Source organism: Salvelinus fontinalis, chromosome 12, assembly GCF_029448725.1.
Source record: "Salvelinus fontinalis isolate EN_2023a chromosome 12, ASM2944872v1, whole genome shotgun sequence".
Classification (NCBI taxonomy): Eukaryota; Metazoa; Chordata; class Actinopteri; order Salmoniformes; family Salmonidae; genus Salvelinus; species Salvelinus fontinalis.
This window is the reverse complement of record NC_074676.1, coordinates 3,333,731-3,453,526: the sequence shown is the minus strand read 5'-3', so window position 1 is coordinate 3,453,526 and position 119,796 is coordinate 3,333,731. Positions and strand designations below refer to the sequence as shown.

Sequence of the window (119,796 nt, the reverse complement as noted above, 5' to 3'; positions counted from 1 at the left end):
AAGTAAAATAATGGAATGAAGAAATATTAGGTAGAGCAATGTCTGGAGTATAAATAAAATAAAAATATATAGTACCAGTCAAAAGTTTGGACACACCTTCTCATTCAAGGGTTTTTATTTTTACTATTTTCTACATGTAGAATAATAGTGAAGACATCAAAACTATAAAATAACACCTATGGAATCATGTAGAATCCAAAGTGTTAAACAAATAAAAATATATTTTGAATTTGAGATTCTTCGAAGTAGCCACTCTTTGCCTTTGACAGCTTCGCACACTCTAGGCATTCGCTTCAGGAAGTAGTCACCTGGAATGCATTTCAATTAACAGGTGTGCCTTGTTAAAAGTTCATTTGTGGAATTTCTTTCTTAATGCGTTTGAGCCAATCAGTGTGTGTTGTGACAAGGTAGGGGTGGTATACAGAAGATAGCCCTATTTGGTAAAAGATCAAGTCCATATTATGGCAAGAACAGCTCAACTAAGCAAAGAGAAACGACAGTCCATCATTTCTTTAAGACATGAAGGTCAGTCAATGCGGAAAATTTCAAGAACTTTGAACGTTTCTTCAAGTGCAGTCGCAAAAACCAAGCGCTGTAATGAAACTGGATCTCATGAGGACCGCCACAGGAAAGGAAGACCCAGAGTTACCTCTGCTGCAGAGGATAAGTTCATTAGAGTTTCCAGCCTCAGAAATTGCAGCCCAAATAAAAGCTTCACAGAGTTCAAGTAACAGACACATCTTAAGATCAACTGTTCAGAGAAGACTGCGTGAATCAAAAAAAGTATGAATGTATGTACTTGTAAGTCGCTCTGGATAAGAGCGTCTGCTAAATGACTTAAATTTAAATGAATCGGGCCTTCATGGTCGAATTGCTGCAAAGAAACCACTACTAAAGGACACCAATAAGAAGAGACTTGCTTGGGCCAAGAAACACAAGAGATGGACATTAGACCGGTTGAAATCTGTCCTTTTGGTCTGATGAGTCCAAATTTGAAATGTTTGGTTCCAACCGCTGTGTCTTTGTGAGACAGAGTAGTTGAACGGATTATCTCCGCATGTGTGGTTCCCACCGTGAAGCAGGGAGGAGGAGGTGTAATTGTGTGGGAGTGCTTTTCTGGTGACACTGTCAGTGATTTATTTAGAATTTAAGGCACACTTAACCAGCATGGCTACCACAGCATTCTGCAGATACACCACCCCATCTGGTTTGTGCTTAGTGGCACTATAATTTGTTTTTCAACAGGACAATGACCCAACACACCTCTAGGTTGTGTAAGGGCTATTTGACCAAGAAGGAGAGTGATGGAGTGCTGCATCAGATGACGTGGGCTCCACAATCACCCAACCTCAACCCAATTGAGATGGTTTTGGATGAGTTGGACTGCAGAGTGAAGGAAAAGCAGCCAACAAGTGCTCAGCATATCTGGGAACCCCTTCAAGACAATTGGAAAAGCGTGTGGCACAAAGTGTGGCTACTTGGAAGAATGTCAAATATAAAATACTTTTTTGGTTACTACATGATTCCATATGTGCTATTTCATAGTGTTAATGTCTTCACTGTTCTACATTGTAGAATAATATAGTACAAATAAAGAAAAACCCTTGAATGAATAGGTGTAAATCATTCATCAATCTACACAATACCCCATAATGACAAAGCAAAAACAGGTTAAACAAATGTGTTGCTACTATATATATATATATATATATATATATATATATATATATATATATATATATATAGTTTTTTTTTTATATATATATATATATAAAAAAAACTATATCACATTTACATAAGTATTCAGACCCTTTGCTCAGTACTTGAAGCACCTTTTGGCAATGATTTACCGCCTCCTAGTCTTTTTGAGTATGACACTACAAGCTTGGCACACCTGTATTTGGGGAGTTTCTCCCATTCTTCTCTGCAGATCCTCTCAAGCTCTGTCAGGTTGGATGGGTAACGTCACTGCACAGCTATTTTCAGGTCTCTCCAGAGATGTTTGATTGTGTTCAAGTCTGGGCTCTGGTTGGGCAACTCAAGGACTCCTGAAGCCACTCCTGCATGGTCTTGGCTGAAAAACATCCCCACAGCATGATGCTGCCACCACCATGCTTCACCGTAGGGATGGTGCTAGGTTTTTTCCAGATGTGACGCTTGGCATTCAGGCCAAAGAGTTCAATCTTGGTTTCATCAGACCAGAGAATCTTTTTTCTCATGATCTGAGAGTCCTTTAGGTGCCTTTTGGCAAACTCCAAGTGGGCTGTCATGTGCCTTCCGTCTGGCCACTCTACAATAAAGGCCTGATGGGGAGCATCACACATCGGCGGAGAAGGTCAAAAGCTTAAAGTTCCTTGGCGTACACAAAGTTCCTGTGACGCACCGCCCCAGACCATGACGGACCCTCCACCTCGATCTTGCTCCAGAGTACAGGCCTCGGTGTAACGCTCATTCCTTTGACGATAAACGTGAATCTGACAATCACCCCTGGTGAGACAAAACCGTGACTCGTCAGTGAAGAGCACTTTTTGCCAGTACTAGTACTCGCAAAACACCAGTCTTAACGTCAACAGTGAAGAGGCGACTCCGGTATGCTGGCCTTCTAGGAAGAGTTGCAAAGAAAAAGCCATATCTCAGACTGGCCAATAAAAATAAAAGATTAAGATGGGCAAAAGAACACAGAAGTCGCCTCTTCACTGTTGACGTTGAGACTGGTGTTTTGTGGGTACTATTTAATGAATGTGCCAGTTGAGGACTTGTGAGGTGTGTGTTTCTCAAACTAAACACTGTAATGTACCTGTCCTCTTGCTCAGTTGTGCACCGGGCCACCCACTCCTCTTTCTATTCTGGTTAGAGCCAATGTGTGCTGATCTGTGAAGGGAGTAGCACACAGCGTTGCATGAGATCTTCAGTTTCTTGGCAATTTCTCACATGGAATAGCCTTCATTTCTCAGAACAAGAATGGACTGATGAGTTTCAGAAGAAAGTTCTTTGTTTCTGGCCATTTTGAGCCTGTAATCGAACCCACAAATGCTGATGCTCCAGATACTAAACTAGTCTAAAGAAAGCCAGTTTTATTGCTTCTTTAATCAGAACAACAGTTTTCAGCTGTACTAACATAATTGCAAAAGGGTTTACTAATGATCAATTAGCCTTTTAAAATGATAAACTTGGATTAGCTAACACAACGTGCCATTAGAACACAGGAGTGATGGTTGCGGATAATGGGCCTCTGTACGCCTATGTAGATATTCTATTCCAGCTACAATAGTCATTTACAACGTTAACAATGTTTACACTGTATTTCTGATCAATTTGATGTAATTTTAGTGGGCAAAAAAATTTGCTTTTCTTTCAAAACCAAGGACATTTCTAAGTGACCCCAAATTTTGAACGGTAGTGTAGGTCCAGATGGCATTTGGCAGTGTGCAGTGCAATGGCTAATTGGGTCATCTGTGGATCTATTTGGGCGGTATGTAAATTGCAGTGGGTCTAGGGTGTTGGGTAAGGTGGAGGTGACATGATCCCTGACTAGTCTCTCAAAGCACTTTATGATGACAGAAGTGAGTGCTACGAGCGATAGTCATTTTTTTCAGTTACCTTTCGTTTTCTTGGTTACAGGAACAATGGTGGACATCTTGAAGCAAGTGGGGACAACAGACTGGGATAGGGAGAGATTGAATATGTCCGTAAACACTCCAGCCAGCTGGTCTACGAATGCTCTTAGGACGCGGCTAGGGATGCCATCTGGGCCGGCAGCCCTGCGAGAATTAACGCGCTTAAATGTCTTACGTCGGCGGTGGTGGCACTGTGTTTCCCTTGAAGCAGGCGAAGGTGTTTAGCTTGTCCGGGAACAAGATGTCGGTGTCCACGGCGTGGCTTGTTTTTGCTTTATAATCCATGATTGTCTGGAGTCCCTGCTACATACATCTCGTGTCTGAGCCATTGAATTGCGACTCCACTTTGTCTCCGTACTGAATAATAAAGCATTGCATGCATTTGTCACTTTTGCGTAGTGGCACAGAGTAGTAGAGCATAGGCGCTTGCAGAAGTTGCACACACATCACAGGAGGCCGGTGGCACCTTTAATTGGGGAGGACAGGCTCATAGTAATGTCTGGAACAGAATAAATGGAATGGTCTCATACTCATCAAACACATGGCTGGTATACATGGTTGGTATATATAACACATGGTTTCCATAAAACAAATGGTTTCCATTCCATTTGAGCCATTCTTATGAGCCATCCTACCCTCAGCAGCATCCTATGACAGACATAGCCGTGGGAAGTAAAGGCGCAGAGGATGCTGCCGTACCCCTTGAAACCATGTTTGATGCATTCGATACAATTTCACTGATTCTGCTCCAGCCATTACCAGGAGCCCATCCTCCCCAATTAAGGTGCCACCAACCTCCTGTGGATCATTCTGATCCAGATGTCAAAATATCAACATCCTACAATCTGGATTTTCAGTGCTTTGAAAAATCACCACCTCACTGGGCAACTCAAATAATTCGAAACACAAATGCATATTATCATCTGAAAATGCAACTTGATCATCTTTCAAGTGTGCTTGGAGTAAGCAAATGCACAGTTTTGTCTCTTTGTTGGAGCATGACAACTTGATCTTCAGCCAACAAGTCTGCTTTTCTGCCCTTACAAGATATCCATAGGCATTATCACTGGTGTCTTTCTCAAGATGCATTTTATCCTAATCACTACCTTAGAGCTTTGAAAAATGTAAAAACAACATTTAATCCTGATTTAAAGGTGAGATTGGATGACCTAATCCCTGTCCAGATGACCAGAATCAAATTTGTGAGTTTTGAACACCCAAATCCAACATTTAATCCTATCTGATTGGGGAAAGCCAAGCAGATCATTTTTGAAAAACTGGCCTGGTCTGTACAGGCTAATTTAAATTAATAAATTACAGTAATTCCAGGTAAATTCAATGTAATTGTGTAGAAAAAGAGGCAGAGGAATGGGGAGATTCCAGAGTTAAATTGCTTTACATATGGAGCCGGTTTCCCAAACACAGATGAAATCTAGTCCAGATTAAGCCTGAACTAAAAATCCAGGACTATGCTTAATCTGTGTCGAGAGAACCTGCCTTTAGGATTTATTGATGGTGACCCCAAGCTTTTATTCATATTCAAAAAGGTACAGTATGTAATATCTTTATAGACTCCCTGGAGTCAAGTGTACTTCCATTGTTGCTGATATCGATCTCTACATGAGGTGAATTGGAGTTAACCACATGCTCTCAGCTAAATGGTAATACCAAGTGTCCCGTTAACCCATACACCCACTTGTATTATGAGAGGCTTTAGCTAAGAATGTATATAAGCAGCTTTAGGCGTATATAGGCTATAAGAGTACAGCTAAAAAGCTATATGCATGTGACTTGCTGCAGAATTTGAGAGAATTGATATTGCTGAATATCACACAATAATTTGTCATTCAATACGGTTTGAGTAGGTGAGACACAGAATGAGAAATTGCCATTTCTATAGATCATGCTGCTGGACTGATGTTGCTGATGTTGTACCCACTGTTTCAATAAATTGAGTAGGTCAACAATCTACATCAAAGGTTTCTGTGAGTTTCAGAAAATGGGCAATTATCTATCCACAATGCAGTCTGCTTCCCAGGGTCCAAGAGGCTATTTCTGACCTGGATTACCATATTTCCCAATAATATTGACTGATTCCTTTTTTTCTCTGTTTGTTCAGATTGCATTGCTTACCATTCAAAACAATAGGAATCTATCGTGTAATTGCCTTTTTATACTGTGTGTAGATAATCTTGACCGTACGACTATGCGGTTTATCCTGTTGTGACTTTGGTCTTGCAGCGGACTATGCCAGAGGTATGAATATCTTTTATTGTTATTGCAAAGAGGTGATAAATGGGAACCAAATTGATAAAAATAGGCAAGTCTCCCCAGATCCAGATTACGTTACAGCTCTTGGTCTGTGTTTACACAGGCAGACCATAATTCTTTTCACTACTGAAATCTGTTGACCAATCAGATCAGCTCTGAAAAGGCTCAGATGTGAAAGATCTATTGTGATTGGACAAAAGACCAATTATTGGAAAAAATATAAGAATTTGTCTGCCTGTCTAAACTCAAGCATTATTATGTTGGTACCACAACGAGCAACAGTAAATGTTATTCACATAGGCCTAGATGATTTACATGTCTTTCCCTTGAATCTTTTCAATTATGCAATCTGTATATTGAGGTCCTAACAGCTTTGTGTTATCAGAGTCAAATGTCTTATAGTGGAAGTTAGTCTTATTGGTTGATTAATATTTTATCAGGCTGATGCAAATAGGGTAGTGACGGGGGTAGTAGTGACACACGCAACCACAGAGAGACAGACAGCCCTGTTTTGCTGTTGTCACCTGGTGAATGTCTCCTAAAAATGAAACTCATTGGTAAGCACATTAGAACTTGATGACCTCGTGCTGGCTTCTGTTTTTAGATTCCATTGTCACGTAACCAGGGATCTAATATCCTCATATCTGATTCTACCGCTTCTGCACGGCCCCTATCATATTATCAATCAACTTCCTCAGCCCCTTTTGGAATTGGGAATATTATTTGACTGCACTGGGCACGAAGCATCTAAGTAAGATCCGGTCCTCTCTGTCCGTATAATTGTAACAGTATAACTTTACGGCGTCCCCTCGCCCCGACCCGGGCGCGAACCAGGGACCCTCTGCACACATCAACAACTGACACCCACGAAGCGTCGTTACCCATCGCTCCACAAAAGCCGCGGCCCTTGCAGAGCAAGGGGAAACCCTACTTCAGGTCTCAGAGCAAGTGACGTGACCGATTGAAATGCTATTAGCGCGTACCCGCTAACTAGCTAGCCATTTCACATCCGTTACATAATCAATCATATTAATTATGATTGTAGTGGAATTTTATCGTGTCTCTTTCTGCTTAGTGTCTCACACTTGTCATACATGTTTGCATACTTAACAACTGTTGCATACTTAACAACTGTTGCATACTTAACTGATTCCATATCGCCCATCCGACTCTTTGTGAGTACGGGCCCTGTTCTCTGTCTGTGTCCATTCTGGTGACCACTCACTCGTGAGAGGCTTTGCATTTCAGACGCGACCCAAGCCTCACCAACAGAACAGGAGACGTCGTAACAACAGCATGCCTGTTTGAACTCCAGATAAGGTATCCTATTCAGGCAGTAAGCCTTCAAACAAACCTTCAAATCTAAGAACAGTAACACTTGTTTGTAAAGAAAAGGAACAAAGTGAAGCAATTTATGATGCAAGATCAACTGGTCTGGAATGGCTGACCTTTTCCCAATCCCATGGACTCTGGTCCTGGTAGGGTGGATCTCTGAGCAAAGAGTAAACACTCAAGCCAATGTCCTGATAAATCCTGAATTGCTTTGAGGGCTCTGTTTGGTGTTTGGTTGATACTGGCTTCAGGGGGAATAGGCTATGGGTGTGGAGGTTAAGATAACGAGTGGATAAGTGAGCGTGAAATGTGTGTGTGTATGCATGTGTGTTTTTGTGTATGCGAGCGAGAGATCGAGAGAGATTAAGTGGCAGCCTGCTTTTGTCCTTTCAGAGTCTCGTCAATTTACCACTGTGTCGTCCGCTTCTGTTGTTGCACATTTGTTATGGTTGGAGTAGTGATAGGATAGGCTGAGACATTTTGTCAGACATTTGTTAATGTTTGTAAACTGCTCTGAGTCTCACAGATGCAGTCTGACAATATTCCGAACTGTTCTTGCGCTCTCACTTTTTCTCTCCAGGCTTCACAACAACGCGAGATGAACGCAAATGAGATTAAAGGCCATGAGATGAGAGGCTTGAACGACCACAACAGGTTCCAAACAGGCCGAGAGTAGAGCGACAACACAGGCGAACAAACTTTTATGATCTAAACACGGCAAAACTGCGTTGCATACACGTTGTCAGCGCAGCAGTTTTCAGAGAGCTCACACACAGGTCGGACAGCTGTGTTACTTCCTCCTTCCTGACAGCGGGTGCACTCTTAAGTGGCAACGCACGGTGAAGGCTCTGTGCAGGATTTCGCCACGCTCCTCCCCCCATTTAAAAACAAGCCTGTAGAAACGGGGATAATGCAGGCTTTGGCAGGCTAGGTTCATACTACTCATAACCAGGGAAGTCCTCATCATCAGAGTCCTCCAAAGAGTTCCTGCAGGCGATATCTGGGCATCAGTCCAAATTGTGTTATTACGCAATTAGTACAAGCCACTGTCAGCAGCATTATAATAGAAAGGAATAATTGGACTGGTGTGTAGATATACCTGATGCTACATGAGTCACAGAGGGCAGTACAGACTTACTTTTGGAAGTATTAATTGAGGACCAGGTGAGGAGGGACACAATCGTGTTGGCCGCCAGGTCCTCTGCAGCCAGTTCCTGCACCCTGATGGACACAGTGTTGAGCTTGAAGAACCTGTCAAGAGCCTGTTGGGAAGCACTGCGCCAACTTCACTGCTCACCGTGGCCTCCAGCCTTGCCCAGGGTGCGCTGCAGCACTATACACAATTGCTTGGCCAGGTCGTCCGACAGGCCCTGCACTTTGCTAAAGTAGTTTCGCATGAGGTTCATGTTGTGCGTGTTCCCGATGCCCATGCAGCGCTGATCGTACATGAGGTCATTCCATGAGCCCTCCAGGTTCATTAGCTTGCGGTGGCCCTACATTAGCTCTGCCGCTACCTCGTGCATTGCACCGGAAGGAATGAGAAATATTAATACACAAATACATTGTAGCTGTACAGTATCACATCAAATGCAATGCAAGCCAACAATAATAGTTCCCAATCAAGTGGCATGTAACTGGTGGAGTTTTTAATATAGTTTTTCAGGTTCTCCACGGCTGAGGCAAGCTGACTGTGTTGCATGATCCATCCCAGCATATTTTATGTCCTTCGTGTTTGATTTATTAAGATCCCCATTAGCCGACACCAATGGCGATAGCTAGTCTTACTGGGGTCCGACACGTAACAGAAAAGACATTACAGACAAAAGACTTTACAATTGACATGCATTTCAAAACATGAACATGTAGTGTGCGTGTGCGTGCATCTATCAGTTACACATACATCTCAGTACATACACACACGTAGATCACATGGGGGAGAGGCGTTGTGCTGAAAGGTGGTGCTTTATGTGTTTTGTTTTTTTTAAACCGGCTTTGCTGATCACTTGCACGATACGAGATGGAAGGGAGTTCCATGCACTCATGGTTCTGTATAATACTGTACGTTTCCTTGAATTTGTTCCGGACCTGGGGACTGTGAAAACACCCTTGGGGGCATGTCTGATTGGGTAAGTGTGTGTGTCTGTGCTGAGTGCAAAGTTGACTTTGCAAACAACACGTTTCTTACAAAAAACAAGAAGTGACGCAGTCAGTCTGTCCTCAACTCTTAGCCAAGAGAGACTGAGATGCATAGCATTAGTATTAGCCCTCTGATTACAATGAAGAGCAAGGCGTGCCGCTCAGTTCCAGGCCAACTGCAGCTAATCCAGGTCTTTCTTTGCAACGCTTGACCATATGACAATAATCAAGATAAGATCAAACTAGAGCCTGCAGGACTTGCTTCGTGGAGTGTGGGGTCAAAAAAGCTAAGCATATCTTTATTACAAACAGACTTCTCCCCATCTTTACAACCATTGAATCTGATAAATAATATGACATCCTACGGGATTGGTGTCCCTAAACCAGTACGGTTGTGGCTAATGTGCGCTAATGTGACTAGAATGTCGTAAGTAACAGCCAACTTTCCAGGACATAGACATGGTTTATTGGGCAGAAAGCTTAATTGTTAATATAACTGCGCTGTCCAATTTACAGTATTTACTACTGTGAAAAAATAACATGCTATTGTTTGAGGAGAGTGCACAACAACAAAACACAACTGGTTTGATACATTCACCTCTGAAGGTAAATAATGTACTTACATTCAGTAATCGTGCTCTGATTTGTCATTCTGAGGGTCCCAGAGATAAAAGGTAGCATAGTTTGATAAAATCAATTTTTAGATTCAAATGTGGGTTCTACAGTTTGAACCCCTGCTGTCTCTGGCCCCACACCCACCCCTCCCGGCCATCTAGATGTGTAAAGGTTAGTGTCTTTTCTGTAGGGAAGTTAATTATCCATCATGTATGACATTCCCGGGAGTGTGTGAACTTACATTTTTTTATTACTATAGCATTTTCGTATGTTTTCTAGTTATGTAGTTATGCTTCACTGGATCAGTCTGAAACTTTGCACACACACTGCTGCCATCTGGTGGCCAAAAGCTAAACGACACCTAAACTATCTGACTGTATGGCCTTTTCTCTTGTATTTCAGAGACGCTGAGTTTTTTTAAAACGCATGTTTTTGTGTTTGTATTATCTTTTACCAGATCTAATGTGTTATATTCTCCTACATTCATTTCAAGTTTCCACAAACTCCCAAGTGTTTCCTTTCAAATGCATATCCTTGCTTCAGGTACAGGCAGTTAGATTTGGGTATGTCATTTTAGCCAGAAAAAAAAAGGGTGGTAACTAGTTACGACCACTCTGCAGAGGCTAGGACTAGGTGGAGGGTGGAACGATAGAGTTAACTCATCGTCTCGTTCCGCAGACCTTAAAGTGGGCGGTGTCGGAGTGCACATTGTTTTCTTGTATCTTAGGTCTTTGGAAAGGAGAAACGAGAGTGGTCAGATCAGTGTGTGAAGGAAGGGTTGGTCGACATGGTGGGAGAGTACAGATGATGAAACATTGAGAACGGAACACTAGACCGAACATTGTTCCTAAAACGGACAGCGAGACGATCACGGTGATTATGCCCAGCGTAGCAGTGAGAAGTTTATCACAAGTCGAAAAATACCTCAACAGCCGGAACGATATGGTAACTGACTACTTTTTTGTTTTCCCATTCTTCTACACTGCATAGCTTATAGGCTAGGCTGCTCAAACATTGGAGGCATTGTACTGTATTGGAGGCATTGTACTGAATCGTCATCATAACGGATCATATGCCTCCATATGTGAACATCTGTTGTCCTTCTTCTCGCTCATATCTGATCATTCACTGGGTTATGGGCTATGCGACTATTGCCCTGAATATGGTTTAGTTGCGTTTTAAGTAACGTTACGCGATGGCGCTCATGAAATGGTCAGATATCTGTTTATTGAGGCTCTACTCTGTTATGTATGCTACACTGTGTACACTCTTGTTTGTGTTTCATATACATGTTGAGGGGTCTATTCTTTATAACCTTGTTAATATTTTCAACAGATTTTAAAAACACAATCATGCCATTCAGTATTGCCTAACATACGTTTTGGATTATTATTTGAGCATTTCAAATAACAAAATTGTTTTTAATTGGTATTTCGTTTAAAAAAAAAATTGTTGCCGTTTTTAAAAGTTGAAAGAACACAATAGAATAGAAAGGGTTAGCAGCTCACCACGACAACCTCTCACTTGGTTTTGGTCCAATATGACTTCCTAGTATCCAAAGCAATGTTCTGTTCTCTGTTCTGTTCTCTTACTGTTGTGGCTGTTCTGATTGACAGCTGGATAAACCTGCTATCACTCAGATAAAAATGTTAAATATGGCTCACAGCGGGATACAGTTAGCTATTCCATGTTATTACAATGTTATAGCTGTACAAGCATTATCGAAACCCCAGTGTACTATTGAATAACATGGACTTGTACACATCATGTAAATGACTGGAGTTCTTGTTCATTTATTGATAGTTTACCCCTTATTTCCAATTAGAGTATAAGACAACCTTATGTTTTGGCTTATGATGGGGTTAGACAGTTGACAAGGATGGAAATATCACAGAGTGGCCCTTTAAGGTAGTAGTTGTGTCACTGTTGAAAAATGTCCCTAATACTAGTCCACCATACAAATAAAAAACTGATTGGTCTTCTCGTAGGCCTAATGACACACACACACACACACACACACACACACACCGAGTGTACCAGTACAGTGACACACACACATTGGAATGCCCGTTCCCTCGAGCCTGGAGCACGGTGTGTCCCATGGTTGTGTGTGAACACCCAGTGAAAACCCCCCAAAAATCACTCAACTGTCAAAGAGAGAGCATGTTGTTTCTATTTATCCTGGAGATATCATGCCTGCCGGCCAAATAACCACAAACCTTGGATTAGCCAGTTTGTCTGTTGTTTGACTGACTGTTTTGCTGACTGGTTTATTCCAAGCTGTTTATCATGTTTGAACATGAGGAGGATGTCATCTTGAGCCGGTTGTTAAAGTGTCAAGTACACGTTCCTTGATTTACTACACTCAATGCCTCACCTCTCCTTCGCAATATACACTACCGGTCAAAAGTTTTAGAACACTGACTCATTGACGGGTTTTTCTTTATTTTTGCTATTTTCTATGTTGTAGAATAATAACGAAGACATCAAAACTATGACACATATTGAATCATGTAGTAACCAGACAAGTGTTAAACAAATCAAAATATGTTTTATATTTGAGATTCTTCAAATAGCCACCCTTTGCCTTGATGATCAATGGAAACAGGATGCACCTGAGCTCAATTTCCAGTGTCATAGCAAAGGGTCTGAATACTTATGTAAATAAGGTATTTCTGTTTTTCACTTTGTCATTATGGTATTGTGCGAAGATGGGTAAGAAAAATTTATATTGAATCCATTTTTAATTCAGGCTGTACTACAACAAAATGTGGAATCAGTCAAGGATTATGAATACATTGTAACACCAATATCCTTAATGCATTGCACTGGGATGCAATCAGATATGCAGAAGTTTTAATATGTAGTTATGTACTTGCCAATCTGACAACTTTTAATCAGGGTGCAATACGACTGAACATTGTGAAAGGTTATGGCTGTAACTCACACTGCGGTTATGTCACTTGATAATCCCCCACTGATTTTAAAAGTTTCACATTCACAAGCTGTCGAACCTTTTCATACTTCTTCTTTACAGGGCATTGTGCCATACAGCTCAACATTTAAAAAAAAAGTTATAGCTCTACTAGCAGTTATACCACTTGATAATGCCACTAATTTAAGAGGTTCACATTCGTAAACTGTCTGACTGGCTCGTACGTCTTCATCTTACGTTCTTAGTTGCTTCTTTACCCTCCATTCATGCTTTCCTTCCTTCTTTCTGCAGCTAATGAATTGACTCCACTTAATCTCCAATAGTCAGTGTTACGCATCACGTTAAAATGCACTGGGCCTAGGCTATACCTACCTAGTCAAGGTTTGTCGGTCTGATTGGTTCTCAGACAGGTACTGCTTCTTCCTTACCTTGCATTCATGCTTTCCTCCTTTCCATTTTTGTCCTCCTTTCCTTCATTCTGCAGATAATGACTGTGCACTTTTCCCTGAAATAAACTAGATGCATAAGGGGATCAGGGGGCACTCTGTTATGCAACACTGCTCTAGTTGTAGGCTAACTGCAGTGCTGCTTATTTTACTTGCCAGCAGCATATCACTACTTTCAGTCTCTTTACAGATTTTTACAGCTCTTTCAATTTTTACAAACGACATGCCCCTAACTTTGAGTAAAGCCAGTGTCTATGTATGCGGATGACTCAACACTATACACGTCAGCTACTACAGCGACTGAATTGACTGCAACACTCAACAAAGAGCTGCAGTTAGCTTCAGAGTGGGTGGCAAGGAATAAGTTAGCCCTAAATATTTCTAAAACTAAAAGCATTGTATTTGGAACAAAACACTCAGTAAACCCTAAACCTCAACTAAATCTTGTAATAAATAATGTGGAAATTGAGCAAGTTGAGATGACTAAACTGCTTTGAGTAACCCTAGATTGTAACCTGTCAGGGTTAAAACATATTGATCTAGTACATTTTACATTTACATTTAAGTCATTTAGCAGACGCTCTTATCCAGAGCGACTTACAAATTGGTGCATTCACCTTATGACATCCAGTGGAACAGCCACTTTACAATAGTGCATCTAAATCTTTTAAGAGGGGGGGGTCAGAAGGATTACTTTATCCTATCCTAGGTATTCCTTAAAGAGGTGGAGTTTCAGGTGTCTCCGGAAGGTGGTGATTGACTCCGCTGTCCTGGCGTCGTGAGGGAGTTTGTTCCACCATTGGGGTGCCAGAGCAGCGAACAGTTTTGACTGGGCTGAGCGGGAACTGTACTTCCTCAGTGGTAGGGAGGCGAGCAGGTCAGAGGTGGATGAACGCAGTGCCCTTGTTTGGGTGTAGGGCCTGATCAGAGCCTGAAGGTACTGAGGTGCCGTTCCCCTCACAGCTCCGTAGGCAAGCACCATGGTCTTGTAGCGGATGCGAGCTTCAACTGGAAGCCAGTGGAGAGAGCGGAGGAGCGGGGTGACGTGAGAAAACTAGGGAAGGTTGAACACCAGACGGGCTGCGGCGTTCTGGATGAGTTGTAGGGGTTTAATGGCACAGGCAGGGAGCCCAGCCAACAGCGAGTTGCAGTAATCCAGACGGGAGATGACAAGTGCCTGGATTAGGACCTGCGCCGCTTCCTGTGTGAGGCAGGGTCGTACTCTGCGGATGTTGTAGAGCATGAACCTACAGGAACGGGCCACCGCCTTGATGTTAGTTGAGAACGACAGGGTGTTGTCCAGGATCACGCCAAGGTTCTTAGCGCTCTGGGAGGAGGACACAATGGAGTTGTCAACCGTGATGGCGAGATCATGGAACGGGCAGTCCTTCCCCGGGAGGAAGAGCAGCTCCGTCTTGCCGAGGTTCAGCTTGAGGTGGTGATCCGTCATCCACACTGATATGTCTGCCAGACATGCAGAGATGCGATTCGCCACCTGGTTATCAGAAGGGGGAAAGGAGAAGATTAATTGTGTGTCGTCTGCATAGCAATGATAGGAGAGACCATGTGAGGTTATGACAGAGCCAAGTGACTTGGTGTATAGCGAGAATAGGAGAGGGCCTAGAACAGAGCCCTGGGGGACACCAGTGGTGAGAGCACGTGGTGAGGAGACAGATTCTCGCCACGCCACCTGGTAGGAGCGACCTGTCAGGTAGGACGCAATCCAAGCGTGGGCCGCGCCGGAGATGCCCAATTCGGAGAGGGTGGAGAGGTGGATCTGATGGTTCACAGTATCGAAGGCAGCCGATAGGTCTAGAAGGATGAGAGCAGAGGAGAGAGAGTTAGCTTTAGCAGTGCGGAGCGCCTCCGTGATACAGAGAAGAGCAGTCTCAGTTGAATGACTAGTCTTGAAACCTGACTGATTTGGATCAAGAAGGTCATTCTGAGAGAGATAGCAGGAGAGCTGGCCAAGGACGGCACGTTCAAGAGTTTTGGAGAGAAAATAAAGAAGGGTTACTGGTCTGTAGTTGTTGACATCGGAGGGATCGAGTGTAGGTTTTTTCAGTAGCGGTGCAACTCTCGCTCTCTTGAAGACGGAAGGGACGTAGCCAGCGGTCAAGGATGAGTTGATGAGCGAGGTGAGGTAAGGGAGAAGGTCTCCGGAAATGGTCTGGAGAAGAGAGGAGGGGATAGGGTCAAGCGGGCAGGTTGTTGGGCGGCCGGCCGTCACAAGACGCGAGATTTCATCTGGAGAGAGAGGGGAGAAAGAGGTCAGAGCACAGGGTAGGGCAGTGTGAGCAGAACCAGCGGTGTCGTTTGACTTAGCAAACGAGGATCGGATGTCGGCGACCTTCTTAGTAGTAGCTAAGATGGGGAGAAGTCTGCCTGTAATAAAGCGATGCTCTGCCTTCTTAACAACACTATCAACAAGGCAGGTTCTACAGGCTCTAGTTTTGTCGCACCTTGACTACTGTTCAGTCGTGTTGTCAGGTGGCACAAAAAAGGACTGCAATTGGCTCAGAACAGGGCAGCACGTCTGGCCCTTGGATGTACACAAAGAGCTAATATTAATAATAAGCATGTCAAACTCTCCTGGCTGAAAGTGGAGGAGAGATCTTCATTTCGCCTGTCACATTATTTTACATTATGACGCTTACCGTAGTTCCCCAGAACAGTTGAGCCAGTAACGTGTTTGTTTGTAAATGGCACAATGGGAGAAAGCGGGAGCAGGTGAGTCCAGCTGTGTAGTGACAGGGGTTTGCGTTTTATATTGAACGTTTTTTTTGTTTTGTAGATTCAGTATATACATATGAGATGAGTAATGCAAGATATGTAAACATTATTAAAGTGACATTTTTAAAGTGACTAGTGTTCCATTTATTAAAGTGGCCAATGATTTCAAGTCTGTATGTAGGCTGCAGCCTCAGTACTAGTGATGGCTATTTAGAAGCTATTTTTCAGTCTCTCCTTCCTAGCTTTGATGCACCTGTACTGACCTCTTCTTCTGGATGATAGCGGGGTGAACAGGCAGTGGCTCAGGTGGTTGTTGTCCTTGATCTTTTTGGCCTTCCTTTGACATCGGGTGCTGTAGGTGCCTTGGAGGGCAGGTAGTTTGCCCCCGGTGATGCATTGTGCAGACCGCACCACCCACTGGAGGGCCCTGCGGTTGTGGGCAGTGCAGTTGCCGTATCAGGCGGTAATACACTCCAGGATGCTCTCAATTGTGCATCTATAGAAGTTTGTGAGGCTTTTAGGTGACAAGCCAAATTTCTTCAGCCTCCTGAGGTTGAAGAGGCGCTGTTGCACCTTCTTCACCACACTGTCTGTGTGGGTGGACCATTTCAGTTTGTCCATGATGTGTACGCAGAGGAACTTAATACTTTCCACTGGTGTACCGTTGATGTGGATTTTGGGTGCTCCGATGCTGTTTCCTGAAGTCCACAATCATCTCCTTTGTTTTGTTGAAGTTGAGTGATTTTTCTTGACACCACACTCCCAGAGCCCTCACCTCCTCCCTGTAGACTGTCTCGTCATTGTTGATAATCAAGCCTACTACTGTTGTCGTCTGCAAACTTGATGATTGAGTTGAAGGCGTGCATGGCCACGCAGTCATGGGTGAACAGGGAGTACAGGAGGGGGCTGAGCACCCACCCTTGTGGGGGCGGCCCATCAGGAAGTCCAGGACCTAATTGCACAGGGCAGGATTCAGACCCAGGGCCTTGAGCTTAATGATGAGCTTGGAGGGTACTATGGTGTTGAATGCTGAGCTATAGTCAATGAACAGCATTTTTACATATGTTTTCCTCTTGTCCAGATGGGATAGGGTGGTGTGCAGTGTGATGGCGATTGCATCGTCTGTGGACCTATTGGGGCAGTAAAAAAATTGGAGTGGGTCTAGGGTGACAGGTAGGGTGGAGGTGATATAATCCTTGACTAGTCTCTCAAAGCACTTTATGATGACGGAAGTGAGTGCTGATAGTCGTTTAGATCAGTTACCTTACCGTTCTTGGGAACAGGAACAATGGTGGCCATCTTGAAGCAAGTCGGGACAGCAGACTGGGATAGGGAGAGATTGAATATGTCCGTAAACACTCCAGCCAGCTGGTCTGCGCATGCTCTGAGGACGCGGCTAGGGATGCCGCCTGGGCCGGCAGCCTTGCGAGGGTTAACACGTTTAAATGTCTTACTCACTTCGGCCACAGAAAAGGACTGTGTTGTCTTCAAAGCGGGCAAAGAACGTGTTTAGTTTGTCTGGAAGCAAGATGTCAGTGTCTGCGACGTAGCCAGAAGGCGAGGTCAGTACAGGTGCATCAAAAGCTGGGACGGAGAGACTGAAAAACAGCTTCTATCACAAGGACATCAGACTGTTAAACAGCCATCACTAACATTGAGTTGCTGCTGCCAATATACTGACTCAAATCTCGAGCCACTTTAGTAATAAAAAATTGGATGTAATAAATGTATCACTAGCCACTTTAAACAATGCCAATTTATATACTGTTTACATACCCTACATTACTCATCTCATATGTATATACTGTACTCTATACCATCAACTGCATCTTGCCTATGCCGTTCGATCATCGCTCATCCGTATATTTATATGTCCATATTCTTATTCATTCCTTTATACTTGTGTGTTAAAGGTAGTTGTTGTGAAATTGTTAGATTACTTGTTAGATATTACTGCATGGTCGGAACTAGAAGCACAAGCATTTCGCTATACTCGCATTAAAATATGCTAACCATGTGTATGTGACCAATCATTTTTTAGGATTTGATGCATATTGCAAACAGACCAAACTCATCTTGTCTCCTTTTATTATCTTTTTTTAATATACATTTTTTTTAAATGACCCCCTTTTCACCCAAATTTCGTGGTATCCACTTGTTAGTAATTATTATCTTGTCTCATCGCTACAACTCCCGTACGGGCTCGGGAGAGACGAAGGTCGAAAGCCATGCATCCTCTGAAACACAACCCAACCAAGCCGCACTGCTTCTTAACACAGAGCGCCTCCAACCCGGAAGCCAGCCGCACCAATGTGTCGGAGGAAACACCGTGCATCTGGCTCCCTTGGTTAGCGCGCTCTGCGCCCGGCCCGCCGCAGGAGTCGCTGGTGCGCGATGAGACAAGGATATCCCTACCGGCCAAACCCTCCCTAACCCGGACGACGCTAGGCTAATTGTGCGTCGCCCCACGGACCTCCCGGTCGCGGCCGGCTGCGACAGAGCCTGGGCGCATACCCAAGCTAGCGCTGCGATGCAGTGCCCTAGACCACTGCGCCACCCGGGAGGCCCTCCTTTTATTATCTTTGATTGACGCAAAGTGCAAACATGGCGGCGTGCATAAGCTACCCATTGTTGGATTACTTTAGATTTATAGAAAGTGTTTTACTAAATTATTTCGATCAATGTTGAGCTTACCCGTGATGTGATGAATTATAAATAGTAATTGTGTCACGCCCTGACCGTAGAGATCTTTTTATGTCTCTATTTTGGTTTGGTCAGGGTGTGATTTGGGTGGGCATTCTATGTTCATTTTCTATGTTTTGTATTTCTTTGTTATTTGGCCGGGTGTGGTTCTCAATCAGAGGCAGCTGTCTATCGTTGTCTCTGATTGAGAACCATACTTAGGTAGCTTTTTCCCACATGGGTTTGTGTGGGTAGTTGTTTTCGTTTTTTTGTGTCCTCTCCAGACAGAACTGTTTCGTGTTGTTACATTTTGTTATTTTGTCTCAGTGTTCAGTTTTTTTTATAAATAATCATGAACACTTCCCACGCTGCGCTTTGGTCCACACCTTCTTCATACGACGACCGTTACAAATTGCTGTTATCTAATTCATATTGTGGTTTCAGTCAGCCGAGAGTTATCTAAATATGACCGCTTGTGTTACGTCAATATTTCCTCAGCGTTAGGACTAATGTAACCTACATTTTCCGGTTTGGATGATTGTGTTATGCTGTCATTACTTCTGTGAATGTCTGAATATTGCATCCAAAAATAAACTTATATAAACTTATATGATGGCCATGGGTGGCTACTTTGAAGAATCTAAAATATATTATGATTTGTTGAACACTTTTTTGGTTACTACATGATTCCATATGTGTTATTTCATAGTGTTGATGTCTTCACTATTATTCTACAATAAATAAAATAGTAAAAATAAAGAAAAACTCTTGAAGTAGTAGGTGTGTCCAAACTTTTGATTGATGCTGTATGTGTATAACTATATGAGCTGGATAGCCTGTCTTTGCAATTAGTTTATTTTTGTTTGCTCTCGTTAGCATATTTAGCTAGCAGCCTCCATGGAAATTCGCTATTATCTGTGCAAATTTTGTTATCATTTGCCAATGTTTTTTGGCACCCCCTTGTGTACTAAGCCAGTAATACCATACATCCCGGGATGAGAGAAGGACGGTATGACAATATAATACATCTGGTTACCTCCCAACCCTAGTACATACCTTTCTCAGATGATTTATGATTTATAGGTTACTTTGTACTGTAACTATCCTTACTTGAATTCAGTTTTTTATGACATTTAGACTTAGCCATTTTATAGCATTCACTCACCATATTTTGGCCATTTGACAGTGTAAACATTTGCATAACTTGTTAATAAGATATGTAATAGGCTGTTGTCCCTGTTTCCATAATTAGTCTCCTGCTCAGAAGCTGTACTTTCTGTGAACAAGCCGACAACGAACATCTTTGTGTCACGACTGTATACATCTGAGTGTTATTCTGATGAAGGCCATTGTAGGTCAAAACATTGATCTATTAACCTTGCTTGAATAAAACAAAGATTTTTCAATGGTGAGAGAACGTTGCCCCTTTTTCTTTGCAATGATGATTATATTTTTTTGGGCTACACCTCGACTCATGTAGGTTGATACTCCCTCCTCTCTCTTTCCTTAATCTGAGCGCCGCACATTCTTTACATGCATGTACGCCTACATGTATGTACATTTTGTGGAAGCTCTTCGTCCCATGACAGGCCCCGTTGCCACATTTATTGGAATAGACACTTGATCCCAATACAAATCTGATAGGATCAAATTTTCGTTCAGCAGAAGCACTCCTCGTTTTGTTTTTTTCTTGTCTTTCAGGAATTTAATCAAATCCGTCATTTCAAACACTAATTTGTCAGTGTCTGTTCTCCATGTAAATCCTAGTACTTTCAAAGGAGTTAGAATTTTCGCTCACATTTTTACCATGACTTTCTCCTTTGTCCATTCAGTTTTCAGCTTTTGCGAATTTGTTTGACATTTGCATAGGTTCATGCTTGTGCTGTCCATGCTCTCTTTAGCCTTCATGGTTATATCAGAGGCTGTTTCTTTGTCCTCTGTTCCGCAGATGAGGTCGTCAACATGCAAGCATTCCATCAGTGAAGTTACCATGTCTGTATATACCCCGTCATACTTGTTCAGATTGTGGCTGCTAAAAGCAATGGGCTTGCAGGTGCTCTAAAATGGAACTCTCGTCATTCCAAGAGTGTACATCTTGATTTCTTCACTTAACATGGGGGTTTCACTTGTCCATATGAATCTCAATACGTATCTGTCCATTTCGTTTTGTGAGATTTGCACAAATGCTTTCGTGATGTCTGCCATTAGCACTACTCTGTGCTGCCTGAAGTTAATTAGGATACTCGACAGGTCAGGGTTTAGGTTTGGACCTGTTCGTAAGCAGTCATTTAACGAACGATGCTCATCAAATATCTTATTCCAAAATCATGGGCATTAATATGGAGATGGTCCCCCCTTTGCTGATATAACAGCCTCCTCTCTTCTGGGAAGGCTTTCCGCTAGATGTTGGAACAATGCTGCGGGGACTTGCATACATTCAGCCACGAGCATTAGTGAGGTCGGGCATTGTTGTCGGGCGATTAGGGCTGGCTCGCAGTCTGCATTCCAATTCATCCCAAAGGTGTTTGATGGGGTTGAGGTCAGGGCTTTGTGCTAACAGGTAGCATTCTCCTGGCATCCGCCAAACCTAGATTAGTTCGTCAGACTGGCAGATGGTGAAGCCTGATTCATCACTCCAGGCAATGCGTTTCCACTGCTCCTGAGTCCAATGGCGGCGAGCTTTACACCAATCCAGCAGACGCTTGGTATTGTGCATGGTGATCTTAGGCTTCTGTGCGGCTACTCAGACATGGAAACCCATTTCATGAAGCTCCCGGCGAACAGTTCTTATGCTGACGTTGCTTCCAGAAGCAGTTTGGAACTCGATAATTAGTGTTGCAACCGAGGACAGACAATTTTTATGCGCTGCGCGCTTCAGCACTCGGTTGTCCCGATCTGTGAGCTTGTGTGGCCTACTACTTCGCGACTGAGCCGTTGTTTCTCCTAGACGTTTCCACTTTACAATAACAGCACTTACAGTTGACCAGGGCAGGTCTAGCAGGGCAGAAATTAGACGAACTGACTTATCGGAAAGGTGGCATCCTATGACGGCGCCACGTTGAAAGTCACTGAGCTCTTCAGTAAGGCCATTCTACTGCCAATGTTTGTCTATGGGGATTGCATGGCTGTGTGCTCGATTTTATACACCTGATAGCAATAGCCGAATCCACTCATTTGAAGGGGTGTCCACCTACACTTTATATACAAAAGTATCTCTCTCATGCGAGGATGCATCAAACACTACTCTGAGGGATATCTGAATGATCACTAAGCACCTGCTCTACAATACCTTGGCTTAGATCGTCTTGAATCACATCTGTAATACATCTCATCAGATGGTGCAATCTGTTTTCTGCCGTGACATAATTGGATTGAAGCCTCATTTGATATCTCCCGTGGATGTACTTCACATTCTCTCCAGACTTCTACAGTGCGTCTTCATTCAACTGTGTTGCACTCTGCTCTTTTTCCATGTGAATACCGATCGATTCCGTTTCCCAAAATGTGCGCTATTGCTCAGAAGCGCTTGCTCTTCTCCCCCACTCATGTGCATTAGGGAAAGGAAAGGGGGGATCCCTAGTTTTAGTTGAATTCAGTTTATTAATTCAACCATTTTTAAAAACAAGCACACATAAAACTTGTAAAAGGCAAACATGCCCATGAGTAAAATCATAGAGGATAACACACAAAGTCTGGGACTTATTTCCATTGTGGTCCTCTTGAAACAAGATGGCTTGGCAAGATCGAACACAGTTAAACACAGTATGTGGCATTGAGATAATAAAACATAGTTAGTTGCACAACTGAATGCATTCAACTGAAATGTGTCTTCCGCATTTAACCTACTCCAATGTCTTGAGGTTCATATGTGACTGGTAACACTGGTGTTTCTGTGCCTTGCACTAGCCATCCAATTGTGCTCTCCAGAGCCACTAGTCCTTCGTTCAGTCTCTCAATTCTTCCCGTCACAATTTTTCAATAACGATCACCTCCTATTAGAATAGACAACTCTTCTGTGTTCATACCTCTGATTGGGGTGTTGGCCCCATGCAGTCCTCTCTCTTCGAAGATTTCTTCTCATCTGTTCACTTGCCAATTTCCTATTTGACTTGCACACTTGAGGTGTCTCCAATAGGTTTATAACTACCCCTTGGCTATTTTTCAGATTTCTTAAACGCACCCGTACTTTTCTGCAGATTATCTTCTTGGGTGTAACCGAGCCGAACATATGCACATTCAAGACTTCCTGTCCTACTACAGGTAAGTTAAGTGCTCGTGAAATGTCTTTTAATGCAACTGGGTTGGCTGCCCCCGTCTAGAAAACACCTGGCTACTTGACTCTGTTTAGGCACTTGTATAAACACTGTAGCTGTTTGCAGTAATACTGTGCTACCTTCACTGTTACCTGGTGAAATAGAAACTACAGCATCTGATGTGTCCATGTGCTCTCTATGGCATGTCTCTGTGCGCAATTGGCCTGTGCGTTCTTGGCGAGTCTCTGTGTGCATTGGGTACTCTGGGCGCTGATTGGCTGATTGAGTGCAGATTGTGCGGTGACGTATGTCTTGTACCTAGACACACAACACTTGCCTTGTCTCCTCAGCTTTTCTCATTTCCACCATTAACTCATTACAGTATTTGGATTTGTGATCCATTCTGTCACAGAATATACATTGTGACTCCTCCTTCGCACTTGTGTGAAAAGTTGCTGTCAAGGATGTGTTGGGATTTCTTCCCTCGACTGTTCTCCTCTCCCATGTCCTGTCTCCCGTTCCTTCACTCTCGTGGAACGTTCTTCTGCTTTTGTGTCGGTGTCAGATTAGCCATCTCCTCTCGGCCCTCGACCTCCCTCATGAGATCTTTAACACAGAGAACTAGAGGTTTACCGATTTTATGATTTTTCAACGCCGATACCGATTATTGGAGGACCAAAAAAGCCGATACTGATTAATCTGCTGATTTTTATATATATATTTGTAATAATGACAATTACAACAATACTGAATGAACAACAAACAATTTTATTTTAACTTAATATAATACATAAATACAATCTAAATAATCTGAAATAAGTACTGAAACATGCTCAATTTGGTTTAAATAATGCAAAAACAGTGTTGTCTCCAAAAAAGTAAAAGTGCAATATGTGCCATGTAAAAAAGCTAACGTTTAAGTTCCTTGATCAGAACATATGAAAGCTGGTGGTTCAATATTCCCAGTTAAGAAGTTTTAGGTTGTAGTTATTATAGGAATTATGACGCGTCGACTATTTCTCTCTATACCATTTGTATTTCATATACCTTTGATGATTGGATGTTCTAATAGGCACTTTAGTATTGCCAGCCAATCCTGACTAGTCTCCCAGTCCCTGCCGCTGAAAAACATCTCAACTGCATGATGCTTCACCGTAGGGATGTTGCCACCACCATGCTTCACCGTAGGGATGGTGCCAGGTTTCCTTCGGATGTGACGTTTGGAAATCAGGCCAAAGAGTTCAATCTTGGTTTCATCAAACTCGAGAATCTTGTTTCTCATGGTCAGAGTCCTTTGGGTGCCTTTTGGCAAACTCCAAGCGGGCTGTCATATGCCTTTTACTGAGGCGTGACTTCCGTCTGGCCACTCTACCATAAAGGCCTGATTGGTGGAGTGCTGCAGAGATGGTTGTCCTTCTGGAAGATTCTCCCATGTCAACAGAGGAACTCTGGAGCTCTGTCAGAGTGACCATCAGGTTCTTGGTCACCTCCCTGACCAATGAACTTCTCCCCCGATTGCTCACTTTGCCCAGGTGGCCAGCTCTAGGAAGAGTGTTGGTGGTTCATTGGCCACTTCTTCCATTTAAGAATGATGGAGGGCACTGTGTTATTGGGGACCTTCAATGCTGCAGACATTTTTGGTACCCTTCCCCAGATCTGTGCCTCGACACAATCCTGTCTCAGAGCTCTATGGACAATTCCTTCGACCTCACGGCTTGCTTTTTGCTCTGAAAGGCACTGTCAACTGTGGGACTTTATATAGACAGGTGTGTGCCTTTCCAAATCATGTCCAATCAATCATGTCCACCTCAGGTGTACTCCAATCAAGTTGTAGAAACATCTCAAGGATGATCAATGGACACAGGATGCACCTGAGCTCAATTTCGAGTCTCATAGCAAAGGGTCTTAATACTTTAATGTATTTCTGTTTTCGATTTTTTTCTACATTTGCAAAAATCTATTAACCTGTTTTCGCTTTGTCATTATTGGGTATTGTGTGTAGATTGATGAGGAAAAAATGTAATTCAATTCATTGTACAATAAGACTATAACGTAACAAAATGTGGAAAAAGGGAAGGTGTCTGAATACATTTGGAATGCACGGTATATCCATTTAATTTTCTTCAAAAAAGAGACACCAGCCTCATCTCCGAAGTGTTTACTAGATAGTTAACTAACCTTCCGGTTGAAAGTAATTGACTTACCCGTCAACTTTTCATTGCATAGCCCAGTGTGGACTCTTAAAAATGGTTCTTCAAAAGGCTGAGATTTGGTGCTAGTCAGGGAGGGTTTAGTGAGGAAAATATTTATTTTCTCGTTGAAAGAGGAGACTGGTAGATCTTCCGATGCCAAGTCGGAGGACGGCGCGGAGGAAGGGGTTGCTCGTACCCCCTTTATATTGCCCCGATTCGACCCTGTATCTTCGGCTTTGGGTCGTTCAGACGGGACCGGTAGGCTAAAGGTGAGGCTGGCCCATTTGGAAATGGCACAAAAAGATAGTGTGTTAGACAGATGGAGTTTGATTTAGAAATTAGGAAAATGGAAATAGAAGCCGACAAGGAGGTAAGGATCCGACAACTGGAGCCAGACGCTGGCTCCAGTGCGACTCCACAACCTGCTCATCATCAAGCCCAATTCGATGTAAGTAAAAATATTGCGTTAGTCCCTCCTTTTCGGGAGTCGAAAGTTGATTCTTATTTCTCTGCGTTTGAACTTGTGGCCGCTGCGCTGCATTGGCCACTCGAGATTTCGCCGCTCCTGTTGCAATGTAAATCTAACAATTGTTTACTGACAGATTATTTCACTTATAATTCACTGTATCACAATTTCAGTTGGTCAGAAGTTTACATACATTAAGTTGACTGTGCCTTTAAACAGCTTGGAATATTCCAGAAAATGATGTCATTGCTTTAGAAGCTTCTGATAGGCTAATTGACATCATTTGAGTCAATTGGAGGTGTACCTGTGGATGTATTTCAAGGCCTACCTTCAAACTCAGTGCCAAAAGAAATCAGCCAAGATGTCAGAAAAATATTTGTGGACCTTCACAAGTCTGGTTCATCCTTGGGAGCAATTTCCAAACGCCTGAAGGTACCACGTTCATCTGTGCAAACGCCATGGGACCACGCAGCCGTCATACTGCTTAGGAAGTAGACTCGTTCTGTCTCCTAGAGCTGAACGTACTTTGATGCGAAAGGTGTAAAATCAATCCCAGAACAACAGCAAAGGACCTTGTGAAGATGCTGGAGGAAACAGGTACAAAAGTATCTATATCCACAGTAAAACGAGTCCTATATCGACAAAACCTGAAAGGCCCGCTCAGCAAGGAAGAGCCACTGCTCCAAAACCGCCATAAAAAAAGCCAGACTACGGTTTGCAGCAGCACATGGGAACAAAGATCTTTCCTTTTGGAGAAATGTCCTCTGGTCTGATGAAACAAAAATAGAACTGTTTGACCATAATGACCATCGTTATGTTTGGAGGAAAAAGGGGGAAGCTTGCAAGCCGAAGAACACCATCCCAACCATGAAGCACAGGGGTGGCAGCATCATGTTGTGGGGGTGCTTTGCTGCAGGATGGACTGGTGCACTTCCCAAAATAGATGGCATCATGAAGAAGGGAAATTATGTGGATATTTTGAAGCAACATCTCAAGACATCAGTCAGGAAATTAAAGCTTGGTCGCAAATGGACAATGACCCCAAGCATACTTCCAAAGTTGTGGGAAAATGGCTTAAGGATAACAAAGTCAAGGTATTGGATTGGCCATCACAAAGCCCTGACCTCAATCCTATAGAACATTGTGGCAGAACTGAAAAAGTATGTGCGAGCACGGAGGCCTACAAACTTGACTCACTTACACCAGCTCGGTCAGGAGGAATGGGCCAAAATTCACCCAACTTGTTGTGGGAAGCTTGTGGAAGGCTACCCGAAATGTTTGACCCAAGTTCAACAATTTAAAGGCAATGCTACCAAATGCTAATTGAGTGTTTTGTAAACTTCTGACCCACTGGGAATGTGATGAAAAAAAAAAGCTGAAATAAATCATTCTCTCTCTTATTTTGGCATGTCACATTCTTAAAATAAAGTGGTGATCCTAACTGACCTAAGACCGGGAATTTGTACTAGGATTAAATGTCAGGAATTGTGAAAAACTGAGTTTAAATGTTTTTGGCTCAGGTGTATGTAAACTTCCGACTTTAACTGTAGGTAAAACAACTGTGTTGTGGGCTTATGAGGTGGTGCCTGAAGCCTATAGGCAGCGCTTCAGGAACCACAAGAAATCCTCTCACCATACTTTTGTTGAGTTTGCAAGGGACAAATAGTCTCTGTTTAATCGCTGGTGTTCAGCCAACAAAGCTAACACCATTGCTGATATTCAGGAGTTGATGCTGTTGGAGGATTTTAAAGGCAACCTGCCTGATGGAATTGTAGGACGTTTAAATGAACAGAAAGCGGCGACATTGGCCCAGGCAGCAGTGTTGGCAAATGAGTACGCTTTGACACACAATACTGTCTTTGGTGCGCCTCGTTTTGAGGGACGAACGATTACATCATCAGTGCTTCGCTCGGGTCGCTTTTCCTCTGACGACCCTAAGCCTTTGCACGAAATCTGTGAATGTTTTTACTGTCACCAAAAGGGTCACGTGTTTGCGGACGGCCCGGTTTTGAAAAATACATAATAAATACCGAAACAGTCCCTGTCACCTCCCCTAAATTAAAAAGCGCGGGTTTAGTCCAGTCTTTGGCTCGTCCGTTGGACCGAGTTATTGATTCAGCATTTGGGAAACCGGATCCTATCTGTGGTCCGTTTATCACTGCCGATAGAGTTTCCTTAACTGAAGAACAAGTTGATCAAAAGCCCATGCCAATCTTACAAGACACCGGGGCGGCACAGTCAGTAATCGTTACTGGTGCTTTACCCTGGTCACTTGAAACGTATTGTGGCTCGCGTGTCATATTACAGGTTATAGAGACAAAAAAACGTACCTGTACCATTACACTGGGTCCACTTAGTGTCAGACTTGGTATCAGGACGTTTCCGTGTTGGTGTAGTGTCTACACTGCCAGTAAAAGGAGTCACATTGCTACTAGGGAATGATATCGCTGGTGGTAACGTCACTCCTGTATTATAAGTAGTAGACAACCTGAGAAATCAAAACTGCAGATGATAAATTGGTTCAAGCATTTTCCCATGTTTTTCCTGCTTGTGTGTTAACAAGGGCACAATCTCGCAAGCTGGGAGATGTGGTTGATTTGTCTAGTTGCATTTTTGAGAATGTTGAGGTAGAATACAATGCACCGAGTATTCCTTCTGCAAGGCCGACAGTTTTTACCCCTGTAAAAACTAAGGCAGGGGAAAGCGAAATCTTGCCCTAATCACATGGCATTCTTTTGTCTGTCACCCCCGAGAAGGTGATTGAATGTCAAAAGGGAGACACCAGTCTTCGCAAGTGTTTTGCTTCGGTAATTTTCACTGAGGAAGCCAAAACTAGGAAGACCGCCTACTTTATGGAAGCAGGAGTTTTGATGCGTAAATGGCCAGCTCATAACACAGTTAGTGACTGGAGTGAAGTGTGTCAAGTGGTTGTTCCTAAACCGTTCCGACAGCAGGTGCTGTCACTCACCCATGACCAGGCGTGGTCCGGACATTTGGGGATCAAAAAGACTTATAACCGAGTCCTTCGACATTTTTTCTGACCAGGTTTGAAGTCTGACGTTGTCCAATTTTGTAAAACATGTCATGTATGTCAACTCACTGGGAAAGTGAATCAAACAGTTCCTCGCGCGCCGCTCTGCCTGATTCCTGTTGTGGGGGAACCGTTTGAGCGAGTGATAATCGATTGTGTAGGTCCGTTGCCGAAAACCAGGTCAGGTAACCAGTTCTTACTAACAATAATGTGCAGTGCTACTCGATACCCAGAGGCTATCCCTCTCCGTACTATAACGGCTAAGACTGTGGTGAAGGCACTAGTGAAGTTCTTCTCTACGTTTGGACTCCCTAAAGTAATCCAAACTGATCAGGGAACCAACTTTATGTCAAAACAGTTCTCAAATATGTTAAAGACACTGTGTATTTCCCATCAGGTCTCCAGTCCGTATCATCGTATCAAGTTTTGAAGGAGCATATCCTATCTCCTAAACCCAGTAGCACCCCTAAAAATGTGTTGGATTATGTCAGTAAGATACGGGAGAGACTGCACGCCGCATGTGTGTTAGCCCAAAAGTCTGTCTCCTCGTCTCAAAAACCGCATGAAGTTACATTATGCGATTATGCGACCAATTATGTGATAAAGAACCCAGATCGTAGTGTGGCTGCGGTGGTGCTGAAGCCTGGCTGGGACATAGAGGAGGATAAGGAGGACGGGTTGGAGTTACAGCAATGTAAATGTTTATGTAATTCGCAGATGCTGAAAAAGTTACCTTCTCAAAAGGAACATTTGGATAACGATCAAACTAATGATCTTATCCTATTGATAAATAGTTTTCTCAATGTGTTTCAGGATGTTCCAAGTCGCACGTCCATCTTGGAACATGACGTGGATGTGGGGAACACTGCTCCTATACGTCAGCATCCGTACCGGGTTAATGCTAAGAAAAGGGAGGTAATGAAAAGTGAGGTAGCTTATTTATTACTGAATGACATGGTAAAACTCAATAACAGCTCCTGGAGTTCCCCGTGTATTCTCGTTCCTAAGCCTGACGGTACGTCCCGCTTATGTACGGACTATCGTCGCGTAAATGCCGTTACAAAGTCAGATTATTTTCCTCTACCTCGCTTAGATGACTGCATTGATAGAATTGGCTCTGCTGCTTACGTTAGTAAGTTAGATTTGCTAAAAGGTTATTGGCAGGTGCCTCTGACCTCTCGAGTTTCTGACATCTCGGGCTTCGTTGTTCCTGATAACTTCGTACAATACACTGTGATGCCCTTTGGAATGTGTAATGCACCTGCTACTTTTCAGCTTCTAGCTAACATTGTGCTCGCGGTTGTGCCAAATTGCACTGTTTACCTTGACGATGTGGTGATTCATTCTTCTACTTGGTCTAATCTAGCCACATTGAAAGGTGTGTTTCAGCGGTTGGAAAATGTTTATTTAACCCTCAATTTGGCCAAGTGTGAGTTTGGGAAGGCTACTGTGACTTACTTAGGGAAGCTGGTGGGACGAGGTCAAGTGCGCCCAGGAACTGGCAAAGTGGAAGCAATTGTTGCTTTTTCTGCTCCCACGACTCGCCGCCAGTTGCGCAGATTCCTGGGGATGGTAGGGTACTATCGTACGTTCTGTAAGAATGCTAGTAGCTCCCCTTACATCTCTGCTTAGTCCAAAAGTACCATTTAAGTGGTGCCAGGAATGTAACTATGCTTTTGAGTCCACCAAGCGCTGCTTTGTAGTGCCCCAGTGCTTGCCGCCACCAAATTTGACAAACCTTTTAAGTTGGAGGTAGACGCTAGTATAGTGGGGGTGGGTGCGGTTCTCTTGCATGAAGATGAAGAGGGAGTGGATCGGCCCGTCAGTTTCTTCTCCCATAAGTTCAACTCGTTTCAGTCAAGGTACTCCACCATTGAACAAGATATGTGGGCTTTATTGCTAGCTTTACAGTTTTTTGAGGTATATGTGGGCGCCAGTACCTTGCCTGTACTGGTCTTCACGGACCATAATCCTTTAGTGTTTTTAAAGCAAATGTGCAATCAGAACCGCCGCCTTATGCGGTGGACTCTGATTGTACAAGGATACAATATACAGATTCACTATGTGAAGAGTTTGGCGAAATTGATCGCCGATGCTCTATCACGGGTTTAGTAACTGGGGATGCGTGTTTTTTGTTGTTGTGGTCGTGTTTTGGGGTGGGCGTGTTACGTTCCCCAGGTTCTGTGCTGTGGGTTTGTATGTGTGTATTTCAGGAAATAGCTTCCTGGATTCTAAGCAGCTGATTGGGAGGCCCCATCGATGATTGGAGCTCTGAACCCTCCCTCTCGTCAGGGGAAACAGCTGTGTCCCACAAAATGTGTATATATTACCTTTTTTCAAACTCTCATAACCTTTTTTCAAACTCTCATAACCTAACTTAACTTTCATAAATTGTAATGAAAATTGGTGGTCAGCTAGCTAGAAGGGTGTATCTTGTCGCAAAACGTACCGTTATTTTCCAGTCCATTTAAATTTTGAGCTCCAGGGGATTTTGTCCTCCAACCGCTAGAGAGTCTGAAGTTACGACAACCACCAACACAAAACAATGCAAGTTCTTTTTAAAGATCTTTACTGTCGTTTTATTAAAAAAAAAAAAATGTAAATGGATGTCTAAGTCTTTTTGTAAATGATTGTAAAACCCAGTACGATGTTGGGGGAAAATTTGCTTGGCCTATTTCATAATCTAAACCAGTTCTTTAAATGGCCAATACAAAAAGTGTTTTGTTTAGGCCTATATGCATGCCCTGATGCATTTATTGCTCAAATCTCTGACAACTATTGTTTTAAGTAAAAACCAATAAAACAATCAACTTTTTTTTTTAACATTCTACACAACAAATCATTTTTGTTGTAGTTTGTTATAGGTAGTTTTTAAGGACACGTAACTGTGGATCATTTGGCCAATATCACTTGTTGATTGATGGCGCTGGCAGAGCCCAGTTAGAGGTTTCTTTCTTTTAGATCTGAACGGTTTCTCGGATCCGAACCAACACGGGTTTGTTTTCCACAGTCCTTTTCGGAACAGGTCTGACTGTCCTCGGGTCAATTCGGAACAGGTCTGACTGTCCTCGGGTCAATTCGGGACGGGTCTCCGTTTTAAATATTTATTTATCTATGCAATGCGGGTCAGGTGGGGAAGCCACAGATCTGTTTAGTGCCGTAGGAACAACAGTGCTTGAGGACTAAAAATATCAACAAAACAAGCACATTTTAGAATGTTTGCAGCATTTCTCTGTTATTTCGAGATGAGCTAGATGGTTCTTGAAATGTAACACCCAATCAAAATCTTGCCGCTGGGTGTGAGTGGACAATCCATTTTTGTACTACAAAATTCTCCAGACTTCCAAGGGAGGCGTGACAACGACGTGATTGTGGAAGTATGGCAAGACTAGTCTAGGCCTAGCCTATATTCTGACTCTTCATTTTCTGCTGTCTCAATGCAGCACTCCTGCACCTTTTTCCAACTTTTTTTTTAAAGACGTGGAATTAGTATTTCACTCATATTCGAATTTGACATAGACAGTTTGGAAACAGAGGATGATACACATTTAGAGTAGAGCGTTTAAACTTTGAAGTGGCACTCACCCCTTTTTTAAAAAGTGTTTGACTTTAATTGAGTCTATTAGAGATAGCAGCGGCGTATTTAACTAGCCTAAATAAAATTCCACTCTGGGAAAAGGGCTTAAGTTATTCAGAATGAGTCTGTCATTAGATGTTAGGAAACTTCTACATTTCAACTGTCGTCTCCCTCTTTCTCTGCATCCCTTAGTTAGTCTAATTGTGTGTTGCACACTGGTAAATAACTACACAAGGGCAGTTTTGCTCTTTTTATTTTGTGGTGTTAGTTATTCATGTTTGACCTCTACACAAGGTGTTTTGTAATGAGTATGGCACTGGAAAGAACAGCTGTGGGATGCAGATGAGGAAGAGTGGGAAAGAGAGGGGACGGGGGATGAAGGGTCACAGATACAGCACGGATGCAGTATGACTACATTTAGATTTTTTTTTTTTGTGAACGAGTTTTAGAACATTTTGTTCACATAAAAAAACAGCGGGAGATTTTAATTTCCTTCTATTACATAATTTAACATCAACACATCAAGCATATGTTTTTGTTAAAAAAAAATGTGGACATTTTTGAAAGTAGTCCTTGTGCATAGAGTTGTTTGTTTTTAAGTATGGTTTGTTTAACTTTGCAATCAATGTTTTTTTGTTTGTCATATATTTTAAAGGGAAAAAAATCTGTCTCGGCATCATTCCGTTGAAACCATGAAATTGCCCCTCTCTCGTTCCGCTGCTTGCTCGCTGCACCCTGTGCTGAGGAGGCTAGCCCATCTTTCTGTCTCCTCTCTCTTGTTCTGTCTTTCTCTCCCTCTCGCCAGCGGGATGGCTCTGTCTCTGGTGGGGGAGTGTGTATGTGTCTGTTTCTCGCCTCTCTCCTTCTCTCGTCTTCCACTGAGACTAGCAGGATGGCTCTAGCGGCGATGGGAGTGTGGTGTGTCTGTCTCCATGTGGATCAGCACTGGCCAGCTGCCTGGAAGGAATACCAATAAAGCACCACAGGATCCTTCCTCTCTCTCACCCCTGTGTGTGTGTGTGTGTGTGTGTCTGTCTGTCTGTCTGTCTGTGTGTGTGTCTCTGAGAGATGACAGCTTCGTGTGTGTGTGTTTTACTGAATCATCCCGCTGGGGAGGAGCAATGGATTCACTTGTGCAGCGTCCCTAATTCTTCGCCGTCTAGACTACTCATCACAGTCAGCGTCGAACCACACACTACTCAATATTTATCACACGGCTCAATATGTTACCACACCCCTAGTATATGGCTTATTCACAACATTCTTTTTGCATTACTCAATATTTGTTCCGTAACTCAATATTTATTACGCCCTCTGCTCAATTGGCTGGTTCAATCGACAGAGTCAAGAATTGTTATGCCGCTCAACTCAATAACTTAGTCCTTAAAACACATGTTTTGAAGGTGTAGGGTTGGGAAAAGCATATGAATTATGAACTGCAAGTTTGAATTAAATTCAGACAGATTCTGTGCATCAAAACGAAGCAAATAGCCAATTGTGACAGCAGTATAACTGGCCCCTCTCAATGCTCCATTGTTGTGTGCATATGAGCGAAAGGTTTGTTATTGCATGAAATTGGATTATAACTCAGATCATTGATCCAAGAAGGGATTCATTGTAGCCCGAGATATTACAGCAATATCGTCTAGTGCTATACTGGCCCTGAACATAGCCGAACAAGTCGTCTGTCAATGGACTTGACTTGCTGTTTTTCCCCAGACCTCAAAAGTGGTCCCTGATGTGGTGAAAGCATTGTTGTGGACTTAAAACATCCAGTTTTGTTGTTTTTCTATTCGAGTTAAAATGACACAAAAAACACACACGGACACGCTACAGTCTTCAGTTCAGTGTGTCGGTCAAGACGAGTGCTAGGAAGGTTGTGTTGTGCTGGGTTTGGTCTGGTTGACGCAGCCTTGATTACAATCACCGGATTACAATCATCGCTCATGCTCACATTCTCCTGACCTCAGTGCACCCTGTCTGGCCTCAGTGCACCCTGTCTGCACATAGGCTTGTCTATCAGGTTTCAGGAAAGACCCAAATGCAGACTGTGTTGAAGTACCAATGTTTATTACAGCAACAGGGGCAGGCGGACGACAGGTCAAGGCAGGCTGGGGTCGATAATTCAGGGTAGTGGGCAACGGTACAGGACGGCAGGCAGGGTCAGGGGAAGGGGCAGGCAGAGAAGTCAGGCAGACAGGCTCAGAGTCAGGACAGGCAAGGGTCAAAAACCAGGAGGGCAAGAAACAGAGAGACTGGGGAAAAGCAGGAGCTGAGACAAAACGTTGGTTGACTTGACGAACTGGCAACACACAGAGAACACGGGTATAAGTACCCAGGGGATAATGGGGAAAATGGGTGACACCTGAAGGGGGGTGGAGACCAGCACAAGGACAGGTGAAACAGATCAGGATGTGACATCTCTACTACTGACTGACACACTGAACTGAAGATTGTAGCGAGTGTGTATCTGTGTGTTTTTGTGTGTGTTTGTGCGTGTGTGTGTTCTGTTCAGGCAGGTTGATGTAACCTTACCTGAAACTAAGAAACCTCACCTTCGTTGAACTGTGTGTGATTCAATGTGAATCACTATAATTGACTGGTAAACACTGTGTGAAGCAGGGCCTCTTGTGCTAGAGAAGAGACTGCTAGCTAGTGGACAGAAGAGCAGGCAGATACTCCTTTACAGCTGAGGCAGGCTCCCTCCCCTGAAAGTCCTCAATCTTGGTAACGATACCAGTATCACGATACCATGATACTCGCTTTTCCATGGCAAAGAAGAAAACACGAAGCAGACTTACCTCTATGGTCCTTTAAAAACCTGCTGTATGTAAGATATTGTGTGATATAGCTTGGGGGGAAAAAACAAATGTGACACGTGACAGAAGGCTGTGTGTTTGCTACAATATACTGTTTTTTCTCAAGTAAATAAGTCTGCTTCATGTTTTGTTTCCTTGCCACAATATATCCAAGTATCGCGATACTGGTATTGTGATAACCCTATTGGTTAGAGTAGGGCCATGCATGGCCGGCCCCAGGCAATTTCCCCCCCCTGTTTCAGTCATGATGGAAACACAAATGTCGGAGTCTTTTTAGACCAAGCACGGGTTTAAATCCCTCCAGTGCAAATGGCCCACAAGACTCTGGACCCAGTGAGGCCCCTACATCGCTCGCCCATCGCTGTCTCCTACATTATTAGAATCTCTCTCTCTTCTCAGTTTTTCTTCTATAAGTCCTCACCCAGGGAACTCCACTCGCCTCCCCAACTTCCCTCCTCTCCAATAGTATAACTCTGCGCAGCCATAGGAAAAAGCTTAAGTGAAAACGAGAGCAGCTCCAAGGCAGATTGGGAGTACAGTCAGTGCACTTTCTTATTAGCTTTAATTCATTTCTAAGAGTCTCTCATCCAAAGAGATGTATAGATTGAGAAGCAGTTTGAGAGTCACTTGTGTAGAAACGCGAGATGAACGGCAGTGTAAGTTATAGCGCGACAGGGAGCAGGTGTGCAGTAAATGTGAATGTAGCCTACTAGTTTTGTTTTTCTGATGAGTACTATTCTTTCCAAGTTCACCAACTCATGTCGGGTTTTGCCCCAGCTGCAAGCCAAGAGTCATCAATATAGAAGTCATCCGAGCACCAAACCTCTCCCTTCATTTATTTATATTTCTACGTTCCACATCATGGCACCGTTCAGTACTATAACTGCAATGCAGCTTCACGCTTCAATCTAAACCAGAAATAGCCTAAACGGGTTGTCCTCAAACCGAAGGCATAGAATCAAAGAGCTGTTGCCTCAAGCATTTTCCAGTGGTTCCAGAGCCAGACTAACATGCCGTGCATTCTGGGTAACTCTGGGGCAGAAACAGACAGGTCTTTGTGTCTGTCCCTGAACTCAAAAACACCACTGGTAATCGGACCAGACACACACACTCACACACTTCTCTGCACTTTCTCATCAAAGAGGACATGTAACCGGCTTCTCTCTCGGACTCTGACAGAGTGTACCATTTTGAGTTTCCGAAGGATTAAAATACAGCGTTGTATTTGGGCACCATCTTAGATTGAGTCAGGACAGAGGATCCATATGCATTAGCTGGGACATTGGACCACAGTCCTGGGCAGAGGCTGGAGGCTGGACAATGAGTTGTTCTCTGCAAAGAATGAGGCCTCTGTTTAGGGAAGCTTGACACGCAGTGAGAGGGAGAGAGGCTGGAGAAAGAGAGGGAGGCAGAGATGTGGTTGTGAAGAGAGTGTTCTGTTCGGTCTCTTGTTCTACAGTATTTATACATACACAGGAGCCACATGCTACGATAGCATGGCAGATAAAGCACGTGTAGATGAGCATACGTAAGAACTAAAAGCTGCAGGTAGTAGTTCTCACAGTGTATCTGTAAAACCATAATGGTTCAACCCACATCCTACCAGGATCTGTGCAGACGTACGTTATAGTCTTCATGATGTTCATAGCATCACGCGCTTTCTCGCTGTATCACACAGAAACCCAGTGTGTGGCGTCAGGCAGGAGAGGCATCAGGTGACGCAATCTGAGAAAGATGGCATCCTAGCAGTTCCTCATAGGCTACTTTACCCGTTTGTCTCCCAAATTCATGATAGTTTGAACTACCACCAAGCTATTTGCACTAATTGATTAACTTCCAGTTGTAGCCAACAAAAACGCAACCTTCCCCGTTACGCACGTGCCCCAGAAACGCTCGATAGGGCCCGCAGCGTGGAATCGTGCGAGAAAGAGACTTGATCCAATTCTTTCGAAGCTGTATTGGAGAAACACTTCGCACGAGCCTCAATGGCCGCCTGGGACGAGCTGAAATGTGGCCTGAACGAATACAAGAAAGACATCAAAGAGCTGTGCGATGACTGTGCTTCTTTGTCCAAGCTCGTGGGAAAATCTGAGGCCACTATTACCAAACGCAGAGAATCACTTGAACCCCTAGAACCCAAGCTTGAACTTCTAGAATCCAATCTTTTCGAGATGGAAGATTGAGCAAGGAGAGAACCTTCTTTTAATCAATCTAGAAGAAGGAATTGAAAAGAACAATGCTATATCCTACTTCACAGAGTATATCCCCAAATTGTTCCCACTGCTCTCTGGTTCTCCCATAGAACTTACAGTATGTGCTGTATGCGCTTTGCCCCCGACTTCCGTGTGCAAACCAGGAGCAGACACCAGCCCTGCTACCCACTGATGAACAAGGCACGGGAGGCCGGCTACCAAGCCTTCCTCCTCTACCCAGCAACCATCAAGTTGACTCGGGCATCAGAGCAGCTAACCTTCCAGGACATTACCAAGGCTGAATGCTTCATTGCATCCTGGGATTCTACTTTAATCACCTGCAACCGAGCATGGAAAGCCATATCCCAAAACGGACAACTACAAAGGGGGATAAGACCTGAAATGGGCTAATAAAACTGTACCATTAATTCTGACTGTTGCAGTAGAAAGTGTTTTCCTCCAATCAGCTTACTTATTCTAATATTGTTCGCAAGCTATACCGAATAGCATGTCATTGTTTTCATGGCTCCGATGTTTGCTTATAGCGTGATTACGCACCAGGCCCTCCTATTGGTTCAATCCGCAACCAATAGCATTGTTTTATTTGTTATTTTTTTTGTGTTGTTTTACTTACTAGTTTGCGTCAGTTTCTATTTTGAAAAATCTCATTAGCGTTGTTAGTGTAGGCTTCGCCTACACCAGCGTTTCCCAAACTCGGTCCTGGGGACCCCAAGAGGTGCACGTTTTGGTTTTTGCCCAAACACTACACAGCTGATTCAAATGATCAAAGATTATTTGAATAAGCTGTGTAGTGCTAGGGCAAAAACCAAAATGTGTTTGGGAAACCCTGGCCTACACTAACACAGACTAAGCCACCATCAATTTCTTTAGAGTAGGCCTACTTATACAGGTATAGTTTGCCTTAATTGACCAATTAAAGTCTTGAATAACTTGATCTATTTGTTTTGCTTATTCATTTACAGTACACTATATAGGTATAAGCTAAGTTTTTTCTTTTCCCTTTTTGTTTCTCTTTTCTACGTATTTTTCTATCGTCAGGCCTGTTATTATTATACTTTTGGGGGGTGGACTATTATCAATATTCAAATTTTTTTACTCTTATTTTAAGCTTGGTTCTCTTTTTTTCAGGATTGGTGGGGGATGAGCTTGCGTCCCCACTCCCAGTGGACCGGGTTGTAGATCCATTTTGTGTCCGGCTCGATCACTTGGGATTTTCTTGGGTAGGGTTACTGGGAATATGTGTCTGTCTTTGTATGTCTTAGGGAATGGGTCAGGACCTTGCTATAGTCTAAATACAGTCAGTAAAATCATTTGGAGGTTATTTCTTATAGATGTCCATTCACCTGCAATAAAAACATGTAACCTGAAAAATGACTCATCTCAATATGCTTGCTTTTAACGCACACAGGCTCAATACTTCACACAAAAGGACGAGCTGTCTATATTTGTCCTGTCTGAAAAATGTTGATATAGCTCTCAGACAAGAGATACATATCCTACTGAAAGATGTCCACAGGGTCAACAACAAACACTTTAAAGTATTCATTCAGAAAAAAAGCAAGGGGCACAATGATAATTGGGAAGCAGATTGGTGATTGTGATTGTGGAGGCCAGGTCAGCTGATGCAGCACTCCATCACTCTCCTCCCATCACTCTCCTCCTTGGTTAAATAGCCCTTACACAGCCTGGAGTTGTGTTGGGTCATTGTCCAGTTGAAAACAAATGATAGTCCCACTAAGTGCAAACCAGACGGGATGGCGTATCGTTGCAGAATGCTGTGGTAGCCATGCTGGTTAAGTGTGTCTTGAATTCTAAATAAATCACTGATAGTTTCACCAGCAAAGCACTACTGTACGTAGATGGTGTCTGACATTGTGGACAGTTGTAGCTTACGTGCGTTCCAAGACTTAAAAAATAAATACGATCGGCCTGGTTCCTCATTTTTTCTTTCCTTTGCACTTTGTTCGGCTCTTCGTGCTTATGGAGAAGCCCGGGGTTCAAATCTAGTATCTCATACTATACACAAAATACTGGCAGCAAGGGTAAGTAAGGGCATAGTCTCCAAATGATATATTTATATATTCCTACTCAAACCAACATTACCAATCTGTTCAACATGGAACAAAGATATACCAGCAGTGGATATTAACTGCAGTACTTTCTGGTCCAGTATCACATTTTCATCAAGAAACCCAAATTACCCACTTTAATTTTGCCCATGAGTTCTGCAACTCCCAAAAACTTTCCAGATGAACATATTTCTGTATGCTCTGCCCCCAGAGTACTCTTGGCACATGTATTCATATGGTCTGGAAGTGCCCAGAGGTTTTCTCCTTGAGGCATTCTGTGGCTTCATCACGATCAGGCATTTTGTCTAAACCCATCCCATGTCTGCCTAATGTGCTTCTGCTTAATGATGACTCGTCACTGAACTTAACATGCAGGTAGAGAAAGAGTTGGCTTTGCCGGCCCAACAGCAGACGAGAGAATGGTTGCCTTACGATGGCAAGCTCCACACACACTGCCACATCAGAAATGTATTTATTTATGGACATAGCTCAACTTGAACTCTCAATCTCGCGATTGCATGTTGCAAACTCAGAGAATATTAACATATGGACTACAACACTTGGCAGGATGAAATCATTACTTTAAGATATGTGCTTAAGTAAACAGGTTCTGTGGGTGGTGGGGATAAATGTGTATTTGTGTCATGTCCGTTGGTTTGTGTTTTTTGTTGTCTTGTCACCAAAAGAAAGTTATAAAAACTTGATCACAAAAAAGAGAAGCCTAGTTGTGACAAGTTGAGTGTAACCGAGGGTAAGATAGTAAGTTAGTGAGAGACAAAGTGACTAAAATGTTGCCGTTTCAAAAACCAAGCAGGAGTAGGCTTCTGTTGTGTTCTTGCGAAACACACCTAACCCGTGTGGTAGTATAAATGATGTATGAAGAGAAAGATAAGGTTGTCAGCAACTTTGGTGCTATAACCAAGAGCTTGATACACAGTTTTACAAAATACCAAAATACGGATACTGACAGTGATGGGAATGAAAAGAGGAAGCACTGAGCTGAAAGTGTGTGTGTGTGTGTGTGTGATCAAGGATTAGGCTACAGCATTCTGAAGTAGTTTTATGTCTTTTTTTTGTCTTTCCTTGTATGCTTCAGTAATTATATAAATAGATAGTTTAAGCCTTTTTGTCTCACATGGCTTTGATATTCAGTCAGTAAATAAATGGTTAACACTATGACTTCGGAAGTGTGAGTTATTCTCTTTTCTCGTAATGATGAACTTCTCACATACTTAATATTCTCACACAAGGTTTTGCCAAGATGGTTCACTTCAACTCTGCGGGGGACATGATACTGTAGTTTAGTGAAAGCCATATGAACAAGAGACTGAAAAAACTGGCAAAAACAAAAACCCTGACCCCAATGGTTGTTTCCAGTCAGTTGTGGTGTAGATTCTAGTCCCTACCATAGCCCAACAGCCTGGTAGGTAAATATCTGATTAGTACCACCCTTTTACTTATCTAAAAACACTATTACTAGTCTTACAGGGTCAGCGTGATAACAATGTGCTGATTCCATAGGAAAATAATAACACTGTATCAATACCGAAGGATGGGGGTTTTGTTCCTCCATCTTTGTGGGGACCCCAAAATCCCCAAAGGCCAAGGAAAATTACCCCATGTGGGGACATTTCCCACGTCCCCACGATGACAACGGCTTTTTTAAGCTCAGGGGTTAGGGTTACAATTAGGGTAAGGGGTTAGTGGTTAGGTTTAGGAGTTAGGTTTAGGGTTATAGGTTAAGGTAAGGGTTAAGGTAGAAATCAATTTTAGGTGCCCATAGGGATAGAAGAACAAGGTGTGTGTGTGTGTGTGTGTGTAAAACCCTTATTTGGCACCTGTTATATTTTGGGACCCAGATTCTAATTTGTTTGCCCTGTAGCGTCCAACAAATATGACGGCCATATTGTGTGTTATGATTATGAGAACTGCAGCGTGTACATCTAGGTCAAAGGTAATGACCGAGCAACACACACATACACACAATACAGCACCAGAAAAATAGGTATTTGGAACATATATTTGAAATAGCCTGTGTCAATATAGATAAGGTTGTACTTTCCAGTGGCATTTGGAAAATGTCTCGTCAGTTAGGGGATTGAATGTTACATTGTAATATTGTCTGAGATTGTTGCCAGCCCTCTGCAGCTCTCTGTGGATTAGTTTATAAACCCTTATGTAAAGTATACTTATGTACCTTAATCTACTTATGTACCTTAATCCAAACACTTCCATTGTGTGGTGGGGCCGGGTACTGTGACAGGAAAAAATAACAACTTCAATTGTCTCTATATAATGGATAAATAAAGATGAATTTGTATAGCCTTGTGTCTGTCTGACTGAAGGTTCTGTGGTTGTCTCCGGCAGGCGGAATGGAGCAGTGGCGAAGGGAACTCCCGGAACATTCCGGAGTCGATGCATCACGGCAGCTCGGAGAACAACCTGGATCTGGACCTTAGCGGCATCCCAGACTCCCAACGCTACCTCGACTCCTCCCACCGCAGCCTAGACTCCTCCTACCGCTCCCTGCCCCCTGGACTCAACAGCTTGCAGCAGAAGATCCTCAGGGTTAGTTGTTTAATAGTTATAAAGATCTCCTAGAGTTTAGAGTGATGGGCCAGCAACAGTAAGGTGGGATGCTGGTTCAAATCCAAAGGCCGATTGGAAAATCTTGTGGGGAGTGGGCCGCAAGAGGGTTCCTGGCATAAGTATCCTAGATGCAATCGCTTGCCATTATACCATGCCATTATACAACGTGTTTGTGTGCCTAGCAGGTTTGGGTTAAAATTTTAAATAATCATTTCTGTGGACTGTAAGGAACATGGTAAAGAACAAGAAGGCCCATTTATGCTCCCAATTAATGCTTTATTGACAACGTTTCGATCCAAAACAAATTTTCATCAGGTTTAAAGATATACTTCTCCTTAATGCAACCGCTGTGTCAGATTTCAAAAAAGCTTTATGGAAAAAGCACACCATGCAATAATCTGAGTACAGCGCTCAGAGACCAAAACAAGCCATACAGATACCCGCCATGTTGTGGAGTCAACAGAGTCAGAAATAGCATTATAAATATTCACTTACCTTTGATGATCTTCATCAGAATGCACTCCCAGGAATCCCAGTTCCACAATAAATGTTTGTTTTGTTCGAAAAAGTCCATAGTTTATGTCCAAATACTTCCTTTTTGTTCGCGCGTTTAGTTCACAAATCCAAATTCATGAGGTGCAGGCACTTAGTCCAGGCGAAAAGTCTAAAAAGTTATATTACAGTTCGTAGAAACATGTCGAACGATGTATAGAATCAATCTTTAGGATGTTTTTAACATAAATCTTCAATAATGTTTCAACCGGACAATTCCTTTGTCTTTAGAAAGGAAAAGGAACGCAGCTAGCTCTCACGTGTGCGCCTGACTGAGCTCATGGCATTCTGCCAGACACCTGATTGAATCAGCTCTTAGTCTCTCCCCCTTCACAGTAGAAGCATCAAACAAGGTTCTAAAGACTGTTGACATCTAGTGGAAGCCTTAGGAAGTGCAATCGGACCAAATTTCCACTGTATATTGGATAGGCAAAGACTTGAAAACCTACAACCCACTTCCTGGTTGGATTTTCTCTCAGTGTTTTCTATCCACATCCACTAATAATATGCATATCCTACCATCTCGGCCTGAGTAGCAGGCAGTTTACTCTGGGCACGCTTTTCATCCGGACGTGAAAATACTGCCCCCTACCTCAAAGAAGTTAAGGCGTCCGCATGCTTCCCAGCCGAAACAGTTCGGGAAAGAGTTTGTGTATATATTATGACAACATTTTGTGACGTTTTTCTTCGTTTTAGACTTCTTCAGTAAGTGTTAAGTTTTGGATGTTCGGGCACACACATTTTCTTCTCAGAGCAAGCCTAAGTCGGTAGCTGAAGTCTACGACCCTTCGTCGATGATTGGTCAACAGTAGGGATTCTTCAATAAAGTCTTTGTTGTCATTCAACGAGAGACGACCCGTTTTCATGCACATTTTTTCATTGAGAAATACTGCACCAAACATCTTAGTTAAATGTAAAATTGCGTAACTAAGATCGCTTCGGCAATTATATATATTTTTTGACATTTCTTTAGTTGTCTTAGATTAATTTAGTATTTTGAAGAAGTGTATACTGGTTACAGCGTCTCAAAATAGACAAACGGTATTATCAAAGATTTATATAACTAACCCAAATAGACCACAGCCTGGCACTGCTCCCGCTCCAAATTTGCTCCATTAATTAAAATCACAATTTTATTAACACCCATCTATTTTTGTGACAACCTGGACCTACAATTTTTTAAAGATATTGAAACCAAACCATATTGGTTTGAATGAAAAGTATATTATTTAAATTATTTCAAGGCTATAGCCTGCAAAGTACATTGTGAAAGATTTGTGAGTGCGACACAATAGGCTGGTAGGGACATAGCTCAACATTTAAACAACATTTCGTTGTATTAAATCATTAAAGTTTATAAATTGCACATACTTATAATTCAATTGTGACTTACTTATAATTAAATACAAATGAAAATGAAAAATGATTTACAGTTGAAGTCGGAAGTTTACATACACCTTAGCCAAATACATTTAAACTCAGTTTTTCACAATTCCTGACATTTCATCCTGGTAAAAATCCCCTGTCTTAGGTCAGTTAGGATCACCACTTTATTTTAAGAATGTGAAATGTCAGAATAATAGAAAAGATAATTATTTATTTCAGCTTTTATTTCTTTCATCACAATTCCTGTTGGTCAGGTTTTTAGGCAAAAAATACCCCAATCAAAACGGAACGCTTCTTGAATGTGGGAATACGCCAGGCCTATTGGGCCAAAACCAATGATGGCCTATCGTGTAGATAATAGAACGAAAATGAATGAAACTTTTAAGAGATCTGATTTTTTGTTTATAAATACTTTGCTACAATGACATACTTAGTTATCTACTCACCTCGTTCCTTTCTTTTAGCATGTGCGAGTAGTAACTACACCATCATACTTTTGGGACACTGCATCACCACACTCACTCTCTTGCTCTTGGTCCTCATCTTTGTGTGTTTTTACCAGTTTCTTTATGAAAATATTTAGCTAACTCCATGACAGTAGCTAAAGCATGCCTGCTGGGGCAGGCATACCCTGAGCTTGTGAAGTGAGCGCTACTGGAGCGAAGTTGGAGCGGGCGGGAAGGCCGACGCTCCAGTCTTTGGGAATGTCGCTCAACGCTCCAGTCAAATTGGGCACGCTCCGCTCACATACACTGAATGGGAGTAAATGAGTCATAGTGGACAGAACAAGCAAGAGGTGGGCAGAGCCAAGCACGAGCTAGCCAGAGCCTATTGGCGCGTTCTAGCATGTATTTGCATATTTCCGTTAGCGGAGTCCTACTCTGAAGTGTGTAATGGATGTGAAATGGCTAGCTAGTTAGCGGTGGTGCGCGCTAATAGCTTTTCAATCGGTTACGTCATTCGCTTTGAGACCTTGAAGTAGTGGTTCCCCTTGCTCTGCAAGGGCCACGGCTTTTGTGGAGCGATGGGTAACGATGCTTCGTGGGTGACTGTTGTTGATGTGTGCAGAGGGTCCCTGGTTCGCGCCCGGGTCGGGGCGAGGGGACGCCATAAAGTTAAACTGTTACAATTGCACATGTGCAATATCTGAATTATCCTTTGCACTTCTTCTGAACAACACACTTTTTTGAAACACACTCTGTTCATAACAGGTTCTATTTTTGAAAACATAGAACTGTATGGAGATCAAATGTTTCACCGGATGCAGAACACAGGAGTAAAATCAGGACTCTTGATCAGAAAAAGCCTGTGGTTGCGCATTTCATAGAGGCTCTTCACATCAGCTCTCTGAGATACATTGGTATCGAACATGTTAAGGCTCCTAGGAGCGGGGAGATACTGATAATCAATCACTGATTAAATAATTGTATTGGACTCACAATTGATCCAACATGTCTCCTAAAGGTCTGAACCAAGAGTTTGATGTCAGACCATTTCTTACATGAATATGTTACGTTGATTTATAAAAATAAAATAAAAAACTGAAATATTACATTTACATAATTATTCAGACCCTTTACTCAGAACATTGTTGAAGCACCTTTAGTAGCGATTACAGCCTTGAGTCTTTTTGTGTATGACGCTACAACCTTGGCACACCTGTATTTGGGAGTTCCTACCATTCTTCTCTGTAGATGCTCTCATGCTCTGTCAGGTTGGATGGGGAGTGTCGCTGCACAGCTATTTTCAGGTCTCTCCAGAGATCAGTTTCAAGTCCCGGCTCTGGCTGGGCCACTCAAGGACAATCAGAGACTTCCCGAAGCCACTCCTGTGTTATCTTGGCTATGTGCTTAGGGTCGTTGTCCTGTTGGAAGGTGAACCTTCGCCCCAGTCTGAGGTCCTGAGCACTCTGGAGCAGGTTTTCATCAATTATCTCTCTGTCCTTTGCTTCGTTCATCTTTCCCTTGATCCTGACTAGTCTCCCAGTCATGCCGCTGAAAAACATCCCCACAGCATGATGCTGCCACCACCAGATTTTCTTCAGACGTTACACTTGACATTCAAGCCAAATAGTTCAATCTTGGTTTCATCAGACCAGATAATCTTATTTCTCATGGTCTGAGAGTCATTTCAATGCCTTTTGGCAAACTCCAAGCGGGCTGTCATGTGCCTTTTACTGAGGAGTGGCTTGTGTCTGGCCACTCTACCATATTGGTGGAGTGCTGCAGAGATGGTTGCCCTTCTGGAAGGTTCTCCCATGTCCACAGAGGAACTCTGGAGCTCTGTCAGAGTGACCATCGGGTTCTTGGTCACCTCCCTTTTTTCTTTATTTATTTCACCTTTATTTAAACAGGTAGGCCAGTTGAGAACAAGTTCTCATTTACAACTGCGACCTGGCCAAGATAAAGCAAAGCAGTGCTTCAAAAACAACAACACAGTGTTACACATAAACAAACGTAAAGGCAATAACTCAATAGAAAAATCTATGTACAGTTTTTGCAAATGTTGACGATTAGGCCATAGAGGTGAAATAATTACAATTTAGCATTAACACTGGAGTGATAGATGTGGAGAGCAAAAAGATAAATAACAATATGGGGATGAGGTAGTTGGGTGTGCTATTTACAGATTTGCTGTGTACAGGTACAGAGATCGGTAAGCTGCTCTGACAGCTGATGCTAAAAGTTAGAGAGGGGGATATAAGTCTCCAGCTTCAGTGATTTCTGCAATTCATTCCAGTCATTGGCAGCAGAGAACTGGAAGGAAAGGCAGCCAAAGAAAGTGTTGGCTTTGGGGATGACCAGTGAAATATACCTGCTGGTGCGCGTGCTACGGTGGGTGTTGCTATGGTGGCCAGTGAGCTGAGATAAGGCGGGGCTTTACCTAGCAAAGATGACCTGGAGCCAGTGGGTTTGGCGACTAATATGTAGCGAGGGCATACAGGTCGCAGTGGTGGGTAGTATATGGAGCTTTGGTGACAAAACGGATGGCACTGTGATAGACTACATCCAGTTTGCTGAGTAGAGTGTTTGAGGCTATTTTGTTAATGACATCACCGAAGTCAAGGATCGGTATGATGGTCAGTTTTACGAGGGTATGTTTGTCAGCATGAGTGAAGGAGGCTTTGTTGCGAACTAGGAAGCCGATTCCAGATTTAATTTTGGATTGGAGATGCTTAATGTGAGTCTGGAAGGAGAGTTTACAGTCTAACCAGACACCTAGGTATTTGTAGCTGTCCACATATTCTAAGTCAGAACCGCCCAGACTGGTGATGCTGGTCAGGCGGGCGGGTGCGGGCAGCAATCAGTTGAAGAGCATGCATTTAGTTTTACTTGCATTTAAAAGCAGTTGGAGGCCACGGTAGGAGTGTTGTATTGCATTGAAGCTTGTTTGGAGGTTTGTTAACATAGTGTCCAAAGATGTATACAGAATGGTGTCGTCTGCGTAGCGGTGGATCAGAGAATCACCAGCAGCAAGAGCGACATCATTGATATATACAGAGAAAAGAGTCGGCCCGAGAATTGAACCCTGTGGCACCCCCATAGAGACCCCCATAGAGACTGCCAGAGGTCCGGACAACAGGCCCTCCGATTTGACACACTGAACTCTATCTGAGAAGTAGTTGGTGAACCAGGCGAGGCAGTCATTTGATGAGGGCTATTGAGTCTGCCGATATGAATAAGGTGATTGACAGAGTCGAAAGCCTTGGCCGGGTCGATGAAGACAGCTGCACAGGACTGTGTTTTATCGATGGTGGTTATGATATCGTTTAGGACCTTGAGCAGGGCTGAGGTGGATAATTTTAGAAAGAGAGGGTCCAGATTGTCTAGCCCAGCTGATTTTAAGGGATCCAGATTTTGCAGCTCTTTCAGAACATCAGCTGTCTGGATTTGGGTGAAGGAGAAGCAGGGGGGCTTGGGAAAGTTTCTGCAGGGGGTGCTGAGCTGTTGGCTGGGGTAGGGGTAGCCAGGTGGAAAGCATGGCCAGCCGTAAAAAAAAAAGCTTTTTGAAATGATCGATTATCGTAGATATATTGGTGGTAACAGTGTTTCCTAGCCTCAGTGCAGTAAGCAGCTGGGAGGAGGTGGTCTTATTCTACATGGACTTTATAGTGTCCCATAACTGTTTGGAATTAGTGCTACAGGATGCAAACTTCTGTTTGAAAAGGCTAGCCTTAGCTTTCCTAACTGACTGTGTATATTGGTTCCTGACATCCCTGTAAAGTTGCATATCTCGGGGGCTATTCGATGCTAATGCAGAACGCCACAGGATCTTTTTGTGCTGGTAAAGGGAAGTTAAGACGGGCGAATCAAGGGCTATATCTGTTCCATTACGGACGCAGGCAATGAGGCAGTGATCGCTGAGATCCTGGTTGAAGACAGCAGCGGTGTATTTAGAGGGCAAGTTGGTCAAGATGATATCTAAGAGTTACAGATTTAGGGTTGTACCTGATAGGTTCCTTGATAATTTGTGTGGGATTGAGGGCATCTAGCTTAGATTGTAGGACGGCCGGGGTGTTAAGCATATCCCAGTTTAGGTCACCTAACAATACGAACTCTGAAGATAGATGGGGGGCAATCAGTTCACATATGGTGACCAGGGCATAGCTCCCTGACCAAGGCCCTCTCCCCCGATTGCTCAGTTTCAGAAGAAAGGTCTTTTTTTCCCCTGGCCATTTTGAGCCTCTAATGGAACCCACAAATGCTGATGCTCCAGATGCTCAACTAGTCTAAAGAAGGCCAGTTTTATTGCTTCTTTAATCAGAACAACAGTTTTTAGCTGTGCTAACATAATTGCAAAAGGGTTTTCTAATGATCAATTAGCCTTTTAAAATGATAAACTCTATTAGCTAACACAACGTGCCATTGGAACACAAAAAATCTGCCGTTTCCAGCTACAGTAGTCATTCACAACATTAAGAGTGTTGTCACTGTATTTCTGATCAATTAGATTTTATTTTAATGGACAAAAAATGTGCTTTTCTTTCAATAACAAGGACATTTATAAGTGGCCACAAACTTTTGAATGGTAGTCTATGTAAATAAGCCATTTTATTTTTTCCATTTATTTATTTATTTATTTATTTTCGCTTTGCCATTATGGAGTATTGTGTGTAGATTGTTGAGGGATAAATAAATTGAATACATTTTAGAAGAAGGCTGCAACGTAACAAAATTATCAATGGGTCTGAATACTTACCGAATGCGCCGTATGTACCTCTGTGATTGATTATGATTGACTATGCGCAAAAGTGAATTGAATTGTTTCCACACCCACCATGTATGAAATGTGTATATTCTGGGATGTGAGCTCTCAGTCTGTTTGACCTGATGAATATCCATTTCGGATGGACTTGTTGTCCATAAAGAAGTGAATTTGGAGCATAAACAGTGTGCGGGCCTTCCTGTTCTTTACATCCATTCTTCATTAGCCCAGCACCTACGTTTCTAAAGATGTGCGTATGACCACAAACTTTTCTGTAAGGCACATGGACCATAAAGTATCCTTCTTCTCCTTCCCAAGGTGACAGAGCAACTGAAGATTGAGAAGGAGTCGCGAGACGACAATGTGGTCGAGTACCTGAAACTGGTGAACAGTGTCGACAAGCAGCAGGTGTTTACCTTTTAACTTTTTAACGGTTGTACTTTCTTTTCTTTCTTGCACTCGCACTCACACTTGTATTTTATTACTAGCATTTATTTAGCTGCAGCTAGGGGCTATTTCGAAGAATAGAACCTGATTGCTAAATGTCCCCCTTATGTAAATGTTGATGCAGGTGGGGCGCATCAAGCATGTGTTTGAGAAGAAGAACCAGAAGTCGGCTCACAGCATTGCCCACATGCAGAAAAAGCTTGAGCAGTATCATAAGAAGATGAAGGACAGCAGTGAGAAGGACGCCAGCTCCAAACACCACAGCATCTCTAAGGAGAGCTCAAAGGACATGCTGAGCCACACCATGAGCAACGTGAGCAGTGGTAGTGGACGACACCCACTGGACAAGATCAAGACAGTAGGGCCTGGTGTCTCGCTCTCGCCACCCTTCTTTTTCAGCAAGCCCCGGGACTTTGCCAACCTCATCAGGTACTGATGCAGTGTTCCATGCTGACCATGTGCTCTAACCTCTGTCGGTGTGTGTGTGTATACGCAGTGGATAACCCAGAAGGATTGATTTAGGGTGTCAGACAGAAGAAGCAGCTGGTCTTATCGCACACCCTCAGTGGATATGGATTCATCAGGCCACCATAGGACACAGATTTGTTAATCTATGACGATAGATAATACAAGTTAATCTTTCTTTTTTCTCTTTTTCTTCAGGAACAAGTTTGGCAGTGCCGACAACATCGCTCACCTGAAGACCTACCTCGACACACCCTCTCCCTTCCACTCTGAAGGAACTGGGCGGGCCTTGAGTGGGAGCGCCACCTTAGTGGGTGGGAAGACCCCTGCCGCCACACCCACGCCCAAGTACACCAGCGATGACGAATGTTCCTCGGGCACGTCCCTGTCGGCGGACAGCAACGGGAACGCAATGGCTCTGGGCGTTGGCCTGGGTCTAGAAGTGGGTGTCGGGGCGGGGATGACCCCAGGACAGATCCTGGAGTCTGGGGACAGCCAGGAGAGGCTGGGCCTGACCACGGAGGAGGTTAGGGAGATCAGGGAGGCCCAGGGGCAGCTGGAGGAGGACATGGAGGGATTCAGGACCCAGTTCAAGAAAGACTACAACTTCATCACCCAAACGCTACAAGAGGAGAGATACAGGTCAGGTCACAGTTATATACACTATACAGTGCATTCGGAAAGTTTTCAGACTCCATGACTTTTTTCAATTTTTTTTATGTTACAGCCTTATTTTAAAATGTATTAAATAATTTTTTACCTCATCAATCTACACACAATAACTTATAACGACAAAACAAAAACAGTTTTTAGACATTTTTGGCAAAGTATTAAAAATAAACAGAAATACCTTATTTACATAAGTATTCAGACCCTTTGCTATGAGACTCTAAATTAAGCTCAGGTGTGCATCCTGTTTCCATTGATCATCCTTGAGATATTGCTGCAACTTGATTGTCCACCTGTGGTAAATTCAATTGATTGGACATGATTTGGAAAGGCACACATCTGTCTATATAAGGTCCCACAGTTGACAGTGCATCTAAGAGCAAAAACCAAGCCATGAGGTCGAAGGAAATGGCCGTAAAGCTCAGAGACAGGATTGTGTCGAGGCACAGGTCTGGGGAAGGGTACCAAAACATTTCTGCAGTATTGAAGGTCCCCAAGAACACAGTGGCCTCCATAATTCTTAAATGGAAGAAGTTTGGAACCACCAAGACTCTTCCTAGAGCTGGTCGTCCTGCCAAACTGTGAAATTGGGGGAGAAGGGCCTTGGTCAGGGAGGTGGCCAAGAACCCCATGGTCACTCTGACAGAGCTCTAGAGTTCCTCTGTGGAGATTAGACCTTCCAGAAGGACCACCATCTCTGCAGCACTCCACCAATCAGGCCTTTATGGTAGAGCGGCCAGACGGAAGTCACTCCTGAGTACAATGCACATGACAGCCCACATGGAGTTTGCCAAAACGCACCTAAAGGACTCTCAGACCATGAGAAACAAGATTCTCTGGTCTGATGAAACCAAGATTGAAAAATTTGGAATGAATGCCAAGCGTCACGTCTGAAGGAAACCTGGCACCATCCCTACCGGGATGGTGGCAGCCTGTTGGTGGTAGCATTATGCTGTTGGGATGTTTTTCAGAAGCAGGGACTGGGAGACTATTCAGGATCAAGGGAAAGATGAATGGAGCAAAGTACAGAGAGATCCGTGATTGAAAACTTGCTCCAGAGCGCTCAGGACCTCAGACTGGGGCGAAGGTTCAGAGGATCTTGAGAGGATTTACGGAGAAGATTGGGAGAAACTACCCAAATACAGGTGTGCCAAGCTTGTAGCGTCATACCCTAGAAGACTTGAGGTTGTAATCGCTGACAACGGTGCTTCAACAAAGTACTGAGTCTGAATACTTATGTACAGTTGAAGTCGGAGGTTTACATACACTTATGTTGTAGTCATTAAAACTCGTTAGGACATCTACTTTGTGCATGACACAAGTAATTTTTCCAACAATTGTTTACAGACAGATTATTTCACTTATAATTCACTGTATCACAATTCCAGGAGGTCAGAAGTTTACATACACTAAGTTAACTGTGCCTTTAAACAGCTTGGAAAATTCCAGAAGATGATGTCATGGCTTTAGAAGATGATAGGCCAATTGACATCAATTGAGTCAATTGAAGGTGTACCTGTGGATGTATTTCAAGGCCTACCTTCAAACTCAGTGCCTCTTTGCTTGACATCATGGGAAAATCAAAAGAAATTAGCCAAGACCTCAGAAAAAAAATGTAAACATCCACAAGTCTGGTTCATCCTTGGGAGCAATTTCCAAATGCCTGAAGGTCCCACGTTCATCTGTACAAACAATAGTACGCAAGTATAAACACCATGGGACCATGCAGCCGTCATACCACTCAGGAAGGAGATGCGTTCTGTCTCCTAGAGATGAACGTACTTTGGTGCGAAAAGTGCAAATCAATCCCAGAACAACGGCAAAGGACCTTGTGAAGATGCTGGAGGAAACAGGTACAAAAGTGTATATATCCACAGTAAAACGAGTCCTATATCGACATAACCTGAAAGGCCGCTCAGCAAGGAAGAAGACACTGCTCCAAAATCGTCATAAAAAAACCAGACTACGGTTTGCAACTGCACATGGGGACAAAGATCGTACTCTTTGGAGAAATGTCCTCTGGTCTGATGAAACAAAAATAGAACTGTTTGGGCATAATGACCATTGTTATGTTTGGTGGACAAAGGGGGAGTCTTGCAAGCCGAAGAACACCATCCCAACCGTGAAGCACGGGGGTGGCAGCATCATGTTGTGTGGGTGCTTTGCTGCAGGAGGGACTGGTGCACTTCACAAAATAAATGGGGAAATGATGTGGATATATTGAAGCAACATCTCAAGACATCAGTCAGGAAGTTAAAGCTTGGTCGGAAATGTGTCTTCCAAATGGACAATGACCCCAAGCATGCTTCCAAAGTTGTGGCAAAATGACCCACTGGGAGTTTGATGAAAGAAATAAACACTGAAATAAATAATTCTCTCTACTATTATTCACATTCTTAAAATGAAGTGGTGATCCTAACTGATCTACGGCAGGGAATTTTTACTAGGATTAAATGTCAGGAATTGTGAAAAACTGAGTTCAAATGTATTTGGCTAAGGTGTATATAAACTTCCGACTTCAACTGTAAATGTGATATTTCTGGTGGGTTTTTGGCGAAAATGTCTAAAAACCTGTTTTCGCTTTGTCATTGTGGGGTTTTGTGTGTAGATTGCTGAGGGGAAAAAACGATTTAATCAATTTTAGAATAAGGCTGTAACGTAACAACATGTGGGGAAAAAGTCAAGGTGCCTGAATACTTTCCGAAGGCACTATATATTGAAAAGTATGTGGACACTCCTTCAAATTAGTGGATTCGGTTATTTCAGCCACACCCGTTGCTGACAGGTGTAGAAAATCGAGCACACAGCCTTGCAATCTCAATAGACGAACATTGGCAGTAGAATGGCCTTACTGAAGAGCTCAGCGACTTTCAACGTGGCACCGTCATAGAATGCCACCTTTCCAACAAGTCAGTTTGTCAGTATTCTCGTTCTAGGTTTACGTAATTTCTAGCTACAGACTAGTAATACGACGTCTAGAATTTCTCTTATTCTGTAGTGATCGATAGTCTCAGCGTTTAACCATTTGCAACCTTAGCTTACACCGTGGTATGCGTGGTCTTAACCATTTGTGACGTCTGGCTTACCGTGGGTCTCTTTGGAATGAAATGTACATTTCGTTACGGGTGTTTTTATACATTTCAGAGAAAGGGGCGGTTCCATGACACCTGGTATAATGGCTGGCCTCACGGGGGCGTGACCACTGACTAGTTAAACTTTACATGGAAGACAATTCTCTCATTTTAAAGGTTGACATCACATTACATCATTTCACAAATAGTCTCATCTTTACTCATTCATTTTATACAAGAATTAGATGCAAACCCCATAATTGAGAAATGTACACATTCAGAGGTACAGTTATGTGTGTTTCCTGTCCTTCATGAGATCACCAAATGAAACACACTCAACATGACTGTTCCATAAGTGGCCAGAGATCATTCCCACATTCTCAAAAGTAGACATAATGTTAAATTCTCCCATTTTGGGGATTTAGGAGTTTGACCAAGTCTTTTTTTGTTCTCTCTAGTCTCTCTACCTCCATAATGCATTGCAGTTTCTACCTGGTATTTATGACCTGAGGTAATAAACCTGGTTTAGGAGAGAGAGTGAGTGAGGGGGGGGCCACGTCATGGCAGTATACCACACAATAGTATTGTATTGCATCTCTATGGATCAATCATTGTCTATAATTCTATTTCACGGTAGCTATGAGAATGACCAATTTTAGTGTCTATGTAATTCTATTTCCTGGTAAGTATGACCAATCACAGTGTATATATAATTGTATTTCCTGGTAGGTGTGAGCGGTTGGAGGACCAGCTGAATGATCTGACTGAGCTCCACCAGGCTGAGACAGCCGACCTGAAACAGGAGCTGGCCAGCATTGAGGAGAGAGTGGCCTACCAAGCCTACGAGAGGGCGAGAGACATACAGGTACTGTACACACACACTGGTGCATTGCTACTGGCATCATCAGCGCAATGACAGCAGCTAGCTGTTCCCATAGACTTCCAGTCATAGAGCCAATGACTATCAATTTAAAGAAATATATATTTGAAAAATTACATCATATTTTTTGCTGTGTTTCCCCTATAAATTAATATAGGAAATATAATATACACACAATCTAGATTACTCTCTAAACTGCTTTTATTTGAAACAAATCCCATTGCTTCTATGTTGAAATTGAATTCTGAACCCAAAGGCGATGTTTTCTAGACAGGGTTTATCAACCACGTTCCTCCCTCCCTCCCTCTCTCTCTCCCCCTCTCCCTCCCCTTCTACAGGAGGCCCTAGAGTCATGCCAGACGCGGGTCTCTAAACTAGAGCTCCAGCAGCAGCAGCAACAAACCGTACAGCTTGAGTCCCGTGATGCCAGGGTGCTTCTGGGTAAAAGCATCAACATCATGCTCGCCATCGTCACCGTGATCCTTGTATGCGTCTCCACGGCCGCCAAGTTCGCCGCGCCCCTACTGCGGAGCCGTCGTCACGTGATGGGCACCTTCCTGGGCATGTGTCTGTTGGCGTTGTTCTGGAGGAACTGGGAGAATCTACAGTGTGCTGTGGAGAGGGTCCTGGTGCCAGCCTGAGGGGGGACAATAGTCTAATGCTGTCCATGTCACTCACTGCAACAAATGATCTACGGACTGATCTCAGAACTCCAACAAAACAGCCTATTGATGTAGTAAAATGCAGAAGGTGCTTAATGCAAAAGAAGTCCGATGGGGGGGAAACGGAGCTAGCAGAGCATGGTCACTGACTGGTTAATCGCATCACCTAGAATAACACTGAATATCAAGACAATGTGGGGTGAATGAACACACAATGACTGACATAACAACAGAAACTACAACCACACTGCTCGAGAATGTTGTAATCCTTGATCAATGTCGTTTCTTGCAATTGTAAGGTTTCAATCGATGCTCCCAGAAACAAGTCTCGCAGTGTTAAGTCCATCATGAGAGACGACTGACTTCAATATATAGGTTCTCCATTGGTCAGAAGAGGGGATGCTGTCCAGAAAACACTACAACAAATAATGTCCAGATAGTTAGATCACGTGCATAGTGCCGAAGAATTGCGATAGAGCAAGCATGATTGGGGAAAGATGGGAGCTGGGTAAAGCATGGTTACTAACTGACTGACTGTTCATTTATATATTGTTGGATCACAATCTCCAATGTCTCTGACAGGGTTGGTAGGTTGGTCACGGCACACAGTCATCAGAGGGCATGGTTGCATCACGGTTGTCTTACGGTCGCAGAGGTTCATGGTTCTTCACCCTATCCACGCCATCAATACACACACACACACAACTCAGCCTTGATGGGCGGCTCTCCCAACATTCTACTACAGAGACTACGGTCCACAATACAGGAGTCAGGGAGGTGGATATCTTGTTTTGATCTTTTATGTCTTAAGGCTTATGTCTTATAGCCAATCCTCATTCCTTCTTTATTACCTTGCCTGCAGTCAGAAGTTTGTCGGCCTTCTTTTGAAACTGTCGTCGACTTGGTTCGTTTACTTCTTTTATTGGATACATTCTAAAAGTGTTTTTTTTTTAATTTAACAACCACTTGTTTGTTTGTTGTTTTTAGGAAAGAATGTTCTCTGTTTCCCTCTAGATGGAGAAGTGACGGGATGCTGTCTGTCTGAAGGTTTGGGGTTTGGGGGATGTAAAAACAAAACATTTTTTTTTTTACTCCATATACAAACTTATACATACGAACAACACATGACAGACAGCCAAACAATGACTACATCTCATCTGCCCAGAACAGCATGCTCACACACCCATCCCTAGTGCCTGCATTATTGTTTGCCACTTGTCCTTAAACTGTATCAATTTGTTTTTCTCTATTTCAATATTTAAATAGTACCGAATGACAATAGTTATAATCAATAGATAGAGAAAGTATTTCTCGGAGAGGAGGAGGGACCGCTAAGGTTGATTGGCCAATTGAATGTTTGTTGACCTCCAAGAGGAAATAGTGAACTCTCTAGAACACTGTCACATGAGGCATTGGGTTCTTTTACTGTTCCTCTGAACCACTTTTTCTGTTCCAATGGGTGGTAGGCTAGCTAGCTCCTCTAGTACAATGAGAAGCATCTGAGCATTTGAGCAGCCCTACATACTCCACAGTGGACAGAGGACACTACAGGTTTGCTTCAAGATAAGCCATAAAAGGAGTATATTTTATGGACGTCCTGGGGGGGGGGGGGGGGTCGACTTGCATGCGGACTAGTATCTGTATGTGGAATTAACATGACAGATACGGACCATATCTAATGTTTGTTTGTTGTAATAGCATTTCCTCTAATTTGTTTGTTTGTGTTGACCTAGTCACAGACAGGGTTGTTGTTGTTTACCTGCTGCTGACTGTATGTACAGTATGAGATTTGGGTAATACTTTATTTTACGGCCCAGTTTAAGATGGTTCTAGTGTTGCAATACTCGGGTAACTTTCCCAAGACATCCATGTTTTCCAGAAATCCTGTTTGGAGGATTCCCAATTCCCTGCTTATTCCCATTTTGATTCCGGGAATCTTCCAACTGGGAATTTTGGGGAAAGTTACCGGAATTTTGCAATTATTACGTAATTACCGTTTTTAACATTTTAATTTCTAACTACAGTACCTGCTAAACGGGGGGTACAGAGATTATTTATGTTCCTCTGTTTTGATGCACCTGAAGAATTTACCTGAACATGGATTAGATTCATTACAGTCTCTTATTCATCTTCAATGCATAATAATATGATTTACCTGTTCTCATACATTATGTGCCTTCTTGTATGTGACAATTCTGTTTAAATTAAACAAAAAAATGTAGTCAACAAACCACTCCATCATATTTGAGTGAGTGGGATATTTTGTGCTTGCCTGTCGGATATTTGCCTATGGAAAAAAAATAAAAAAAAGTCAGGAATACCACCTTAGTGGTATGGATGGCAGTAATTGTCAAAATACTGAATGAACTAATGAAATAAAGTAATTATTAGTTCATTCATGTCTGCGGTTTCTCCATTGATAAAGTCGAGCTGTCAACTGTCCAGGTCTGTACTATAACCACAAGGGGGTGTAAGTGCTTCAACATAAATCCTGATGAATAGTTACCGAAACAGTGCAACAGCACCCTCGACTGGCCACGATATATCATGACATGACTCCTCTACTAAACTCTCTCCCGTCTAGTTTCCGTCTAACACTGCAGTGAATCAAGGTCTGTCTGTCTGCCCGTGGATCGATTCCAGTGTAACTATGGCAGAAATTACCCCTCTTTCTCTCTCTGTGTGTGTGTGTTGTCTCCAACAGGGCTGCCATCCATGGGTTTCGAGGGTAGTGTTGATGTTCATAGAAAGAGATGCTGCTTAGCCTGGCGGGGGGGGGGGGACAGATTTCCTCTGCCTCTGCGATGTGGGTCACCTATCTGGCAGTGCCGTGTGTGTGTGTGTGTGTTTGAGCCTGCGTGACCGAATTTGTGACTGCCTGCATGTCAGGAATAAGTGCAGAGAGAGAGAGAGGAGGAATGAGGATGGTACATAGTTGCATAAAAACATATGTATGTGTACAGTGTTCTAACTCTAGATAGATAGCAGTATCAAAAAAAGTCAAATATGAAAATAAGATATTGTAGCTAGTTGTATCTGACTGTGTGGATCACTGGTACCCATGTAATAGCTCTATCTAGCTGTATGAGGTATGGGAGCCATAGACTGGGAGGTTGGAGCTTAAAACAGCCAGCCACACACTCTCAGTGTGTGTGTGTGTTGTGTGGGTGGACTAGCTCTGGTTGGCATTGTGGAACAGCGAAGGCCTCTAGGGGAAAACACAAGCATCTCAGATGTGTATGACACAGAGAGCATGGATATGACTACGAGCTACACACACGCTCTGGGACACAGGGATTAAGAATGGGTATAAATGGGGGGGGGGGCAATCATTTCTCAATTCTCTCCAATCTGTGTTCTGTAAAGCTGCGTTTATTATGCACATAAAGAGAGCGAGCGAGCGAGAGAGAGAGCTGTCTGGATGTAACCTCATCGTTGAGTGTTTTCCATTCATTACTTCCCAGCTGTTTGTGTGTGTGTGTGTGTGTGTGTGTGTGTGTGTGTGTGTGTGTGTGTGTGTGTGTGTGTGTGTGTGTGTGTGTGTGTGTGTGTGTGTGTGTGTGTGTGTGTGTGGCTGCAGCCTACTAACTTGGCTCTGCTTCATAATGAGCTAGTAATTATCCTGGGACTTCATCAATTCTCTACAGACACACACAGAGTATACATCCCAAAAGGCACCCTATTCTCTATATAGTGCACTACTTTTGACCAGAGCCTATGGACTTCAGTGCGCCGTATAGGGAACGGGGTGCAATTTAGGACAAAGCCGCAGAGCAGAGGGGCTGGAGAGCCTCCTCAGGTTGGCATGGTGACCACAGCAGGCCAGGGGATGAGTCGGGGAAGTGAGCACTGTAAAGCGCTACTGGAGGAGAATGGGGTGAGGGCGAGATAATTTTTGGCGTAGAGAAAGTTTAGACAATGTGTGCAAAATCATTGTCAAATCAAAATAATTTGTTGATGTTACATCAATGCCATCCATTAATTTGTGTGTGTGTGTGTGTGTGTGTGTGTGTGTGTGTGTGTGTGTGTGTGTGTGTGTGTGTGTGTGTGTGTGTGTGTGTGTGTGTGTGTGTGTGTGTGTGTGTTTCTCAGATGGGAAAGTTATGACCTCGCCAAACCAACTTTCAGGCGATGATTTAAACTGCTCTGGCAGTATAAGACCCTTCCTATTTCCTGTTGATGCTGTCATAGCAACAGCACATGTTTATCTTCACCTCGCCCTCTATTATAACAACGTTTATCCCGGTTTTATTCATTATAATACAATGTATCAATGCACTTTGAAACACATGAACAAATTGTTATACACACCACAAGACATGTAATCCTACAATATACACTACATGACCAAAGGTATGTGGACACCCGTTGAACATCTCATTCCAAAACCATGGGCATTAATATGGAGGTGTTCCCCCTTTGCTGTTATAACAGTCTCCACTCTTCTGGGAAGGCTTTCCACTAGATGTTGGAACATTGCTGCAGGGACTTGCTTCCATTCAGCCACAAGAGCATTAGTGAGATTGGGCACCGATGTTGGGCGATTAAGCCTGTCTTGCAGTCGGGCGTTCCAATTCATTCCAAAGGTGTTCGATGGGCTTGAGGTCAGGGCTCTTTGCAGGACAATCAAATTCTTCCACACCAATCTCGACAAACCATTTCTGTATGGACCTCGCTTTGTGCACGGGGACATTGTCATGCTGAAACAGGAAAGGGCCTTCCCCAAACTGTTGCCACAAAATCGTCTAGAATGTAATTTTTTGCTGTAACGCTAAGATTTCCCTTCACTAGAACTAAGGGGCCTAGCCCGAACCATGAAAAACAGCCCCAGGCCATTATTCCTCCTCCACCAAACTTTACAGTTGGAACTATGTATTGGGGCAGGTAGTGTTCTCTTGGCATCCGCCAAACCCAGATTCGTCCGTCGGACTGCCAGATGGTGAAGCGTGATTCATCACTCCAGAGAATGCTTTTCCACTGCCTCAGAGTCCAATAGCGTCGAGCTTTACACCACTCCAGCAGACGCTTGGCGTTACAGTTATTGTGCTGACGTCGCTTCCAGAGGCAGTTTGGAACTCGTAGTGAGTGTTGCAACCGAGGCGCTGTTCTGTAAGCTTGTGTGGCCTACCACTTCGCGGGTGAGCCGTTGTTGCTCCTAGACATTTCCTCTTCACAATAACAGTACTTGCGGTTGTCCGGGGCAGCTTTAGCAGGGTAGAACATTTGACAAACTGACTTGTTGGAAAGGTGGCATCCTATGACAGTGCCATGATGAAAGTCACTGAACTCTTCAGTAATGCCATTCTACTGCCAATGTTTGTCTATGGAGAGTGCATGGCTCTGTGCTCGATTTTATAGACCTGTCAGCAACGGATGTGGCTGAAATAGCCGAATCCATTCATTTGAAGGGGTGTCCACATATGTTTGTACATATAGTGTATGTATGCTTGAGTGACCATGCAAGATTTACATTTCACAAGTTCCCAAGGATCACAGTGATCTTCCTCAACTAACACACATGATATCAAATGATGTTTTCTGTGGAAGTATTTGATCAGTAAGAACCCTGAATTGTTACATAACCCATAACCCAACAGAGCACTTCTTTAAAATGCCCTAATTCAAAGGCACCTCAGATTTGCTGCTTTAGTTGCTTAGCAACCATCCAGCTCCACAGCTATGCTTGAAGCTAAAACAGCAGCAGCAGCAGCACAGTTTTCCTAAGCAGTAGATTGTATGCTGGGTGAATGTGCATCACTGTAGTTTTGAACCCAAAGGTTGGATTACATGTATTAGCTAATGTAACATTGTGAAACGTTTATTTTACTCGTTCCATGTAAAAAAAGTTGATTGTGCAGGTGTAAATAAATAGCCCGCTGGCCTAACGTCATGTATCCAGGGGAACAGCATGTCACACCCATGTTCATGGTCAATATTTCCTCGATTTGTGTCGGGACTATATGTTGTGGAATGATTAAATAGTATGAATAAATTAATCAAAATTTAAAAATAAAAAAAATATGAAAATATGTCAATCATTATTTGAATATGTCGGTAACCCGTTGTATACAAGTGATAATGCCATAAAGGCCGGTGTTTGGAGGATATATTGGCACGGTTTGCCAGCCCGAGACAGTCTCGAACATAACAACACGCATGCCAATATATCCTCCAAACACCGGCTCATTATCACAAACCATACAAACTATACATTCCATCATCATCTCTGCATGTTAAAACACATCGACAAAACAAAGACCACAGTATGTTTGGCCGAGAGGATACGAGGAGAACTCTTTCCCCTCCTTATGACCTCACAATGGGGAACATTCTCTCTGGGAATATTCTCTTGGCCTTCCAGGACAAACACGTTCTCTTCTCTCTGAGAAACACTGACTACCACTGCATGAAGTCAACATTCCTAACCTCCCGTCAGTCCCCTGGCTCTGCTGTGGCTGTGGCTGTTCAGACGTAGAAATAGAGCAGGAAAAGTCCCTCAGACCATGACAATCTAACAGTACATTCATGGATACACCCAATATGGCTGACATGGTATTTATGATGCATATTATTGCCTAACTTCTCCTGCCAATGCTGTGGCTGCGGCTGTTCAATCCATGAAAGCCCATCAGACCATGACAATCTGACAGTAAATTCAATATGGCTGTCATGGTTTTTGTGATGCATAGAATTGCTTATATTTTTATAGTTCAGTTTACACAGAGATACATCTTATGCCCTATTCACATGGGACTAGTATTACCATAGAACGTCGGTTTTGTAATAATTACCCCAGCATGTCTGTTTTTTTCAGTGCACGATTCGGACGGGATTAGTTTTACCAAACTGCCCCTGTGTGTGTCTGTGGCAACCACTTCCTCATCTGACGGTACATCTGTTTGAGGAAACAGACACGTGGAATTGATGAAACTGGTTCTAAAGAGACATCAATCTTTCTGTCTGTTGTTGAATTTCCTTGTCTCATTGACTCTTGGATCTTGTTTTCTGTCCTTATCTCACACACACACACACACACACACACACACACACACACACACACACACACACACACACACACACACACACACACACACCAAAATATTTATATGCACTCCATTTACAGACAGTTCTGTCACATCGCATCACATGCACTGTCACATCAGCACTGTCACATCACATGCACTGTCACGTCACATGCACGTGTTTGTTTCTCAGTGCTGTACAGATATAGGAAAACATGTTGTTTTGAACACTTTTCTCATTCACATAAAACATGCTGCTTGATTCATGTGTGAGCACTTCCTGCTTTGTGGACAGTGTTGTGATATGAACATCCTCTGGTGAGGGAGGGAGGCCAACGAGGAGTTAAGCCCTCTTTCTTCTCTTCTACTCTCTTCTCATCTAGTCCTCCAGAGTCATATTTTCAGACTCTGTCTCACGGCACAATTCTGGCTTGTTGCGTAGATAAGCTGCCATATGTGAGATAGACAGTCGTAGATAAGCAGCCAGATGTGAGTGAGAGAAAGAAAAGAAGGAGGAAGAAAGAGAGGAGGGGTGAGGGGAGGATGTATACTTGAGAAGCGTTTTTTAGAATGAGAGCTGTTCGTTAGCAGTAAACACGAGAGAAAGAGAGAAACTCAAACCGGGGGAGGGGAAAGGAACAATGGAGGGGTAATGATCAGCAATCTACGGAGCTAGCTGTCAGCCTCCACAGCCACACACATGCAAATTATATTTTGCCTAATCCTAAACCTAACCTTAAATCTAAAATAGCATCTTTCCTTTTGGTGGACCGGTGAAATGTCCTCACATTTTCTTTGTTTTACTATCCTTGTGAGGACTTTTGCTATCCAAAAGGATAGTAAAGTTAAACCACAAACACACATTGCTGAGAGATTACTGTTTTTCTAGGTCGGTTCAGTTTTGGTTTGATTATTAAAAAATCATCACGTAAATGCATTATAAAATAACATATGTAAGTGTTTTAAAATGGACATACCGTGTATCGTTTAGATATTTTGACTTTTAGGCCTCTTTTAGGTACATAAAAACATATATATAAAAATATATAGAATTTGGCTTTACTTCTATATAGCCCATAGAAACACATTGAATAGGACGTTCTTAAAATGACAAGGAAGACAGTCAAAAGAAAAATAATAAGGAATAAGGTTGTGAAGTGTCTGTCCTATATCTAGGAGATATAAGAAAGTTCAGGAAATATAGACTTTTTTTACAAATATTTAACCCTTTATTTTTTTTTGTATGGGTTACCTTCAGACGAGCGTTCATGAGAGTCTCCCCTTTCCACATATTCGTTTGTGGCTCAAACGGTTCAGACGCTACAGACAAATTGGCACATCAGCTTTACCAACTTCAGATGAGTCCTGTGACACTTGTTGGGCTCGTAGAGCAGAAAGGATAATCCTGTAGTAGTAATGGCCAAACCGTTCAGAGGCTACAGATGTTTTCATGAGAAGACCAACTTTCGGGATGCCTTATGGTCTGACAAACATCACTATAGCTCGGCCACCTTCCACCGCAGATGCGGAAGGCCGACATAGGCGGATGATGTGGATTGGCTGATATCTCTAGCTTAAACTGACAGATTCTGATGGGGATTTTTGTATTATGTTTCTTAGATTGGCGCACTGGTGCAAATTTTAATAACTGAACCCCCACCGAAATGTTGGTTAATCGCTCAGCAAAAAAAAAACACACACACACACACACACACACACACACACACACACACACACACACACACACACACACACACACACACACACACACACACACACACACACACACACACACAGTCTGGATCTCATTATAAGTAAATGTGGGTCCGTGTGTGTGTGAGCGGGAGAGAGCAAGAGGGAGTGCTGAAGAGCTTTCAGAACTTCGGCGCACACACACCACTGTGCAAAATCAGTTGTAGAAAAAAAAGGGAAGGAGACAGAGAGACGGAGGTTGTTGTTTGGAAAAACTGCATATTTTTTCTTTCATTATGCTCCTCCCCTCTGCTCTCTCTGCATCTCTCTCTCCCACGCTACCGAGAAGAGAGCAGAGGCTTCAGCTCCCTGGAACTCTCCACTACTAAGGTATTGACTGTGTGTGTAGTGTCTGTTTGTTTGGGTGTGTGTGTGTGTCTGTGTAGTGTCTGTTTGTTTGTGTGTGTGTGTTCTTGCCAGCGTCTGTGCTGTCTTTCAGCTCTTTCCGTGTGTTTTGTCTCTGCCTGCAGCTGAGGTGGGCGTGTGGAGGAGTTCACTGACCATCTCGCCTACTCTCTATCTTCCCCCATCATTCTTGTTCTCTCTCTTTTGTTCTCTCTCTTGTTCTCTCTCTCTCTCTGCAATTGCAGGGAGGTCATGGATGGACTGCGATTACCTCCACTCATAGAGGATGCGCTGGAATTTACAGGTCTGTGCCCTCGTTGCCAGTGTGTGTGTGCAAATTGTTTGTTGAGTATCTGTTTACGAGTGTATGTATTTATGCAGGGGTGTCATACCCCCACCCCCCCCAAAAAAAAAATCTGAGGGGGCCCAAAGTACATGAGGATGGCTGGGGGTGGTCCTATGAGGATGGCTAGCTCCTCCGTGTGTGGAAGTTGGAGAGTTTAGCAATTTTTCAAACAACTGAAACAGTTTTTTACTGCAACCGAGAGCCATAATCATTATGCTTAATTATATGTAAAAAAATATGTTTATTTTTCTGAATATCTAACCATACCTCTTGAGCTGACTGTCCTGACTGGTGGTTATTGTTTAAAAGAAACAAAATGTGACCGACCGGCTCGATTTGGTCTTATTTTGCAAAGTTTGAAATGGTGTTTTCTGCAAGTAGAGACTCAGAGCTAGAAAATTGTATATCATACACTACATATGAGGAACAATGGGAAAGTAGTTCTGCTTTGAAAGTTGATAACCTTGTCACCCCATTTTTGAGAAAATGGCCCTTAAATGTTTTGGTACACCTACTGGAGAGCTCTTCTTTGTCTACATCCGTTCAACATTGTTCACACCCTCTTAAGCCTTAGCCCCACCCATCTCTTTAAGGATTCACATGTGGGCCATGTGCTGAACAGAGTGTGTACAGTAGTATGCTAAACAACCAAAGATTTCAAGACTAAAGGCTGGTTTATACTACGTCTATCGACATGTCTGTAGACAGTTGTCCCAGTGACATCATGAACATTCCGACATCAAACTTGTCGTTATGAAAAAGTATAAACACAAAAACGACAGACCTGGTGGTCCAAAATAGCATAACTGGTGTATTTTAACACCAGTAAACCAGTCAGTTTAAAAATGAATTTAATATGCAGTATGTCAATCTAGCAAAGCAGGCAACTAAAAGCAACTTTCTAAATGTTTTGGTTTGTTTCTAGCTTGTTAGCTAGTTTGTTCATGTTAAGTTAGCTGACGAGCCAGTTCAAATAATGACCATATCATATAGCTGACAACGTCTTAAATTGAGCTAATTTGTATTAATTATTACAGAAGATCATTATTTACAAGTTAATAGCGAGTTAATTACAGAAAATAGTTTACGGTTGTGAGTGTGAAGAAATAAAAGAATGGCATTCAAACTAAACTTTTTGAACTTGGACACTGTCTCTTTGGCCTAACGTTAAATCCTAATTTGGGTTGGTGCAGGTCATGTTCTTCACATTAATGTCTCTGGTAAATGCATGCTATATGAAATACAATCAAAGTTTATTTGTCACATGGACAGGATACAGAAGGTGTAAACGGTACTTTGAAATGGTTACTTGCATAGTGGAGTCTTTTGATTAGACATGTAGTGAAGGTGTGAAGGTGTGTGTCTTTTTGTCAATAACAGCTGGTGTGCGATGTCTAATATTAAAGAAGTCTCAAGGTATTGCTTGCCTGAGGTAGAGTACCTTATGATAAGCTGTAGACCACACTATCTACCAAGAGAGATCTCATCTATATTATTCGTAGCCATCTATTTACCACCACAGACCAATGCTGGCACTAACAGCGCACTCAACCAACTCTACAAGGCCATAAGCAAACAAGAAAATGCTCACTCAGAGGTGGCGCTCCTAGTGGCCGGAACTTTAATGCAGGCAAACTTAAATCAATTTTACCAGCATGTCACATGTGCAACCAGAGGAAACAAAACTCTAGACCACCTTTACTCCACACACATACGAATACAAAGCTCTCCCTCGCCCTCCATTTGGCAAATCTGACCATAATTCTATCCTCCTGATTCCTGCTTAGAAGGAAAAACTAAAGCAGGAAGTACCAGTGACTCGCTCAATGCAGAAGTGGTTAGATGGCGCGGATGCTACGCTACAGGACTGTTTTGCTAGCACAGACTGGATGTTCCCGGATTCATCTAATGGCATTGAGGAGTATACCACCTCAGTCATCGGCTTCATCAATAAGTGCATCGACGACGTCGTCCCCACAGTGACCGTACGCACATATACCACCCACCCAATGGATTACAGGTAACATGCGCATCGAGCTAAAGGCTAGAGCTGCCGCTTTCAAGAAATCCACTAATCTGGACGCCTATAAAGAATCCCCCTATGCCCTCAGACGAACCATAAAAACCAACAAAGCGTCAATACAGGATTAAGATTGAATCGTTCTACACCTGATCTGATGCTCGTCAGATGTGGCAGGGTTTGAAAACTATTACAGACTACAAAGGGAAACCCAGACGCGAGCTGCCTAGTGATGCGAGCCTACCAGAAGAGCTAAATGCCTTTTATGCTTCGAGGCAAGCAACACTGAAGCATACACGAGAGCACCAGCTGATAACGCTCTCGGAGCCGATGTGAGCAAGACCTTAAAACAGGTCAACATTCACAAAGCTACGAGGCCAGATGGGTTACCAGGACGTGTACTCAAAGCATGCGCGAACCAACTGGAAAGTGTCTTCCCTGACTCTTTCTGTAATACCTACATGTTTCAAGCAGAACACAATAGTCCCTGTACCCAAGGAAGCGAAGGTAACCTGCCTAAATGAATACCGCCCCATAGCACTCACGTCAGTAGCCATGAAGTGCTTTGAAAGGCTGGTCATGGCTCACATCAACAGCATCCTCCCGGATACGCTAGACCCACTCCAATTTGCATACCGCCCCAAGAGATCCACAGATGACGCAATCTTAATCGCACTCCACACTGCCCTTTCCCACCTGGACAAAAGGAACACCTATGTGAGAATGCTGTTCATTGACTACAGCTCAGCATTAAACACCATAGTGCCCACGAAGCTCATCACTAAGCTAAGGACCTTGGGACTAAACACCTCCCTCTGCAACTGGATTCTGGACTTCCTGATGGGCCGCCCCCAGGTGGTAAGGGTAGGCAACAACATCAGGGGTGTGTACTTAGTCCCCTCCTGTACTCCCTGTTCACCCATGACTGCATGGCTAAACACGACTCCAACACCATCATGAAGTTTGCTGACGACACAACAGTGGTAGGCCTGATCACCGACAACGATGAGACAGCCTAAAGGGAGGAGGTCAGAGAACTGGCAGTGTGGTGCCAGGACAACAACCTCTCCCTCAATGTGAGCAAGACAAAGGAGCTGATCGTGGACTACAGGAAAACAGACCCACTTTTTAACATCAACGGGGCTGTAGTGGAGCAGGTCGAGAGTTTCAAGTTCCTTGGTGTCCACATTACCAATGTCCTATCATGGTCCGAACACACCAAGACAGTTGTGAAGAGACCACGACAAAACCTTTTCCCTTCAGGAGACTGAAAAGATTTGGCATGGGTCCCCAGATCCTCAAAAAGTTCTACAGCCGCACCATCGAGAGCATCCTGGCCGGTTGCTGTGAAAAGGCGACTCCGGGATGTTGGCCTTCTAGGCAGAGTTCCTCTGTCCAGTGTCTGTGTTCTTTTGCCCATCTTAATCTTTTCTTTTTATTGGCCAGTCTGAGATATGGCTTTTTCTTTGCAATTCTAGAAGGCCAGCATCCCAAAATCGCCTTTTCACTGTTGACGTTGAGACTGTTTTTTTGCGGGTACTATTTAATGAAGTTGATAGTTTAGGACTTGTGAGGCGTTTGTTTCTCAAACTAGACACTCTAATGTACTTGTCCTCTTGCTCAGTTGTGAACTGGGGCCTCCCACTCCTCTTTCTATTCTGGTTAGAGCCAGTTTGCGCTGTTCTGTGAAGGGAGTAGTACACAGCGTTGTATGACATTTTCAGTTTCTTGGCAATTTCTCGCATGGAATAGCCTTCATTTCTCAGAACAAGAATAAACGGACATGTTTCAGAATAAAGTTATTTGTTTCTGGCCATTTTGAGTCTGTAATCGAACCCACAAATGCTGATGCTCCAGATACTCAACTAGTCTAAAGAAGGACAGTTTTATTGCTTCTTTTTATTTTACCTTTATTTAACTAGGCAAGTCAGTTAAGAACAAATTCTTATTTTCAATTTCGGCCTAGGAACAGTGGGTTAACTGCCTTGTTCGGGGGAAGAACGACAGATTTTTACCTTGTCAGCTCAGGGATTTGATCTTGCAACCTTTCGATTACTAGTCCAGCGCTCTAACCACTAGGCTACCTGCCGCCCCTTTAATCAGGACAACAGTTTCCAGCTGTGCTAACATAATTGCAAAAGGTTTTTCTTATGATGAATTTGCCTTTTGAAATGATAAACTTGGATTAGCTAACACAACGTGCCATTGGAACACAGGAGTAATGGTTGCTGATAATGGGCCTCTGTACGCCTATGTGGATATTCCATAAAATATCAGCCGTTTCCAGCTACAATAGTCATTTACAACATTAACAATGTCTACACTGTATTTCTGATCAATTTGATGTTATTTTAATGGACAACAAATGTGCTTTTCTTTCAAAAACAAGGACATTTCTAAGTGACCCCAAACTTTTGAACGGTAGTGTATATAATATGCGGTGTCAAAGGAAAGCCCATAACATTCTCAGAGACTCCAGTCACCCAAGTCATAGACTGTTTTCTCTGCTACCGCATGGCAAGCGGTCCCGGAGCACCAAGTCTAGGTCCAAAAGGCTCCTTAACAGCTTCTACCCCCAAGCCATAAGACTGCTGAACAATTAATCAAATGGCCACCAGACTATTACATTGACCCCTCCTCCATTTGTTTTGCTGCTACTCGCTGTTTATTATCTATGCATAGTCACTTCACCCCTACCTACATGTACCACTTACCTCTAACCTGTACCCCCACATACTGACTCGGTACCGGTACCCCCTGTATATTTTTTAAATTTTTTAATTTGGTAAATATTTTCTCAACTCTTCTTGAACTGCACTGTTGGATAAGGGCTTGTAAGTAAACATTTCACGGTAAGGTCTACACTCGTTGTATTCGGCAAATGTGACAAATAAAGTTTGATTTGATTTTTGATTTGAAATGCCTCTCCTGTGAAGTAGCGACATGGCGACATACGCCTAGTTTCCTGAAACGAGTCACAAATATGCTTCTCTGCATCTATGCTAAAATCTGGGTAAAAGATTGAAAGGGATGTGACTCTTACTCAGCACATTTAGTTATTGCTTGCTTTTCTCAAGTCTAGCATGCCAGCTAAAATAGTTAGACAAGCTAGCTACTCTAACTTGATTGATAGCCTGAAATGGCTTCTTGGTAGCTAGTTATGAGGTTGGGAGATTGGACTAGCTAAAGCCAACTATGGGCATGAGGCCTCTGTGTTTATACGTACATATTTGCATGTGTTTTTGCACATCTGTGTGTGTGTGTATTTCTGTGATGGTTCTATAACATCTTTCAACAGCACTAGGTCAAAGCGCAGATACACTCAACTGATATGATAATATCTTTTTATGTATAGGTCTGTGTGGTCAGTGAGGAAGATCAGAGAATGTTCCTGAACAAGAGAGAGGGATGAGCTGTTCAACTGAGGAGGTGGAGAGGGGACACGTGGTCAGGCGGTTGGAGAAGAGAGGAGAGGAAAGAGAGGTGGGGAGAGCGACTGATGTGCTAGCCAGTTTGTTCTCTTCATATCAGATAAGAGGAGAGCTGCATTCCATCTCTCAGTTGTCAGGCTTCGGGACTTCAGATAGGAGAGACTGCAGAGAGGAGACAGAGCGGATGTTACTGTGTGCTATCTATGGGATTACAGGAGATTTAATAGTGCAACCACAACCACAGCATCAGGTATGAAAGGACTGTTTTAATGATGCGGTGAAGTGGAAATAACATGGCCAGGGGTGTATAGAGGCAGTCAGTCGAAGTGAATGGTCAATTATTAAGGATGCCTGTGACTTCATGTGATGTTACAGAGTCAGGTTTGATGGATGGAGAATTGTACAGTGGGAATAGCATTTTACAAAATGCTGCATTGTCAGTCTTTAGAAGTGAATAGTCAATAGAAATGATTGTATGTGATTTGATGTGATCTGATGTTTCTTTGAATAATAACGTTTAGTCACGTAACATTTACCAGTTCCTTCTTGATCAGCTCTTGCTTGAATGATCTGGAACCAGTTCTATTTTTTGAATACATTTTTATGAAGGTGCCATGTCTGATTGCTGATATTCTGTTTAAACTCAGTTCAGTTCAACCTAAAGCGTCATGCGTACTACTTTCAAGGTGCACAATGCGCTGGTTGTAATTTACTCTGGATAAGAGCGCCTGCTAAACGGCAGAATATATATCATATTGTTATACTACCCATTTTGAGAGGAATGCAAAGAATGCTTTTGGTGTTATCCATGCAGGAAAGAGCTGCAAGGATTCAACGCGGGGAGGGCAGTGAATGGGCAGTCTCAGTGGAGGTCTGTGTCTACATTACACGGAGGACACACACACACTCGTTACACAGTGGATCAGAGGAGACACAGGTCGAGCTCATTTTGACCACCGCTGTGGACGGAGCTTTCTGTTCAAAGCTTGTTGTTGTCTGCTGGATACCGAACGGCTCCTGTTGACCGACGTTGGGTTTGCCAGATTGGAGATCCCTGTTCTTCCATGTGTTGTTGTTATCTCTTGACTGAACTGGGAGCCTGCAGAGTAGAATGCGGGTTAAGTTGTACTTGTATCCTCTTCCTCACACCACCCTTGGGTTTTGCCCTCGACTTTGGACGCAGACTCAGAATCCAGAACAGGGTTTGCTGTTGTTAAGGCCCTTTGCTCCACGAGCTACATGGAATAAGTCAAGTTTACTTGACTAGAGTGTAAATGCGTCTTCACCTTTTATTAGTAATGCTAAGGGGAACTCGGGTAGTCTTTTGTTACCCCAAAACAGAGGACTCAAAATGTCTCTGTGTCAGCCAGAGGAGGAAGACGGATCCTGACTCAGGTCACGTCCGGAGTGGCTCTTCCTGTTATCCCCGCTCTCCCAGGGACGTCTCTCCTGCCATCAGCTTTAGGCCTGACACATCTCAGGCATGCATTTAACTAGGTCGGTCAAACGGATCACTGCGCCATGGTTTCACTTGATGCCTGCTTTTAGAACTTTGCTGTTAAAAGCTCCCTTACGGTGTCCTGTTAGGTTTTCCTGTTGAAGTGCGCCTTACCCTTGATTGACAACTGATGCTGAAAGAAGAACTGAGAACTGAAGTGGAGGCTGAGAACACTATCATGTCAATGTGCGGATATACTTTAGGACTGAGGATTCAACCTGCATTGTGTTGCTTCTTCTTTTTGCCGATATTTTTTTGGCCGTGGGCTTACTGTTACAGTTTCCCCATGATACAAGTCAGTATTCGACGTCCATCCATGTCTGACGAGTCGGGAGATGACATGGAAACCGGCCACTAGGGGCAACAGTGAGCTCTGTTAACTTCTGCTTCCAAGGGTTGCAAGTTTGAATCCAGTGATAGGAAGTTGTTTTTGATGTTTTTGTTTTAAGCCTATCCCAAACCTTGACCGTTCGGGGTTAACGCCTAACCTTAAGGATTTGGCTTTAATGCCTAAACTTAACCGTAAACACTTTGATATTTGACATTTGGAACAACTTTGAAATTTGACGTTTGAGAAACATAGATGAAGGTCTTATTCTGACATGAGACTGTGAGAGCTGGCAGTGCCCACCATCACTCTCTTGCTCTTTCTGTCTCTCTCCCACTCTTCCCTCTCTCTGCCGCCTCTCTCTTTCAGCAGCAGTCCTACGCTCTCTTTGTCTCCCATACACAGTGGTACCTGACTCCAGTGTTCATACTGCCCACACAATGCTCCTAACCACTCTTCTCCTCCTCCTCTCTTCTGCTCCTTCACTGTCTTCCAACTGGTGGCTTAAAACCTACACGAGTCACGATGCTAGTCTTTTCCAGTGCTCCTTTCCTCCTCCTCTCCTCCCCATCCAGTGCTAGTGCTGTATGCCCCCTCAGCGGAGAACTCCCCCAGGCAGCCCTCTCCCTCTCACAGGCCTGCACCCCTGGGTTTTGATTTCCCTCTCTCTCTCTTCTCTGCTTTCAGGGTAGTGTGCTGCAGGTCCTTGAAATATTGAGTATGTGATGTGTTTTTTCTATTTTGGTTACATAATGGAAAAATCTCTGCTTTAAAGTTCCACTAGTTGGACAGGGAGGGATGTTCGTGAACTCATGGGACTTTTCCTTTTTTTCTAGTTTGTTCTGAATCCTTAGCTACTCTCCTCCTTTCTGCAAGACTTTGTTGTTGTCAACTTGCCCTCATCATTGCTCGTGTGTGTGTGTGTGTGTGTGTGTGTGTGTGTGTGTGTGTGTGTGTGTGTGTGTGTGTGTGTGTGTGTGTGTGTGTGTGTGTGTGTGTGTGTGTGTGTGTGTGTGTGTGTGTGTGTATGTAGGCTTCTATGCATGCATGCCTGTCTGTCTGTATACTGTACATGTGTGTGACTGTCACTATGTTTATATGTGTATCTTCTATGTGTTTTATGTGTTTTTCTGTGTGCATGTGTTTCTGTGAGTCTGTGTACAATATATATGTGTTTTCTATGTATGTCCAGTATGTATGCCATTTATACACCTTTGTGGCTGCTTGCGTAGGTGGCTTTGCATTATTCACATACCGCCCACTCCTGCCCTTGCTCTGAAGCCTTCGCTCTCCCTCTCGCTTTCGCTCGCTCTCGCTCTCTCTCTATTCAATTCAATTGACTTTATTGACATGGCAAGTTCATTATTATGACATTGTCAAAGTATACATATCTAAAAATATATATTTACATATAAAGTATATATATATATTTATATATAAACAACTGGTGGGGCCAACAGCAATAATAATAGTAGTAGTGGACATGGGATTACCATTAACAACAACTACAACAACAATATTAATCAGAACAACAATACATTAAAGCAATGGTAGTAGACCAGTGTCAACATGACTGAGAAGACACATAACATGGTATGAAAGAAAAAACAAAACAAGATGGGAAATATTATCGACATTACTTTTCACTGGCTGTCCCTCAGGTTGTGGCAGGAGGACACATATTTGGCTGCCAAAATATTCGATTTTTTCTTCATCTTTTATAGTTTCAAATTCTTTGTATTGAATTATAATTTTGGGAAAGAAATATTCTCTTAGGTCTGAGTATTTGTCACAGTGTTATAGGAAATGCAGCTCTGTCTCTACCTCTCCCCTGGAGCAGAGTGAGCACAGCCTGTCCTCTCTGGGCAGCCAGGTTTGTCTGTGACGACCGGTCTCTGTAGCCAGACCGTGCTCACTGAGTCTGTACCTAGTCAATGTTTTCCTCAGTTTTCTATCAGTCACAGTGGTCAGATAGTCTGCCACCATGTACTGTCTGTTTAGAGCCAAATAGCATTGAAGTTTGCTTCGATTTTTTGTGGTGCCTTTCCAAAAGGTGATATTTATTTATTTTTGATTTGTGATGATTCCCTCCCTCCCTCCCTCCCCCCCTCCCTCCCTCCCTCCCTCCCTCCCTCCCTCCCTCCCTCCCTCCCTCCCTCCCTCCCTCCCTCCCTCACTCACTCACTCACTCACTCACTCACTCACTCACTCACTCACTCACTCACTCACTCACTCACTCACTCACTCACTCACTCACTCACTCACTCACTCACTCACTCACTCACTCACTCACTCACTCACTCCCTCCCTCCCTCCCTCCCTCCCTCCCTCCCTCCCTCCCTCCCTCCCTCCCTCCCTCCCTCACTCACTCACTCACTCACTCACTCACTCACTCACTCACTCACTCACTCACTCACTCACTCACTCACTCACTCACTCACTCACTCACTCACTCACTCCCTCCCTCCCTCCCTCCCTCCCTCCCTCCCTCCCTCCCTCCCTCCCTCCCTCCCTCCCTCCCTCCCAATTTAAATGAGATTTCTAAAGAATACTGAATGCATTCAGGTGGGAGCTGCACATTTCTGATCAAAGCATGTATTCCCACATCACTTGTCTCTGCTTTGTACTCTCTGCCCCACTCACTCACTCACTCACTCACTCACTCACTCACTCACTCACTCACTCACTCACTCACTCACTCACTCACTCACTCACTCACTCACTCACTCACTCACTCACTCACTCACTCACTCACTCACTCCCTCCCTCTCTCCCTCCCTCCCTCCCTCCCTCCCTCCCTCCCTCCCTCCCTCCCTCCCAATTTAAATGAGATTTCTAAAGAATACTGAATGCATTCAGGTGGGAGCTGCACATTTCTGATCAAAGCATGTATTCCCACATCACTTGTCTCTGCTTTGTTCTCTCTGCCCCACTCACTCACTCACTCACTCACTCACTCACTCACTCACTCACTCACTCACTCACTCACTCACTCACTCCCTCCCTCCCTCCCTCCCTCCCTCCCTCCCTCCCTCACTCACTCACTCACTCACTCACTCACTCACTCACTCACTCACTCACTCACTCACTCACTCCCTCCCAATTTAAATGAGATTTCTAAAGAATACTGAATGCATTCAGGTGGGAGCTGCACATTTCTGATCAAAGCATGTATTCCCATCACTTGTCTCTGCTTTGTTCTCTCTGCCCCACTCACACACACACACACACACACACACACACACACACACACACACACACACACACACACACACACACACACACACACACACACACACACACACGTTTGTTTTACTATCCTTGTGGGGACACAACAAAATTATATTTACCCTAACACCTATGCCTAGAAAAGCCTTTTCCTTGTGGGGACCGGTGAAATGTCCCCACTTGTCCAAATTATCCTTGTTTTACTATCCTTGTAAGGACTTCTGGTCCCCACAAGGATATTAAAACCAAACACACACACACACAGATACACACTTACTACCCCCAACCCATACTTTTATGCATGCTCATCTAATGAGGCCCATTCTGTAATATGTCTATTCCTCTGACCCACTTACAATGTTTCCCTTTGAAAGAGCAAATACGGATAACCATTTAAATAACACAGTGGGTCATTAAATCAGTCAAATTCTCTCTTCAGTGCCTCTGTAATGCTACTGCACTCTTCAGTTCTGTAGTGTCTTCCACTTCGCTTTTGTTTTCCTATTTCCCCCCCCCCTTGTTTTCCACCATACATTACCCCATGTATGGTGTTAGTTAACTCACTCTATATCTTTCGTGCTCTCTTTCTCTCTCTCATTCTCTCTTTCTCTCCTTCATTCTCTCGCTCATTCTCTCTTTCTCTCCCTCACTCTCTCTCTCTCATTCTCTTGCTCTCTCTCTCTCCACTCTCTCTCTCTCCACTCTCACTCTCTCCCCCTCTTTCTTACTCTCTCTCTCTTTCTCTCGCTCTCTCTCTCTCCATCGCTCTCTCATTCTCTTCATTTCATCTGAGAGCATCTCTGTTTTATGTTTGAAGTGATCCTCCTCTCCTGTGATGTTGATCTGACTAACCATATGGGTCTGATGAGACGCGTTGCCGTTCACGCTGTGACGCTCTTTGGTCACCAGGGGCAACAAATCGAGGACACCTGGGCACCTCTCAAGGTAGATGAGATGAGGATGGAACCTTTTTATACAGGAAATAAAAACATAGTAAACAAAAACAGTGGGCTCATTAGCATATTCATATTCCATACACCCCTTAGCCTGGGGGAGGGGGGGGGGGTCACCATTGTGATGATCGAGACTATCTAATGAGGCCCATTCTGTACTATTTATATTCCTCTGATCCACTTTCCCTTCTTCTCATTGAAAGAGAAAACATGGATTAACCATTTAAACAACACAGTGGCTCATTAAATCTGCCAAACTTTCTCCTCAAGCTCTCTCTTCAGTGCCTCTGTGAGGTAGCCAACTACAAAAATTGCATCAACTGGTTACAAGTAAATTAGTTAGGTTTTCTCAATGGAAAAAAAGTACATTTGTTGAAACCAAATGCAAACTGTTGTAACTGTTGATTATTAACAAACGTATATTTCTAGTTGAAACCTATTTCTTTCAGCACTTAGCTTACTTTCCCCCTTTGGTTAAACCTAATAAAGACATTCAATATATTAAGTACTGGAGGCCAACGTTGCTTTAGATCCAACCGGCCTCACAACCGCAGACCACGCGCATGGCGTTGTGAGGGTGAGAGGTTTGCTGATGTCAATGTTGTGAACAAAGTGCCCCATGATGGCAGTGGGGTTATAGTATGGGCAGGCATAAGCTACGGACAACGAACACAATTGCATTTTATCAATGGCAATTTGAATGCACAGAGATACCGTGACGAGATCCTGAGGCCCATTGTCGTGCCATTCATCCGCCGCCAACACCTCACGCCACCAACACCCCAACACCTCATGATGATAATGCACGGCCCCATGTCGCAAGGATCTGTACACAATTCATGGAAGCTGAAAATATCCCAGTTCTTCCATGGCCTGCATACTCACCAGACATGTCACCCATTGAGCATGTTTGTCTCCTCTCTCAATATGTCTCCCAATGTTGTTGATATAGATAATAAACAGCAGGGGACCTAAAATTGATCCTTAAAGCACACCCGAAGATGGTGTCCGACTTACAATCATCTACCTTAACACACTGGGTTCGATTTGACAGGTACTTCACGAACCACTCCAGAGCATGACCAGTAATCCCAATACACTTCAATCTCTGCACCAAGACAATATGGTCCACATTGTCAAATTCCTTTGCCAAGTCTGTGAATACAGATACACCATGCAGCCTTCTATCCAGGGCACAGTGAATATCATTCAAACCTTCAAAGTTGCTGTGACAGTGCTGTGGCCACACCTGGAACCTGATTGCATAACACTCAAAATACGGTTTTCCTGGAGGTAGGCCTTAAGCCGCTTATTGACTAGAGACTCCAATACCTTTGCTGTCTCTACTGATTTCTCACTATTTCTCATTGTGAGCACATTGGCAGCCTTTCGTTTTGCTCTCCACTACGGAGTTCCGACCAAGAGTCAAAACACAAGACAGATGTAATGCCAAAAGGGTCTCATAAATTTCGTCTGATAATATTTTGATTTCAGCAAGTTACTCTGGGATTGCTATTGCAGATGGAAGTGATCTACCTTGCTCAATCTGTGCATGGTCCCTGGCAAATAAACTGCATTTTATATCTGTTCTCAGAAAGTGGAGCAGTGGAACTGTAATTCCGACTTATTGCGATGCATTTCACTCTAGATGTGTTCCCAGAAGATAAACCAAGCGTTTTTCCCCTTTAAAGGCACACCCCTTCATTTGAAAAATCAACTAAACAGGAGTCCTGCCATGGACACTGTTTACAAACTATGGAGTTTAACATATTTATTTGGGGTTCTGATGGGGTTTGACCTTTGAACTAAGCTCATGAAGCATTCATAGGTGATATTCTTCAGGTATCAACAGCTGTATCATCAATGGCTACATTTAAATGTCCCAAAATGAATGTTCCAATTGCAGATCGTAGCTTTAAGCCTGTTTCCCTGAAGCTGTGAAACAAGCAGCTCCTGTGGATACATTCCTGCTCCAATCAGGCACCCAGAACGGTGTGTGTGTGAGTGTGCGCTTGTGTGCGTGCATGCGCACTACTGTAGTTACTGTGTGTGCCTACTGTGCGTGCCTACTACTGTGTGCTGTTGAAGGGTGATGTAATAAGTTATGTGTTAGGATATTACGATGACTGTCGAAGGGGAATGGCCTATATGACTTCTGATAGAATTTAGCAAGAGTTGAATGGGGTACAAGATGGACACTATAGGGCAGGATATCAGAGCTAGTGAACAGAAGGCTAAAGTTGTGTGGTGTACTGTATGATTAATGTCAATGGAGTGAGTGAGGTACTGTAGCAATTAGCTTCTAAAAAGAGATGTGATATAATCAGTAATGTGTAAGGATGACTGTTGAGGGGAGTGACTTCTACACTTACACGTCTCACATGCACAATTGCTGTTTCTGTTTCATTCTTACTTCCTTGACTCTAAATGAGGTATTGCAGGATATAAGAGTTGATGAACAGAAAGTTAAATATGTTGTGTGATACAATCAGAGTAAATGGAAGTTTTCGTAAAGCAAGAGCTAGTTTCGTATCTACTGAACAAAAATATAAACGCAACTTGCAACAATTTCAAAGATTTAACTGAGTTACAGTTCTTGGAAGGAAATCAGTCAATTTAAATAAATTCATTAGGCCCTAATCTATAGATTTCACATGACTGGGCAGGGGCGCAGCCATGGGTGAGCCTGGGAGAGCATAGGCCCACTCACTTGGCGGTGGGCCTGGCCCCCCCCCCCCCCCCTCCACTCCGGAAGCCAGATGTGGAGGTCCTGTGCTGGCATGGTTACACATGGTCTGTGGTTGTGAGGCCGGTTGGACGTACTCTCAAATTCTCGAAAACAATATTGGAGGTGGCTTATGGGAAAGAAATGATCATTCAGTTCTCTGGCAACAGCTCTGGTGGACATTCCTGCAGTCAGCATGCCAATTGCACGCTCCCTCAAAACTTGAGACATCTGTGGCATTGTGTTGTGTGACAAAACCGCGCATTTTATAGTGGCCTTTTATTGTCCCCGGCACAAGGTGCACCTGTGTAATGATCTTACTGTGTAATCAGCTTCTTGATATATTCAGAGAAATACGCTTTTTGTGCATCTGGAAAATGTCTGGGATCTTTTATCTCAGCTCGTGAAACATGGCAACATCACTTTACACGTTGTGTTTATAATTTTTGTTCAGTATACTGTATATACTTGACTACTGTATGACTGATGCTTCTTAGTGGTTAGAGCGTTGGGCCAGTAACCGAAAGGTTCGCTGGATCGAATCCCCTCGCTGACAAGGTAAAAATCTGTCGTTCTGCCCTGAGCAAGGCAGTTAACCAACTGTTGCCCGGACGCCGAAGACCTCTGGTTCAGAGGGGTTTGGATTAAATGCGGAAGACACATTTCAGCTAAAGGCATTCAGTTGTACAACGGACTAGGTATCCCCCTCTCTCCTTTCTTCTATCTGTGTCCTGATGCCCTAGCAGGCAGCCTCTTGGGGCTATGCCCCCGCCCCCTCTCTATCTTTCAATGCTCTTCATTACTAACTCATTACAACAGCATCAAACTTTAATGAGACACTCTCATTCAACGACGCACACCCTTCCAGGCCTTAATATGTTTTCAGACAAAGGTGATTGTACATTGTATACGTGCATGCGTGTGTGTACATGCGACAGAAATAATTACCTCTGTCAGTGCTGTACATGTTTCCCCTGAGCTGTGAGAATTTGCGATTGGACCCTCTGGGCTACTGTAGCACATTAACTAGACAGTCTGGTTAATATCAGGAAATAGGAAAATGTATCAGTTGGTACACGCACACGCACACCGTTAGTTCGTGTTTTACTCTCTGTCCCTCGTTGCTTTTTTCTCTCTCCTCCTCTACCGTACTTTCTCTCTCTTTTCCTCTCTTTTTTTCTGTCGCTCTTCTCTTTCTCTTTGATTTTGTATTTCTGTCTGTCTCTGTCTCTCTGTTTCTCTGTCTCTGTCTCTCTTTCTCAGCACGTCTGGATTGTCACTAGTCATCAGACAGTCTGGGATATATCGGGGAAATAGGAAAACATATCCCATGGTACACACACGCACACACGGACGCGCACACAAACACACACATACACAGGACCAGGATTAATTCAGCACAACAACTTGACCTCCAGGTCAGATCTATTTTCAAAACTAAATGGATAGACATTTGTTTTAGAGCAGTGTGGAAGTACTCCAAAGTTGTTGGAGAAGACATTGTTTACAAGGTGAGAAATGGAAGCAAAGAGAAAGAGAGACAGAGACAACGAGAAAGAGAACAGCGACATCACTCCCTCCCGCGGTCCCTTCATCTCGCCGTCCAGCCAAGGACTGTAGCTTACTTTATTTTTCAATCAACAGAATACACTACATAACAAACAGGCCTATAAGGACATAGGAATAGGCACAAAACAGTACTACAAAAAGTGACAACACAACCATGAAATGTGAATGAGGGGGGGGGGGGGGGAAAGAAGGAAAGAAAGTAGCAGAGGACAGTAGCTTACTCTCACCCCACCTGGAGAAATGAGAAATGAACGTTTGGTTTGTAGTAAAAGGAGAAGAAGAATGTCAAAAATCGGAGTTATGTGTGCTAGCTAAGCTACCACGAATCGTTTGCCAACACTGCCGTGGATGGATGTCTTTGTCCATGAATTCCATGTGAATTAATTCAGAAACCCAAAACACTGTGTCTTTGTATGCTGTAGGCTTTGTGCGCACATGGAGTTTAAAAGATTGACGTGTTGTCTTGTTTAGTAAATGTCAGCGCATTACATTCAAGCTTTATCTTGAATAGTGCGATTTTTTTGTTCCTGACCAATGTCAAATATGGGCTCCGTGCTCATACACCATGTATGTGTGTTTAATTCTTCAACTGTGTCAATATGCACAAACTTCAAGACATGCTATTTGACGACAGACTGTAGGCCACGTCTGATGCACTGTAGGAGCTGCATCACTAGATGACGCTGTTGCATATAATGTTGAAATGGCCCAGAGGAAAGAGACATCTCTGGAGCAGCTTTTATGAAAGTAAACATAAGATAAGAACATAAGCCTTGGGGCTGGTTTCCCAGAACAAGGTTAGATTAAGCCTGTAGGTCAGGGATGCTCCTATTTTTGGGCTTGGTGGGCCAAAATATATTCTGAGTGGTGGGCCGCAGATCGAACAAATAGACATGAGGTATTTAAGCAGTAAGGCCCGAGGGGGTGTGGTATATGGACAATACCACGGCTAAGGGCTGTTCTTATGCAAAGTGCTTTATTGATATTGTAAACTGGTTACCAAGGTAATTAGAACAGTAAAATGTAATTTTTTTATCGCACACGGAGTGAGTCAATGCAACTTATTATGTGACTTCTTAACCAAATGTTTACACCTGCATTTATTTAGGCTTGCCATAACAAAGGGGTTGAATACTTACTGACTCAAGAATACTTACATTTCAGCTTTTCATTTTTTACTTTTGGTTTTGTACACCAGCGTCAAACAGCTGAAAATACAATATTTTGGGTTATGGAAAATATATTTCACAGTGTTTTAGATGGTACAATGATTCTCTACACTATACTTGCTAGTTTTGTCACAAACTGTAAATTAGGTGAACTATTTGAATTTTAGCAAACAGGAAATGGCGGAGCGATTTCTTCATAGTGCATCTTTAATTCATTTGTAAACATTTCTAAAAACATCATTCCACGTTGACATTGTGGGGTATTGTGTGTGGGCCAGTGACACAAAATCTAAATTTAATTGAATTTCTTTGAGCCTGTAACAAAATGTGGAAAAAGAAGAAGATTAAATATGCTTCAACTGGTGTGTGTATTTCTACACCCCCCCCCCCCCCCCCCCCCCCACTTTGCCATACCCTAGGCTTAGCTGAATTTACGCCACTTCCTGTGGCAACGGCTATGGATGCAAGGACTGACCATAGATATCAAATTACAGTTGTAGCCCTTTCCTGCAGTCAATTACCAAATCTCCCTCTTTGGCCTCATAGGTGGAACGTTTTTCATAATTTCATAATTAATAAAGATTATTAAAAAAAAAATATTTATATATAATTGTTTTTCACAATTCCTGACATTTAATCCCAGCAAAAAATCCCTGTTTTAGGACAGTTAGGATCACCACTTTATTTTAAGAATGTGAAATGTCAGAATAATAGTAGAGAGAATGATTTATTTCAGCTTTTATTTTTTTCGTCACATTCCCAGTGGGTCAGAAGTTTACATACACTCAATTTGTATTTCGTAGCATTGCCTTTAAATTGTTTAACTTAGGTCAAACGTTTCGGGTAGCCTTCCACAAGCTTCCCACAATAAGTTGGGTGCATTTTGGCCCATTCCTCCTGACAGAGCTGGTGTAACTGAGTCAGGTTTGTAGGCCTCCTTGCTCGCATTCGCTTTTTCAGTTCTGCCCACACATTTCCTATAGGATTGAGGTCAGGGCTTTGCGATGGCCATTCCATCACGTTGACTTTGTTGTCCTTAAGCCATTTTGCCACAACTTTGGAAGTATGCTTGGCGTCATTGTCCATTTGGAAGACCAAGCTTTAACTTCCTGACTGATGTCTTGAGATGTTGCTTCAATATATCCACATAATTTTCCTCCCTCATGATGCCATCTATTTTGTGAAGTGCTCCAGTCCCTCCTGCAGCAAAGCACCCCCACAACATGATGCTGCCACCTCCTTGGTTCACGGTTGGGATGGTGTTCTTTGGCTTACAAGCCTCCCCCCTTTTCCTCCAAACATAACGATGGTCATTATGGCCAAACAGTTATATTTTTGGTTCATCAGACCAGAGGACATTTCTCCAAAAAGTACGATCTTTGTCCCCATGTGCAGTTGTAAACCGTAGTCTGGCTTTTTTATGGCGGTTTTTGAGCAGTGGCTTCTTCCTTGCTGAGCGTCTTTCAGGTTATGTCGATATAGGACTTGTTCTACTGTGGATATAGATGCTTTTGTACCTGTTTCCTCCAGCATCTTCTCAAGGTCCTTTGCTGTTGTTCTGAGATTGATTTGCACTTTTCGCACCAAAGTATGTCCATCTCTAGGAGACAGAGCGCGTCTCCTTCCTGAGCGGTGTGACGGCTGCGTGGTCCCATGGTGTTTATACTTGCGTACTATTGTTTGTACAGATGAACGTGGTACCTTCAGGCGTTTGGAAATTGCTCCCAAGGATGAACCAGACTTGTGGAGGTCTACACATTTGAGTCAATTGCACCTCCAATTGACTCAAATGATGTCAATTAGCATATCAGAAGCTTTTAAAGCCATGACATTATTTTCTGGAATTGTCCAAGCTGTTTAAAGGCACAGTCAACTTAGTGTATGTAAACTTCCGACTTCAACTGTATTTATATATTGTGTTTCTATGTCAAACAGTTTTGTTATATTTCAGTCTTCTGTGATGTATATAAAGTGTAATATTGTGATGCAAACTCAAAATGTTCACATTTCAACTCCATATCTGACAGGGCACAGGTGTCTTCTGTTTTTTTAAGTCCATAACCATGTGTGTGAAGTGTGTACCTTTGTTTCAAAGTCAATTTGTTGAAGACTACCAAGAATCACTCTCTGTGACCCTGATTCAGCCCACTGCAGTGAAAAGTTAACCATGTTTTTAGCCTATACAGTGGTTGTTTACATTTAGTTTGTTTAAAAAACAGTGGAGTAAAACAAGTTTATATTTTGGGTTCTGATGGGGTACGACAGTTGAACTAAGCTCATGATGTATTTATACGTTATGTTCTTCAAGAATCAATGGAAACATGTCATTAATATGTCCTAAAATGGATGTACCAACTAAGGATTGCCCCTTTAACTGTCAGTGACCTTCATACAGCAGAACTACATTGAGTATACCAAACATTAGGAACACCTTTCTGATATTGAGTTGCACCCCCCCCCCCCCTTTTGCCCTCAGAAAAACCTAAATTCGTTGGGGCATGGACTCCACAAGGTGTCGAAAGCGTTCCACAGGGATGCTGGCCCATGTTGACTCCAATGCTTCCCACAGTTGTGTCAAGTTGGCTGGATGTCCTTTGGGTGGTGGACTATTCTTGATACACAGTGTGAAAAACCCAGCGTTGCAGTCATTGACACAAACTGGTGCGCCTGGCACCTGCTACCATACCCCGTTCAAAGGCACTTACCGATTTTGTCTTGCTCATTCACCCTCTGAATGGCACACATACACAATTCGTGTCTCATCTGTCTCAAGGCTTAAAAATCTTTATTTTCCTCCCCTTCATCTACTACACTGATTGAAGTGGATTTAACAAGTAACGTCAGTAAGGGATCATAGCTTTCACCTGGATTCACCTGGTCAGTCTATGTCACGGAAAGAGCAGGTGTTCTTAATGTTTTGTGTACTCAGTGTATGTCGCCATTTGAACGTGATCCGTTACCTGCCCCAACAAAATGTATTCTGTCCATTGTTCTGCAAATGTCCCGTAAAATCATTCCCCTGTCCCGCATTTGGGCTTTTTTAGATGTCTTCACCTTAATTCCACTGGTGGAAACATGCTACTGCAACATGTTAAAACCATCTTTTCAAATGTGAGGAGCAAATGTGCAATTCTACATGTGAAAGTGAGATTTTCACAGTTGGAGTTTTCTTACATGTGCAAATATGGTTTCATGAGTAAAATGTAAGTTCACCATGAAAACAGCTACAGTATTTCACATGTGAACCTGCACATTTGACATGTGTTTTCTTTGCAAGGGTTTCTTAATTGAAAGGGCTTTTTAGTCCAATCTGTGTCCGGGAAAGTGGCTCTTGAAGTAAAAGGTCTTCAAGAATATATATCTGAGTGATCTGAATAGGTGTTGTGTTTCTACCATATACTATAGGGTTTCAACCATCTATAATTCTGTATTTTTTCAATCACTCTCAGATGAGCCCTGTGGAGATCTGAAAGCGGAGAGCAGCCCCAGCTTGAGCCCCAGCATGGACATTGAGATCACAGCCAAGGAGAGAGGAGTACTGGAGAACAACGAAAAGGAGACAATGGACAGAGATCAGGAGGAGGAGGTAGAGAAGCTCTTATATTTGTTGGTGGTATCTGTTGTAGTCTTTATTCGTCTGGCATGTTTATGGGTCCTGATTTTGTATTCAGTTTTTTTGTTTTATGTGTGTCTTTTTTTAATCTGCTGCTGTTTGACATTACATTTAGTTTCCATGTGATTGATACCATTTCCATTCACTCCATTCCAGCCATGATTATGAGCTGTCCTTCCCTCACCAGCCTCCTGTGAGATGGCTGCCGTTTTACGGGCTCTTAACCAAATGTGCTATTGTGTGTGTGTTTTTTTTGTTGCGTTATTTGTAACTTATTTTTGTTCATAATGTTTCTGCCACCGTTTCTTATGACCAAAAAGAGCTTCTGGATATCAGGACAGCGATTACACCCCTCGTACTGGATGAAGATTTTTTATTTAACGAGTTGGACGCGAAGGATTTACTTCAGACACCGTTTTAAGGCCAACATCCCCATCATTCGCAGGAGAAAGAGATGGAGATATCGGGGACGTAGGTTGGGGTGCCTTGTAAGGATCTGACAGCGAGTTGGTAATCTGCCTCTACCATCAGTCCTATTAGCCAACGTACAACCATTGGATAACAAAATAGACAAGCTACGATCACGAATACCCTACCAACTGGACATTAAAAACTAATATCTTATGTTTCACCGAGTCGTGGCTGATCGACGACAAAATACAGCTGGCGGGGTTTACGCTGCATCGACATGACTGAACAGCTGCCTTCGGTAAGACAAGGGGTGGCGGTCTGTGTATATTTATGTAAACAACAGCTGGTGCACAAAATCTAATATTTAGGAAATCTCAATGTTTTGCTCGCCTGAGGTCGAATATCTCATGATAAGCTGTAGACCACACTATTTAACAAGAGAGTTTATCTATATTTTTCATAGCTGTCTATTTCCCACCAAAAAGAACACACTCAATGAGCTGTATAAGGCCATAAGCAAACAGAAAAACGCTCATCCAGAGGCGGCGCTCCTAGTGACCAGGGACTAATGAAGGGAAAACTTAAATCCGTTTTACATTTCTACCATGTTAAATGTGCAACCTGAGGAAAAAAAAACTTCAGACCACCTTTACTCCACACACAGAGACATGTACAAAGCTACACCTTGCCCTCCATTTGCCAAATCTGACCATAATTCTATCCTCCTGATTCCTGCTTACAAGCAAAAACTAAAGGAGGAAGCACCAGTGACTCGGTCAATAAAGAAGTGGTCAGATGACGCAGATGCTAAGCTACAAGACTGTTTTGCTAGCACAGACTGGAATATGTTCTGGGATTCTTCCGATGGCATTGAGGAGTACACGACATCACTCACTTGCTTCATCAATAAGTGCATAGAAAATGTCCCCACAGAAGCCATGGATTACAGGCAACATCCGCACTGAGCTAAAGGGTAGAGCTTCCGCTTTCAAGGAGCGGGACTCTAACCCGGACGCTAATAAGAAATTCCGCTATGCCCTCAGACGAACCATCAAACAGGCAAAGCGTCAATACAGGACTAAGATTGAATCATACTACACCGGCTCCGACGCTCATCGGATGTGGCAGGGCTTGCAAACTATTACAGACTACAAAGGGAAGCACAGTCGTGAGCTGCTCAGTGACACGAGCCTACCAGACGAGCTAAATTACTTCTATGCTCGCTTCGAGTCAAACAACACTGAACAATGCATGAGAGCATCAGCTCTTCCGGACGAATGTGTGATCATGCTCTCCATAGCCGATGTAAGACTTTTAAACAGGTCAACATTCACAAGGCCGCATGGCCAGATGGATCAGCAGGACGTGTCTGTAGCCATGAAGTGCTTTGAGTTTGGTCATGGCTCATAATCAACACCAATATCCCAGAAACCCTAGACCCACTACAATTTGCATATCGCCCCAAGAGATCCACAGATGAAGCAATCTCTATTGCACTCCACACTGCCCTTTCCCACCTGGACAAAAGAAACACCTACGTGAGAATGCTATTCATTGACTACAGCTCAGCGTTCAACACCATAGAGCCTTCAAAGCTCATCACTAACCTAAGGACCCTGGGAATAAACACCTCCTTCTGAAACTGGATCCTGTACTGGTGGTAAGGGTAGGTAACAACATGTCTGCCATGCTGATCCTCAACACGGGGGCCCCTCAGGGGTGTGTGCTCAGTCCCCTCCTGTACTCCCTGTTCACCCATGACTGCAAGGCCAGGCATGACTCCAACACCATCATTAATGGTTTGCCGATGACACAACAGTGGTAGGCCTGATCACCGACAACGATGAGACAGCCTATAGGGAGGAGGTCAGAGATCTGGCCGTGTGGTGCCAGAATAACAACCTCTCTGTAACGCTTGTTCTCCTCCTCTTCGTCCGAAGAGGAGGAGTAGAGATCAGACCAACATGCAGCGGGTTTAGAAAACATAATGAATTTATTAAACGGCGAAGACGAACACGAAACAACACTTGGAATAATTACAAAATAACAAAACGAACGAAGACAGACCTGAACTAGAGAACTTACAAATAACACGAAGAACGCACGAACAGGTATAGACTACAAACAAAAACGCTACAGTCCCGTGTGGTACGAACATACATACAGACACGGAAGACAACCACCCACAAACAAACAGTGTGAACACCCTACCTTTATATGGTTCCCAATCAGAGGAAACGTCAAACACCTGTCTCTGATTGAGAACCATATAAGGCTAATTACCAATGACCTAAACATAGAAACACAAAACATAGAATGCCCACCCCAACTCACGCCCTGACCAACTAAACACATACAAAAATAACAGACAACAGGTCAGGAACGTGACACTCTCCCTCAACGTGATGAAGACGAAGAAGATGATTGTGGACTACAGGAAAAGGAGGACTGAGCACACCCCCATTCTCATTGACGGGGCTGTAATGGAGCAGTTTGAGAGTTTCAAGTTCATTGGTGTCCACATCACCAACAAACTATCATGGTCCAAACACACCAAGACAGTCGTGAAGAGGGCATGACAAAGCCTATTCCCCCTCAGGAGACAAAAAATATTTGGCATGGGTCCTCAGATCCTCAAAAAGTTCTACAGCTGCACCATAGAGAGCATCCGGACAGGTTGCATCACTGCCTGGTATGGCAACTGCTCAGCCTCCGACCGTAAGGCACTACAGAGGGTAGTGCGTATGGCCCAGTACATCACTGGGGCCAAGCTTCCTGCCATCCAGGACCTCTATACCAGGCGGTGTCCGAGGAAGGCCCTAAAAATGGTCAAAGACCCCAGCCACCCTGGTCATAGACTGTTCTCTCTGCTACCGCACGGCAAGCGGTACTGGAGCACAAAGTCTAGGTCCAAAAGGATTCTTAACAGCTTCTACCCCCAAGCCATAAGACTCCTGAACAGCTAATCAAATGGTTACCCAGACTATATGCATTGTCCCCCCTCACTATTTTACGCTCCTGCTACTCTCTGGTTATTAACTATGCATAGTCACTTTAACTCTATTACCTCGACTAACTTGTGCCCCCACACATTGACTCTGTACCGGTACCCCCTGTATATTGCCTCGCTACTGTTATTTTACTGCTGCTCTAATAACTATTTGTTATTTTTACTTATCTATTTTTTACTCAACACTTGTTTTTCTTGTTGGCTAAGAGCTTGTGAGTAAGCATTTCACTGTAAGCTCTACACCTGTTGTATTCGACGCATGTGACGAATAAAAATTTATTTGATTTGATCTATCAATCTCTATCTCGGAGGAGGAGAAGGGGAGGAGAGAGCAGCAGGATCCCATGTCTGAGGAGCAGGAGCTGGAGGAGTTGAGGAGCCAGGTGCTGCAGCTCCTTCTGGAGTTAGAGGAGGCCAGGGAAATGTCCAACAAACACCAGGAGGCCTTCAACGAGCTACAGGGTAAGAGAGTAGTTGATGCGAAATGGCTAGCTAGTTAGCTGTTAGCTGTGGTCCATTAGCAGTGCCATATTATAGGTCAGGGTTCTCCAACCCTGTTCCTGGAGAGCTACCCTCCTGTAGGTTTTCGCTCCAACCCCAGTTGTAACTAACCGGGTGCAGCTGATCAACCAGCTAACTATTAGAATCAGGTGTGCTAGATTAGGGTTGGAGTGAAAACCTACAGGACGATAGCTCTCCAGGAACAAGGTTGGAGAATCCTGCTATAAACACTTATTTTGACCAATGGGTAAATTGTTAATTGGGTAGGTAGTCCTCTCAGAAAACCAATGGTCCAAACCTCATGTCTCTATCATAATCCGTTCAAAAGCGGCAAATTTTTACCCTTGTAGGATGGGCAAAATGTAATTAATAGAGACCAGGTACTCTGCGAGTTTTAAATCTAACAGGTTCACTCTCCCGTTGAACTCTTCATCTTTCTTCTCCCAGGACATAAACATTATAGAGGTCAGATGTAGTATTTTCATATTTTAGTTCATATGCTTTTCATATTAATTAATGCAAAATTCATGTTCTAGTAGAAGATTTCTCACAAAAACAAGCGTATCTCTGTAAAATGTAAATGGAGCATTGAGCGTACCTGGAGATTTTTTAAAGCCTTTTACATTTAATTCAGTTCGTGTCATGCAAAATTGTATTTTTGCAACTAGCGGAAACAACTTTGAAGATGACCACCACAACATGTAAAATCATCAAAAGTTGCTGTGACGAAATCTGACTTTTTGGATATACTGTTAATTAAATGTTCGAAAAAGAACCCACTGAACGATTCAGAACATAAATAATCATATCTGTCTTGGTAAAATATATTTTATAACACAAGGAAGTGAAATGTCATCACCAAAGTGGGTTTTCAGCCACTCTGGGCAAAGTAGTCATATTCCCTTCCCTGAGATTGCTAGATGTTTTGTCTCATACACACTGAATAAGATCTTAGTGCTGAGGAAATAGTGAACACATTGAGTAAGGCCTTAGTGCCATGAACATAGTGAACACACTGAGTAAGGCCTTAGTGCTGTGAACATAGTGAGCCAACTCAGCTCAGTGAGAACAGCTCATGCGGGGGTACCGCATTTTGAGTGGTGAGCTCAGTGTCAGTTGTTTGTCTGGTAGGGAGCAGGCAGACAGAAAACAGACAGACAGAAAGCTGCATGCTCACAGCACGCTTACACGTACTTGCGCGCACACAGCACGCTCAGGCTCCAGGGAAGCTTCCAGGTTGGGTTGGACCGCACTATGATGTCATCACTCCCCATACGCTGGGGACGGAACGGGATGTCTGGGACCCTTCCCGCGGGAAGTAGGGGTCCTGTTTAAATATATATTTATGGTGCATTACCACCACCTGCTGGACGGGGTATAGAACAAGAAATAAAAAATCCATTTGGGAAAGGGGGAAAAACGGCATCATACAAAATTCAAAAATAGACATGTCAACAAACAAAATACCCCAAAAATTATATTATATTTATTCATGATATTATGAATAGAAACAGAGGAGTTATGTCACATATGCAGTTATCAAAAGTATATGGGAATATCTGCTCAATCCAAACTTACAACCAACTGATTGCAGCACTACCACAAAAATGAAGTGGAAATAGGGAGAAGGTAGTGAACTTGTTTGCCTGACATATATTAAAGATACAAATTGGTTGAAAGGAAATATACCAGTTTCATTTGAGGACAAAAATGTTGACAGCTGCGCCACACAGGTTGCAAAATAAATGGGAGGAGGTTTCCGATGTACCAATTCCATGGCATATGGTTTGTGAACTGGTTAAAAAAACTACACTTGGGCCTCCCGGGTGGCGCAGTGGTCTAGGGCACTGCATCGCAGTGCTAACTGCGCCACCAGAGTCTCTGGGTTTGCGCCCAGGCTCTGTCGCAGCCGGCCGCGACCGGGAGGTCCGTGGGGCGACGCACAATTGGCGTAGCGTCGTCCGGGGTAGGGAGGGTTTGGCCGGTAGGGATATCCTTGTCTCATCGCGCTCCAGCGACTCCTGTGGCGGGCCGGGCGCAGTGCGCGCCAACCAAGGGGGCCAGGTACACGGTGTTTCCTCCGACACATTGGTGCGGCTGGCTTCCGGGTTGGAGGCGCGCTGTGTTAAGAAGCAGTACGGCTGGTTGGGTTGTGCTTCGGAGGACGCATGGCTTTCGACCTTCGTCTCTCCCGAGCCCGTACGGGAGTTGTAGCGATGAGACAAGGTAGTAATTACTAGCGATTGGATACCAGGAAAATTGGGGAGAAAATGGGATAAAAAAAATAAAAAAAATAAAAAAAATAAAATATTTAAAAAAAATAATAATAAAATAAAATAAAAAATACACTTGATTCAACACTGAGTTTTCCAATTTAAATTATTGTATAAAATTCTTGCCACCAACAGAATGCTATATGTACAGTTGAAGTCGGAAGTTTACATACACTTAGGTTTGAGTCATTAAAACTCGTTTTTCAACCACTCCACAAATTTCTTGTTAACAAACTATTTTTTATTTATTTTACCTTTATTTAACTAGGCAAGTCAGTTAAGAACAAATTCTTATTTTCAATGATGGCCTAGGAACAGTGGGTTAACTGCCTTGTTCAGGGGAAGAACGACAGATTTTTATCTTCCCAGCTCAGGGATTCGATCTTGCAACCTAGTCCAACGCTCTAACCACTAGGCTACCTGCCGTTAACAAACTATAGTTTCAGCAAGTCGGTTAGGACATCTAGTTTGTGCATGACACAAGTCATTTTCCCAACAATTGTTTACAGACAGATTATTTCACTTATATTTCAATGTATCACAATTCCAGTGGGTCAGAAGTTTACATACAGTAAGTTGACTGCGCCTTTAAACAGCTTGGAAAATGTGTGATGTCATGGCTTTAACCTGAAAGGCCGCTCAGCAAGGAAGAAGCCACTGACCGCCATAAAAAAGCCAGGCTACGGTTTGCAACTGCACATGGGGACAAAGATTGTACTTTTTGGAGAAATGTCCTCTGGTCTGATGAAACGAAAATCGAACTTTTTGGTCATAATGACCATCGTTATGTTTAGAGGAAAAAAGGTGAGGCTTGCAAGCCGAAGAACACCATCCCAACCGTGAAGCACGGGGGTGGCAGCATCATGTTGTGGGGGTGCTTTGCTGCAGGAGGGACTGGTGCACTTCACAAAATAGATGGCATCATGAGGGAGGAAAATTATGTGGATATATTGAAGCAACATCTTAAGACATCAGTCAGGAAATTAAAGCTTGGTCGCAAATGGTTCTTCCAAATGGACAATGACCCCAAGCATACTTCCAAAGTTGTGGCACAATGGCTTAAGGACAACAAAGTCAAGGTATTGGAGTGGTCATCACCAAGCCCTGACCTCAATCCCATAAAAAATGTGTGGGCAGAACTGAAAAAGCGTGTGCGAGCAAGGAGGCCTACATACCTGACTCAGTTACACTAGCTCTGTCAGGAGGAATGGGCCAAGATTCCCCCAAGTTATTGTGGGAAGCTTGTGGAAGGCTACCCAAAACGTTTGACCCAAGTTAAACAATTTAAAGGCAATGCTACCAAATAGTCATTGTAATGTGAAATGTCAGAATAATAGTAGAGAGAATGATATATTTCAGCGTTCATTTCTTTCATCACATTTGTAAACTTCTGACCCACTGGGAAGGTGATAAAAGAAATGTCAGGAATTGTGAAAAACTTAGTTTAAATGTATTTGGCTAAGGTGTATGTAAACTTCCGACTTCAACTGTATGTGGCATATGACAATCTCAGCTCTGTAGATTTTGCTGTGAAGAGACAGAATCACTAGATCATTTATTCTGGTATTGCTCCGATGTAGCTTGTTTCTGGTCACAGGTTCAAGAATGGTTAAAAAATCACAACATGCATTTAAAATTAACCTTACAAATAGCAGTGTTGGGCGATTTGGAAAGCCATAGTCAGTCAATAAATAATATAATAGTACCTGTAGGAAAGGTTTTCATCTTTAGCTCGCAATCTATGGATACTATACGATTAGAAATGTTCAAAAAGTATGTAAAACATCATAGCACAATTGAAATATATATGGCACATGGAAACCAAATGAGGGTGATCTATGGTGATAGGTGGGATGGGCTGAGAGTGGCTGAGGGTTGGGATTAAAGAGTTTATGTTTGGTAATGTATTATTGTTATGTGACTGCTTTATATAAAAGTACCATGTATGTAAAATGTATGTATATGTAGCAAAAAGCTGTAAAAAAAAAAATATATATACATATTTGTCTTCCGAAGAGGGGGGGTGGTGGAAGGGTTAATGGTAAAAAATAAATAAAAATAATAATTTGAAAAATTATGTAGCTTAAAAAATATATTTTCTTCTGATTCCCTCACTCGGATCAGACCGGGTCTGGATCTAACTAGGTCTACACGGAATGGGTCTAGTAGGTCCTCAAGCCTGTTCAGAACGTGTTTTATAATAATTAATTTATGCATATTGGGTCCAGGTGAGAATGTCCCAATTCCATTTCAGAATGGGTCCAACTTTTTGGACCAGTGAAGACCTTTAGAGTAATTCACTACTGTATTGTCACATCACATGTCAGTTATGTATATGGGTGTAAAACCTAAAGCCTTGCTAACAAGACCATTGATGCGGACGTCAAATTTTAAGGCTTTGAAAATAAAGATAATATATGAATAAGGCCAATGTCGATGCTTCAGAAAAATGTGTGAAGTGAGAATAAACCACCACACCATAAACTGCCGACTCATTCTTTCTCTCATACCTCTCTCCTGTTCTCTCCCTCCCTTTGTGCCCATACAGGTCTGCTGGAGGATGAGCGTCTGGCCAGTGCCCATCAGGCAGAAACCTTCGTACGACAGGTCCACAACCTGCAAGGTACTGTCTGCCGCAGATGTATATAGTGATGCTCCTGAGTGCTTTAAACCAGGCGACAAAGAAGTAAAACCGTTGTGAATTTGGTGACATTAATAAAGCACCAGGGAGCATCAGTATATATCATGAGGCCCCCCAGCACCTGTACTTAGAACGTGTGGGATGTGCATATCACCAACTCACGCTTCACAGCAGCCACAGAGCCAAAACAACTACACGTAAGGCTGTTTGACACAACGATTGCTAATGGGGGAAAATTATGATTGGTAATGAACAGTCCCGTGTGGCTCAGTTGGTAGAGCATGGCGCTTGCAACGCCAGGGTTGTGGGTTCATTCCCCACGGGGGGACCAGGATGAATATGTATGAACTTTCCAATTTGTAAGTCGCTCTGGATAAGAGCGTCTGCTAAATGACTTAAAATGTAAAAATGTAAATGAACAGATAATTCCTCAATGTCCAATCACCATATGGAATTCCATTGTCCCACCTGACCTCTAATGAAAAGTTTACATTTGAGGGGCCACAGAGACAGTGTGTGCCCCCACAGAAAGTCTATATAGACAGAACGGCTGTGTGTTGCATAAGTGTGAGGTGATGTAATTGGCTGTAAAGTGTTACGTGTGTGTGTGTGTGTGTGTGTGTGTGTCGTCATTTGTCTTACGGGGATCTGAGTCAATTGTCTGTTGTCAATGTCTGGGGCTCACTTGCAGCACATTTACCACCAGTTACACCAGCAACTCTTAAAATCCCAACTTACTTTTCTCCCATGGACACCCATATGCTCGTGCACACTGTTATCAGATCTCCTCACGTATCACCACCTAACTCATTGTAGCCTAGAACTAGGACACCTGATTCAACTGGTCAATGGCTTGAGGATTATTTGACAAGTTAAATCAGGCGAGCTAGCTCTGAAATAGATGCTATGGAACTGCTAAAAGGTCCCAGGGAAGAGGTTTGAAGAACACTGCTGTACGTGTAACCATTTCAACTCTTGTCCCTGTATGTCTCCCTCCCCAGCCCAGTTGCGTTCAGTACAGGAGGAGATGGACTCTCTCGAGGAGGAGAAGGAGAGTGAGCTGACTGAGGCTCACGAGGAGCTACGCCTCGCCCAGGAGGAGGTGGTGCTTTACCTTAGGCTATTGTACTTTACTTTAGGCTATTGTACTTTACTTTAGGCTATTGTACTTTACTTTAGGCTATTGTACTTTACTTTAGGCTATTGTACTTTACTTTAGACTATTGTACTTCACTTTAGGCTATTGTACTTTACTTTAGGCTATTTTCCTTTACTGTAGGATACTTTACTTTACTTTAAGCTATTTTACTTTAAGTTGCTTTACTTTAGGCTACTTTACTTTATTCTACTTTATGTTAGGCTATTTTACTTTACTTTACTAGTTCCAGAAGTATGTGTTCTCTGCATGCGAGGATGAGTTTGACTGTTCTGTTCCTTGTGTTACAGGTGGTGCCGCTGAGTTTGATTGATTGATTGATTGATTACTTGCAGGTTCTGCTTCTGCAGCAGGCGGCTGAGGAGGCAGCGGCCGAGAGGGAGAACGACATTGCGTCCCTGCAGGAGGAGCTGTGTCGCCTCCGGGCCCAGCTGGGGAGGCTCAACGACGAGGCGCAGGAGTACGAGCTGGAGATCACCACACTGAGAGCAGAGATCAGCATGAAGAGTCAAAGGAGGGAGGAAGAGAGGAAAGGAGGTGAGAGAGAGCGGGGAGGAGATAAGAGGAGCAGCAATAGGAGCTAGAGATCACCACGCTGCGAATCGAGATCTGGGAAGGTCTTCACAGTAAATTTGTTGATCTTATTATCCCTATCCTTGTCCACTGGCCAGGTCAAAGCAGCATCAGCAACGGGCTTCTCTAGACCCTTCGTCCCCTTCCCTGAGTCACACCCTAACCCTCACCACCAGAGCAGAGCAGCGATGTCCACGTATTGGGGTGTGTGTCCCTGACATGTCCCAGTGCCTACCCTCTACTGGAGGATGTGTTACTGTGTAGCTCTTGGGTTGTGTCCATTAGGGGACACATTAGCAAAATGTTTCAAAATGTGCAACGGAAAACGGGTGTTTGTTATTGGACAAGTTCAGAGAGTACCTCCCTAGATCACACCGTTTCAGACCGTTTTCTTACGTTTTGTGTCGACTGAACTCAACCCTGATGTGTGACGATCCTGTTGTGTTCTGTCAGGTGATGTAGGTTCACTGAGGCAGGAGTGTGTCACCTTGAGGGAGGAGTGTGAGACTCTGAAGGACGACAACAGACGCCTGACTGAGAAACTACAGCTCCTCCAACTACAGAGGACAGGGTGAGAGGACGCATCCAATTATTTGGCTACTTAGTCTGCTTACAGTATCCGCTAACCATTTAAACTGAACAAAAATATAAATGCAACATGCAACAATTTTGTATTGCGCTTCAGTTCATATAAGGAAATCGGTCAATTGAAATAAATGAATTAGTTGCTAATCTATGAATTTCACTAGACTGGGAATACAGATATGCATCTGTTGGTATGCAGACGAAGAACTGGGACATTTTCAGCTTCCAGGAATTGTGTACAGATCCTTGCGACATGGGGCCGTGCATTATGATGCTGAAACATGAGGTGATGGCGGCGGATGAATGGCACGACAATGGGCCTCAGGAACTCATCACCAGATCTTTGTGCATTCAAATTGCCATCGATAAAATGCAATTGTGTCCTTTGTCCGCATCTTATGCCTGCTCATACAGTACCATAACCCCACTGCCACCATGGGGCACTCTGTTCACAACGTTGACAACAGCAAACTTCCCGCCCACATGACCCCATACACGCTGTCTGCCATCTGCCCGGTACAGTTGAAACCGGGATTCATCCGTGAAGAGCACACATTTTCAGCGTTCCAGTGGCCATCGAAGGGGAGCATTTGCCCACTGAAGTTGGTTACAACGCCGAACTGCAGTCAAGTCAAAACCCTTGTGAGGATGACGAGCACGCAGATGAGCTTCCCTGAGACGGTTTCTGAGAGTTTGTGCAGAAGTTCTTTGGTTGTGCAAACCCACAGTTTAATCAACTGTCTGGGTAGCTGGTCTCAGACGATCCCACAGGTGAAGAAGCCGGATGTGGAACTCCCGGGCTGGCATCGTTACACGTGGTCTGCGGTTGTGACAGAGATGGCGCCGACAAAGATGGTCGCCTTGCTTTGAGTCCTTAGGAAACTATGCAGTATTTCGTTTTTTAATGTATTATTTCTTACGTTGTTACCCCAGGAAATCTTAAGTCTTATTACATACAGCCAGGAAGAACTATTGGATATAAGAGCAACGTCAACTTACCAACATTACGACCAGCGGATCCTCTGTTTGGACCACCACCCAGGACAATGGATCTAATCCCAGAAGCCGACTCAAAACAACGGCGCCGCAGAAGGGGCAGATGGAGCGGCCTCCTAGTCAGGCTCCGTAGACGGGAACGGTGGGCGATGTGCACGAGTATACTACTCGCCAATGTCCAGTCTCGTGACAACAAGGTAGACAAAATTCGAGCAAGGGTTGCCTTCCAGAGAGACATCAGAGACTGTAACATTCTCTGTTTCACGGAAACATGGCTCTCTCGGGATATGTTGTCGGAATCAGTTCAGCCACTGGGCTTCTCCATGCATCGCGCCGACAGAGATAAACACCTCTCTGGGAAGAGGAAGGGCGGGGGTGTATGCTTCATGATTAACGGCTCATGGTGTAATCATAACAACATACAGGAACTCAAGTCCTGCTCACCCGACCTAGAATTCCTTACAATCAAATGCCGGCCATATTACCTCCCAAGAGAATTCTCATCAGTTATCGTCACAGCTGTGTACATTCCCCCTCAAGAAGACACCAAGACAGCGCCTCAAGGAACTTCACTGGACTCTATGTAAACTGGAAACCATATATCCTGAGGCTGCATTTATTGTAGCTGGGAATTTTAACAAAGCAAATTTGAGAACAAGGCTACCTAAATTCTATCAGCAGAATTGAGTGCACTACGCACAGGGGGTAATACAGTCTATCTCTGCTACTCTAACTTCCGTGATGCATACAAAGCGCTCCCCCGCCCTCCCTTCGGCAAATCTGACCACGACGCCATCTAGCTCCTATCTTATAGGCAGAAACTCAAACAGGATGTACCAGTGACTAGAACCATTCAAAGCTGGTCAGACCAATGGGAATCCACGTTTCAAGATTGTTTTGATCAAGCGGACAGGGATTTGTTCCGATCAGCCTCAGAGGACAACATCGATCTATACACTGACTCTGTGAGTGTCTTTGTAAGGAAGTACATGGGAGATGTTGTACCCACTGTGACTATTAAAACCAACCCTAACCAGAAACCGTGGATGGATGGCGGCACTCGCGCAAAACTGAAAGAGCGAACCACTGCATTTAACCATGGAAAGAGGTCTGGGAATATGGCTGAATATAAACAGTGTAGTTATTCCCTCTGCAAGACAATCAAACAAGCAAAATGCCGGTACAGGGACAAAGTGGAGTCGCAATTCAACAGCTCAGACACGAGACGTATGTGGCAGGGTCTACAGAAAATCACGGACTACAAACAGAAAACCAGACACGTCACGGACACCAACGTCACGCTTCCAGACAAACTAAACACCTTCATTGCCCGCTTTAAGGATAATGCAGTGCCACCGTTGCGGCCCGCTAAAAAGGACTGCGCCTCTCCTTCTCCGTGGCCGACATGAATAAAACATTTAAACGCGTTAACCCTCGCAAGGCTGCTGGCCCAGACGGCAACCCTAGCAGTGTCCTCAGAGCATGCGTAGACCAGCTGGCTGATGTGTTTACAGGCATATTCAATCCCTCCCTATCCCAGTCTGTTGTCCCCACATGCTTCAAGATGGCCACCATTGTTCCTGTACCCAAGAAAGCAAAGATAACTGAACTAAATGACTACCACCCCATAGCACTCACTTCTGTCATCATGAAGTGCTTTGAGAGACTAGTCATGGATCATATCACCTCCATCTTACTGGCCACCCTAGACCAACTTCAGTTTGCATACCGCCTCAACAGGTCCACAGATGATGCAATCGCCATCACACTGCACACTGCCCTATCCCATCTATACAAGAGGAATACCTATGGAAGAATGTTGTTCATTGACTACAGCTCAGCATTCAACCCCATAGTACCCTCCAAGCTCATCATCAAGCTGGAGGCCCTGGGTCTCAACCCTGCCCTGTGCAATTGGGTCCTGGACTTTCTGACGGGCCGCCCCCAGGTGGTGAAGGTATTTTGTATTTGTATTTATTATGGATCCCCATTAGCTGCTGCTTTCCCATTAGCTGCTGCCAAAGCATCAGCTACTCTTCCTGGGGTCCAGCAAAATTAAGGCAGTTTATACAATTTTAAAAACATTACAATATATTCACAGATTTCACAACACACTGTGTGCCCTCAGGCCCCTACTCCAACACTACCACATATCTACAGTACTAAATCCATGTGTATGTATAGTGTGTATGCTATACACAATGTTTGTGTTGCTTCACAGTCCCCACTATTCCATAAGGTTTTTTTCAATCTGTTTTTTAAATCTAATTTTACTGCTTGCGTTAGTTACTTGATGTGGAATAGAGTTCCATGTAGTCATGACTCTATGTTGTACTGTGTGCCTCCGATAGTTTGTTCTGGACTTGGGGACTGTGAAGAGACCTCTTGTGGCATGTCTTGTGGGGTATGCATGGGTGTCTGAGCTGTGTGCCAGTAGTTTAGACAGACAGCTCGGTGCATTCAACATGTCAAGATCTCTCATAAATAAAAGTAGTGATGAAGTCAATCTCTCCTGCACTTTCAGCCAGGAGAGATTGACATGCATATTATTATTATTAGCTCTCTGTGTACAGCCAAGGGCCAGCTGTGCTAGTAGGAAGGTAGGAAATATCTCCACTTCGCTGACCCTCAACACTGGGGCCCCACAAGAGTGCATGCTCAGCCCCCTCCTCTACTCCCTGTTCACCCACGGCTGTGTGGCCATGCACGCCTCCAACTCAATTATCAAGTTTGCAGACGACACAAAAGTAGTGGGCTTGATTACCAACAATGACGAGACAGCCTACAGAGAGGAGGTGAGGGCACTTCGGAGTGTGGTGTCAGGAAAGCAACCTCTCACTCAACGTCAACAAAACAAATGAGATGATCGTGGACTTCAGGAAACAGCAGAGGGAGCACCCTTCCTATCCACATCGAAGGGACAGCAGTGGAGAAGGTGGAAAGTTTTATGTTCCTTGGTGTACACAGCACAGACAAACTGAAATGGTCCACCCACACAGAAGGTGTGGTGAAGAAGGCGCAACAGTGCCTCTTCAACCTCAGGAGGCTGAAGAATTTTGGCTTGTCACCCAAAACCCTGACAATCCTTTACAGATGCACAATCGAGAGCATCCTGTCGGGCTGTGTCACCGCCTGGTATGGCAACTGAGCTACCCTCAATCACAAGGCTCTCCAGAGGGTGGTGCAGTCTGCACAACGCATCACCGGGGGCAAACTACCTGCCCTCCAGGACACCAAAAGCACCCGATGTCACAGGAAGGCCATAAAGATCATCAAGGACAACAACCACCCTAGCCACTACCTGTTCACACCGCTACCATCCAGAAGGCGAGGTCAGTACAGGTGCATCAAAGCATGGACCGAGAAACTGAACAGCAAACACTACCTCAGAGGCTGCTGCCTACATTGAGACCCAATCACTGGCCACTTTAAGAAATGGATCACTAGTCACTTTAAACAATGCCACTTTAATAAAGTTTACATATCTTATATTACTCATATCATATGTATATACTGTATTTTATACCATCTATTGCACCTTCCCTATGCCGCTCAGCCATCGCTCATCCATATGTACATATTCTCATTCACCACTTTAGATTTGTGTGTATTAGGTAGTTGTTGGGGGATTTTTAGATTACTTGTTAGATATTACTGCACTGTCAGAACTAGAAGCACAAGCATTTCACTACACTCGCATTAACATCTGCTAACCTTTTGTATGTGACCAATAACATTTGATTTGATTTGAGGCCGGTTGGACGTACTGCCAAATTCTCTAAAACGACATTGGATAGGCGGGTTATGGTAGAGAAATAAACCTTATATTCTCTGGCAACAGCTCTGGTGGACATTCATGCAGTCAGCATTTGCACACTCCCTAAAACTCGAGCCATCTGTGGTATTGTGTTGTTTGACAAAACTGCACAAGGTGCACCTGTTTAATTATCATGCTGTTTAATCAGCTTCTTGATATGCCACACCTGTCAGGGGGATGGATTATCTTGGCAAATGAGAAATTCTCACTAACAGGGATGTAAACCAATTTTTGCATAAATTTGAGAGAAATAAGCTTTGTGTGTGTATGGAAAATGTCTGGGATCTTTTATTTCAGCTCATGAAACATGGGACCAACACTTTACATGTTGTGTTTATATTTTTGTTCAGTTTAGTAAAAAGCTTAAGATTTAATTGTTCACCACATCAATTCATATTCTTCTCCTTCTTAATCCCCTTTGTGATTAATCCCCTTTGTGATTGATCTTTTCTCGCTCCACACCAGCTCCAACAGTGCATATCTGTCCCTGAAGGATGGTGAGATAGCTGGTACAGGAGTGGGGGTGGGCACAGAGGTGGGGGGCATGGCGGAGAGCTATATGACCATGGTCGAGTGCCAGTCTACGAGCCCAGGCACCAACTGCCGCCTTGTGGACGCCTCCATCCAGAAGAACATCTCGTTCGACGGGAAGCCCATGACCCCCACCGGCTGGAATGGAGGATTTGGGGAGATCTTCTCACTGAGGGACCAGCTGAAACAGGCTGAGGAGAAGGCCTCGCTGGTACAGAGACAGGTACGTTATGGTAGTAGAACGGTACAGTCTGTTGGATGGGTCAGGAAAGGAAGATCCGGAGAGATCTTCTTTCTGAGGGACCAGGTGAAAAAGGCAAGGGAAGGCCTCGCTGGTACAGAGACAGGTATATTAGGCACCAGACTGTACCTTAGTAACTATAGTAGTGGATGCTCACTGACCATTGGAGCACTTTTAATCAGTCAGATTCAGAATTGTGCTGAAGATAATGATAAAAGCCACACATATCAGTGGCAAAGAAAAACAACAGAGCAGCAGCTGCACAATCACTAACAAATTATTAGGCACTGCAGCAATGGACTACGACACAATTTACAGACCTGGCCTGTAATGTGTCGGGATGAATCTCTGTTCTGATGTGTTCAACAATTGTTCTTTCTAGGGAGTGTTTTCTTGCCGCTGTGATCCTGCTTGCTCTTTGAGGTCGAAGCCGGATTACTGTGAAGATCTTGGTGACAGCTCTGGATGTGAAAAGGGCTTTGTTAATACATGGGATTGATCGATCCTTTATGTTCTACTCTGTCTCCCTCAGTGTGATGGGTTGAAGACGGAGCTGCGGGAACTGCAGGAACTGTATGACTGCAGCCAGAGGGAGAGGGCTGAATTGGAGGAGGAGCTACTGCACTGCAAGGCAGAGCTCGAGAGGTTGGCTGGAGGGTGGCAGGTGAGAGGTCACACTGGGGTTAGAGGTCAGGTGTCACCATAGTGATAGGAGTTAATAACGGTATATTGCATATCTATCAGGAGGCTTTTGGGGTTTGTTCTGATTTGTTTCTGACTGTTTTCTGACTTCAACATTTCTCTGCTTGAGATTTTTGACTGTTGTGTTTTACAAAAACGTTCAAGTTTACACAAATGAAAACAGGAAATACAGCACACACATCACACCTATTCTGTGTCTGTTTATAGATACTGTTGAAATATTTTTATTTAACCTTTATTTAAGCAGGGAAATCCCATTGAGACCAAGGCCACTTATACATGGGAGCCTTGCATGTACAAATGTATCAAGGCACAAGGCGAGACCCAGATGCAGACACAGGAGGCAGATGGTTGGAGTCTTACTATGTTTAATAATCCAAAGGGGTAGGCAAGAGAATGGTCATGGACAGGCAAAAAGATCAAAACCAGATCAGAGTCCAGGAGGTACAGAGTGCAACTTATTATGTGACTTGTCAAGCCAATTCTTACTTATTTCGGCTTACCATAACAAAGGGGTTGAATACTTATTGACTCAAAACATTTCAGCTTTTAATTTTTAATCAATTTGTAAAAATGTCTAAACATATTTCAACATTACGGGGTATTGTGTGTAGGCCATTGACAAAAAAGTCTCAATTTAATACAATTTAAATTCAGGCTGTAGCACAACAAAATGTGGAAAAAGGTCAAAGGGTGTGAATACTTTCTGAAGGCACTGTATATCAATATACATACATATATGTGTTTATATACATAATTGACTGTATATTATAATATGCTTTGATATAAGCTGACAATGACTGTCAGCTCATATCAGAGAACATGCTTGAGGGCAATGATCTCTGTCTGTATGTGGCACTGCAAATTGGCCTCCACTTTGTCTGTCATGCCCTCCCTATGGCAGCATTATCCCTTGTGTCAAACTGTCTACCTGTCCCAGTCTACAAATACTGTCCCTGTGCTTTGTACTATATGTCTACACGCTTTATGTGTTTACCGTGGACATGGGAAATTATTGTTTTACCTTTATTGAAATAGGCAAGTCACCTAAGAACACATTTTTATTTACAATGATGGCCTAGCCCAGCCAAACTCAGACGATGCTGTGCGCCGCCCTTTGGGACTCCCAAATCACAGCCAGATGTGACTCAGCCTGGATTTGAACCAGGGACTGTAGTGACACCTCTTGCACTGAGATTAAGTGCTTTAGACCGCTGCACCACTCAAAAGCCCCAATGAATGAGGAAAGAGTTAGGAGATTTTCACCATGTGTTTCAACATCTTGTTTTGTGTCAATATTTTTCATTTTTGATTGTTGTTTGTTTTGTCACCACAGACAATTTCAGTCAAATATGCATATAAATAATCACACGCATTGTACTAATATATTTCATAATTTTTTTCTTAAAATCTTTGAAAAAATATGGTGGCTTACTTTGACGGAATCTATATCGACCTTTCCATCCCTACCCTATTTGTATCAGTCCATACCATAACTCCCCTACCCCTTCATAGCAAGGCCATATCATGTTTCATTTTGGATTCATTTGGGTGATTTGTGGTGTCCATATGTAAACGTTTTTGCCCTCCACTCATTTATTATTTCGTTCTCTCCATTGCCCCTCCATCTTCATCCACCCCCTCCCCCCTTTTCTTCCCCTAATCCAGAGCAACATCCATTCGTCTGAGTCCCCTGTTCTCTCCATCCCCTTCATAGGAATGATTGTAATATTGGGAGTGGTTTGGTGCTGGTTGTCCGAGCTGGCGTTCCAGAAAGCAAGGTAGGAGGAAGGATACTTCTCTGTCTGTCGGTCCTCTGCACTTTGCTATGTCCATATAGATAGTTACTGTACGTAAATTTAAGGCCCTATCTTAAAGTAAAGTAACTTGCAGGGGAATGGAAGCATTTTACAATCTAGGCCATATAAAACAATCTAAACAAACCCTAAATACATGTTCTGGGTGTTTGTCATACAGAAACTGCTACTTTGAATAACTTTGAATATTTCTTTCCGGAGCCAATGCTAATTTGACTAGGCCCTGCCATTAAAATTGCCATGGTAATGACGCAAGCTGCAACTTCATTGACTGGGTCCAGACATTTGGAACGTTGATTTATTATTGTACAGTACAGTAAGGGGAGTGAGAGCTCTCACATCCAAATATTAAAGGGTTTCCAACCTAGAAATGAAACGTGTTACATCATCATGACAATTGTGTGTAACTACGTTTGTTAGCTAGCTGCACAGCTAGCAAGCTTGACCAGAGAGAGAGCACTGCGGGTTTTGAAGTCAATTTATCTGCAACAGATTTCCACAACGATTTTCATTTTTTAAATTTAACCTTTATTTAACTAGGCAAGCCAGTTGAGAACAAATTCTTATTTACAATGACGGGGCAAAACGACAGATTTTTGCTGAGTTACAGTTCATATAGGGAAATCAGTCAATTGAAATAAATTCATTAGGCCCTAATCTATGGATTTCACATGACTGGGCAGACAATCAGAGTGAGTTTGGCAGTGTGACTGTATACTCCCTCCTTTCAAAGAGCGCTTCCTCGCGCTAGTTTGCGACTCGACGTCTTAAGAACGCGCTCACCGGCCAAGCACATGCACGTTCGTGGATGCAAGGTCCGATCACTTCTGACACCAATGTAATGAAACAGGCAGGGAAGTAGGTCTTGAACCCTCAACCTCTGTCCCGAAGTCCAGCGCGCTATCGACTGTGCCCCGAAAGCATGCTCGAGCGGCGGAATCGATATCCGTGCTTATAAACCCAGGGTCTTTACAACATAATAGGACTATGAAAAGGGGAGACCCAAATACAATATGACATCAATCTAACCTGGAGGAGGAAATGAATGTCCAAAAACAAACAAAAGTGGCATTGATCCAATGATAAAGAGAGTGAATATGCACACTGGATGATATCTATATCTAATAACTTTTGTTACTATTAGCCTATTTGATTAGAGAACCGACCTTGCTTTTGGTTGCTGAATGTAAATACAGCATAGGTTAGATCATCTGGTGGGGGAAAGTTTGACAGGAGATTAATTGATACATTGTTGCAATGACAGTATGCACTGGACAGGCAGATATCTGTAGTCTACTGAGAAAAATAAGATCCAAAAGAGTTCACAACCATTCGAAAAATAGAAATGACCTGCAAACCACTTGAGCAACAAGCATTACAGGCCATCATAAATCAGACATTCTAAAATGTTTCTACCCAGTCACTGATGTAACAATATGAACCCAAAAGCATGGCGATTCACAGTTACAGTTAGAACCTAGTGTTTCCATCTCCCTTTAAAGTAAAGTAAAGTAAGACGGAAGCTGGTTGAAATCCGTCTTGAACGACCACTAAGACTGTCCGAGATTTTATTTTGGTTACTACTGCTGTTGTGTCGTTTTGGTTTGATCAGGTGTTCAGGTGTTGACATAGGAGTTGAGATATATCATTGATACTCTACGTTTAAGAAATAAGGAGAATATACCACGGCTAAGGGCTGTCCTTAAACACGACACAACGCGGAGTGCCTGGATACAGCCCTTACTCGTGGTATATTGGCCATATACCACAAACCCCTGAGGTGCGTTATTGCTATTATAAACTATTATAAGCTATTATAAACTGGTTACCAACGTAATTAGCAGTCAAAATAAATGTTTTGTCATACCCGTGGTATACAGTCTGATATACCACAGGTGTCAGCAAATCAGCATTCAGGGCTCAAACCACCCAGTTTATACATGTAGATAATTACTAGTCAGTTTGTGCTTTCGCCAAGTCTCTTCATTCATTGTCATGTAAGGCAGAGAAGTTGGCTACAGCACATATAGTATGGTACTATATTTTGCTAGCTAGAGGGTGGCAATTAGAAAGTCACATTTATCGTAAGATGTACATGCATAAAACATACCAAGTATTTTTGAGTGACAGACATGGGACGGTAGGTAGTTTCACACAGTGCTTTCGTGTATGACATCACGGTTATATTTTAGATCATTTTTGTTGTAATATAATTTGTTGTAATTTTTGTTGTAATCCTTTTTGTTGCAAATTATTTAATGCCAAATATGTACATCTTTGTGATTTAAATAATTGGTGACAGTTTTCAGTGTTTGTGTGTGCATGTTTATTTCATATTTGTAGTTATTGTATGCACACTAAGTGTGCATGTTTATTTCATATTTGTAGTTATTGTATGCACACTAAGTGTGCATGTTTATTTCATATTTGTATTTATTGTATGCACACTAAGTGTGCATAGGTCTCTAAAAGCCACCCCTAACCTTTTGTCTCTGCATCCTCAGGGGAGTGCTATAGAATGGAACCCTATTCTGACAGTCACCGCAGCAACAGCTGTGCTTCTGATCATGGTTAGCTTGTTGAGAGCCTTGACCTGATGTCGAGCAGAATGACAACAACTGTATACGGACAAAGACAGTGATGTCTGCTTATAGACCGCTACCTTCCATTCTACCCTCCTATCACATCTATCTGGGACCCTACCAGGGCACCAGCAACAGATCAGACGCCATTCCTCTAATTCACCGCTTGGAAGCAGCAAAATATATTTAGATGGCGACTATTCAGAAAACCACAGGATTGTGAAAGGAATGTTCTGAAATTGGTAGATAAAGTGACGTGCTGCCACAGCTTTTCAGATGACAACAGATGGATTCATTTTCTCTCCTGTTCTGAGGAACACATGTCAAGACTTAAGAGAGTGTCTTCGTGAAGCTAAGAAGAGAGTGTGAATACATAGTTTCAATGGGAGAGTACCTGAGTACCTAAATCTGTCTACTCCTGTGGTATTCTATTCCTTTCCTGTCTCTCTGTTGATTTGCTTTGATCTCAACTCCAGGTCTTGCCAACGGGACTGGATTAGTCCTCCTGAGTTTGAATGTCTAGTATTATTCTTATACAACACTCACTACATGTATTTATTATGCTAATATCAATGTTGAGTTCTCTTGATTTGTCTTTGTGATTAGTCCTCTTTAACAATAGCAACCTCTGCATCTTGCACAATTGCTGAATAAAGCTCTTAACTCATGATATTGTAAATAAGTACTAACAAAAATGTTCTTAAAATATAATTATATCTACGTGTAATGAATTATTTAAAGCACCTGTCAAACTCATTCCACGGAGGACCAGGTGTCTGCAGGTTTTCGCCCTTGTACTAATTCGTAATCAACTCCCCTCACTTGGTTGTCTAGGTCGTAATTGAAAGGAAACCCCCCCCCAAAAAACAAAGACAATCGGCACTCCGTGGAATGAGTTTGACACCTCTGATTTAAAGGAATATGTCAAATACATCAAAGAATTATGTATTTTGAATAGCTTGTGTCTTGCGAATAGCTAAAACCACAGGGATTTTTCTAAATTAAAGTGAAATTAGTCATGAAGTGACAGATACTTTCCCCTAAAGGCAATAACTAATTTATAACACATACACTATCAAATATGTTCTCATCAATATACACTGTTGTGAAAAAGTTTTTGCCCCCTTTCTGATTCTCCAACTTTTGCATATTTTTGATACTGAATGTTATCAGATATTCAACCAAAACCTTATATTAGATAAAGATAACCTGAGTGAACAAATAACACAACAATGACATACTTATTTCATAAACAAAGTTATGGAACACCCCAAAAAATAACTGACCCCTTACGCTCAATAACTGGTTGTGCCACCTTTAGCTGCAATGACTCCAACCAAACACTTCCTGTAGTTGTTGGGCCATTCCACAAATGTCGCTGAGCTAAAGCAGTTCTGCATGGAAGTGTGGGAGAAGATTATTTCACAGTGAAGTGAGAGACTGATCAACAACTACAGGAAGTGTTTGGTTGTAGTCATTGCAGCTAAAGGTGGCACAACCAGTTATTGAGCGTAAGGGGTCAGTTATTTTTTCACACAGGGGAACTGGAACTGGACATAACTTTCTTAATTAAATCATTAAAATATGTTTGTTATTTGTAAGCTCAGGTTCCCTTTATCTAATATTAGGTTTTGGTTGAAGATCTGATAATATTCAGTACAAAACAATAGGCAAAAATAGAGAAAATCAGAAAGGGGGCAAATACTTTGCCACGGCAGTGTACATTTACTTAAAAATACAAAGATCATTCCACTCGTCCTATCTTTAGTGAGGATGAGGATGTTCAAACTTTGTGTCCAAGTTGCAAATAGCTATTTGTTATGGTTTCCTCATTAAAGAGAGAAGAGTATGTGAGATAAGCTCAGCTCTTCTAAAGCATCTGTCAACCCTAGCCCGGTGTTTCAAGCCTATGTTTAACCACCACCTCACCCACATAGGAGTGTCCTAGCTATGTTTGTCCACAGTCACTTTTTTAAATTGAATTTAACTTAGCCCAGGGCACTGTTAAACAGACTTGGGTTCAACATTTCAAATCAGTTCAAATACCTCATACGTGCTTGATTGAGCTTGTTTGTTGAATGCACCAATACAATAGTCCCAAAATTGCAAACCACACCCATCTGGCACTCCAGGCAGGCTAGAGAAAACGCTCAAAATCTTCGAAAGATTTCAAATAGTATTTAACCCAGGTCTGTTGCCGGTAAAGCCTGCATGGCTACTGACTGCACTGTCATACTGTGACAGTGGAATCAGCCACCCCAAAAAGAAAAATTCAGATGCCAGATTAAACAAGTCCGCTCTACATGCCAAGTAGGGTCACATTTGGAGGTGTCTCTGACACGTCTGCGATGTCTTCACCAGTTCCCCTTGAAATCTGAAATGTTTTGTGCAGTAACACAGTGTTAAATGACCTATTTCTAACCTATTGATAATGTTATCTACTTATTTGAACATGCAGTAGCAGCTATTCAGACGAAGGTATTCAGACAAACTTTGAACTTGTGAATATTTACAAAACACCTGTACGCACTAATCATAATTGAGTTTTCCCTGTATCCTCTCTCTTTTATCACTCAAAATACTCATTATTATTCAGTATTACTACTCTCGTTAAAATGTATAGAAAAAGGAACCTACAGGTGTTTTTATGAGAAGGACAACAGACTTTAGTGTCTTGGCTTGGTGTTTGCACATGTAGTGGAGACGGAGATGTCATTCAAATGAATTGTTCAGATTGTTCCAGTTCCAGGTACACAGCGTGCGAATGTTGACAGTCAGCGTTCCATAGTTCAATGTTCTTGTGGTCATACCAGAGACGGTACATTTACTTTCTACCATATCTGGTCATAACATGACAATACGCATGCGTGTGGTGGTGGCAGAGGGTTGGTAGACCCAGTGGCAGCTAAACCAGTTAGATTGCAGAAACCATTCTTGAAATTGGATTGTTAGGTCAATTATGTTCATTTTCTTTGCTAATTCAAAATATGCCTAGATTGAACTGTCCTGTTTGTCACATTCAAATCCGAGGCAGCATTTTCAAATGTTTTAAAATTCTCTGATAACACCTGGGGAGATTTTGTGACACAGTAAAAGTATAGCTACTTTCGAATTTAAAAAATGCATGCTACATACAATCTAAGAGAAACGTTCTGGTTAATTTATGTTTAATATGATGTTTCTGTTCTACTTTGTATTTGATGTAAATAGTCAGAAGTGGTCTAGAGCAATGGGAGATGATATATTTCTCCATTTGTAATAGCTTTGTAGAGAGTCGATCTATTTTGAAAGAGCAGTGTATATTTGATAGGCAAATTAAGCTATATGTAAAAGTCTATTCATGGTGAGTTTATATTGATCATTGTTTTCAATACCCATGTTTGGTTGAGTAGTCACTGGATGCATATAGAGGTTGTTTTTTGTCTTAGTTGCCAGTATAAGTATGCTATCGCTAAAAATAAACAACCCACCAAAAGAAATACTGATCCTGCATTTCCTTGAGTTGTATGTTTGCCTATGTTACAGTCCCTAATTCCTATATGACTGCAATAGTGCATATGAATGTTGCTTTATCCTGAACACGACTGTTTAAGCTTATTTTACCTCTATGCTTCATAGCAAATGCTATTGTATGTATTTGAGTTATGAGCCTCTATTTCATAGTTCTCCGTTTGCTGCTTTGTATTTGTTTCCCTTTGACTTTGTTGTTTTGAATATACAGTAGTCGTGGTCATTTTGATACCTGGAGGTATATTTTGTACAGTAAATGATTATAAAAGTAAATTATAATCCATATAATGTGTCAGTGCCAATGATAATTATTAACACATACAGTGCATTTGGAAAGTATTCAGACCCCTTGACTTTTTCCACAATGTGTTATTCTAAAGTGGATTTAAAAAAAAATCTATCTATACACAATACCCCATAATGACAAAAACAGGTTTTATATAAATGTTTGCAAATGTATAAATAAAAAAACTGATATTACATTTACGTACGTTTTCAGACCCTTTACTCAGTACTTTGTTGAAGTACCTTTAGCAGAGATTACAGCCTCGAGTCTTCTTGGGTATGGCGCTACAAATTTGGCACACCTGTATTTTGGGAGTTTCTCCCATTCTTTTCTGCAGATCCTCTCAATGTCAGGTTGGATGGGGAACGTCGCTACACAGCTATTTTCAGGTGTCTCCAGAGATGTTCGATCAGGTTCAAGTCCGGGATCTGGATGGGCCACTTAAGGACATTCAGACTTGTCCCGAAGCCACTCCTGCGTTCTCTTGGCTGTGTGTTGTGTGTTAGGGTCGTTGTCCTGTTGGAAGGTGAACCTTCGCCCCAGTCTGAGGTCCTGAGCGCTCTGGAGCAGGTTTTCATCAAGGATCTCTCTGTACTTTTCTCCGTTCATCTTTCCCTCGATCCTGACTAGTCTCCCTGTCCCTGCCGCTGAAAAACATCCACACAGCATGATGCTGCCACCACCATGCTTCACCGTAGGGATGGTACAACGTTTCTTCCAGACGTGACACTTGGCATTCAGGCCCAAGAGTTCAATCTTGGTTTCATCAGACCAGAGCATTGTTTCTCATGGTCTGAGTCCTTTAGGTGCCTTTTGGCAAACCACAAGCGGGCTGTCATGTCGCTTTTACTGAGGACTGGTTTCCGTCTGGCCACTCTACCATAAAGTACTGATTGGTGGAGTGCTGCAGAGATGGTTGTCCTTCTGGAAGGTTCTCCCATCTCCACAGAGGAATTCTAGAGCTCTGTCAGAGTGACCATCAGGTTCTTGGTCACTTCCCTGACCAAGGCCCTTCTCCCCCGATTTCTCAGTTTGGCCCGGGCAGAAATGTTTTGGTACCCTTCCCCAGATCTGTACCTTAACACAATCCTGTCTCTGAGCTATACGGACAATTCCTTTGACCTCATGGCTTGGTTTTTACTCTGACACCCACTGTCAACTGACCTTATATAGACAGGTGTGTGCCTTTCCAAATCATGTCCAATCAATTTAATTTACCACAGGTGGACTCCATTCAGGTTCTAGAAACATCTCAACGATGATCAATCGAAACAGGATGCACCTGAGTCTCATAGCAAAGAGTCTGAATACTTATGTAAATAAGGTATCTGTTTGTTATTTGTAATAAATGTGCAAACGTTTCTAAAAACCTGTTTTCACTTTGCCATTATGGGGTATTGTGTGTAGATTGATTAGGAAAATGTTTTATTTAATCAATTTTAGAATAAGGATGTAACATAACAAAATGTGGGAAAAATCAAAGGGTCTGAATAGTTTCCAAATGCACTGTATGTATGAATAATATATGTGCCTTCAAAGTATTCACACCCCTGGAATTTTTCACATTTTGTTGTGTGAATTCTTTTGGGTCAATCTACACAAAATACTCTGCAATGTCTTTTTTTTTTACACTAATATACACTTGCTCTTTCCATGACATAGACTGACCAGGTGAATCCAGGTGAAAGCTATGATCCCTTATTGATGTCACTTGTTAAATCCACTTCAATCAGTGTAGATGAAGTGGAGGAGATGTTTAAGCCTTGAGACAATTGAGACATGGATTGTGCATGTTTGCTATTCAGAGGGTGAATGGGGAAGACAAAAGATGTAAGTGCCTTTAAATGGGGTATGATAGCAGGTGCCAGGCGCACCGGTTTGTGTCAAGAACTGCAACGCTGCTGAGGTTTTCAAGCTCAACAGTTTCCAGTGTGTATCAAGAATGGTCCACCACCCAAAGGACATCCAGCCAACTTGACACAACTGTGGGGAGCATTGGAGTCAACATGGGCATTCCTGTGGAACATTTTTGACACCTTATAAAGTCCATGCCCTGACGAATTGAGGCTGTTCTGAGGGCAAGATATTCAGTTTATCTCGATTAGATAAGTATTCACCCCCTGAGTCAATATATTGTATTTTAGAAACACATTATGCAGCAATTACAGCTGTGAGTCTTTTTGGGTAAGTCTCTAAGAGCTTTTGCACACATGGACTGTGCAATATTTGCCCAGTATTATTTTTTAAATTCTTCAAGCCCTGTCAAGTTGGTTGTTGAAAATGTCTGTCCAGCAATGACAAAGGATTGCCATAGATTTTCGAGCAGATTTAAAGCTGTGTTATTTACGTTTTGGGCGACCCGACCAAATTCACATAGAAATATGAGTTATACAGTGGTTCCTCCTTTAAAAGTTGCGAGCTTACGCCATGTGCCTTAGAGGTAGTTTGTGGTTCAGTACTGTACCCTGCGTCACTACTTCATTGCTCCAGACCAGCGCAAGGGGGAGTTAGAGCACTGATTATGCTTTTGGGTCCTACTGTGTCTCTAACTGACAATGAATGGGTGACATAAACCTAAATAGAAACTGAAAATTGTGCACGACTTCAACTTTAGGCAATCGATTAGAATATTAGCAACCAGGAAATGCAAGAGCGATTTTTAAGTCAAAATTGTAAATAGGTAACACAGGAGCATTCAATGTCGTCTTGGTAAGCAACTCTAGGGTAGGTTTGGCCTTTTGTTTTCGGGTTATTGTCCTGCTGAAATGTGAATTAATCTCTCAGTGTCTGTTGGAAAGGAGACTGAATGAGGTTTTCCTCTAGGATTTTGCCTGTGCTTACGTAACCCTCAGGTTCGTACTCCTTACCAAGGCAACCCATCAGCAGGCACGGACATGATTGCACTGGAGATCATTCAATCTTTTTATTTCTGGGACAGACAATAATACACACCGCAGTGTTAGTTGACTTATGACTTCTCTCACACTCCTATAACATAAAAGGTAAAAAAATTATAAACAAAATGTCGAACCTTCTAGGTTTGAAAGGCACGCACATATTGAAAACATTTTAGCTAACAGGACGAGAGCTGGCATAGGCACAGGCCCATCGGGGTCCAAAGAGGCAGAAAAAAAATAGAAAAATATTAAGGAAATAAATATAAGACTCAAGTTAAGCTTTTAAATGATGTAGGACACTTGTATTTTCATGAATGTTTGATATTACGATTTTGTATGTTGAATTTGGCTCGCTCCGATTTCACCGGATGTTGTCAACTATTGTGCCGCTAGCGGGACGCCTATCACAGAGAGGCTTTGGGGTCCTTTTTTCTCAATTTCCACCTGACTGACATGCTCAAAGGAAACTGCCTGTTGCTCAGGCCCTGAAGCCAGGATATGCATATAATTGGTACCATTGGAAAGGAAACACTTTGAAGTTTGTAAAAATGTAAAAATAATGTAGGAGACTATAACACAATAGATATGGTAGGAGGAAATCCAAAGCAAAACCGACCGGAATTTGACGCCAACTAAACAGACTTTTTGGGATATAAAGAAGGATTTTATCTAACAAAATGACACTACATGTTATAGCTGGGACCCTTTGGATGAAAAATCAGAGGAAGATTTTCAAAAAGTAAGTGAATATTTAATGGAATTTATGAAACCTGTGCCGGTGGAAAAATATTTTGATGTAGGGCGCCATCCTCAAACAATCACATGGCATGCTTTCGCTGTAAAGCCTACTGTAAATCGGACAGTGCAGTTAGATTAACAATAATTTAAGCTTTCAACCAATATAAGACACTGTATGTACCTAAATGTTTAATATCCATAGTTACGATTATTTATTTGAATTGCGCGCCCTCCATTTTCACCGGAAGTTGTCCCGCTAGGGGACGCCTAGCCCTAAGAAGTTTTTAAATTAGGTGACCCCCTTAATCCGAATAACTCCTGAACTACACTCACTGGACAGTTTATTAGGTACACCCATCTAGTACCAGGTTGGACCCCCCATTGCCTCCAGAGCAGTCTGAATTCTTCAGGGCCATAGATTCTACAAGGTGTCAGAAACATTCCACAGGGATGTTGGTCCATGCTGACATGATGGCACCACTCAGTTGCTGCAGATTGGACGGCAGTAAATTCATGCTGCGAACAGCCCATTCAATCTCATCCCAAAGATGCTCTTTTAGGTTTGGTCAGCAACAATGTGCAGATATGCTGTGGCGTTCAATCAAATCAATACATGCGCTGAATGCAAGTGTAGACCGTACTGTGAAATGCTTACTTACAAGCCCTTAACTGACCTTTTTAACCTGTATCTCTCCTTTCTGGGGAGGTTCCCATTGCTTGGAAGGCAGCCACGTTTCGTCCTTTATTTAAAGGGGGAGATCAAGATGATCCTAACTGTTATAGGTGACTAACTCAAACTCTAAACTCTCAGAGGTAGTAATCACACCTGTGGGGAGAGGGGCATTCTTCTTATTAAACCACATGACTTTTGTTTTGGTCATGTGGTTGTCATGTGGTTGTTTTGGTCTAACTGCACTGATCTAGCTGATTCTAACTGTTATAGGCCTATTTCTAATTTGCCCTGTTTATCAAAAGTGTTGGAAAAACTTGTCAATAATCACCTGACTGGCTTTCTTGATGTCTATAGTATTCTCTCTGGTATGCAATCTGGTTTCCACTATTTTTATTGACTTGGTTTTTATTGACTTGGCCCAAGCTTTTGATATGGTAGACCATTCTTGTGGGCCAGCTAAGGAGTATTGGTGTCTCTGAGGGGTCTTTGGCCTGGTCTACTTACTACCGCTCTCAAAGAGTGCAGAGTATAAAGTCAGAAAATCTGCTGTCTCAGCCACTGCCTGTCCCCAAGGGTCGATCCTAGGCTCTCTCATCCATTTATATGCAGATGATACAGTCTTAAACTTAGCTGGCCCCTCCCCTGATTTTGTGTTAAACGCTCTCCAACAAAGGCTTTTTAGTGTCCAACAAGCTTTCTCTGCCCTTAACTTTGTTCTGAACACCTCCGAAACAAAGGTCATGTGGTTTAGTAAGAAGAATTCCCCTCTCCCCACAGGTGTGATTACTACCTCTGAGGGTTTAGAGTTTGAGTTAGTCACCTAATACAAGTACTTGGGAGTATGTCTAGATGGTACACTGTCCTTCTTTCAGTACATATCAAAGCTGCAGGCTAAAGTTATATCTAGACTTGGTTTCCTCTATCGTAATCGCTCCTCTTTCACCCCAGCTGCCAAACTAACCCTGATTCAGATGACCATCCTAACCATGCTAGATTACGGATACATAATTTATAGATCGGCAGGTAAGGGTGCTGTCGAGCGGCTAGATGTTCTTTACCACTCGGCCATCAGATTTTCCACCAATGCTCCTTATAGGACATATCACTGCACTCTATACTCCTCTGTAAACTGGTCATCTCTGTTTACCCATTGCAAGACCCACTGGTTGATGCTTATTTATAAAACCCTCTTAGGCCTCACTCCCCCCTATCTGAGATATCTACTGCAGCCCTCATTCTCCACATATAACACCCATTCTGCCAGTCACATTCTGTCGTCTTTTCAGTTCGCTGCAGATAGCGACTGGAAGAGCTGCAACAAACACTCAAACTGGACAGTTTTATCTCAATCTCTTCATTCAAAGACTCAATCATGGACACTCTTACTGACAGTTGTGGCTGCTTTGCGTGATGTATTTTTGTTTCTACCTTCTTGCCCTTTGTGCTGTTGTCTGTGCCCAATAATGTTGTTACCATGTTTTGTGTTGCTACCATGTTGTTGCTACCATGTTGTCATGTTGTGTTGCTGCCTTGCTATGTTGTTGTCTTAGGTCTCTCTTTATGTAGTGTTGTGTTGTCTCTCTTGTCGTGGTGTGTGTTTTGTCCTATATTTATATAAAATAAAATAAAATCATCCCAGCCCGTCCCCGCAGGAGGCCTTTTGGTAGGCCGTCATTTTAAGTAAGAATTTGTACTTAACTGACTTGCCTAGTTAAATAAAGGTTAAATAAACAAAAAACAACAGTGAAGTCAAAAAAGAGTTAAGAAAATATTTACCAAATAAACTAAAGTAAAAAATTTGAACAAGTAAGACAATAAAATAACAATTACAGGTACAGTTTAGTCGAGGTAATTTATACATGTAGAGGTCCTGGATGGCAGGAAGTTTGGCCCAAGTGATGTACGCAGTCGTACGCAGTACCCTCTGTAGTGACTAATGAGTTGTGCATTCTGAGATACCGTTCTGCATACTACTGTTGTACCGCGCCCTTATTTGCCTGTTTGTGGTCCACCTGTTAGTTTGCATGAATCATGGCATTCTCCTTTGTCCTCTCTCATCAACGAGCTGTTTTCGCCCACAGGACTGCTGCTGACTGGATGTTTTTTGTTTGTTGCACCATTCTCAGTAAACTGTGCGTGAAAAGCCCAGGAGGGCGGCCGTTTCCGAGATACTGGATCCGGCACAACTGGCACCAACGGTCATACCACGCTCAAAGTCGCTTAGGTATAACGTTCAACTAAACAGTAACTGAATGCCTTGACGCCTGTCTGCATGCTTCATATAGCAAGCCACGGCCATGTGACTCACTGTCTGTAGGAGCAATCCACTTGGGAACGGGGTAGTGTACCTAATAAACATTTCCACACCTACGCACGCACGCACACACACACACACAACAACCGATTGAAGAAACAAAGGACTGAGAAATCCATCTTGAAATCATAAAATTGAAAAGGCTACATTACATAAAACGATACAGGCATTTCTGGCACAATCCTCTTTTTCCATGGCTGGTGCACATCTCAAGGCTGAAGCAGCAAAACACATGTTTCTAATACAGCTCACATGTAAAGAGAGAAAAGACAAAGGCTGGGCCTAACATAGTGTATAAGAGGTCATACAAAAAGTTTGGTAGTGATTCATATGTTGATGATGTAAAGAAAATATGGTGGTCTGTGGTGTGTAATGAGGAGCAAGCAGATGCTGCACTTGACGCATTTCTGAAACTACTTATTCCAGTTACTAATAAGCATGCACCCATTAAGAAAATGACTTTAAAAACTGTTAAATCCCCTTGCATTGATGAGGAATTGAAAAATTGCATGGTTGAGAGGGATGAGGCAAAAGGTATGGCATCTAAGTCTGGCAGCCCAACTGATTGGCAAACGTACTGCAAATTAAGAAATCATGTGACTAAACTAAATAAAATAAAAATAAACTACACTATGAAACAAAGAAATGATATAAAAAACGATAGTAAAAAGCGTTGGGGCACCTTAAATTAAATTTTGTCTCCTTCATTTATTGAATCAGATGACTCATTCCTCACAAAGTCCACTGATATTGCAAACTACTTTAATGACTTTTTCATTGGCAAGATAAGCAAACTTAGGGATGGCATGCCAGAGGACGCGGCTGGGGATGCCGTCTGGGCCTGCAGCCTTGCGTGGGTTAACACGTTTAAATGTTTTACTCACGTCGGCTGTAGTGAAGGAGAGTCCGCAGGTTTTGGTAGCGGGCCGTGTCAGTGGCACTGTATTGTCCTCAAACCGAGCAAAGAAATGGTTTAGTCTGTCTGGGAGCAAGACATCCTGGTCCGCGACGGGGCTGGTTTTCTTTTTGTAATCCGTGATTGACTGTAGACCCTGCCACATACCTCTTGTGTCTGAGCTGTTGAATTGCGACTCTACTTTGTCTCTATACTGGCACTTAGCTTGTTTGATTGCCTTGCGGAGGGAATAGCTACACTGTTTGTATTCGGTCATGTTTCCGGTCACCTTGCCCTGATTAAAAGCAGTGGTTCGCGCTTTCAGTTTCGCGCGAATGCTGCCATCAATCCACGGTTCCTGGTTTGGGAATGTTTTAATCGTTGCTGTGGGTATTATGTCGCCGATGCACTTTCTAATGAACTCGCTCACCGAATCAGCGTATTCGTCAATGTTGTTGTTGGACGCAATACAGAACATATCCCAATCCACGTGATCGAAGCAGTCTTGAAGCGTGGAGTCAGATTGGTCGGACCAGCATTGAACAGACCTGAGCGCTGGAGCTTCTTGTTTTAGTTTCTGTTTGTAGGCTGGAAGCAACAAAATGGAGTCGTGGTCAGCTTTTCCGAAAGGAGGGCGGGGGAGGGCCTTATATGCGTCGCGGAAGTTAGAATAACAATGATCGAGGGTTTTACCAGCCCTGGTAGCACAATCGATATGCTGATAGAATTTAGGGAGTTTTGTTTTCAGAATAGCCTTGTTAAAATTCCCAGCTATGATGAATGCAGCCTCAGGGTGTATGGTTTCCAGTTTACATAGAGTCAGATAAAGTTCGTTCAGGGCCATCGATGTGTCTGCTTGGGGGGGAATATATATGGCTGTGATTATAATCGAAGAGAATTCCCTTGGTAGATAATGCGGTCGACATTTGATGGTGAGGAATTCTAAGTCAGGTGAACAGAATGGAACAGAAGTTCCTGTATGTTGTTATGATCACACCACGTCTCGTTAATCATAAGACATACCCCCCCGCCCCTCTTCTTACCAGAAAGATGTTTGTTTCTGTCGGCGCGATGCGTGAAGAAACCAGCTGGCTGCACCGACTCCGTTAGCGTCTCTCGAGTGAGCCTTGTTTCCGTGAAGCAAAGAACGTTACAGTCTCTGATGTCTCTCTGGAATGCTACCCTTGCTCGGATTTCATCAACCTTGTTGTCAAGAGACTGGACATTGGCGAGTAGTATGCTAGGGAGTGGAGCGCGATGTGCCCGTTTCCAAAGCCTGACCAGAAGACCGCTTCGTTTGCCCTTTTTACGGCGTCGTTGTTTAGGGTCGCCGGC

The 119,796-nt window shown here is 43.1% G+C and overlaps 2 protein-coding genes across 11 annotated transcripts; both read left to right on the top strand.

Annotated features, from left to right (window-relative positions):
* The first annotated feature begins 10,562 nt into the window (after window positions 1-10,562).
* Window positions 10,563-58,094, top strand: LOC129866638 (transmembrane and coiled-coil domain protein 3-like). Of its 3 annotated transcripts, none has more exons than XM_055939406.1 (8): window positions 10,563-10,916; window positions 22,933-23,027; window positions 41,755-41,955; window positions 49,438-49,527; window positions 49,691-49,995; window positions 50,230-50,673; window positions 54,501-54,636; window positions 54,990-58,094. In XM_055939406.1, exons 3-8 carry the CDS (start codon window positions 41,803-41,805, stop codon window positions 55,290-55,292), a joined length of 1,431 nt encoding a protein of 476 aa, XP_055795381.1. In that variant the 5' UTR covers window positions 10,563-10,916; window positions 22,933-23,027; window positions 41,755-41,802; the 3' UTR covers window positions 55,293-58,094. The 3 variants fall into 3 exon arrangements, with proteins under 3 accessions (XP_055795381.1, XP_055795380.1, XP_055795382.1); XM_055939407.1 differs by having other exon boundaries at window positions 10,870-10,916; window positions 22,964-23,027; XM_055939405.1 differs by lacking the exon at window positions 22,933-23,027 and having other exon boundaries at window positions 10,564-10,916.
* Window positions 58,095-64,187: 6,093 nt separating this feature from the next.
* Window positions 64,188-111,144, top strand: LOC129866636 (coiled-coil domain-containing protein 136-like). 8 transcript variants are annotated; one of them, XM_055939402.1, is made up of 13 exons: window positions 64,189-64,417; window positions 64,678-64,736; window positions 76,101-76,228; window positions 85,149-85,285; window positions 89,045-89,195; window positions 94,056-94,130; window positions 95,150-95,250; window positions 95,640-95,841; window positions 96,331-96,448; window positions 101,741-102,029; window positions 102,580-102,711; window positions 104,418-104,530; window positions 107,071-111,144. In XM_055939402.1, the coding sequence occupies exons 4-13, from the start codon at window positions 85,202-85,204 to the stop codon at window positions 107,081-107,083; spliced, it is 1,278 nt and encodes a 425-aa protein (XP_055795377.1). In that variant the 5' UTR covers window positions 64,189-64,417; window positions 64,678-64,736; window positions 76,101-76,228; window positions 85,149-85,201; the 3' UTR covers window positions 107,084-111,144. The 8 variants fall into 8 exon arrangements, 7 of the variants coding, with proteins under 7 accessions (XP_055795373.1, XP_055795377.1, XP_055795378.1 ...); XM_055939403.1 differs by lacking the exon at window positions 76,101-76,228 and adding an exon at window positions 70,154-70,281; XM_055939398.1 differs by lacking the exon at window positions 76,101-76,228 and having other exon boundaries at window positions 64,188-64,417.
* The last annotated feature ends 8,652 nt before the right edge of the window (window positions 111,145-119,796 follow it).

Excerpts from the sequence above, each read along its gene's own strand:
- LOC129866638 (XM_055939405.1), top strand. The coding sequence starts at position 10,851 with ATGCCCAGCGTAGCAGTGAGAAGTTTATCACAAGTCGAAAAATACCTC. Across the intron at positions 10,917-41,754 it reads TCAACAGCCGGAACGATATG|GCGGAATGGAGCAGTGGCGA; the intron begins GTAACTGACTAC and ends TGTCTCCGGCAG. Across the intron at positions 49,996-50,229 it reads GACTTTGCCAACCTCATCAG|GAACAAGTTTGGCAGTGCCG; the intron begins GTACTGATGCAG and ends CTTTTTCTTCAG.
- LOC129866636 (XM_055939398.1), top strand. The coding sequence starts at position 64,685 with ATGGATGGACTGCGATTACCTCCACTCATAGAGGATGCGCTGGAATTT. Across the intron at positions 94,131-95,149 it reads ACAGGTCCACAACCTGCAAG|CCCAGTTGCGTTCAGTACAG; the intron begins GTACTGTCTGCC and ends CTCCCTCCCCAG. Across the intron at positions 95,251-95,639 it reads TACGCCTCGCCCAGGAGGAG|GTTCTGCTTCTGCAGCAGGC; the intron begins GTGGTGCTTTAC and ends GATTACTTGCAG.